Source organism: Lithobates pipiens, unplaced genomic scaffold, assembly GCF_037356315.1.
Source record: "Lithobates pipiens isolate NorthernLeopardFrog02 unplaced genomic scaffold, aLitPip1_a1.2 Scaffold_27, whole genome shotgun sequence".
Classification (NCBI taxonomy): Eukaryota; Metazoa; Chordata; class Amphibia; order Anura; family Ranidae; genus Lithobates; species Lithobates pipiens.
The window spans coordinates 146089765-146211660 of NW_027507788.1; the positions used below are offsets into that span (position 1 = coordinate 146089765).

A 121896-nucleotide genomic window follows, 5' to 3' on the forward strand; every position below is an offset into this window, starting at 1 on the left:
GGCAGCAATAATAACCCCCAACTATGGTGTCAGTGGTTGCAATAATAACCCTCAGCATTGGTGGCATTGGCTGAAATAATAACCCCTAACTATGGTGTCAGTGGCTGCAATAATAACCCATAGCACTGGTTTCTGTGGCCACAATAATAACCCCCAGCATTGGTGTTAGTGGCTGGAATAATAAACCCCAGCATTGGTGTCATTGGCTGCCATAATAACCCTCAGCATTGGGGTGAGTGGCAGCAATAATAACCACCCATTATGGTGTCAGTGGCCGCAATAATAACCCCCTACTATCCTGTCAGCAGGGCCGCCATCAGGGGGTACAGCCATTACAACTGTAAGGGGCCTGTCCAGGCCAGGAGAAGGCAGGACTAGTGAAGGGGATCTGTGCTGTGCAGTGTAGAAACGATCTCACAGTTTCTGCAGTTCTCGTGTCATTGATTTTAGACATTGAGCTCTTTACTGCCACCTCTGGCTACTATGTGCATGTGCACCCCTCGTGTAAGAGTGATCTGCCTGTACTATGCTTCTCAGCAACATGTCAGCTTTGTGAAAATGAGCTGGGACCAGGTAGGAAGTAACAAGTAGGGGCTGTGAAGGAAAGGGAGGGGGGCCTTTTGTGTATAGGGAGGGACCAGAGGCTTGTGTGTGTGTGTGTGTGTGTGTGTACAGATTTGTGTATGTGGGGCTGCCCTATATAGAGGTGTGTGTGTGTGGGGGGGGGGGGCGCTGACATATATACAGGTGTGTGTGAGGGGCTGCTGACATATATACAGGGGTGTGTGTGTGTGCGCGTGAGGGGGGCTGACATATATACAGGAGTGTTTGTGGGGAGGGTGCTGACATTTATACAGGTGTATGTGAGGGGGGGCTGACATATATACAGGTGTGTGTGAGGGGGGGCTGACATATATACAGGTGTGTGCATGAGGGGGGGCTGACATACATACAGGTGTGTGTGTGGGGGGGGGCTGACATATACAGGTCTGTGTGTGCATGAGGGGGGCTGACATATATACAGGCGTGTGTGTGCACGTGAGGGGGGGCTGACATATATACAGGTGTGTGCGTGTAAGGGGGGCTGACATATACAGGTGTGTGTGTGGGGGGGCTGACATATATACAGGTGTGTGTATGAGGGGGGCTGACATATATACAGGTGTGTGTGGGGGGGCTGACATATATACAGGTGTGTGTGTGAGGGGGGCTGACATATATACAGGTGTGTGTGCATGAGGGGGGTTGACATATATACAGGTGTGTGCGTGTAAGGGGGCTGACATATATACAGGTGTGTGAGGGGGGCTGACATATATACAGGTGTGTGTGAGGGGGGGCTGACATATATACAGGTGTGTGCGTGAGGGGGGGGCTGACATACATACAGGTGTGTGTGTGAGGGGGGGCTGACATATACAGGTCTGTGTGTGCATGAGGGGGGCTGACATATACAGGCGTGTGTGTGCACGTGAGGGGGGGCTGACATATATACAGGTGTGTGCGTGTAAGGGGGGCTGACATATATACAGGTGTGTGTGTGTGGGGGGGCTGACATATATACAGGTGTGTGTATGAGGGGGGCTGACATATATACAGGTGTGTGTGGGGGGGCTGACATATATACAGGTGTGTGTGTGAGGGGGGCTGACATATATACAGGTGTGTGTGCATGAGGGGGGTTGACATATATACAGGTGTGTGCGTGTAAGGGGGCTGACATATATACAGGTGTGTGTGTGTGTGAGGGGGGCTGACATATATACAGGTGTGTGTGAGGGGGGCTGACATATATACAGGTGTGTGTGTGGGGGGGGGACTGAAATATATATATATATATATATATATAGGTGTGTGGAGAGGTGTGTCACATATATATACATACAGGTGTGTGTGGGGGGGCTGAAATATATACAGGTGTGTGAGGGGGGCTGACATATATATACACAGGTGCGTGGGGGGGCTGTCATATATACAGGTGTGTGTGAGGGGGTCTGCCATATATACAGGGGTGCGACGGGGGCTGCCATATATACAGGTGTGTGTGAGAGGGGCTGCCATATATACAGGTGTGTGTGGGGGGGCTGACATATATACAGGTGTGTGTGAGGGGGGCTGACATATATACAGGTGTGTGTGCATGAGGGGGGTTGACATATATACAGGTGTGTGCGTGTAAGGGGGCTGACATATACAGGTGTGTGTGTGTGAGGGGGGCTGACATATATACAGGTGTGTGTGAGGGGGGCTGACATATATACAGGTGTGTGTGTGGGGGGGGGACTGAAATATATATATATAGGTGTGTGGAGAGGTGTGTGACATATATATATACATACAGGTGTGTGTGGGGGGGCTGAAATATATACACAGGTGCGTGGGGGGGGCTGTCATATATACAGGTGTGTGTGAGGGGGGCTGCCATATATACAGGGGTGCGACGGGGGCTGCCATATATACAGGTGTGTGTGAGACGGGCTGCCATATATACAGGTGTGTGTGAGAGGGGCTGCCATATATACAGGTGTGTGTGGGGGGGCTGACACATATACAGGTGTGTGTGTGTGGGGGGGGGGGGCTGACAAATATATAGGATTGAGAGGGCCATTGAGTGCGTACAGGTGAGGTGGCCAGTGTGCAGATTCGGTAGGATGGCCCATAGTCAAACCAAAATGCGCGTCTTGGATCTGAATATAAAGGTGGAGCAGGGTAGTTTGGTTACTTCCACTTTCTTCAAGAACACTGATAGGAATGCCTATATCCCCAAGGACAGCTGCCACCATAGAGCATGGCTAGATGGGATCCCTAAAAGTAAATTTCTCTGAATTAGGAGGAATTGGACTATTATAGAAGACTATAATTTACAATGCACAGTCCTATTTCAGAGATTTGTAAATAAGGGGTATGACTTAGCCGATCTACTTAATATCATGTAAGAGATAAAAGGTAGAGACTGTAATTCTTTGTTGGAAGATAGCATTGACACATTCTCCTTAATGACAACATTCTTGCGCCATTGCTTCCACCTAGACCCCAAGATGTTTATAGGGGTGCATTTTCCAAAGATAGGGTAGTACAGAACATTTTAGACCCCCTCAAGAACCTTTTTTTCATCAACTTGTTGGCTTCACAAATGCGGCAGATGTCATGTTTGCCAATGCAATAGCCACAAAACTAGAAAGAGTCTGGATTTCATGTCTAATACCACAAATAGGACATATACTATTAAACAATACATCACATGTAGTAAAACACATGTGGTATATCTTCTTCAATGCCCGTGTGGGTTACAATATGTGGGCCGAACCAAATGGACCCTCAGTGTTAGACTCAATGAGCGCATTAGTAATATTGTAAAGGGATTCCAGAATCACAGTGTCTCTCGCCCCTATGACTTGGTTCACAATAGAGATCCAAGGGGTACTCTTTTTGTGGGCATAGACCACTTTGTTTCCCACTGGCGAGGTAACCTCAAGGTGAGGGAAGTGGATATTTATCCTTAAAAGTTACATTCCACACGGTTTGAATGTTGATTGGAATATTGTTTTTTTAATAACTCCTAGACCTGCCATATATTTATAGTATATCGATATATATACACATACACACATATATATATATATATATATATATATATATATATATATATATATATATATACACATATACATATACACACCTGTTTTTTTTTTGTTTTTTTTATATCTGTTTATAATTTTATTTTTTTTCATTAAATTTGTCATTTGTGATGTCATTTATTGCTTTCTTTAGTGCTAGCCACGCCTTGCTTTCTGAGAATATAAAATTATTTATTTGATTACCCCTATTCATTTTGTTCATAGTCCCGATTTCCCAGTTTGGGGACAATTAGGATATCACATCCAGGAATAGAAGATCTTCTTCCTCTATGTGTAGTTCCGATGCTGAAGGCGATTGCATCATCGTCTCTTTCGGTTACAACCAGTATTGCAAGACTCAGTGTGAATAGGAGGCTTGGGTGATTCATCACTTTTGCTGGCTCTGCATGGGACTTTGCAGCTGAGGTCCGCCGGACTTTCAAGCGAACGGGCTTGGCCACACATGATCACTCCAAAAGTCTGGCAGATTCGAACGTGATGACGTAAAATAAGGAAGTTCATAGCCAGTAGCCAATAGCTGCCCTAGCGCCGGTTTTAGTCCGTCGGATTAGCACACAGACGAACGGATTGCCCGCTAAAAGCCAAGTCTGGCAGACAATTTTGAAGCAACTCTTATTTCTAGGTCCGCCAGACTTTTGGGAAGAAAAAGTCTGCTGGAGCCCATGCACGATCGAATTGTCCGGCGGACTCTGGTCTGCCTAAGTCTGATCGTGTGTACGCAGCATGAGTTGTTTGTACGATCCAGATTGAGGCTTGGCTATAGCACTGCTAACCTGCGTGTGAAAGCAAGGCTTGGCTGGCTTTGTTTTGGTATTAATTGCGGTGACAGGAAGTGTTCCCCATGCCCCAGAGGAAGTCCAATCCCGACGAAAGTCGGATGAGGAGACACTATCCTAGTCACCACAACTTTTTAAATATTCATGCTGCAGTTTAATATTTTGATGCACCTTCAGTGACTTCCTGATTAGTGCATTTATTTTGAATTAACACCTTTAAAAAGGTTTTACACTATCGAAAGCCCCATTTATTGTCTTTTGGGTGTTGCTTGGCTGACATGAGACTTTGATTCTGCTGCAGGAGGAATGGCTGGAGAGACGTGTACTGCCTGTATTACTTCCTTATTGATGCCTGGAGCTGGTATATCCCAAAGCGCATTTGACCTTCCATAAGGCCCCTTTCATACTGAGGCGGTTTTCAGGCGCTACAGCGCTAAAAACAGCGTCTGTGTAGCGCCTGAAAAAAATCGGTCCCTTTCAAACCAGGCTGGAGCGGTGCGCTAGCAGGACAGTGAAAAAAGTCCTGCTAGCCGCATCTTTGGAGCACTGAAGGAGTGGTGTATTCACCGCTCCTACCCATTGAAATCAATGGGGCAGCGCGGCTATACCGCCGGCAAAGCACCGCTTCAGAGGGCGTTTTTAACCCTTTTTCGGGCGCTAGCGGCCGCATACCGCCACTAAAACGGCAGTAAAGAGTTGCTAAAAAATCTTATTGTAAACCGCATGGAATGGTATTCCATAATACAGGAAAGTAAAAAGTCCATCCCTGAGCAGTGTTGTCTCTTTCACCTGATTATAAGTGAACAATCACCATTGTAATACATGGGATTTTAGATGTTGAGCACTTTGGAATTTCGAGCTACAAAAACCTCAGGTGTGAATGGGGTCTTAGAAGGCATTTTGGAGCCTAGAAGAACTGGTCTCCTCCCCTAATGCTTTTCAGTGGTTTAGACAAAAATTAGAACAGTGGAACTCAACCCAAAAGGTCAAGTTCTGCTTTAAGCTCCCCCCCCCTGCTCTTTTAAGATGGCACTTTTGGGGAGGGGGGGGGCAGGTACTTGATTTTTACAGATACCTGCTCCTGCTTACGCTCTCACCAACATATAGTCAGAGTGTACTCTTACATCACGAGAGCGACCTTTTATTAGGCCCCTTTTTTCACACTGGGGCAGTGCAGGCGTCGGCGGTAAAGTGCCGCTATTTTTAGCGGTACTTTACCGCCGTTTTAGCGGCGGTATGCAGCTGCTAGCTGAAGCTGCACTTTGCATGCAGTTTTAACCCTTTTTTGCCCGCTAGCGGGGGTTAAAGCCGCCCCGTTAGCGGCTGCCTACCGCCGCTAAAAAAAGCGGCGCTTTACCGTCGACGCCTGCACCGCCCCAATGTGAAAGGGGCCTAATAGTGGGTCCCTCTCGTGGTGTAAGAGTACACTCTGTCACCCAGGCTAGTTCTCCTCTAGCCTTCGGGTTCCGCTCCGTTCACCTTGCCGGTCAGAGCGGAAGTGGGAGCAGGTACCTGTTAAAATCAAGTACCTGCCCCCTCCCTCTCCCCAAAAGGTGTCATCTTAAAAGAGCGGGGGGGGGGGGGGTGGTAGGCCTTAAAGCAGAACTTGAACTTTTGGGTTGAGTTCCACTTTAAGGCATTTTTGTCTAAACCCCTGAAAAGCATTAGGGGAGGAGACCAGTTCTTCTAGGCTCCAAAATGCCTTCTAAGATCCCATTCACACCTGAGGGTTTTGTAGCTCAAAATTCCAAAGTGCTGAACATCTAAAATCCCAGGTATTACAATGGTGATTGTTCACTTATAATCAGGTGAAAGAGACAATACTGCTAAGGGATGGACTTTTTTACTTACCTGTATTATGGAATGCCATTCCATGCATTTTACAATAAGATTTTTTTGATAGGTTAGGAATTACTGGCACTTCTGGAGGTGCTACATATATGTATTCAACATGCACACTATATCTTCTTATTAAAATCAATTATTTTTTTAATATCTAATGTGAATGTGGAACACAGGAGGGATAGGAGGAAAGTGATCGGGATGCACTGTGATCTCTTCCTGATCCGCTCATCTGTACTGGGAGCTGTGAAAGCTTCGAATTGGCCAGACAGGAATAAGGTTGCAACTTTTTCTTCAAACCAAACCCGAACACTTTAGCATAGTGATTTTTTTTGTAGTATACACTATAGTATTGTAACAGACCCCTTTGGGCACTCCAAAGAGAATAGTAATGCGGTGCGCATAGTACCCCTTCCCCCTCCTGTCTGGCCTTGTTCCGAGCCACATTCCTGTCTGAATAATGCTGGACAATCCTGGTTTTGAATCATGTGTCCGGGTTTCAGTCCACCTGAAACCCGGACATATGATTCAAAACCCAGTCTGTCTGGGTAAATCCAAAACAGGTGGCAATCCTAGACAGGAACCCAAGGAGAGAGATAGTTTCTCCTGACTGCTGCCTCAGAGAGGAATTCTGCAATGAATAATGGTGCATCCAAAGTTCTGTTTTCTGGCAACACAGGGCATAGGATGGTGGATAACTACTAACTCCTGTGAGCACTGCAGCCACGGTTGTAGAGTAAGCAGTCAGGAATTTTCCAAAGCTGCCTCTGTAGTTCATATGGTGACCTGACAGCAGGTGGCCGAATAATATTCAGCTGTCAGGGATGCTGTAGCCGGAACTACAGAAGCAGCAATGGAAAATACAGTCGACTGCCTGCTTATGCCGCAGGCGGTGACTGCAGTGCTCACAAGAGTTACACATCCAAATGATAAATAGTCCCACCTGCAGCTACCATTGTCAATTAGTAGAGGTGCCGAAAAAGAGTTCTAATATATTCTAGCAGCAAAAAAGCCCTGAGGTGTGTCGGATGTGCCTGGGCATTAGGGTGTGCCCAGCCACACCCCACGCGCATGCCTATGCCTGTCGCTATTAGTAGTATATAAAAAAAAGTATCACATTTTCTCAAAAGGAAGGCAAGCGTGCGGGTTTCTTTAATATCTGGCGGGTAACCAACTTTATTTACAAGTGGTTTGCAAAGTCATAAAAAAAACAAAACAGTAAAGCAAATCCTTTCCGTCCATTACTAAACTAAACAGTAGACTTCTCTCAGTGCATGCGGGAGAGGGCATCTGCATTGTTTTGGAGCTTGCCCAGCCCATGCTCTACTGTAAACGTAAAGGGCTGTAAAGCCAGGAACCACCTTGTCACGTGGCCATTTTTCTCATTGTTGTCACACATCCAATTTAGGGGAGCATGGTCGGGGACCAGCTTAAATGAGCTCCCCAACAAGTAATACTTCAGGGATTCTAAGGCCCATTTAATAGGGAGACACTCTTTTCGACAATGGCGTTGTTTTTTTCATGCTCGTTCAGTTTCTGGCTCAGGTATACAACCGGGTGCTCCTCACCATCTCTGCTCTGGGATAGCACAGCCCCCATGCCCACCTCAGAGGCATTCGTCTGTACCACAAACTCCTTTGTGAAGTCCAGGGGTCACTAGCACCGGTAGTACACAAAAGGGCCTGCTTTAATTTCTGAAACGCCTCAACGGCTTCAGAATTCCATTTAACCATGACTGACTCTCTACCCTTTGTCAGGTCAGTCAGAGGGGTGGCAATGGTGGTAAAGTTGGGTATAAACCATCTGTAATACCCAGGAAGGCCCGAACTTGTTTTTTGTTTACAGGTTGGGGCCATTTTTGAATTGCCTCAACCTTATTGGTCTGAGGCTTGGCCAGTCCCTGGCCAATAATGTACCCAAGGTATTTGGCCTCCTCCAGGCCCATGGCACATTTTTTTGGGTTGGCTGTGAGACCTGCTTCCCTAAGGGAATCTACCACTGCTTGTACTCGGGGCAGGTGCGATTCCCAATCTGGGCTGTGGATGACCACATTTTCTAAATAAGCAGCTGCATACGGGCAATGTGGTCTCAAAGTTTTGTCCATCATTCGCTGGAACGGTGCAGGGGCTCCATGCCGACCAAAAGGCATTCGCTTGTACTGAAACAAGCCCTCAGGAGTGGAAAAGGCAGTCTTCTCCTTGGCTAGGGATGAGCCGAACACCCCCCGGTTCAGTTCGCACCAGAACTTTCGAACAGACCCCACGTTCGTTACGAACGTTAGAACCCCATTGAAGTCTATGGGACTCGAACGTTCGAAATGGAAAGTGCTAATTTTAACGGCTAATATGCAAGATACTGTCCTAAAAAGGGTTTGGGGACCTGGCTCCTGCCCCAGGGGACATGGGTCAATGCCTAAAATGTTTTTAAGAATGGCCGTTTTGGCGGGAGCACTGATTTTAATGACGATTAAAGTGAAAAAAAAAAGTGAAATATTCCTTTAAATATGGTGCCTGGGGGGTGTCTGTAGTATGCCTGTGAAGTGCCACGTGTTTCCCGTGTTTAGAACAGTCCCTGCACAAAATGACATTAAACGGAAATAACACCATTTAAAACTGCTTGCGGTTTTAATGTTATATCTGGTTCCTGCAATATGGTTGAAAATCATTGAGAAAAATGGCATGGGTAGCCCTCCCTGCCCATTACCAGCCTATTTGGGTCTTGTACGCATATTAAGGGGAACCCCGTACCCATATTAAAAAAAGGAATTGCGTGTGGCCCCCAGGCCCTATATACTCAGAACAGCAGTATATAGGCGGTGCAAACAAGACAGGGACTGTGTAGGTTTGTTGTGTTAAGTTGAATCTGTTTGTAATTTTCAACTGGTACATTTTTAAAGTGTAGCTCCAGTCAAAAAAACTATTTTTAAGCTTTTTGGAAAACATAGGGAAGGGTTATCACCCCTGTATAATTTGTTTTGTCGTCCATCTTTTTTCATCTCACTTGCTGTTGTCTCCTTCCGTTTGCAAGTAGGAGATGTTTGTAAATTGGATGTTTGAAAGTAGGGGCCTGCCCTATATGCTCTGCAGAAATGGCGGAACAAGGTGTTGGTTTTGCCACAACATTGTAAGCCCTCAAAGTGACTCTTGGTGGGCGCTGGAGCGCCCTGCTGTGAACGATTATATCAAGAATTGTAATTACATGCCATTGTTGAACAGTGGTAGAAAAATTGACCTTTGGTGGTTGTGGTGCTGGTGCCACAACACTATATGTCCTCACCGTTACTCTGGGTGGGCACAGGAAGGGGCCCTCCTGTGAAATATTATATCAAGAATTGTAATTACATGTCCCTATTAAACAGGGGCAGAAAAATTGGGCCTTAGGCACTGGTGCCATCACACTGCAACCTCTGCCATATACTCTAGTTTTATTGCAGGAATTAGCCCTGCTGCAAAGCATTGCATCAAAAATTGTAATTAGACGCCCCTGTTAAACAGGGGCAGAAAAATTGGGCCTTAGGCACTGGTGCCATCACACTGCAACCTCTGCCATATACTCTAGTTTTATTGCAGGAATTAGCCCTGCTGCAAAGCATTGCATCAAAAATTGTACTTAAACGCCCCTGTTAAACAGGGGCAGAAAAATTGGGCCTTAGGCACTGGTGCTGGTGCCACCACACTCCAACCTCTGCCATATACTCTAGTTTTATTGCAGGAATTAGCCCTGCTGCAAAGCATTGCATCAAAAATTGTACTTAAACGCCCCTGTTAAACAGGGGCAGAAAAATTGGGCCTTACGCACTGGTGCTGGTGCCACCACACTCCAACCTCTGCCATATACTCTAGTTTTATTGCAGGAATTAGCCCTGCTGCAAAGCATTGCATCAAAAATTGTAATTAAACGCCCCTGTTAAACAGGGGCAGAAAAATTGGGCCTTAGGCACTGGTGCTGGTGCCACCACACTCCAACCTCTGCCATATACTCTAGTTTTATTGCAGGAATTAGCCCTGCTGCAAAGCATTGCATTAAAAATTGTAATTAAACGCCCCTGTTAAACAGGGGCAGAAAAATTGGGCTGCTGGCATCACCCAGAACCAAAAATGTTCTTCCAACATATCAGTGGAGGAGGAAGAGGATAGACAATCAACATAACAGGACAGTCACTCAGCATCAGCATAGGCAGTCTTGAAGGGATGTGGTATTTCAAAAAAAAATATTCGGTTACATCAGCTTCAGGTGCTTGGTAGCTGTGGGTGATCCAAGACTGATTCATCTTGATGAAGGTCAGTCGATCAACTGATTCGGTGGACAGGCGCACCCTGTGATCGGTAACAAAGCCACCAACAGCACTGAAGGTGCGTTCCGAAAGAACGCTGGATGCAGGACAGGCCAGTAGCTCAATTGCATACTGTACAAGCTCTGGCCAGTGATCCATCCTCAAGACCCAGTAAGCCAGAGGATTTTCAGTGGGAAAGGTGTCCAAGTCTGACCTTGCCCCTAGGTATTCCTGCACCATGTAAATTAGACGCTGGCGATGGGTGCTGGAACCAATCATACCTTGGGGCTGCGTACTAAAAAATTGTCTGAAAGCATCAGTCAGACGGCCACCTTCTCCACCGCTCCTTCTGACTGATGCCTCAGCAACACGTTGTCCAGGATCAGGAGTTTGTGACCTCCCAGTCTCTGGGAACGCGTTGCACAGAGCTTTCTGCAAGGCCTCCCGGAGATGTCTCATCCTCTGCTCCCTCTGCGATGGCAAGATAAGGTCGGCAACCTTACCCTTGTACCGTGGATCAAGGAGAGTGGCCAGCCAGTAATGGTCCCTCTCCTTGATCCGAAGAATACGAGGATCCTTCCGCAGGCTTTGCAGGATCAGGGAGGCCATGCAGCGTAGGTTAGCTGAGGCATTCGGTCCGGAGTCCTCTGGGTCACTAAGGACAACATGATCCGCAGCTACCTCCTCCCAGCCACGTACAAGTCCACGTGTTTCTTGGGACTGTAAATCATCCCTATAAGACTGCTGATGCTGATGCTGAGTGCCAGCCTCCACCTCCATGCTGACACAATCATCCTCCTCCTCCTCTTCCTCCTCCTCACCCTCTTCCTGTGTGATGGGTAGCACAGCAGGAACACTGTCTGGATAAAGGGGGCCTTGAGAGGCAAGGAAGTCCTCCTCTTCCTGCCTCTGTTCTGCCTCAAGTGCCCTGTCCATTATTCCACGCAGCGTATGCTCCAAGAGGTGGACAAGAGGTACAGTGTCACTGATGCATGCACTGTCACTGCTCACCATCCTTGTGGCCTCCTCAAACGGTGACAGGACAGTGCATGCATCCCTGATCATGCCCCACTGGCGTGGTGAGAAAAAACCAAGCTCCCCTGACCCTGTCCTGGTGCCGTAGTCGCACAGGTACTCATTGATGGCCCTCTGCTGCGTGTGCAGCCGCTGCAGCATGGCCAATGTTGAGTTCCATCTGGTGGGCATGTCACATATAAGGCGGTTCTTGGGCAGGTTCAACTCCTTTTGGAGCTCAGCCAGCCGAGCACAGGCATTAAATGATCGGCGGAAATGCACACAGACTTTCCTGGCCTGCTTCAGGACATCATGTAAGCCGGGGTACCTGCCCAAGAACCGCTGCACCACCAGGCTAAGGACGTGAGCTACACAGGGCACATGGGTCAGTTGTCCCTGTCGGAGGGCGGAGAGGAGGTTGGTGCCATTGTCGCAAACCACCATTCCTGGCTTAAGCTGGCGTGGCGTCAACCACCTCTCGGCCTGCCCCTGCAGAGCTGACAAAACATCCGCCCCAGTGTGGCTCCTGTCCCCCAAACAAACCAGCGCAAGCACGGCATGGCATCGTTTTGCCTGCGTACTTGCGTAGCCCCTGGAACGCCTACGGAGCACCGCTGGTTCTGAGGACAGAGCACTGGAAGAGGCCATGGAGGAAGAAGAAGAGGAGGGGGTGGAGGAGAGAGGTGTGTCACAACCAATAGTAGCATTTTGGAGGCGTGGTGGCGGAACAACCTCCAACACTACTGCACCTTGTCCTGCATCCTTCCCAGCAGCCAGAAGAGTGACCCAATGGGCCGTGAAAGACAGGTAACGTCCCTGTCCATGCCTGCTGGACCATGAGTCAGCGGTAATATGCACCTTACCGCTGACCACCCTGTCCAGCGAGGCAAGGACATTGCCTTCCACATGCCGGTAGAGAGCCGGAATCGCCTTCCGTGAGAAAAAGTGGCGTTTGGGGACCTGCCACTGAGGAACCGCACATTGTACAAACTCACGGAAGGGGGCCGAGTCTACCAACTGAAAAGGCAGCAGTTGAAGTGCTAGCAATTTAGCCAAGCTAGCATTCAACCGCTGGGCATGTGGATGGCTGGGAGTAAACTTCTTCCGCCGGTCCAGCAGCTGGGGCAGGGACATTTGCCTGCTATAATCGGATGTGGATGTACCGCTAGCAGAGTTCCCGGAAGCACTTGGCTGTGACACACCTAATTCTACACCTTCATTCCTCTCAGAGCAGGTTTCAGAGAGGACTGAAGGTCTAGTGGGGTTGGAGATGCCAGCTGATGAGGAGCAAGGAGAGGTCCGCTTTGTTCTTTGGTGTGGGTCTTTGAGGTACGCTTGCCAACGAGCTGCATGGCAGGTCAACATATGTCTGGTCAAGCATGTGGTGCCCAAGCGGCTGATGTTTTGGCCACGTGAGATACGCTTGAGACATATGTTGCAAATAGCAGCGGTGCGATCTGATGCACTCGTCTCAAAAAAGGCCCACACCAAAGAACTTTTAGAATAACGCGCAGAGGAAGCGCTCTGCGCAGGCGGAGCTCTGCGGTGTGATTCAGTCGTTGTGCTGCCCCTAAGCTGGCCCCCGGAGGGCATCCTGCCTCGTTGGACATGTGCCTCCTCCTCCTCCTCCTCGTCCCTCCTTCCAGGCACCCACGTGGAGTCAGTGCCCTCATCATCCCCTCCCTCTTCATCGCTGTAGCAAACCTGGCAGTATGCTGCAGCTTGTGGAACATGACTGCCAGATTGCTGTCCTTCTTGAGCATCCCCTCTCTCTGCGCTCACGCTACTGCCTTCCTCTAGCTGAGTGTCCTCATCAGAGCCCACCAAACACTGGGCATCCTCCTGGAGCATGTACCCAACACTGTGCTCAAAGAGTTCAGGAGACTCCTCAGGAGGACGTGGTGGGTCTAGGGAAGGAGTCACTGATGATGACATTGAGAGGAGGGAAGACGATGCGTTGGCAGCTGCTTTGCTACTACCCTGAGACTGGGTGAGAGAGGATGAGGAGGATGAAGAGGGCTTGGTCATCCACTCTACCAAGTCGTTGGCATGTTGCGGTTCAACATGTCCAGCTGCAGAAAAGAAGGACAAGCATGTCCCATGGCCACGTGCTGATGACAATGCACCGCGTCCACGACCAGCACTGTTGTCTCTAGACACAGAGCCTGCTTGCCCTCTTTTATCGGCTCGCGCCTGTCTGCCTCTCCTTGCTGGCCTTCCAGACATGGTAATTGCCTGAAGGGAGTTGGGTAAAACAGTAGTTGGGTAGTTTATATTGTGCTGGAGGCACACAACACCCACTAACTCCTGCAGATGCCTTTTTTATAGAACAGCAGAGATAAACGGGTATATACAGATGTATACTGTGCTGTGCTGGAAGCACACACAACTTCCAATAACTCCTGCAGATGGCAATTGGGCTCAAATAGAGAACAGCTATGTAGGTGGATTATAGCGGTATGTACTGGGTACAGAGCACGCAGACAGCACGCACTATCTCCTGACACTACTGACTGCAAGCTCTATTATTAAAGATGGACCACTAGCTATATAGGTGAGGTGAATATCACGGTGTATACTGCGGTCAGGGCACGCAGACAATAACCAGAAAACAGCAGAGTTAAAGGGGTATATACAGATGTATACTGTGCTGTGCTGGAAGCACACACAACTTCCAATAACTCCTGCAGATGACAATTGGGCCCAAATAGAGAACAGCTATGTAGGTGGATTATAGCGGTATGTACTGGGTACAGAGCACGCAGACAGCACGCACTATCTCCTGACACTACTGACTGCAAGCTCTATTATTAAAGATGGACCACTAGCTATATAGGTGAGGTGAATATCACGGTGTATACTGCGGTCAGGGCACGCAGACAATAACCAGAAAACAGCAGAGTTAAAGGGGTATATACAGATGTATACTGTGCTGTGCTGGAAGCACACACAACTTCCAATAACTCCTGCAGATGACAATTGGGCCCAAATAGAGAACAGCTATGTAGGTGGATTATAGCGGTATGTACTGGGTACAGAGCACGCAGACAGCACGCACTATCTCCTGACACTACTGACTGCAAGCTCTATTATTAAAGATGGACCACTAGCTATATAGGTGAGGTGAATATCACGGTGTATACTGCGGTCAGGGCACGCAGACAATAACCAGAAAACAGCAGAGTTAAAGGGGTATATACAGATGTATACTGTGCTGTGCTGGAAGCACACACAACTTCCAATAACTCCTGCAGATGGCAATTGGGCTCAAATAGAGAACAGCTATGTAGGTGGATTATAGCGGTATGTACTGGGTACAGAGCACGCAGACAGCACGCACTATCTCCTAACACTACTGACTGCAAGCTCTATTATTAAAGCTAGATCACTAGCTATATAGGTGAGGTGAATATAGTGGTGTATACTGCGGTCAGGGCACAGACAATAACCACTACACAAGAGCAAGATAGGAAATCAGCCAAAAACGATTGGTGTGTAACTGTGTTGAAGGTACACAGAACACCCACTGCTTCAGACGCCAATACACTACACGAGGCCGCCTCAAAGGCGGCCTTATATAGTGTGGGGCGTGCACTACACAGCCTGAGCTATGATTGGCCACAGGCAGGATGCCTGTGGCCAATCATGGCTCTCCTCGCTGCTGGCGATGCGATTGGCCAAGCATGCGGGGTCACAGTGCATGCTTGGCCAATCACGAGCCAGCAATGCACTGCGCCATCGCACGAATTTTGACGCGAACGGACCAAGAGTTCGGATTTCGCCGAACGGACGAACAGCCAATGTTCGAGTCGAACATACGTTCGACTCGAACACGAAGCTCATCCCTATCCTTGGCCAATTCAGTTAGCTGTATTTGCCAATAGCCTTTCGTTAGGTCTAGGGTTGTTATGTAACAAGCCTGTCCCAACCTGTCCATGATTTCGTCAACCCATGGCATCGGATACGCATCGAACTTAGACACACTGTTGAGCTTTCTAAAGTCGTTACAAAACCTGATAGTGCCATCAGGTCTTGGGACCAGCACTATGGGGCTCAACCACTCCCTGTGGGACTCTATCACACCCAACTCTAACATATTTTTTAATTCTTTCACGACTGCCTCTCGCCTGGCCTCTGGGATTCTATATGGCTTTACAGCTACGCAAACCCCTGGTTCTGTCACTATGTCATGCTGGATCACATTGGTCAGGCCGGGTAAGGGGGAGAAAAAGTCTCTATGTTTGTACACAAACGCCCTAGCGTTACTTTGTTGTGCCACGGACAGGGAATCCGTTATGGGGACATCGGGTGTCACCGATACCCGGTCTGTTGGAGGCAGGGATGCGGCCAGTAAAGTCTCTGTCCTTCCAGGGCTTTAAGAGATTCACATGATAAATTTGGTGTGGTTTCCTTTTCCCTGGCTGGTAGACTTTATAGTTTGCCTCCCCACCCTTTCGACAAACTCAAAGGGACCCTGCCACTTAGCTAGGAACTCACTTTCCACCGTGGGAACCACTACCAACACTTTGTCCCCGGGGCTGAAAGTATGGACCTTGGCACCCCGGTCATAGACCCTCCTCTGGGCCTCCTGGGGGTCGCTCCATATGTTCTTGTACCGGGGCAGGACAGCTGCAATTTGATCCTGCATCAAGGAGACATGCTCCATGATGCTTATATGGGGTGGCCTCTCCTTCCCACGTTTCTTTGGTGACATCTAGTAGCCCCCTGGGATGTCTGCCATACAAGAGCTCAAAGGGGGAATAGCCTGTGGATGCCTGTGGAACCTTATATATGGCAAACATGAGATATGGTAGCAAAAAATCCCAGGTTTCTCCCAGTGTTGACCACCTTTTTCAGCATACTTTTCAAAGTTTTATTTAATCTTTCAACCAGACCATCCGTTTGGGGGTGGTAGACAGAGGTATGGAGATGGGAGATTTTGCATAGATTTTCCTTGGTAACCCTGGACATAAATGGGGTGCCCTGATCACTCAAGACCTCTTTTGGGATCCCCACTCGACTAAACACCTGGACTAACTTCTTGGCGATAGCCTTAGCCGAGGTGTTACGCAAGGGAATGGCCTCAGGATAGCGTGTTGCATAGTCCAGGATTACTAAAATATGCTGGTGACCCCGGGCAGACTTCACTACCGGCTCCACCAGGTCAATGCCAATCCTCTCAAATGGAACCTCGATTATTGATAGAGGAACAAAGGGGACTGCGAAAATGTTGTGACGGGGCTGACATCTGCATACAATCCGGGCCAGAAAAATCTCTGGGCGATTCTCTCCCTGGTCTTTTCGATACCGAGGTGTCACCCCCATTACATGACCATGGCCCAGGTCTAGCACCACCCCATGGAAGGGTTTGGGAACCAGAAGCTGTTCTACTTCGTCCTCTCCCCATTTCACCACCTGATACAGCAAGTCGTTTTTAAAGGCTTTGTGGGGGGGGGGGGGAGACACCCCCCAGTTAGGATCCACCGGTTCCCCATCCACCATCTTAATGTTTTCTCTGGCTCTCATGAGGGTAGCAGCTCAGAGTTGCTTGCTACAGAAATCCTCTCTCCTGACCTCTAAGTTGGGTACCACATTCTGGCTACTCTCATTGTCAGGGTCAGAGGTGCTCTCCTGTTCGTTACCCTCGGGCTGGGAGCTAGCTTCCAGGTCCTCTGGCTCCCCAGCTGTGACAGGGAAAGGAAGAGGATCTCCAGCTTCCTCGATCCCACCATCAACAACATCCTCTTCCCTTTGCCAATAAGGGTCTGGTGAGAGTTGCTGTGCTTCCCCGGCAGGGGGAGCTCTATCTTTGCTCTCCCATAAATTCCAAAAATGGGGAAAAGCTCTCCCCACTAAAGCTTCATGAAGCAGCCAAGGTAACACCCCCGTATGTGTTACAGTGCTCCAGGGGGTATCAACATCAACCACCGCTGTCTGGTAGTCCCTAGTGTCCCCATGGATGCAAATTACCCCAATAGTACTGGGGTGTATTTTTGTGGGGTTTATACAATCATTCCTGACTAGGGTCACCACACTACCAGAGTCTAGCAGGGCTGTGAGTGGCTTCCCATCCACCGAAATAACACACATTTTTTTTTCAATGCGAGTCTGACATAATGCAGTACATGCAGCCTGTGCAAACAAGCATAATCGCATTGCATAGGTTCATCATTTATAGGACAGTTTGCAGCAATATGCCCTAATGTATGCCAACAAAAACACTGTATATGCTCTACCCCCAGTCCTCTTAACCAGGGGGTCAAGTCTTGGGGGGAAAAAAAAAGTGTGGGAGCTCACCCAAGATTCCCCACGCCAAAAAATAAAACAAAAAAGTGTGTGTGTGTATATATATATATATATATATATATATATATATATTGTACTCCTTTTTTAACAAATAAAGTGCAACGTTTATTGTAAAGTACCAGTTTACGAGGACACATCTAAAATTCACATGCATTAAAACAATTAAATATAGCACAGATGTAACAAAATAATTTAACATGTATGCTATACTAACAAAAAAAAACAACAAACAAAAAAACAAACAAAAAAAAACACACAAACAAAACACCACGCTGTGTGATAATCTCAGGGAATTTCTAAAACAAGTTGCAATGACTGGCCCCTTCTACACTATGTTTCCATGCATTCTATGTGGGGCCCCTCCTGCCCCGAGGCATCCACGCGCATGTGTTGGTCCGTGCAGAGGAGTGAGGCCAGGAGTGCTGAGCATGCCGGCCTGGGGCCCCTCTCCTCAGGCTGCCTGTATTGATTGTGCAAAGTGGGGTCCAGGCCTCGGGCTGCTCACTCCCCAGTGCCCATCAAATGCAGCCTCACCTGTATCTGAATCAGGGATTTGAATATCCCGGAGTGCCCATCCTCCCCTCCCTCGGTCCGCCTCCTCCAACGGCGCTGTAGCAAAGTCCCGGCTCCTATAATTCACATCACACTAATTCAATTTGTCATTGGATCAGTCTTCCGCCTATCACTAGAGTCGGGACTTTGTTACAGCGCCGCTGGGGGAGGCGGACCAAGGGAGGGGAGGATGGGTGCGCCAGGATGACACCCCTCCCATATGTGTGGCACCCGGGACGGACCGCCCCCTGCTGGCAAAGACGTCCTCTCCTTAACGTTAGTCCCGCAGGATGTGGCTGCTAATGGGAACGTTCCTGGCTTCTTTGGCCAGTCTCCAGGTCTACAAACAAAGGAGAGTCGTCCTGCGACTTTAAATTTGGTGGTCACAAACAGTAATATTAGTATAAATGTTTATTAAAATAATGTACATACATGGATAATATAGTATATTATCTCAGCCAATGGATTTGCACATAATAAAGAGAATAAATTAAGTTGATACAAACATTATACAATGCAGTATATACAAATGCACACATCAAAAAACCCAGCGTGCATTTTGCAAGATCATTGCTCACTCATCAGGGGTGGATGCGGATGAGATGTATCTAAATAGACAAAAAGGATGTGTCACAGTGGTAAATGTAAGAACAGTGGCAGAATGGGCCAGAGCAAAACGGCCCAATCTACTATTAATCTTGTTACTCAGTGGCTAACTGTGACCACCTAATTCAAAGTCACAGGGCGATTCTCTTTTCTTTGTACATGTATATAGGGATGGAGGTATCACTGGTGACTGCTGACTGCAGACCTTTTATTTTGAGTTTTCAAGTCTAGGACCCACAGTCTCATCAGCTGCAACAACAGTCTTATCCAACTTCCCCATGCTCTTGAACAGTCTTACCAGAACCTCTGGGTGAGCTTGCACCTCTTGATAAACCAAAATGGTGCGTAGATGAGTTCACCAAGTCCTCAGTAGTGCTGTAGCTCTCCACTTGGTCCACCAAATGGGTTGCAGTTTTGGGATCCCCCTGTCTGACCCACTTCCTCAGAGCAGCAGGGAGCGCACGCAGGTACCGGTCCATTACCACACGCTCCACGATCTAAGGGCCTGTCAAGGTCTCTGGCTGCAACCACTTCCTGGTTGGGTGGACCAGGTCGAACATTTGAGAACAGGGTGGCTGGAGTAGGTCCACTGATGCATGCGCTGGGCCCGGACTGCCATAGAGACACCCAAGCGTGCGAGTATCTCTTTCTTAGGGTGTCTCATAGTCCTGGGCCTTATCTGGTTCCAAATCAAAATAGGCCTTTTGAGGTTCTCCTGTCAGAAATGGGGCCAACAGATCCGCCCACTGTTCTTTTGGATATCTTTTGTGGACAGCAACTCTCTCAAAATTCGCAAGGTATGCCCTATCATCATCAGCAGGTGTCATTTTCTGTAGGTGGTAGGAGGCACGTACCATCTTTGGTTCCACCAGCACAGGAGGTGCGGTCCCCTTTTTCAATTCCACTAGAGCCTCTGCAAACTGCCGGTTCATCTCCTGCTGGGCTGCCTGTTGTGCTGTAGCGGCCCCTGCGACTTGGCAGTTGTTTTCCCACTGAGCTGCATTGGCCTGTAGCAGGGCCTTTATCTATCATTTCCTCCATCTTTAGAAATTGGCCACAGAATCCACTACGTGTAGGAGATTAGGTTGTAGTGATCACCTTTTCTCGAAATGAAGGCCATCGTGCAGGCAGTTTCTTTAACCACTTGCCGACCGCCGCACGCCGATGTACGTCGGCAGAATGGCACGGGCAGGCATAAGGGCTTACATGTACGTCCTTGCCTGCCCGCCGGTCGGGGGCCCGATCGGGCCCCCGCCCGGTGCCTGCGGCGGTCGGTATTCGTTCAGGAGCGATCCCGGACGAGGGGACGGCCATTCATTCATGGCCACCCCCTCTCGATCGCTCCCGGCGAATGAAAATGTCCGGTGACATCACTTCCTCTCCTGTAATGTAAACACAGGAGAGGAAGTGATGTATTCTCTCCTCCGTGTCGGTAGTTTTCGTTCCGGCACCGAGGAGAGAGGTTCGGTGAGTTGCACCAACACACCCCACATACAGTAGAACATGCCAGGCACACTCACACCCCCCCTTTACCCCCGATCACCCCCCAATTACCCCTGCCCCCCCAGTCACAGTGACATCAATTGCTTTTTTTTTTTTTTTTTTTTTTTTTTTGCATTGGTGTCATTTGTGACTGTAGTAACTGTTAGGGCAGTTAGGGTTAGCCCCCTTTAGTTCTAATGTGCCCCCCTAACCCCCCCAATAAAGGTTTAACCCCATGATCACCCCCGTCGCCAGTGTCACTAAGGCTGGGTTCACATTGCAGCGGTTTATGAGAACGAATGTGATTCGCACCGCACTGCAGTGCAAATCACATCCGATCTCTGTGCGATTCGAGTTCAGCCATACAGATAGTATGGCTGAATTCGTGTCGCACCCGCCGCACCCGCCACACCCGCCGCAAATTCGCACGGGACCCTTTTTTTGGCCCGCAGCAGAATCGGATCGCATGGGTGTTCACACCATGCGATCCGAGTTTGCAGATCGCACTGCGATATGCGAACTGATCTGGGGGTGTCATTAACATTTCACTGACACTCCCAGCAGTTCGCATAGGGCAGTGTGAACTGCCGCCGGGAGGCATGCGATGCGGGAACCCGCCGCGGATTCATGGCGTTCCCGCATCGCTCCAGTGTGAACCCAGCCTAATAAGCGATAGTTTTTCTGATCGCTGTATTAGTGTCACAGGTGACGCTTGTTAGGCAGGTAGGTATTTAGGTTCGCCGCAGCTTTTTATAGCGCCAGGGACCCCCATATACTACCGCATAAAGCCCCCTGATTGCCCCCTAGTTAACCCTTTCACCAGTGATCACCATATAACTGTTACAGGTGACGCTGGTTGGTTAGTTATTTTTTTATAGTTTCAGGGCACCCGCCATTTATTACCTAATAAAGGTTTAACCCCCTGATCACCCGGCGGGTGTCATTTGTGACTGTAATAACTGTTAGGGCAGTTAGGGTTAGCCCCCTTTAGTTCTAAGGTACCCCCCTAACCCCCCCAATAAAGGTTTAACCCCGTGATCACCCCCCGTCGCCAGTGTCACTAAGGCTGGGTTCACATTGCAGCGGTTTATGAGAACGGATGTGATTCGCACCGCACTGCAGTGCAAATCACATCCGATCTCTGTGCGATTCGAGTTCAGCCATACAGATAGTATGGCTGAATTCGTGTCGCACCCGCCGCAAACTCGCACGGGACCCTTTTTTTGGTCCGCAGCAGAATCGGATCGCATGGGTGTTCACACCATGCGATCCGAGTTTGCAGATCGCACTGCGATATGCGAACTGATATGGGGGTGTCATTAACATTTCACTGACACTCCCAGCAGTTCGCATAGGGCAGTGTGAACTGCCGCCGGGAGGCATGCGATGCGGGAACCCGCCGCGCATTCGTGGCGTTCCCACATCGCTCCAGTGTGAACCCAGCCTAATAAGCGATCGTTTTTCTGATCACTGTATTAGTGTCACAGGTGACGCTTGTTAGGCAGGTAGGTATTTAGGTTCGCCGCAGCTTTTTATAGCGCCAGGGACCCCCATATACTACCGCATAAAGCCCCCTGATTGCCCCCTAGTTAACCCTTTCACCAGTGATCACCATATAACTGTTACAGGTGACGCTGGTTGGTTAGTTATTTTTTTTATAGTTTCAGGGCACCCGCCATTTATTACCTAGTCTCACTAGTGTACCCCTAAATTTAGGGGTGTCTACTTTCCAAAATGGGGTCATTTGGGGGGGGTTTGTGCCATCTTGGCATTTTATGGCCTTCAAAACTGTAACGCCCTTAGAAAGCCTGAAGGCGGTGCTTGGTTTTCGGGGCCCCGTACGCGGCTAGGCTCCCAAAAAGTCCCACATATGTGGTATCCCCGTACTCAGGAGAAGCAGCAGAATTTATTTTGGGGTGTCATTTCACATATGCCCATGGCATGCGTGAGCAATATATCATTTAGTGACAACTTTGTGAAAAAAAAAAAAAAAAGTTTGTAATTTTCCCGCAACTTGTGGCAAAATATAAAATATTCCATGGACTCAACATGCCTCTCAGCAAATAGCTTGGGGTGTCTACTTTCTAAAATGGGGTCATTTGTGGGGGTTTTGTGCCATCTTGGCATTTTATGGCCTTCAAAACTGTAATGCCCCGTACACACGAGAGGACTTATGTCCGACAGACTTCCAAAGGAGTTCCGCCGGAATTCCGCCGGAGTTCTGACAGACTTTTCGGCCGAACGGACTTGGCCACACACGATCACACTAAACTCCGACGGATTCGAACGTGATGACGTACGACCCGACTCGAATAAGGAAGTTCATAGCCAGTAGCCAATAGCTGCCCTAGCGTCGGTTTTAGTCCGTCGGAGTAGCATACACACGAGCGGATTTTTCGAAGGGGACCGGGTCCGGCGGAGTTCCGTCGGGAAAATTTGAAGCATGCTTCATTTCTAAAGTCCGTCAGACTTTTGCGGAGCTAAAGTCCGTTGCAGCCCACACACGATCGGATAGTCTGACGGACTCGGTCTGACGGACTTTGGATGTTGAAAAGTCCGCTCGTGTATACGGGGCATAATAGGTAGTGAGGAGTGAAGTCAAATATTTACGCCCTTAGAAAACCTGAAGGCGGTTCTTGGCTTTCAGGGCCCCGTACGCGGCTAGGCTCCCAAAAAGTCCCACATATGTGGTATCCCCGTACTCAGGAGAAGCAGCAGAATTTATTTTGGGGTGTCATTTCACATATGCCCATAGCATGTGTGAGCAATATATCATTTAGTGACAACTTTGTGAAAAAAAAATAAAAAAAAATTAAAGTTTGTAATTTTCCCGCAACTTGTGGCAAAATATAAAATATTCCATGGACTCAAAGTGCCTCTCAGCAAATAGCTTGGGGTGTCTACTTTCTAAAATGGGGTCATTTGTGGGGGTTTTGTGCCATCTTGGCATTTTATGGCCTTCAAAACTGTAATAGGTAGTGAGGAGTGAAGTCAAATATTTACGCCCTTAGAAAACCTGAAGGCGGTTCTTGGTTTTCGGGGCCCCGTACGCGGCTAGGCTCCCAAAAAATCCCACACATGTGGTATCCCCGTACTCAGGAGAAGCAGCAGAATTTATTTTGGGGTGTCATTTCACATATTCCCATAGCATGTGTGAGCAATATATCATTTAGTGACAACTTTGTGTAAAAAAAAAAAAAAAATTTTTTTTTTGTCATTATTCAATCGCTTGAGGCAAAAAAATAAAATATTCAATGGGCTCAACATGCCACTTATCAATTTCCTTAGGGTGTCTACTTTCCAAAATGGGGTCATTTGGGGGGGTTTTGTACTGCCCTGCCATTTTAGCACCTCAAGAAATGAGATAGGCAGTCGTAAACTAAAAGCTGCGTAAATTCCAGAAAACGTACCTTAGTTTGTAGATGTGACAACTTTTGCGCAAACCAATAAATATACAATTATTGACTTTTTTTTTACCAAAGACATGTGGCTGAATACATTTTGGCCTAAATGTATGACTAAAATTGAGTTTATTGGATTTTTCTAATAACAAAAAGTAGAAAATATCATTTTTTTTCAAAATTTGCAGTCTTTTTACGTTTATATCGCAAAAAATAAAAATCGCAGAGGCAATCAAATACCATCAAAAGAAAGCTCTATTTGTGGGAAGAAAAGGACCCAAATTTTGTTTGGGTACAACATTGCATGACCGCGCAATTACCAGTTAAAGCAGCGCAGTGCCAAATTGTAAAAAGACCTCTGGTCATTTACCAGCAAAATGGTCCGGTCTGAAGGTGGTTAAAATCTGTCGGGTTGCCAGCTTTACTTACAAGTGGTTTGCAAAGTCCTAAAAAATAAACAAAGAATGTAAAGCGACTCGTTGCCGTCCAGCACTAAACTAAGCAATAGACTGCTCTCTATACGATGTGGGGCTGGTTCCCGTCACCCACAAAACATGAGGTAACACAAACCTTCTTTCCTGGTGCCTCCATGGCAGCATACCTGTGACAAGCTCTGCCTTGGCTCCTCCCTCAGGACTAGTGAATATTATAAAAGAAATGGTAAGCGCAGCCCCAGCATTCTCCTTTTTTTTCCTCATACCTCATGGCAGTGAATTCTGGTCAAGCGTCCTTACCGTCTGCATTCGGCAGCCTCCGTCCGGGTTCAAGCCTCTCCTGGACGCAGTTCCTTCTCTTGGGCAGCTAAATGCGCTTATAAGGTTGGAAGACCCTTCTGTAGGATCTTTTGGGACAAGCAGTTTGTCTCTTAAGTAAGAGCTTTATCTGCAAATTGGTCATTTAGGCATTAGCTCACTTATGGTTACAGAGGCAGCAGCTATTTCTGCATTCCTTTTTTTTTCTCCTCTCTCTCTCCCTCCTTTCTCTTTCCTCTTCTCTCTCTCTTTTCCTCCCCTCCTCTCCCCAACTTTCCATTTTTTTCTCTTGGTCTCTCTTTTTTTTTTCTGTCCCTCTTCATTCCTTGTTAAAGAAAACCCCCCTCCTAGCCCCTGTCGCCCTCCAGGCTCCCTAGGAGCCGCGCACGCTCAGCGCCGGCTTTTTCTACACTTTCGGCGCTCCCCGCCGTGTTCTGTGCATGCGCCGGCGGGGCAGGTCCTCCGGGTGCTCGTTTTGCCGGTCGGCGCATGCGCAGTAAATCCGGAGGCCACAGCGGCCATTTTGGTTGAGGGCTGAGCCCTCAAAGCATTAAGGACAGTGTTCCAGGGTCTCCTGTTCCTATTTATCTCCCTGGTGGCCTCAGTGGGACGCCTGTGGCTGCAGGGAGAACTGCATTTGGAGAGCTCCAGGCAAGGAAACCCATTCACTTCAGGTAAGGCAAATAAATAAATAAAAAATGTAATTAAATCATATAAAATAAATAAATAAAATAATATATATTAAATTATTAATATAAATAAAATTAATAAATTAAATAAATGTTTATTTGGGGTCCCAGGGGGAAGAAAAAAAAAAAGAGACAACCCTTTATTTTTAGAGGTAATCCCTTTTTTCCAAGTCGGGACATGGCCAGTTGATGCTTCTCCTATGACTTTTTTCTTAGCTGCTGCCTCTGCCTAGCATGAGCCATTTGCCGCCTGCACAAGATCCTACTCTACTCCCAAGGTAAGGACCTACGTCCAGGTAAGTTTATTAAAAAAAAAAAAAAAAAAAGAGTGCACTGAGGCTGGTCCTCTAAGAGGACCTCAAGGCGTCATGAAGACGACGATGACTCTAGTCACAGCAGAGACAGGTCGTCCAGGCATGGGGATTATAGAAGTGGCAGGAAAGCATCGGCCAAAAAGCGCCGTCATTCGCGCTCCCCGAGACCTAGATCTCCAGGATGTCAGGCCTGTGGAGCTACCCCACTTCCAGACAAACTGATCTGTCGAAATTGCCTCAAGGTCTATGCAGCGGACAGAGAATCTGAAGGTCTGCAAGTGGCGGACCTACTCAAAAAGCAGTAAAAGATTCCCTTGCGGAATTGGTAGCTATTGATGGACGAACTTCCGACGGGACGTTTCGCGAACGCGGACCGCGAACGCGGACGATAGTTCGCGAACCGGAACGTTCGCGGCGGGCCCCATTGACTTCAATGGGAGGCGAACTTCGCAAACCTACAGGTCAAATTTGCAGCCACAAAATAATTAATAGCTGTGCAAACATAGTCCCACCACATGGCCAATGACATAACACATGTATGAGGTGAATCTGGGATAGACAACTACAAGCATTCTATTTTTATATGGGAAATTTTTGTGACAATTCAGGACTGTGGAGCGCATGAAGGCAATGGAGGAGAGGGAAGGTCAGGGACCAGGGTAGGCAAAGAAGAGGGTGCAGGAGATGATCACCAGCAGCGTGACATACAGCAATGACACCTGCACAGTGATAGAGTCATCTGACAGCAGCACCGTGATAGAGAGCACTGACATCAGCAGCGTGACATACAGCAATGACACCTGCACCGTGATAGAGTGATCTGACAACAGCACCGTGGTAGAGAGCACTGACATCAGCAGCGTGACATAAAGCACTCACACCAGCACCGTGATATACAGCACTGACAGCAGCACCGTGATAGAGAGCACTGACAGCAGTGTGACATAAAGCACTCACACCAGCACCATGATATACAGCACTGACAGCAGCACCGTGATAGAGAGCACTGACATCAGCAGCGTGATATAAAGCACTCACACCAGCACCGTGATATACAGCACTGACAGCAGCACCATGATAGAGAGCACTGACATCAGCAGCGTGACATAAAGCACTCACACCAGCACCATGATATACAGCACTGACAGCAGCACCGTGATAGAGAGCACTGACATCAGCAGCGTGACATAAAGCACTCACACCAGCACCGTGATATACAGCACTGACAGCAGCACCGTGATAGAGAGCACTGACATCAGCACCGTGATATACAGCACTGACACCTGCACCGTAAGCAGCCCCAGGAGGAAGTCAGCATAGCACAGGGATGGTGGGAGCCCCTCATAATAAGAAACCCCAGGAGGATGTCAGCATAGCACAGGGATGGTGGGAGCCCCTCATAATAAGCAGCCCCAGGAGGATGTCACCATAGCACAGGGATGGTGGGAGCCCCTCATAATAAGCAGCCCCAGGAGGAAGTCAGCATAGCACAGGGATGGTGGGAGCCCCTCATAATAAGCAGTGCCAGGAGTAAGTCAGCACAGCACAGGGATGGTGGGAGCCCCTCATAATGAGCATAGCACAGGGATGGTGGGAGCACCTCAAAATATGCACAGCAGAGGTACAGCCCCAGGAGGAAGTCAGCACAGCACAGGGGTGGTGGGAGCCCCTCATAATATGCACAGCAGAGGTACAGCCCCAGGAGGATGTCAGCACAGCACAGGGATGGTGGGAGCCCCTCATAATACGCAGCCCCAGTAGAAATATGACACCGCTCAACCTCTTCAAAGAGGAGGGTACGGGCATATAGTACGGTGTGCTTTTTTTGGACAAGGAAGTGAGCCAAATGAAGAAAGAAGGTCTCTGTGCTTATAGACATATACATGGTCTACTGGTCACATGTGTTGAATTCCTCCGAGATCCATGCCTCATTCATTTTTAGAAATGTGAGGTAGATAACACTGTCGTGAGCTAGGCGAGTACGCTTATCGGTCACGATCCCCCCTGCTGTGCTGAACGTCCTTTCGGACAGGACACTGGATGAGGGGCAAGCCAACAGTTCAATTGCAAATTGGGCAAGCTCTGGCCAGAGGTCAAGCCTGCCCACCCAGTAGTCCAGGGGTTCATCACTCCTCAGAGCGTCCACATCGCCCGTTAACCCGATGTAGTCGGACACCTGACGGTCTAGGCATTCCCTGATGCTGGATCCGGATGACACCTGTCGACGGGTCGGCTGAAAGAATGACCTCATATCCGAAGTCACCAACACATCTTCAAATCGGCCTCTTCTTGTTGGATTGGTACCCGCAACTCCTTCTCTGGGAGTGGGAATTGCTCCTCTGCCAGCGCAGGCAAAAGCAGAATGCAGCATTTCTCGAAGCAAGGCCTGGAAGTGCAGCATTCTGACAGCCCTCTGTGACGGCGGTAACATTTCCGCCATTTTGTGTTTGTACCGGGGGTCTAAGTACGTTGCCACCCAGTACTGGTCCTTGACCCTTATGCTTTTTATACGGGGGTCCCTATTAAAACACTGGAGCATGAAGGCCCCCATTTGCACTAAAGTGGAAGCGGTGTGGTGGCCTGGCTCCTGCTCATCATCCAGGATAATGTCGTCCTCTTCATTCTCCTCTCCCCATCCACGCACAACAGGGATCCCAGAAAGGTTTAAAGCATGCTCTTCTTGCTCCTCCTCATCCGCCCCGGCACCATCCTCCTCTGACTCCTCTTCAGACTCCTGTTGTTGACTTGTCTCAGATAGAGTAGCCCCCCCCTGGGAATTCATCCAGCATTGCGACTTCCTCATCTTCCCGCTCCTGCTCCTCCACAGCTTGATCAATGACACAACGCAATGCACATTCCATAAAGAAGGCATAAGGTACTATGTCACTGATGGCTGCGACTGACTAGTTTGGTGATCTCCTCAAATGGGCGCAGAAGTCTGCATGCGTCGCGCATGAGCAGCCACTGGCGCGGTGAAAAAAAACCCAGCTCCCCTGCACCGGTTCTGCCGCAGAGTTCATACAGGTAGACGTTAACTGCACGTTTCTGCTGGAGCAGCCTATCAAGCATATAGAAGGTTGAGTTCCATCGTGTCGGGCAATCGCAAATAAGACGTCTGACCGGCAGATTGTGTTGCCGCTGAATGTCAGCAAGGCGAGCCATGGCCGTGTAAGATCTTCTGAAATGGGCCGAGATTTTCCTTGCCTGCCGCAAGATGTCCTGGACCCCAGGGTATTTGACAACGAATCGCTGCACGACCAAGTTTAAGACGTCAGAAAAGAAATAGCTTGAAAATACAATAGTTGTACAACTACATGTGTGCACCTCATCCCGATAGTTTGGATCAAAGAGGTATGTAGATATCTCCTATCTCCCCATGGAGACATCAACAAGAGGAAGTGAGCATAAGGACTATTGCGGGGCACATAGAATATTTATCATACAAAAGAAATATTAATACCAAGGTAATAGGTCATGTTTAAAAGAGAAGATTTATTTAGAGAAAACAGAAAATAAATACATAAAATATCACAAGATTCCGTTGATAGAGACGAATGAGGTAATTATTCAACTAGTTTCGCTGTCATAGCTTCATCAGGATATTACCTGAGTCTGAAAATATACAATTATTAGTGTAGCAATTCATTAATGTCAATAGTTGCAATATAAACATGACAAGTGAATACAATCATTTAGACATGGGAGACATTGTCATTACAGTATATTAACATGAAAGTGGGATTCCTACCTCTCTATCAACCCCATTCCAGCTCCTAGACAAATTCAATGGTGTGGAGAGGGAGGAAAGATTCTTTCCCGGCGACTGGGAGAGGAATATTTCACAGCAGCGATAGTAGATCCATATATAAAGGATATTGACTAGATATGTAAAGGATATATAGAAAAATGATATTTGATTCATCAGATATATACTAAAGAGAATGAGGGCAACCGAAAGAGAAAAGAAGTGTGTGACTGCAATGGATGAAATTAAATATTAGTCATCCAAGAATTGTGATGAAGCTAGTGGGTCTTTAATCCCCAATCCACCAATAAGATAGGTTCCGTGATGTAAAAACAAGTGTGTCCAAAATAACCAATTCGTGGACAAGTGAAACACCGAGAAAGAGAAAGAAAAGAAGGACCCAAAACCTGTAAAGTATAAGGAATAAGTGGTGTATCCAAGGAAATATATATGTGTATGATATAGTTACCCCTTGTTCAAAGGGAGAACAAAGAATTTGAGGGATCCCGGAGATACCGAGGACGCTGATTTAGCTAAGGGTATCATATATCAGAGATGTAGATGGTACAGGATCCAGAAATGATTAATGAGATGGTCTGCGCTGATAGGAGAGATAAGCATATTCAAAGCCATGTCTTAAGGAAAAAGGTTGTACGCTACGTATAGTATCCTGTGGGATGGGTATTGTTACTCACCCTTGTGCCATTTATCCCCCGCCTCCACCGGGTCCCGTCGCTGCTACAAACTGGCATGTATAGCACCATTTTTAAACCCTCCAACCCCGCCGTAATCACAGCGCCGTGTCGCCGGCGTGTGACGTTGGAGGGGTCAGTGGTCCGGACATTGCGCAAATCTTTCCTCCCTCTCCACACCATTGAATTTGTCTAGGAGCTGGAATGGGGTTGATAGAGAGGTAGGAATCCCACTTTCATGTTAATATACTGTAATGACAATGTCTCCCATGTCTAAATGATTGTATTCACTTGTCATGTTTATATTGCAACTATTGACATTAATGAATTGCTACACTAATAATTGTATATTTTCAGACTCAGGTAATATCCTGATGAAGCTATGACAGCGAAACTAGTTGAATAATTACCTCATTCGTCTCTATCAACGGAATCTTGTGATATTTTATGTATTTATTTTCTGTTTTCTCTAAATAAATCTTCTCTTTTAAACATGACCTATTACCTTGGTATTAATATTTCTTTTGTATGATAAATATTCTATGTGCCCCGCAATAGTCCTTATGCTCACTTCCTCTTGTTGATGTCTCCATGGGGAGATAGGAGATATCTACATACCTCTTTGATCCAAGTTTAAGACGTGTGCCATGCATGGCACGTGCGTGATTTTGCCCTGTTTCATTGCGCTAAGCAGATTGGCACCGTTGTCACACACCACTTTACCAACTGATCTGCCTGTGAACGCAAAGCTGAAAGGAGTGCCGGGCCAGTGTGGCTCTTGGCTTCCAGGCACAACAGATGCAGCACGGCATGGCAACGTCTCACCTGGCATGTCGAATAGGTTCTGGGGAGCTTGGGCGGCGCAGCGGAAGAGACGCTAGCAGCGGAAAAGGAGGAGTCAGCTGAGGAGGAGAGGGAGGAGGATGGAGTAGGAGGAGGAGGAGAAAAAGAGTTAGCCCTGCATGCAATCCGTGGCGGTAAAACCAAATCTACATGGGTGCCACGGGTTACATGCTTGACGGCCGTCAGAAGGTTCACCCAGTGGGCAGTAAAAGTGATATACCTTCCCTGCCCGTGTTTGCTAGACCACGTGTCTGTGGTCAGATGTATCTTGGCACCGACACTGTGTGCCAGAGATACATTCACTTGCCGCTGAACATGGCCATATAGCTCTGGGATGCCCTTCTGTGATAAATACTTCCTTCCTGGGACCTTCCATTGTGGTGTTCCAATGGCCACAAATTTGCGAAAGGCCTCCGAGTCCACCATTTTATATGGCAGTAGTTGGCGGGCTATGAGTTCTGACAAGCCAGCCGTCAACTGTTGGGCAAGAGGGTTATCCGGCGTCATCATTTTTTTACGCTCGAACATTAGGCCCACGGAAGCCTGCCTTTTTGCAGAAAAACGTGAGCTTGGCGTGATGGAAGGTGGAGTGGAGGACAATTGTGAGGAGAGAGGAGAAGGAGAAGTAGAAGACGAGGCTGGACGGTGAGAGCCTGCAGTGTGGCTTTGTGTGTTCCGTTGCTCCCACTCGGCTCGGTGATGGCTGCTCATGTGCCTTCTTAAGGCGGTCGTCCCTAGGTGAGTGTTGGGCTTACCGCAACTAATGTGTTGACTGCAAAGATTGCGGATGGCAATGCTATTGTCAGCAGCAGACACGTTAAAAAAAACCCACACTGCGGAGCCATGTGCCGGTGTCCTGGGAGCGCCAGATGTGACCGTACATGGTCGATGACTCGCTCCTGATACATTTTCAGTCTGCTTTGTCCCTCCTGTGCAATGTAAGCTATTCCTGCTTCTCCTCATTATCTGCTGGTCCATATCTCCCTCTGAACTCCCCTCCTCTTCCTCTCTTGTGGGCACCCACGTGACATCACTAGACACGTCATCATCAACGTCACCTTCCCCACCGCTATAAGTAGAGATCTCGGAGTAGGCAGCAACACCGGGGACCAACCTCCTCCTTGGGCTGATCTGGGTACTGTCGTCAGACTGCTGAGTAGCGGTTGTTCCTGCCTCCTCTTCCTGATCCAATACCAAGAGTGGCTGCGCATCAGAAATGTCTTGATATGGATCGGAAAATAATTCCTGTGACTCAAGCGGAAGGTATGTGGTGGTGGTGGTGGTGTTGTTGGTGGTAGTGTCTTTGGGGGTGCACATAGCAGAGAGTGAAGAAGAGGGTGCAGATCGAGAGGATGAGGAGGGTGCAGAAGAGTAAGGCTGAGCGAGCCACTCAACCAAGTCTGGTGCGTACTTTAAAGTAATTGAACGCACCTTCTGCAACTTCCCACTTTGGCTCAAGCCTGTTGCTCCTGCCCTACCCCTGCCCCATAGCCAAACAGGAAGTGAGAGGAAATCTATGCAAACGAAGGGAATCCATTGCCCCCCCCCCCCCCGCGCGCCCTCAGAACTAGTGTCCCCCCTTGAAAATTTCAGAGCAGGCCTTAAACAGCAAGGGGTGTGGCCTTGACAGAAAGGGGTGGGTCATATTTAAATTAGGGGTGCACGAGTGGGCAGCACAAAACCTAAATACACTACTGCCTCAAACGCCTGCCTTTAATGCCAGTGTGAACTAGGCCTTAGGCGTTGACACTGCAACTGCCTCCATTTCATTCACTTCTATTGGAATGCACCTGAAAATGCGGTTGCAAAGTGTCTAAAGCGATTATTTCCCATTTTAGCATTGTAAAAAGAATAAACCAACAGGCAGAGCATTTGAGAAGTGTCGCCCGAGGTAACATGAACACCTGTACTACACATCCTAAATGCTCATTAGCCTAGGTTCGTGTTACTTAAACTAACGCATGTCAGTCCCTGGGAGCGATTTCAGAGACATTTGTGTGGGTTTCTGCACAGATGTCTATTGAAATCGCCAAAAGTAGTGCAAAGTCGGCATCGCACCCATTCAGGCGGTGCAATTGATGGCAATTTGTCATGTCAAATGGCATGTCACAGCGGCCTGATGTGAATGAGGGTTTAACACTACAGCTGCGTTAATGCACTTTTAAAATTTAACGCAAAGGTGAAAGAGCCCTAATAGATAAAACAAAAATCGCTTGGTCCAGGGTGCGTTTTTAATGCATGTTATTGATATAGGCTCGCTGGTTAGTGTTAGTGTTGGATTTTTTTTTTTTCAAGCATGAAGTTATCCTGACAATGTAGAGAATGTGATTTCCTGGAATCAGCCTTAGTCATGACTGCCACCCATACATCCCTGGTGTGCACGGCATTGCTGTGGGTCACCCTCCAGTCTGCTCTCTACACACAAGGAAGTGGAGGAGATCCTGCAGACTACATGTCCCATGATGCATCGGGAGCCCAGCTAGCAGGCCGGGCACATCCACGATCCGGGAATAGATCGCTAGCCCGCGGGGCCGTGCACAGCTGATCGTGCCGTGTACACGGATCTGGCCACACCATGGACGATCACAGGTATATCCCGGGGAGGGCAGGGTCACATGGGCGGTTGGAGGGTGACAGCACCGCCTCCGGGGTGCCCAGCATATACCGCCTGTACAGATGAGGGGTGCATGGTTTACTGATCACCCTAAGCAACCAATCAGATGCTTCACTGATGGGGCCACACTCTGATGAGGTCTGCTTGGGGGGGGGGGTCATCATGGTAGGCGTACACAGTGTGATGAAACTGATCGATCAATGTCCAATTCAACAATACGATCCAATCAGACATCGCAAGCGAGATGAGAATGGGACGATCAGCGACAGCGACTTTTTTATTGACCCAAGTTGATCGGTTGTGGCAGGAAAAAACTGATTGTATCGGGTGATTGATGGTATTTTTACAAATGGTGGACCGAAGATTCAGAATACAGTAAACTGAAACTGAAATGGGACCGTTTTTAAAATATATATATAAAATTGTATTATATTTGACTTTTTAATCGTTTTTGAAGTGCTTTTGCGTTAAAAATATCATAAGACATTTTCAAGAAAAACGCATCCCTTTAAATTCTATGTATGTCTTCACTAGGGACGAGCTCAGTCGTGTTCGCATGGTCCACGTGCAGAGCCCGCCAGGAAGTTGGCGCAGCGCTGCGCTAATCACAGGCAGTGAGATATTACCCGATCTCTGCAACCACGCATCGCGGCAATGTCTCACTGCCTGTGATTAGCGCAGCGCTGCGCCAACTTCCTGGCGGGCTCTGCACGTGGACCATGCGAACATGACTGAGCTCATCCTTAGTCTTCACACAGGTCCGTTACACTTCCGTTGCTGCATTTTTGGTGCATATTCGGTCAGTTACAAAAATGCACCTCCCCATTGAAATGCATTGAAATTTCGGTTAAATTGTGCAAATTTTATGGTGGCCGTGATCGGCATCTTTTTTTTTACCAGCAAAACATTGATAACCCTATGGGGGTTATTTACGAAAGGCAAATCCACTTTGCACTGCAAGTGCAGTTGGAAGTGTAGTTGCTGTAGATCTGAAATGAGGGGAAGCTCTGCTGATTTTATCATCCAATCATGTGCAAGCTAAAATGCTGTTTTTTATTTTCCTTGCATGTCCCCCTCAGATCTACAGTGACTTTACTTCCAAGTGCACTTGTAGTGCAAAGTGGATTTTCCTTTAGTAAATAACCCCCATATTGACGCATCCCTACAGTCAGTCTACATGTAAGGGCGCAAAAACTGCACCAGTCGTCCTGTAAATTTTTATTTTTTTTTCACAACAGCTGTCACTCTATCACTCAGCGATGTCATTTTATGTCTCCGATGATTGATGTCCTTTCCGATTGTTTTGTTTATCAGTTTTATTGCCATGTGCATGGCTGCTAATCATAATGACGATGAAGTGCCCAGGCTGTGAATGGGGAAGGCGCGTCCCTACTAGCATTTTAGAGCGTCCAGCCTCTTGGCCGTCGTTGCCTATGATAGGGCTGAATGCTATACAGAGTGGTGCCGGCATTCAGGGAATGTAGAGGACACCCACCACTCAGAGTGAAACGTCTTTGGCCAGGCTTTGGGGAAGCTGTGGCTGGCCTGCAGACATGTGATAGTTGTTGCTGTCTCAGCCCTGCCTCCCTTACTCTATCCAGAATGGGAAAAAGTTGCCTTTAGTTCTACTTTAAAGGAATTTAATTTTTCTTTAAACTATTGGTGCCCCCTGACCCAAAACCATTGGGCCCCCTGACTGCACTGTAAGTGCTCTTGTAAAAGTTCTAAAACAAAAGCCGGCCTTAGATGGTAAACATCTCGGCCGTTTTGTCAGATTTCGATCATCTGGTGGCAGGCTGGTTGTAGCCAAGTTGATCGATCGATTGGGTACAACTAGGGGTTGACAAATTTGCTTTGAATTTAGGAGCCATTTTTTTTTCAGCTCCCGGGGTAAGGCCACTCATTTTCACCCCCTATCCCTAACTCACAATGGAGCACCCAGTCAATAACTCCATTGAAACGCTGTTACATCAGGGGTATGGGCTGACCAGAAAGAGTAAGGCTGGCAACAGATGGAACTGGCTGGCACTGGCAGGTGGCACTGGTTGCCACTAGAAGGCACGTGGAACTGCCAGATGGCACCGGCAGGTGACACTAGTTGGCATTGGCAGGTGACACTGGTTTGGAACTGGCAGGTGACACTGGTTTGAAACTGGCAAGTGGCACTATTGGCACTAGCAGGTGGCCCTAGTTGGTGATGGCAGGTGGCCCTGGTTGGTGATGGCAGGTGGCCCTGGTTGGCGATGGCACTAGTTGTCACTGGCAGATGGCACTGATTGGCGGTGGCACTGATTGGCGGTGGCAGGTGGCACTGGTTGGTGGTGGCATTGGTAGGTGGTGGCAGGTGGCACTGGTAGGTGGCACTGGTTGGCGGTGGCACTGACTGGCGGTGACAGGTGGCACTGACTGGCGGTGACAGGTGGCACTGATTGGCACTGGGTGGTGGCAGGTGGCACTGGGTGGTGGTTGCAGGTGGTATTGATTGGCGGTGGCACTGATTTGTGGTGGCAGGTGGCACTGATTGGCGGTGGCAGATGGCACTGGTTGCCCCTGGCAGGTGGCACTGGTGGTGGCACTGGCAGGTGCCACTGGTTGGCACTGGCACTGATTGGCTGTGGCAGGTGGCACTGATTGGTGGCAGGTGGCACTGATTGGCGGTGGCACTGGTTGGCAGGTGGTATTGATTGGCGCTGGCACTGGTTGGCGCTGGCAGGTGGCACTGGTTGGTTGCAGGTGGTATTGATTGGAGGTGGCACTGGTTGGCACTGATTGGTGGCAGGTGGCACTGATTGGCACTGGCAGGTTTCACACGGAGCACTCTGTTACTGAAATGTAACAGAGGAGCTGGCGGGACCCTGCCGGGGTGTGGAACTGACAAGTAACAGAGAGGTGGATATGTCAGATTTCAGCCTGATGTCGGGGTGGGCGGGACCCGGCCGGGGTGGGCGGGACTCGGCAGCTATCAAACACCAGCCAACGATTGGGCTGCTTAAGAAAAGGGGCGGGCCACATACACGTAGCAGCCCGCCCAGATCCCATTGGCTGGTGTTTGATAGCTTGCTGGGTCCCGCCCCCACCCCGGCCGGGTCCCGCCCACCCCGACCGGGTCCCGCCCACCCCGACATCAGGCTGACAGATCCTCCTCTCTCCATTGCGTGTCAGTTTCACACACAGCACGGTGCTGCAGAGTGTGAAGGAGGGAGGAGGACGGCAGTCAGTGTTAATGCTGCCGCATGTCTGGGGCATCGATAGTGAGTCGGCTGGTGGCAGCTTAGGCGCCAGGTTGCGATTTCTGGTCGCATTGGCGACCTGGCGCCTGGGGTTTGTCGAGCCCTGGGTACAACAAACATGTTGGATTTTTTATGCCTTTATTGCCATCAGCTAGCAAAAATCACTGTGGCTTCCCCCGCCAGGAGAACACAATAGCTCCGCGGAAGGGATTTCTCCCATCAACACTGACTGTGTTGATGGAGTATTCAAGAGATTTTCTTTTTTGTAAACCTGTGGTCACAGGAAAGAAAATCACACCATCTATGGCCGGCTAAACCCATTAAATGCCCGAAAGGCACCAAATGACACTGATAGATCTCAGGACCCTTGCGTACTGTTGGTCCAGTTATGAGATTAGGAGATGGCTCTAGGTCTAGGTCAGTGATGGAGAACCTTGGCACACCAGATGTTTTAGAACTACATTTCCCATGATGCTCAACTACACTGCAGAGTGCATGAGCATCATGGGAAATGTAGTTCCAAAACATCTGGGGTGCCAAGGTTCGCCATCACTGGTCTAGGTGATGGACATAATTGGATTGGGTAGGACTGGGATGGAATCCATAGGAGAATGAATTTTATCTGCTGGTAAAGTATCAATGCAAACCAAGGGAAAGACCGGATGACTCCTGTAATGCAGTGCTCATTCAGTCCCCAGCACATGGGTCATAGAGGTTTCCCATCCATGTGCCATCTCTGACCAAGGGGGCAGTCTAGATGCAGTGCATCCGTCTTGCTGTTTTAGTGCGCCCAGGACATAGAGTTGCAGATTCCAACCCTGCTGCCGGCACCTTGTTGAAGTGTATGGCATGCTGTGGCTGGACATACCTGAACACCGTATCGAGTGGTTTAGGGCACTGTGCATTCAGGGGAGAACGTCTGGAACAGAGGCTTTCTTCTAAAACACTAGGAGGGCCTCAGTGCACCTAGGAGGACCCCATGTGCAGGAGGCCTAAGGCCCCATTCACACCTGAGCGTTTTGTAGCTTGAAATAATTGCTGGGAGGAAAAATATAAATAGTACTTCTCCAACCAAGCAATAGATACCTTCACTTCTATTATAATTGTATTGTGAGGTGTGTTCCTCTGAATTCAAAGGCAGCATATAGAACAAAGGGGAAAGAGATCCCAAGAATTTCTTCAAAGAGAAACAGCCGGTATTATCAAAAGAAATATCTATTGCAAAATCCCACGTAAAAATAGCAATAGGTATTCAATTAAAATTAGACAACATTATCTGAAGGTACAGGTAACTACCACAGACGTTCACGCCACTCATAAATCATGGGCCACTAAGGCCATGTGGACCGGCTCTAATAGGGGATGAATCACAAGACTAGCAGAGCAGATCGCTCAGTATAAAATCAGTGTGATACTCCACAAAAGAGAAATTTGCAGCTTCACAGATAATTACAGTGGGAGGTGAATATGGTCCTTGTTGTGGACATTTCTCGATGTAAGAAATCTTATACATCAGTAGGTTCTAAATAGAGAGGCAGCGGAAGTTTGCCAAGCGAAGCTGCATAGGTTCTCACAATTGGACAGTCTGTCTAGGCTCTAGGCTTGTGGTGCAGATACAGGAAGCGAAGAGAAATCTCAGCAAAAAAAAATCTGACCAAGGTTATAACCCTCCCTACCCAAAATGGGGGGGGGGGGGGGGGAAGGTTTTGTCTATAGTTCTACTTTAAGGGGAAAGTGACAGGTTCTCTTGTAAAAACTAGGGATGCACCAAATGTTTTTTTTGGTGCAGAAACCGATACCAAAAATGAAAAATACTCTAGGCCGAAAACCGATACCGAAACAGCACCGATACCGAAAATGACTGTTTGTTTTTAAAAAATATTTTTATACAGGAGATGGTCAGAGACTGGCGACATGGTACAGGAGGTGGTCAGAGACTGGCGACATGGTACAGGAGGTGGTCAGAAACTGGGGACATGGTTCAGGAGGTGGTCAGAGACTGGGGACATGGTTCAGGAGGTGGTCAGAGACTGGGGACATGGTTCAGGAGGTGGTCAGAGACTGGGGACATGGTTCAGGAGGTGGTCAGAGACTGGGGACATGGTTCAGGAGGTGGTCAGAGACTGGCGGCATGGTATAGGAGGTGGTCAGAGACTGGCGGCATGGTACAGGAGGTGGTCAGAGACTGGCGGCATGGTACAGGAGGTGGTCAGAGACTGGCGGCATGGTACAGGAGGTGGTCAGAGACTGGCGGCATGGTACAGGAGAGGGTCAGAGACTGGTGGCATTGGTACAGGAGGTGGTCAGAGACTGGCGACATGATAAAAGAGATAAGTGTGTTGTCCCCCTAGCAGCCAGTGTGTTGTCCCCCTAGCAGCCAGTGTGTTGTCCCCCTAGCAGCCAGTGTGTTGTCCCCCTAGCAGCCAGTGTGTTGTCCCCCTAGCAGCCAGTGTGTTGTCCCCCTAGCAGCCAGTGTGTTGTCCCCCTAGCAGCCAGTGTGTTGTCCCCCTAGCAGCCAGTGTGTTGTCCCCCTAGCAGCCAGTGTGTTGTCCCCCTAGCAGCCAGTGTGTTGTCCCCCTAGCAGCCAGTGTGTTGTCCCCCGTGCAGCCAGTGTGTTGTGCAGCCAGTGTGTTGTCCCCCGTGCAGCCAGTGTGTTGTCCCCCGTGCAGCCAGTGTGTTGTCCCCCGTGCAGCCAGTGATGCAGCGAAGAGAGAGGAGAGCCGCCTCCGCCATCTGGTTCAATAGAGCGCCGGGAACATCACAGCTTTAATTTCAATAGCTGTGTGTTCCCCCGTCGTGCGCCGTCGCATACAGCCCCTCTCCCTTGTCCAGGGAACTGCGATAGACAGATCACCCATCCAATCTGGAAGGGTAATCTGTCTATCACAGTTCCCCGGACAAGGGGGAGGGGCTGTATGCGACGGCGCACGACGGGGGAACAAACAGCTATTGAAATTAAAGCTGTAATGTTCCCGGCGCTCTACTGAGCCAGACGGCAGAGGCGGCTCTCCTGCGTTATAGATCTCCCATGATGGGCGGCAGCAGGGGCGGGGGCGGGGGCGGTGCTCCGCCCCATTTTCAGCTCAATTATCGTCCGTTTTTCCTTTCGGCAAATTGCCGAAAAGGGCATTTTCAGCCGATATGTTTCGGCGGCCGAAATTTCAGTGCATCTCTAGTAAAAACCCACCCGCTATGCTTTCCTGCCTCTCCGTGGGAGCCCTGGGTAAATTCCTGGTACTTCTGGGTATAGACCATCATGGAGGATCATGTGACCTGGGTATGGAGGATCATGTGGCTCCAGTGAAAGCCACATTACAAAATGATTTGTAGTAGGGGTGCACCGAATGGGTTCTTTGGTGCCGAAACCGATACCGAAAATGAAAAATACACTAGGCCGAAAACCGAAACCGATACCGAAACAGCACCGATACCGAAAATGACTGTTTTTAAAAAATATTTTCATACAGCAGATGGTCAGAGACTGCGGGCATGGTACAGGAGATGGTCAGAGACTGCAGGCATGGTACAGGAGATGGTCAGAGACTGCAGGCATGGTACAGGAGATGGTCAGAGACTGCAGGCATGGTACAGGAGCTGGTCAGAGACTGCAGTCATGGTACAGGAGCTGGTCAGAGACTGCAGGCATGGTACAGGAGCTGGTCAGAGACTGCAGGCATGGTACAGGAGCTGGTCAGAGACTGCAGGCATGGTACAGGAGCTGGTCAGAGACTGCAGGCATGGTACAGGAGCTGGTCAGAGACTGCAGGCATGGTACAGGAGCTGGTCAGAGACTGCAGGCATGGTACAGGAGCTGGTCAGAGACTGCAGGCATGGTACAGGAGCTGGTCAGAGACTGCAGGCATGATACAGGAGATGGTCAGAGACTGCAGGCATGGTACAGGAGATGGTCAGAGACTGCAGACATGATACAGGAGATGGTCAGAGACTGCAGACATGATACAGGAGCTGGTCAGAGACTGGTGATATGGTACAGGAGCTGGTCAGAGACTGGTGATATGGTACAGGAGCTGGTCAGAGACTGCAGGCATGGTACAGGAGCTGGTCAGAGACTGCAGGCATGGTACAGGAGATGGTCAGAGACTGCAGGCATGGTACAGGAGATGGTCAGAGACTGCAGGCATGGTACAGGAGATGGTCAGAGACTGCAGGCATGGTACAGGAGATGGTCAGAGACTGCAGGCATGGTACAGGAGATGGTCAGAGACTGCAGGCATGGTACAGGAGATGGTCAGAGACTGCAGGCATGGTACAGGAGATGGTCAGAGACTGCAGGCATGGTACAGGAGATGGTCAGAGACTGCAGGCATGGTACAGGAGATGGTCAGAGACTGCAGGCATGGTACAGGAGATGGTCAGAGACTGCAGGCATGGTACAGGAGATGGTCAGAGACTGCAGGCATGGTACAGGAGATGGTCAGAGACTGCAGGCATGGTACAGGAGATGGTCAGAGACTGCAGGCATGGTACAGGAGATGGTCAGAGACTGCAGGCATGGTACAGGAGATGGTCAGAGACTGCAGGCATGGTACAGGAGATGGTCAGAGACTGCAGGCATGGTACAGGAGATGGTCAGAGACTGCAGGCATGGTACAGGAGATGGTCAGAGACTGCAGGCATGGTACAGGAGATGGTCAGAGACTGCAGGCATGGTACAGGAGATGGTCAGAGACTGCAGGCATGGTACAGGAGATGGTCAGAGACTGCAGGCATGGTACAGGAGATGGTCAGAGACTGCAGGCATGGTACAGGAGATGGTCAGAGACTGCAGGCATGGTACAGGAGATGGTCAGAGACTGCAGGCATGGTACAGGAGATGGTCAGAGACTGCAGGCATGGTACAGGAGATGGTCAGAGACTGCAGGCATGGTACAGGAGATGGTCAGAGACTGCAGGCATGGTACAGGAGATGGTCAGAGACTGCAGGCATGGTACAGGAGATGGTCAGAGACTGCAGGCATGGTACAGGAGATGGTCAGAGACTGCAGGCATGGTACAGGAGATGGTCAGAGACTGCAGACATGATACAGGAGATGGTCAGAGACTGCAGACATGATACAGGAGCTGGTCAGAGACTGGTGATATGGTACAGGAGCTGGTCAGAGACTGGTGATATGGTACAGGAGCTGGTCAGAGACTGCAGGCATGGTACAGGAGCTGGTCAGAGACTGCAGGCATGGTACAGGAGCTGGTCAGAGACTGCAGGCATGGTACAGGAGCTGGTCAGAGACTGCAGGCATGGTACAGGAGATGGTCAGAGACTGCAGGCATGGTACAGGAGATGGTCAGAGACTGCAGGCATGGTACAGGAGATGGTCAGAGACTGCAGGCATGGTACAGGAGATGGTCAGAGACTGCAGGCATGGTACAGGAGATGGTCAGAGACTGCAGGCATGGTACAGGAGATGGTCAGAGACTGCAGGCATGGTACAGGAGATGGTCAGAGACTGCAGGCATGGTACAGGAGATGGTCAGAGACTGCAGGCATGGTACAGGAGATGGTCAGAGACTGCAGGCATGGTACAGGAGATGGTCAGAGACTGCAGGCATGGTACAGGAGATGGTCAGAGACTGCAGGCATGGTACAGGAGATGGTCAGAGACTGCAGGCATGGTACAGGAGATGGTCAGAGACTGCAGGCATGGTACAGGAGATGGTCAGAGACTGCAGGCATGGTACAGGAGATGGTCAGAGACTGCAGGCATGGTACAGGAGATGGTCAGAGACTGCAGGCATGGTACAGGAGATGGTCAGAGACTGCAGGCATGGTACAGGAGATGGTCAGAGACTGCAGGCATGGTACAGGAGATGGTCAGAGACTGCAGGCATGGTACAGGAGATGGTCAGAGACTGCAGGCATGGTACAGGAGATGGTCAGAGACTGCAGGCATGGTACAGGAGATGGTCAGAGACTGCAGGCATGGTACAGGAGCTGGTCAGAGACTGCAGGCATGGTACAGGAGCTGGTCAGAGACTGCAGGCATGGTACAGGAGCTGGTCAGAGACTGCAGGCATGGTACAGGAGCTGGTCAGAGACTGCAGGCATGGTACAGGAGCTGGTCAGAGACTGCAGGCATGGTACAGGAGCTGGTCAGAGACTGCAGGCATGGTACAGGAGCTGGTCAGAGACTGCAGGCATGGTACAGGAGCTGGTCAGAGACTGCAGGCATGGTACAGGAGCTGGTCAGAGACTGCAGGCATGGTACAGGAGCTGGTCAGAGACTGCAGGCATGGTACAGGAGCTGGTCAGAGACTGCAGGCATGGTACAGGAGCTGGTCAGAGACTGCAGGCATGGTACAGGAGCTGGTCAGAGACTGCAGGCATGGTACAGGAGCTGGTCAGAGACTGCAGGCATGGTACAGGAGCTGGTCAGAGACTGCAGGCATGGTACAGGAGCTGGTCAGAGACTGCAGGCATGGTACAGGAGCTGGTCAGAGACTGCAGGCATGGTACAGGAGCTGGTCAGAGACTGCAGGCATGGTACAGGAGCTGGTCAGAGACTGCAGGCATGGTACAGGAGCTGGTCAGAGACTGCAGGCATGGTACAGGAGCTGGTCAGAGACTGCAGGCATGGTACAGGAGCTGGTCAGAGACTGCAGGCATGGTACAGGAGCTGGTCAGAGACTGCAGACATGGTACAGGAGCTGGTCAGAGACTGGGGATATGGTACAGGAGATGGTCAGAGACTGCAGGCATGGTACAGGAGATCAAAGCAGCCTCATCACCAGTTCCCCCTCAGATGCAGCCTGCCTGATAAAAATACATGCACAGTGTTTTCCATGTATTCCAATGGCTTTAGTTCACACCATGCAGTCAGTTTCCGGTGTGGAAACTGACTGCATGGTGTGAACTAGAGCCATTGGAATACATGGAAAACACTGTGCATGCATTTTGTGCAAAAAAAAAAAGCACACGGAACTGCATCTGGTGTGAACTGGCCCCAAGCAAGCTACCTGGTTCCGTTCCAACAGACTTCTATTGGGAATGCTGATATCGTTACCTCTACTAGCAATAACTTAACCCTTCCCCATTCTATCACATGGCGATAAAAAACTAGCTGGGTCAAAATGAAGATTATTATTATTTTTTATATGGTCAAGTGAGTACAGCCTTTGTCCTGTGACCTGGTTTATATAGCATGGCTCCATTCACACTAGTGGCCAGAGGTAGATAGTCTCAGAGGCAAACAAATGACTTTTGGATGCAGCAGCACTGTGGGCACAAAAAACTTGATTTAGCTGCGGACAAAACTCTGCGCTGCTTGCCCTGGGCACACTCTTTCCCCCTTATGCAGTGTCTAAATGCAGCCTTACCCATGCCCAGATCTGTGCGGTGATCTCCGTGTGTCACGGAGCTGTGCATTGAATTTCCCGGGCGGCTGCAGTAACAATGTCCCGCCTCCTGTAATCACGTCACGCTGATTCAATGTCCTGCCATTGGATCAGTGTACCGTCTGTCACAGGAGGCGGGACATTGTTACTGCAGCCGCCCGGGAAATTCAATGCACAGCTCCGTGACACACGGAGATCACCGCACTGTCGGGCGGGAGGAAAGGAGGAGGGAGGACGGAGGACAGAGGACTGGGGACAAGCCAGGAAAACACCCGTGCAGTGGGTGGCACCAGGGGGGCGGAGCCCCGCACAGGCCCCACCCCCATTTTCGGCCCCATTATCGGCAAGATTTTCCTTTCGGCATTTTGCCGAAAACACCATTTTCGGCCGATATGTTTCGGCGGCCGAAATTTCGGTGCATCCCTAATTTGTAGACATTGTAAAGCGCTGCGTAAACTGTTGGTGCTATATAAATCGTGTATAATAATAATAATCCAAGGACATGAGTGTCTGAGTGTATATGCAACTCCTGACTTTTCCTCTAAAAGTCAAGCTACGCCACACCTCAGCCTCTTTATTGGTCAGGGAGGACCAATAAGAAAGCTTGAGAGGTGGGGGTGCTGGGTCTAGCATGACGTTTTCAAGAAAACTGAAGCTCTCCCCATCACTCAGAAGCTTATACCTCCATTTAAGTGTCTTTATCATTGTATGTGAAGTTTGTACAGCCAGATTTAGTTCTTGGCTGACCTGGATTAACAGGAAATCCGCACCCTGTAGCAACCATAACCACTTCAGCCCCAGAAATAAAGCTTTCTTTTGGTGGTATTTGATCACCTTTGCGTTTTTTATTTTTTGCATTATAAACAAAAAAAAAAAGAGCAAGAATTTGGAAAAAAAATAACGCTCTTTACTTTCTGCTATAAAACATTCCCCCCCCCCCCAAAAAAAAAAAAAAAAAAAAAATGGATTCATCAGTTTAGGCCGATATGTATTTTGCTACATACGTTTGTTAAAAAAAATCCCAATAAACGTATATTGATTTGCGGAAAAATTCTCACGTCTACAAAATATGGGATAGATTTATGTCTTTTATTTTTTTACTATTTATTTACTAGTAATGGCGGCGATTTAGTGATTTTTAGCGGGACTGCGACATTGCAGCGGACAGATCGGACACCTAACTGACATTCTTGACACTTTTTTGCGAACCAGTGACATTAGTACAGTAATCGGTGCTAAAAAAATGCACTGTTATTGTACTAATGACACTGGCAGGGAAGGGGTTAACATCAGGGGCGATCAAGGGGTTAAATGTGTTCCCTCACTGTGTGTTCTAACTGTATGGGGGAGTGTGTGACTGGGGTAACACACAGATCCGTCTTCCTGCATAGCAGAAAGACAGGATCTGTGTGATCTCCCCTATCAGAACAGAGATTTGCCTTGTTTACACAGGCAGATCCCGTTCTGTCACTGCGGGGAACAATTGCAGGTGGCCAGCAGACATGGAGTCCGCTGGCCAATGGATTGGCTCCCCTGCTCGCCAATGGGAGTATGCGCGGCTGGTCGGGACGTGGTTAATAGGCATTTCCTGTTAACAAATTCCCATAATAAAAGAAAAAGAGAAGTATGAACTAGTAATACTAAGCGGAATGTTGTGGTTGTATGTGTTGATCACTGATATTAAAGCTGAACTTCAACCTTCTCTTTTAGTGAAATTGATTAGTCTGAATTCACTGTACAGTGTGAGCTTCTCACTATTATATACTATTCTCACTATTATTATAATACTACTGTATTAGTAGCTTCAGCAAGTCGGGTAGAGCCCACCTCATTTCCTGGACATCTAGCATCATCTAACTCTCTTTTTTTTTTATTTTTTTTTAAATCAGAAAAACTTTTTATTTTTGTCTTGCACAGTAGTACACAATATAAAACATACAGTGCTCAGGTATGTGTCCAAGAAAAATGAACAGAAAACATGAAACATTACCTTATACATTAAAGTGTAAACTTACACCGTTCGGTGTCGCCATTATTCAGTCGTATTGAATTAACATAACAAGTAACTAAAGGAAGAGATAAAGTATATATAGTTCTTAAAACCTTTCATGTTTCAACTGTGAGTTCAGTCAATACAGTTTTATTATCACACCTTGGCCCCCAGCAATATCGGTGTCATCCTGTGTACTTGTGTAGTCTCCATGTCTAATAATTACCATAATTTACCTTGTATTTACCCTAATAATAGCCTGTCTTTGATCAGGTGATGAGGGGCTAAACCCGGGACATCCAACCACACCTGCCACATTGAGTAAAATTTACGTGGAACTTTTCTGTGTTGGTACGCCAATTTTTCTCTGATCAATAGTTTGTTGACACTGTCCACCCATTGCCCCCTAGTGGGCACTCTTGGAGTGATCCACAGTTGAGCAATTAGCTTATGTGCCATATACAGTAGTCTCAGGATTGCCGTGTGAGCTGTTGGAGTCAGTGATTCATCGCCAAGCGTTCCTAATAGACAGATAACTGGATCCCGTGGTATAGATGTCCTATATATACTATAGATAACGTGTCTAAGACCTCCCTCCAGTATCTGAAAAGTTTAGGGCATTCCCAGAGCATATGAAGGAGATCACCGTGGTCACATTCACATTTCAGACAAAGGTGGGAGTCCCTGATTCCCCATCTGTGAAGCTGCAAAGGGTTCTGTAGGCTCTATGTAAGAGGTATAGATGAGACAACCTCTGGGACACTGATTCCATAGGAGCAGCTGAAAGGTATAGATCCCCCATCAATGCCTTCTACATCTCTCTCCCAACCGTGTCTACAGGGTAGCCTGGAGGGGTCTTGTATCTGGGTGAGAAGGATATTATAGCACTTGGAGATCATACCCTTTTTGACGTTTTCCATGAGAATATTTTGTATTATCGCATGGTCAGTCTGCTGGAGCGTAGTGGTGTTTACCTGGTTTTGTATGGCGTGGCGTAGCTGTAGATATTTGTAGAAATTGTTGCGTGGAATCCCGAACTCTACCTGGATCTCAGAGAACGATTTGAGGGTAGGGCCGTTATATAGTTGAGAAATGTGTTTTATGCCAGCCTCTTCCCAGTTCCTGAATCCTCTAAGTTTCAGTATTTCTCTATATTGTCTGTTACGCCATAGGGGTGTATGCGTCAAAAAACCCTTTTATCGCCAACAACTTTCTAGTATAGGACCATAATGTAATTAATAATTTCACCGTGGGTGCCTCAGGATCTAAATGCATGTAGCCTGCCTCCAACCATGTAAGTGCGGGCACATTCTCACTTGCTATGTCTAGAAGTCTACGGATAGGATCAGCCAGGTCTATCATTCCGCAACCCCCAGCTGTTGTAGCTGGGATGCAAGGTAATAGGTCCTGGGATGAGGGACCGCAAGCCTTCTTCATCTTTATTGTATTGTAGTGTTGATAACCTGATTCTAGCTATTTTCTTACATCATATTAGTTCTCTAAATTGGGACTCCATTCTATCAAACCATCTCCAAGGGATCCATATTGGGGAATTATTAAATATGTATAGCAGTTGTTGTACCCAGACCATTTTAATGAGATTTATTCTCCCGACTACTGAGAAAGGTAATTTATACCAGGCAGTACATTTTTCATGAAACCTGTTGAGGAGGGGTACTAAATTGAAAGTAATGTATTGAGATGGGTCGGGTGTCACCTGAATGCCCAGATAACAAAATGAAGCCATTGTCTGCACCGTCTCCGCACAAGCTGGCAGTGGGGTGTCCAGGGGGTCCAGTTGCATCAGCACCGACTTATCCCAGTTGATAGCCAAGCCTGATAGCTCTCCAAAGGCCTTAATAAGGTTCATAACCACCTGTAAAGTATCCTGGGTGTCCCCTAGATAGACTAGAGTGTCATCAGCGTACATGGACACAATATCTGTGCCCGTTATCTGCAGGAACCCTATGATACTAGCATCTCTCTGAATTCTTGCTGCTAGGGGTTCCAGAGCCAGGGCAAACAGCAGGGGTGACAGAGCACACCCCTGTCTGGTGCCCCTGAACAATGGGAAGGGTTCTGATAATTCTCCATTAATTCGAATCCTAGCTGTGGGCTCGGCATACAGAAACCCATTTAATAAAAGTATCCCCCAGTCCCATATGCTTCAATACCTTCCACAGGTAAGGCCATTCGACATTGTCGAAGACCTTAGCTGCATCCAGCAAAAAGATCGCCCTATTGCCAGTGTTGTCTACAGGGAGCTGTAGGTTCAAAAAGAGCCTCCTTATGTTTTGGGCTGTGGATCTTGTGGGAATGAACCCAGATTGGTCTCTGTGTACTATTTTGTGTATCAACTTAACCAATCTGTTCGCCAGCATCCGGGCCAATAGTTTGATGTCGGCTGTCAACAATGATATGGGCCTATATGAGCCAGGTGAGCCTGCATCTTTGTCCGGCTTCAGCAAGACAATGATAATCGCCTCATTCATGGAGTCAGGCAAAGACCCCTCTTTAAACGCCTCGTTATAGACCTTCAATAGCATGGGAAGTAGTGTACCTGAGTAGGGATGCACCGAATGGGTTTTTTGGTGCCGAAACCGATACCGAAAATGAAAAATACACTAGGCCGAAAACCGATACCGAAACAGCACCGATACCGAAAATGACTGTTTTTAAAAAATATTTTTATACAGGAGGTGGTCAGAGACTGGGGACATGGTACAGGAGATGGTCAGAGACTGGGGACATGGTACAGGAGATGGTCAGAGACTGGGGACATGGTACAGGAGATGGTCAGAGACTGGGGACGTGGTACAGGAGATGGTCAGAGACTGGGGACGTGGTACAGGAGATGGTCAGAGACTGGGGACGTGGTACAGGAGATGGTCAGAGACTGGGGACGTGGTACAGGAGGTGGTCAGAGACTGGGGACGTGGTACAGGAGATGGTCAGAGACTGGGGACGTGGTACAGGAGATGGTCAGAGACTGGGGACGTGGTACAGGAGATGGTCAGAGACTGGGGACGTGGTACAGGAGATGGTCAGAGACTGGGGACGTGGTACAGGAGATGGTCAGAGACTGGGGACGTGGTACAGGAGATGGTCAGAGACTGGGGACGTGGCACAGGAGATGGTCAGAGACTGCGGACGTGGCACAGGAGATGGTCAGAGACTGCGGACGTGGCACAGGAGATGGTCAGAGACTGCGGACGTGGCACAGGAGATGGTCAGAGACTGCGGACGTGGCACAGGAGATGGTCAGAGACTGCGGACGTGGCACAGGAGATGGTCAGAGACTGCGGACGTGGCACAGGAGATGGTCAGAGACTGCGGACGTGGCACAGGAGATGGTCAGAGACTGCGGACGTGGCACAGGAGATGGTCAGAGACTGCGGACGTGGCACAGGAGATGGTCAGAGACTGCGGACGTGGCACAGGAGATGGTCAGAGACTGCGGACGTGGCACAGGAGATGGTCAGAGACTGCGGACGTGGCACAGGAGATGGTCAGAGACTGCGGACGTGGCACAGGAGATGGTCAGAGACTGCGGACGTGGCACAGGAGATGGTCAGAGACTGCGGACGTGGCACAGGAGATGGTCAGAGACTGCGGACGTGGCACAGGAGATGGTCAGAGACTGCGGACGTGGCACAGGAGATGGTCAGAGACTGCGGACGTGGCACAGGAGATGGTCAGAGACTGCGGACGTGGCACAGGAGATGGTCAGAGACTGCGGACGTGGCACAGGAGATGGTCAGAGACTGCGGACGTGGCACAGGAGATGGTCAGAGACTGCGGACGTGGCACAGGAGATGGTCAGAGACTGGGGACGTGGCACAGGAGATGGTCAGAGACTGGGGACGTGGCACAGGAGATGGTCAGAGACTGGGGACGTGGCACAGGAGATGGTCAGAGACTGCGGACGTGGCACAGGAGATGGTCAGAGACTGGGGACGTGGCACAGGAGATGGTCAGAGACTGGGGACGTGGCACAGGAGATGGTCAGAGACTGGGGACGTGGCACAGGAGATGGTCAGAGACTGGGGACGTGGCACAGGAGATGGTCAGAGACTGGGGACGTGGCACAGGAGATGGTCAGAGACTGGGGACGTGGCACAGGAGATGGTCAGAGACTGGGGACGTGGCACAGGAGATGGTCAGAGACTGGGGACGTGGCACAGGAGATGGTCAGAGACTGGGGACGTGGCACAGGAGATGGTCAGAGACTGGGGACGTGGCACAGGAGATGGTCAGAGACTGGGGACGTGGCACAGGAGATGGTCAGAGACTGGGGACGTGGCACAGGAGATGGTCAGAGACTGGGGACGTGGCACAGGAGATGGTCAGAGACTGGGGACGTGGCACAGGAGATGGTCAGAGACTGGGGACGTGGCACAGGAGATGGTCAGAGACTGGGGACGTGGCACAGGAGATGGTCAGAGACTGGGGACGTGGCACAGGAGATGGTCAGAGACTGGGGACGTGGCACAGGAGATGGTCAGAGACTGGGGACGTGGCACAGGAGATGGTCAGAGACTGGGGACGTGGCACAGGAGATGGTCAGAGACTGGGGACGTGGCACAGGAGATGGTCAGAGACTGGGGACGTGGCACAGGAGATGGTCAGAGACTGGGGACGTGGCACAGGAGATGGTCAGAGACTGGGGACGTGGCACAGGAGATGGTCAGAGACTGGGGACGTGGCACAGGAGATGGTCAGAGACTGGGGACGTGGCACAGGAGATGGTCAGAGACTGGGGACGTGGCACAGGAGATGGTCAGAGACTGGGGACGTGGCACAGGAGATGGTCAGAGACTGGGGACGTGGCACAGGAGATGGTCAGAGACTGGGGACGTGGCACAGGAGATGGTCAGAGACTGGGGACGTGGCACAGGAGATGGTCAGAGACTGGGGACGTGGCACAGGAGATGGTCAGAGACTGGGGACGTGGCACAGGAGATGGTCAGAGACTGGGGACGTGGCACAGGAGATGGTCAGAGACTGGGGACGTGGCACAGGAGATGGTCAGAGACTGGGGACGTGGCACAGGAGATGGTCAGAGACTGGGGACGTGGCACAGGAGATGGTCAGAGACTGGGGACGTGGCACAGGAGATGGTCAGAGACTGGGGACGTGGCACAGGAGATGGTCAGAGACTGGGGACGTGGCACAGGAGATGGTCAGAGACTGGGGACGTGGCACAGGAGATGGTCAGAGACTGGGGACGTGGCACAGGAGATGGTCAGAGACTGGGGACGTGGCACAGGAGATGGTCAGAGACTGGGGACGTGGCACAGGAGATGGTCAGAGACTGGGGACGTGGCACAGGAGATGGTCAGAGACTGGGGACGTGGCACAGGAGATGGTCAGAGACTGGGGACGTGGCACAGGAGATGGTCAGAGACTGGGGACGTGGCACAGGAGATGGTCAGAGACTGGGGACGTGGCACAGGAGATGGTCAGAGACTGGGGACGTGGCACAGGAGATGGTCAGAGACTGGGGACGTGGCACAGGAGATGGTCAGAGACTGGGGACGTGGCACAGGAGATGGTCAGAGACTGGGGACGTGGCACAGGAGATGGTCAGAGACCGGGGACGTGGCACAGGAGATGGTCAGAGACCTGGGACGTGGCACAGGAGATGGTCAGAGACCTGGGACGTGGCACAGGAGATGGTCAGAGACCTGGGACGTGGCACAGGAGATGGTCAGAGACCTGGGACGTGGCACAGGAGATGGTCAGAGACCGGGGACGTGGCACAGGAGATGGTCAGAGACCGGGGACGTGGCACAGGAGATGGTCAGAGACCGGGGACGTGGCACAGGAGATGGTCAGAGACCGGGGACGTGGCACAGGAGATGGTCAGAGACCGGGGACGTGGCACAGGAGATGGTCAGAGACCGGGGACGTGGCACAGGAGATGGTCAGAGACTGCGCACGTGGCACAGGAGATGGTCAGAGACTGCGCACGTGGCACAGGAGATGGTCAGAGACTGCGCACGTGGCACAGGAGATGGTCAGAGACTGCGCACGTGGCACAGGAGATGGTCAGAGACTGCGCACGTGGCACAGGAGAGGGTCAGAAATTGCACACATGATACATGACACATGATACAATTGATACAATGCAGCCAGTGTCTCCCCTCACAGCAGCCAGTGTGTGTCTCCCCTCACAGCAGCCAGTGTGTGTCTCCCCTCACAGCAGCCAGTGTGTGTCTCCCCTCATAGCAGCTAACCTGTGAAGAGAAAACAGAAGAGAGAAGAGGAGAGTCGCCTCCGTCGCCTGTTTGATCACAGCAGGGGAACATCACAGCTTTCAGTTCAATAGCTGTGTGTTCCCGGCCGCGCGCCGTCACGTACAGCCCCTCCCCCTTGTCAGGGCACTTTGATAGACAGATCATCCGTCCAATCCTACGGGTGATCTGTCTATCAAAGTGCCCTGACAAGGGGGAGGGGCTGTACGTGATGGCGCGCGGCTGGGAACACACAGCTATTGAACTGATGCCCCGTACACACTTTCCGATTATCGGACCACAAAAGTCGCTTTCGGACAGATCGTGCGATAATCTGATCGTTAGTACGCAGCTTTCGACAGCCGATCGCGACAGTCCGTCCAACCAAATCCGAAGGGACAAACAGGAAAACTTTGGTCGGATGACAGCCCGTCGTACGACAATCGTATAGCCAGTACAGTATGCGTCCGATAAATGTCATTCGACAAACACCACGCATGATCGGAAACACGAAAATAAACCAGAAGGACACACAGGTCACACGTATTTGACATCATTTAAAATACGTAGCTACGCACGACGGAAGATTGTTCCAGAATCGTACGACAAAAATCTTACACACAGTTTGCACTGTTGTATTCAATCTTAGTTGTATGCAACAAAATGTGAACGATCGGTCGTACGATAATCGGAACGTGTGTACGAGGCATGAAAGCTGTGATGTTCCCGCGCTGTGATCAAACAGGCGGCGGAGACGGCTCGCCTGCACTATAGCGTGATATAGCTCTTCATGATGGGCGCACCAGGGGCGGGGGGCGGAGCCCCGCCCCATTTTCGGCTCCATTATCGGCCGTTTTTCTCTTTCGGCAAATTGCCGAAAAGGGCATTTTCGGCCGATATGTTTCGGCGGCCGAAATTTCGGTGCATCCCTATACCTGAGTAATGTTTGTATACTTCGGATGGAAGGCCATCCATACTTGGTGATTTATTATTTTGAGATTGTGTTAAGGCCATAGCTAGTTATTCTTCTGTCAGTGGTGCGTTAAACATATCTACATCTCCGGCTGACAGGCCAGGAAGTTCACATTTCCCCAAAAATTCCTCTATTTCCATTTCAGTGGGTCTTGCCTTGGAGGTGTATAGATCAGCATCAGACTTCTATAATGTCTGAGGTTAGGGATTGTGGGACACCCTGAGCATCGCAGATGGCTGAAATGAGGGATGAGGACTGTTGTTCACTCGCCATTACATCATCTATAACTCTTTCTTCCCCACCCTGATTGTCCCTGGCCCACCCTTTCTTTATTGCCTTTTAGTTTTTTCAACCAATGGAGGCTCGGCAGGGCAGTGATGCGTGAAAGAAACCTGACATCTAAACTTAGGGGGTCATTTACTAGGAAAATCCACTTTGCACTGCAAGTGCGCTTGGAAGTAAAGTCGCTGTAGATCCGAGGGGTACATGCAAGGAAAATAAAAAACAACAGCATTTTAGCTTGCACATGATTGGATGATAAAATCAGCAGAGCTTCCACTCATTTCAGATCTACCCCTCAGATTTAGAGCGACTGCACTTCCAAGTGCACTTGCAGTGCAAAGTGGATTTGCCTTTCATAAATAACCCCCTTAGTGTATAAGGGTGAGAGCACCACAAATTAGTGCTAGTCCAGTAGAATTTTATTATTCTTAAAATTTAGAAGATAAATCCAGCATGTTTCAGGGGCTCAAAACTCCCCCTTCATCAAGGCTCAGAAGTAAGATGATATAACGTCATAAAAATCACAAGATGGTGTACTATAAAATATCTTCATATGTAATAGAAAGTACACAATATATATTTCCTCTTTTTTTTATTTTCCCACTTGGGTCCACCGCTCCTACACATCTTCTGTAATTGTATGCACAGTGAGACTGACTGCGTCAATTACTGGCCTGCGCAGTATACTTGAATTTACTGTATAGATATAGAACATATACCGTAGACTCCCACTTTAACTGAACCCCAAAAAGCAGCATTTCTCTCGGTCCCCTTGTAAGCAGCTCTTTGCAGTGTTTAGAGGATTGTTGTATTTGTATGGTTACAGCTTTGTACCAGCCTGTAGGGTCCTTTAGTTCAGATTGTTTTGCATTATTAGTGTCATCTCGAGTTAATTGTTTTATTTCTTCCACAGGCCGGTCATGTCGCAAAACAGCGATTCTTGTGATGTGCCTTTGCCAAATCTTCAACCACGACATCAGGAGCTGATCCCTACGCCGTTTGGTCCCGTAAGTACCTATCAGAGGTCTGGTATTACATGCCATGGACCTACAAGAGAAGCTGCTGTCAGTGGAAGCCAATCAAATGTTTGTTTTTCTAACCTACACAAAGTGATTGATTGCTGGAAGATAATTGGTTGCCATGACACAGCCACTTACCCTTTCCTTTTTTATGATATCAGTGCATTATAAACAACAACATGAAATCGAATTTCTATGACTTTGAAATAGGGCTGTGGAAATTAAAGATTAATTCCTTGATTAATCATACATTTTTTTTGATCGATCAAAATACTCACCTCTCTGGCATGCTCAGTGACGTTTTTCTAAAGAAAAAGGATTACAACAATACTAAGCAAGTAAGGAGATATATACTAGCGGTGTTCATTAGGGTTTTTTTTATGCTGATTTACATGGGACAAAGTTGTGGGGGAGAGTTTACAATCAGTTTAACCACTTGAGATCCACGCTATAGCCGAATGACGGCTACAGCGCGGATCTCCTTTTCCGGGGCTGCGTCTATTGACGTAGTCCCGTGCACGAGCGTCCTGTGAGACTCGCCTGATCACCGATCCGTGCAAGGGGTCGATCCCGACCCCTTATCACGTGATCAGCTGTCAGCCAATGACAGCTGATCATGTGATTGAACGGGGCCGGCAATCGGCTATTATTCCTCCTCGCGCTGACAGCGCGAGGAGAAAAAAAAAAGCCGATCACCGGCGGCCGTGATCGGGACATGAGTCCCGATCACGGCCAGCCCTGCCAGTGCCCACCTGCCCCCTGTCAGTGCCCACCTGCCCCCTGCTTTGCCTGCCTAAATAAAAAATGTGCCCCCCCCCTGTCAGTGCCACCCAGCAGTGCCCACAGTGCCACCCAGCAGTGCCACCCAGCAGTGCCCACAGTGCCACCCAGCAGTGCCCACAGTCTGCCTCAACAAAGGTGCTGCACCCCAGTGCCGCCCATCAGTGCCCAGCAGTGCCACCTATCAGTGCCACCTATCAGTGCCCATCAGTCCCATCTATCAGTGGTACCTATCAGTGCCCCTTAGTGCCACCCATCCGTGCCACCCATCCGTGCCCGTCTTTGCCCATCAGTGCCGCCTTATCTGTGCCCATCGGTGCTGCCTTATCTGTGCCTATTAGTGCCGCCTTAACTATGCCTATCAGTGCCCACCAGTGCAGCCTATCAGTGCCCACCAATGCAGCCCACCAGTGCAGCCTATCAGTGCCGCCTCATCAGCGCACTTCAATGAAGGAGAAAAATGACCTGTTTGCAAAATTTTATAACAAACTATTAAACATGATTTTTTTTTTATTTATTTTTTTTGCATCTTTTTTTGTTTGTTTAGCAAAAAATAAAAATCCCAGCTGTAATTAAATACCACCAAAAGAAAGCTCTATTTGTGGGAAAAAAATGATAAAAATTTAATTTGGGTACAGTGTTGTATGACCGCGCAATTGTCATTCAAAGTGCATCAGCGCTGAAAGCTGAAAATTGGTCTGGGACTGAGGGGGGTTTAAGTGCCCAGTAAGCAAGTGGTTAATCAGTGGAGGGACTTTCCTCCTCTCTGGGCAGTCTGCCAAGAAAAGAGCAAAGAGATACAATGTTTATAATTACCAATGAACTGAACTCCCTGTGTAGAGTTCTCAGTTTAACAATTTAAAGACTAAATCTTTTCTGACACTTGATGCTTACAAGTAAAAATCCTGTATTTTCTGCTAGAAAATCACTTAGAACCCCCAAAAATCGCAACTGCGATTTCTAAATATCGGCATCGGCCAGAGAAAAGCCCATATCGGTCGACCTTTACTAAAAATATATATCTAAAAATAATTTTCTTACAAAATTTTAAAAAACTATTAAAAATATGCCAGATTCCTTTAACGCAATATTTGCCATGTATATTATTGACAATATTTATGTGAGATACATCCTAAGAGGTCGACGTGTCTCACCTAGCTTTTTCAGGACCTTATAGTCTTTAACCACTTAAGAAATTTTTTACACTTGGTGTGTACAAGTTAAAATACACTTTTATTTTGTTAGAAAATTACTTAGAACCCTCAAACATTATATATATATCATTAATACTTTGTCACACTGTATTTGCGCAGCAGTCTTACAAACCAAATTTTTTGGGGAAAAAATACACTTTTGTGAATTAAAAAATAAAAAAACAGTAGAGTTGGCCCAAATTTTTTATATCCTAAAAGATAATGTTACACAGAGTAAATTGATACCCAACATCTCATGCTTTAAAATTGCGCCCGCTTGTGCAATGGCGACAAACTTTGACCCTTAAAATTCTCCATAGGCGACGTTTAAAATTTTTTACAAGTTACCAGTTTTGAGTTAGAGGAGATCTTTTGCTAGAATTATTGCTCTCGCTCTAACGATTGCTGCAATACCTCACGTGTGGTTTAAACAGCGTTTAGATATGCAGGCGAGACTTACGTATGCGTTCTCTTCTGCTTTTTATTTTTACACCGTCCCTTTAAAAATGTATTCCTATTACAAGCAATGTAAAAAGCATCACAGGACCCCTTTAATGTGAGATCTGGGGTCAAAGACTTCAGATCACACATTTACACTTAAATGCAATAAAATAAATGATGAGTTTTCTTCCTCTTTCATTCCCTGCAAAGGCAAAGCACAATGGACTACTATGCATCGCATAGTAGTCCATTATGTGTCACTTACCTGACACAGGAGCCAGCGAAGTCGCCGCTGTCCCCTGTAGTCCGCCGCATCCATCTTCTTGGTGGGGTCTCGCAGCTCCGCCGCTGTCATTCAGCGAAGCCGCGATGACGTCACTCCCGCACATGCGCACGGGAGCCGACAAGCACGGCAGCTCCGTCGTTGAGAATGCCGCGCTCAGTGCGCCTGCACGCCGCTGTCTACGGCGCATGCGCCGTAGACAGCGGTGCCTGTTTTCGGGCAAATATCTCCTAAACCATATAGGTTTAGGAGATATTTCTTGGACCTACAGGTAAGCCTTAATCTAGGCTTACCTGTAGGTCAAAGTGGTTTGTAAGGGTTTACAACCACTTTAAGGCCATTGGGCGTAAGTGATGTTTGACGTTGAGTCCATCATCCAATGGCAATGAGTCGATTGGGGGCCATCATTCCCTCACTTGACTTCCTGCCTCTCGGGGGACAGCATCAGATCATCTTTGCTGTTCCTGACGGCTCCGTTAAATGGCGGAGATAACCGGGACAAATCGGGACAGCACCTCTCCCGCCGCCAAGTGATCTTGCGCCGAATCCGCAGCCGATACCACTTTTATCTCAAAGCGGACCGCCCGCCATTGAAGAAAATACTGGGGATATGGCAGCTATTTGCTGCCGTAACAACAGTATTTATTTAACGTCAAAGGACCAACGTATAACGACGGCGGGCGGTCCGGAAGTGGTAAAAACTATTTTCATTTGTAACAATATATTTGCTTCCTCTTGACCAGCAGCCTCCAAACTGCGGGCCAAGGGCCGAATGTGGTCCTTTGCTAACCATTATCCAGCCCTTGGGGCACTATTTCTCCCATTCATACAATTCACGATTCCTCCCGCTGATACTAAAAATGAGGCACTCTTTCTCCCACTGATTCAAATAATGGGCCATTCTTTCTTCCTCCGATACCAGCGATGGGTCACTATTTCTCCCATCGATACACTAGTTTTCTGTGACACAGTGAAACAGTGATTTGGACTCTTCCTCCCACAGACACAAACAATGGGGCCCTATTCCTCCCATTGATACTAACGATGGGGCACTATTCCTCCCTCTAATACCAATGATGGAACATTGGTTACATTAATTTTCTACTCCCACTGGGCAAAGTCCGGGCCCCCTGAAGCTTGCAGGACAGTAAACTGGTCTTTTGTTTGGAAAGATTAGAGACCCCTGCTCTAGATCAAAATTCTCATGCACGTAGGCACCAAAAACACCACATTTTTAGGTGTTCGTGCATTTTTTAGTGAAGTCCTGTGCACACAGGTGGAAAAATATCAGAAAACAAGAGCCGTGTCTTCATTACTTTTCAGTATTGTACAAGTGAGTATGCGCATAAATCACACCTCCCCTGTTGAATAGAAGGATATAAGAGTGTTTCTGCACGTATACGTGCATATACGCGTGTAAACGCACACAGACCATACCCGTGTTTTTTGAGCAGGAACTTTCTGCCGTGGAGATACAGCAGTACCATATGTAAGAACCGAAAGCCAGATTTACGTCATGTCCACTTTTCTGCATTTTTCAATATTGTGTTTTTTTTTTTTTTTTTTTTTTTTAAGCACGTTGCCTGCCACTCACCATACATGTATTGTAATATATTTCTATGGGCCTTACAACACATGAAAATGCTCTGAAAAACGCACATGCCACATTTTTCTAAAAGAAGCGCAAAGCAGAGATATGAACATTATCATTGATTATTATGAGTTCTTACAGTATATTAATTTTGTGGCGTTTCGGTGGGCACATTAAACATAATTACAGTAGATACATGAACAAGGCTTTGTCTAAGGGTGAACAGAGTAGGAGATGTCCAGAAAGATTGGGGTAGGGAGTTCCTAAGAACGGGAGGTGAGCATGGCATGGAGGTTTTCAGAGGAGCGAAGAGGACGGTTTGGTTGATATTTTGAGGCGAGATGTACCTTCTGTCGGAGTTGTGGATGACTTTCAATATTGCTGTTGATATTTTGAATGTTATTTATAGGATGAGTAGAAGCCAGTGGAGGGACAGGCAGAAACTGACTGCGGACACTAAACAGTTAGTAAGTAAATGAGTCTGGTAGCAACATTCGTGAGGACATGGTTTGTGCAGAGGTAGGACCATGAGGAGGGAGTTGTAATGGTTGAGGTGAGACATAACAAAGGAGTTAGTAGATTAGTGGTGTAATTGGTTAAGAAGGGGCATATTTTGGAGATGTTACGGCGGGGAAGGTGGCAAGATTGGAGCCATAAGGAAAGGTTAGTGTCCAGAATTACACCTAGTACCCTTGCATGAGGGGAGGGACTGATTATTGTTTGATTAATCTTGATGGAAGAGACTGGTGGTGACATATGGGGGGGATTGAATTGTAAAGAGTGGTACAACATTTGTACTGATATGTCTGTTAGTAAATTCGTAATGTGCAGGGAGACCAAAGGGGTGAGTGGAGGAGAACAGAGAGAGATTTGGATGTCGTTAGCATTAGATCGTATTGGAGGACATGGGAGTGAATTATCTAACCAAGGAAAAAATATGTAGGGAGAGAATAGAGGGGGTCTGAGGATAAAGTCTTGGGGGGACACCTACGGAAAGAGGGTTAGCAGAGGAGGAGGTAGAATTGTAGGTGACACTGAAGAAAGACAGTAGGAGAACCGGGAAAGAGCAGAGTCTTGGAGGCGAGTGGAGTTTTTTTTTGAAGATGAACAGGTGATCAACGTTATCAAAGCAGAAAAGTCTAATAGTAGGAGTATGAAGTAGTGGCCTGTGGTCTTATGCATTATTGGGGTAATAGAGGGCCAGAAAGCAGCATATGACCAGGGTAAAGAAAGCAGCATGAACAGAGTGGGATGGGGAAGAGGTTAAACGGGTGGTGATTGACAAAAAAATCCTGGGCTGTATTAAAACCCTACTTTAGCATTGAGTCCTACAAGGGCCAGTTCTATGGTGGCTTTCAAGCTGCCTGGGCCATGCAGAGCACTATATGGCCCAGAATAGAAGCTCCTAACATGGCAACAGCACTTAAAGTGGTGCTCCACCCAAAAGAGGTAGATCTGCTTGTTTGCAACCTCCCCCCCTCCACTGCCACAATTGGACAGGTACCCACTTCTGTCTTAGATTGCTGTAGCGATCTGAGCTGGAAGTTCCACCCCTCCTTTCCCCACAGTCTTCTGGGACACCTCACAGGTCCTAGAAGACTATGGGACTATTCACAAAGTGAAGCACCATATACACAGTAGGGAACTAGCTGTGAAGCCACAAGGCTTGAGATGCCTGCACCTGAAGCCGATTGAAGAATTGGTTCAGGTGAGGACATCCTGGATCCCTGGACAGGTAAGTGTCCTTATATTAAAAGCCAGCAGCTACAGTATTTGTAGCTGCTGACTTATTTTTTTGAGGGGAGCCTGGCGCTATAAAACTGGTATAAAGTGGAGTGATTAGATGTAGTTTGACTAAAAACTGTTAAACTGCAATTGGACTTCAATATCCGAACTGCAGATCTGAATGATTTTTCCCAGTTTATGACTAGCTTTTTTTAGAAGAGTTCAGCAGTAATAGCCTAATCATTTCTCACTGTAACATCAATAGGAAATGAAAACTTTCCAGAGCTTTCATTGCTTCATCCTGAGATGTTGTAAACTCTGTGTACAGTGGTCACTGATCTTCCTGGAGAAAAGGGAAGGAAGCTCACACCCTGCAGACGTTGTCATCTAATCCTAAGGGGAAGATTGCAATGTGGATATCTGATTGTCTTTGAAGCTAGTCATAGATGAGAAGTAGATATGGGGGAATTTTATGTGATTTTTTAAGGTGCAAAATGAGGTACATTGAGCTCAATATAATAATATATAATATACAACGTTTCATTTATAGACAAAATAAAAAATTGTTAAAAAAAAATTGTGGCAGGTACATAAGACACCGTTTTATGGATACAGCACTTTGAATGGATTCCCAACATGTTTCGCCCGTATTCCGGGCTTCTTCAGGGAATGCTGTCCATTTGAGGTATAAGCCTTCTATTAAGAGAAAATATACATATAATAATAATATCAAAAATTATGATTTAAAATATATAATGTACATTTCTTCACTTATTTTGGAAATTCATTTTCCAATACATATAGATATTTACATACATGTGCACGTTCAATTCAACAATATGCATACTCACCCTGGTCTCTTGAAATATTGTAAACTATGATCAAGCAGATATATGGGTCAAGATGTCTGCCAGTGTCATGAAGACCAAAAGCAATAGGTGACCATAGGGAGCATTCAAGGGCCAGCTACAATAACATAAAGGGTAATAGAATTGATTCATTTATGTGTCACAAAATGGGAATAAATTGCCAACAACAAAAAATAAGTGACTGAGAAGAAGGTCAACTTATAAAACAGGACACAGACTCTCTGCACAGCAGGATACTTGTATCTAAAGCTTCAAAAGCCAAGAAGAAACAAAAAAGGGGCTTCAAATGCACATAGTAGAAAGAAGAACTCAAATCACTAACAATTGGGTGCTTCAAACCAGCAAGAATCAGCATCAAAGCATTGCATTAGATGCACAGTATATAAAAGTAATGTTCATATGTATAAGTACCTGGCATCCTGCAGTAGCATATATGTCCCTGTAGTCGCGGAACCAGGGTGTGGCCAACCCTGATCAACAAAAGTGGATCATTTGATTGACTTCTGTCGAAGGGACATGTTGGAAAATATTTATTGGCTGCAGCCGCTGAGCAATCAGCAGAATTTCTCCATCCATCTCGTTTGTTTGAATGGAGGAATCTATGGGCAGCTTCAGGGTTTCTACCAGAAATGCACCCCTCCTCACCTATTATTCGCTGTATAGATAATTCAGTGTTAACACTTTTCACTCACGCATTAATGAACAGTCTCCATCTAGCTCTCTGCAGCTCCCCCAAAATTTCTGGTCACCGGCGCATTTTTTGATCCAAAAAAAATAAGTCTACTGTTTACCCATCATTGGCCTTGATGCCCTTGTTCTATACCTCAGGGCAGCGCAGGCACATTGTCCAGTTTATGTGAGTGCCTAGGTATGGTTGGCACCTCTGAGGACTCTGCAAGTCAAGGAGCCACTCCTAATAAGGAAATCAAGCCGAGTGATTGGAGGACCAGTTGAAATGACAGGACAGAAAAGCCAAATCTTCTAAAGAAGTGTGACATAAGGGAAGTGCTGCCATCAGCACTATAAAGTGATTGTTAAGGAATAAATATATATATTTTTTTAATAGCAAACATCTTATACTTGCCTGCTCTGTGTAATGGTACTGCAGACCTCCACTTCTGATGTCCCCCACCGGCACGCTCGGCTTCTGTTCTTGGTGCTCCCGCATAGGAAGCTGCTTTCTATTGGGGTGCACCCGAGCTGAGCTGTGTTCATCTATTGACAAGCACAGCACAGCTTGGCCCCACCCTGCCTCCTGACAGCATTTGATTGACAGCAACAGGAGCCAATGGTTCCCGCTGTTGTCTCTGAGCCTTTAAAAGGGGAAAAGAGAACTAGTGCTGCTGCAATTGGACCCAGGACCCTTCATTCACTATATCTGGTCTCACACAGTACACAGAACATGGAAATGTAATTATTTTAGGAAATATAAACTGTATCTATTCTTGTCAGCAGTAAATGTCTGACTGTCCTATGAGGCTTAATGGCCTCTGACCCCCTCTGTCTGGACAGTGCTGATTGGCCCTGTGTTGATCACGTGCACCCTCCTAAGAAAAAAAAAAAAACCTCTCTAGCAATGCACACAAAGCTGAGTATGTGCAGAGTGACTCCAAGGCTCTGTAGTATCAGAATATGGATTGGGGGCAGTAGAAGAAGAGGATCAGAGGAGACGGGATGAAACAGCCTTTCTTACACAATAAATAAAAATATAATTGCGCTACCAGAAAAAACGTAAAAAGTCTAGCAGCCAGCAACAAAAATGATGAACTGTGAAAACATAAAAAACAAAAATTGCAGCGCTTAATAATGTGAGATACTAGTGACAATACACACCAGACAAATATCAGAAAAATATTGTGATAAAAAACCTGTGAGAGTAAACTCACTGAAAACAGTGAGCCACAACAATATTAGTGAAACTAATAAATATTAATAAAAAGCAAATAAATATCAAATACAAAATGCACAACATTAAATTATGAAAAATAATCTGTGCAGTTCATAACAAATCACAGAGAATGGGAAAATGCTATGCACATAAAAAAATCCTCATGAGAGGTCAAGACTCTACAACATCAATGAATCAGTCCTTCATGTAACACCATCCAATTCTAATACCGGGGACTTCAAATATATGCGGTAGTATGGAAATGTGATACTTGACGTCCAAATTCCACCAATAGCAAACTTCTAAGAAGATAGCAGGTGCACTTATCATAGAACAATAATGGGTACTCTTACCCTAAAGTGTGGGCCCACACACCGTAATGGTGGGTCAATCGTGCATCAAAGTGAATCCACCGCAAATGGTCCTCCAAAAGGAACAATCGAACTCCCGGCTCTCGATCGAGATATCTGATGCAGGTTGTCTGTGTCTCGAACTCCCCGAAAGTGCAATCATGAAGGTCGGTATAATGAAAAAATATAGAAAAAAAAATGCTCCAAATAGAGTAGGTCACTCCAGTACAAAAAATTTATTTAAAAATGTATAATAAAAAAAAACATAATTCATAAAGGTACAAGCTATCAAGAGAAATTATGCATAGCCAGAATAATCAATAAAAAGTGTGGTATTTCTGGCCGACAGGCTATGTACCCGACATGTTTCGCACCATAGTGCATCAACTGGGTTATAAACCTGCTGTCAAGACTCCACGCTAGATATATATATATATATATATATATATATATATATTTATATATATTTATATATATTTATATTTATATTTATATTTACTGGGCACTTAAACACCCTTCCTGCCCAGACCAATTTTCAGCTTTCGGTGCTCTCACACTTTGAATGACAATTACTCAGTCATGCAACACTGTACCCAAATTAATTTTTTGTCCTTTTTTTCCATAAATAGAGCTTTCTTTTGGTGGTATTTGATCACCTCCTGGAGTTTTTATTTTTTGCGCTATAAATGAAAAAAGACCGAAAATTTTGAAAAAAAATGCATATTTCTTTGTTTCTGTGACAAAATTATGCAAATTATTAATTTTTCTTCATAAATTTTGGCCACAATTTATACTGCTACATATCTTTGGTAAAAATAACCCAAATTAGTGGATATTATTTGTTCTTTGTGAAAGTTAGAGAGTCTACAAGCTGTGGTGCGAATCATACAAAATTGATCACATCTGATGTACTGGTGGCCTATCTCACTTCTTGTGACCCAAACAAGTCAGGAAAGTACAAATACCCCCCAAATGACCCCTTTTTGAAAGTAGACATTCCAAGGTATTTAGTAAGAGGCATGGTGAGCTTTTTGATGTCATTTTTTCCCACAATTCTTTGCAAAATTAAGATATTTTTTATTTTTTTCCACAAAATTGTCATTGTAATAGGTTATTTCTCTCACATGGCATGTGTATACCATAAATGACACCCCCCAAAAAAATTCTGCTACTCTTCCTGAGTATTACAATACCACATGTGTGTGACTTTTTCACAGCCTGGCCACATAGAGAGGCCCAACATGCAGGGAGCGCCATCACGTGTTCTAGGAGCATAAATTACACATCTAACTTGTTGACTACCTATTACACTTTTGAAGGCCCTGGAGCACCAGGACAATGACACGTGACACTGATGACAGATGGCACTGATACGTATGCACTGATGACAGATGGCACTTATACGTGGCACTAATACGTGGCACTGATGACAGATGGCACTAATACGTGGCACCGATGACGTGTGACACTGATGACAGATGGCACTGATAAGTGGCATTGATGACACGTGACACTGACAACAGATGGCACGTGACACTGACAGGTGGCACTGATGACAAATGGCAATGATACGTGGCACTGATGACAGATGGCACTATGTGGCACTGATGACAGATGGCACTATGTGGCACTGATGACAGATGGCACTATGTGGCACTGATGACAGATGGCACTATGTGGCACTGATGACACGGGGCACTATGTGGCACTGATGACAGATGGCACTTATACTTGGCACTGATGACAGATGGCACTGGGGACAAATGGCACTGACAAAAGGTGGCACTGGGGACAGATAGCACTAACACGTGTCACCGCGTATCACACCCCCCTCTCTACAACTAAACATCCGTACAGTTCCGCCCACGGAACCTAGACCGAAAATAGAGAGGAGGGGCCACGGCGCATCATCCCGCACAACACCGTCCCCTCTGTAAGTCAAAACGTTATTGCATCACCGCCCAAAAGAGCCACATGTCATCGCATTTAAAGAGGTAGAAGGTTGGAGACCGAAGTGAATGTAAATATGAGTAAGAAGCGTGCTGATTAATAGTGCGAGATAAGTTTATAACGTTTGCAGAAATGGATCAATTCACTAATTGATTAAATAAATAAATATAAAATGTATAAATATACCTCAAATTTAAAATGAATACATTTTTATAAGTAAATTAACTAAAAAATGAATTAAGAAAATTATTAGCAATTTGGAAATCAATTATTATAAATTATAATGAATTAATAAAATTGTGAGAATGGAGGAAAGAGAGGACTCTATGCTAGGTAAAATATTAAGGTTCTAAGTTATAGCAAGACCAAAAATACTACTCAAAAGGATAAAATCGAATCCTTAGATAATAAATGGTTAATGGATAATGCTGGTGATACCCACTGTGTATATATGTGTGCACACATATAGTCATACATATATACACACACACACACACACACACACACACACACACACACACACACACACACACTAACAGCTCATGCATACCCACATACCTGCACGCACGTGCAGTTGTAAACATGTACATGTGCAACAAACGCATGTATATACGTGAGTATATACAAACATCTTTCTGTCCCAATACTCTCTAGAGGGAACATAATATTGTATAAAAAAGGGGAACAAAAAAAAAAAAAAAACCTCTGAGTGTAATGGACAACTATACAAACAGAGAAAGAGAGCAGCGCTGGGCGTAAGGTGCAATCCATAATAAACAGCTGTCATGAAAAACATGCATATAAGCCAATTCAAGGGACTCCCTCTTGTGGACAAAAGATATAAATACCTAAAAAGTGTTTTAACAAACACATATATAAAGGCCAATTCAGAAGGCTCCCTCTTGTGGACAAAAAATATATAAAAACCTAAAAAACGTTTAAAAAACACACCCAAAAGCTGATATGGTTTATATATACCTTTATCAACCCATAATGTAAATATATATTCGTTGTCCCTTTTGGAACCACTATTAATATATACCAAAGGAATAAAAAATGAAAAGACCAATAGAAATATTAAAATTAAAAATTCTAAATAACCATGCTGAATAACAGTTACATCCTTACCGGCGCCAGGCCAAAGAAGGCATGGTATGGTAAGGTAAGTGGTCAACCTGGCCAGAACATAACCTTTATAGAAAAAAACAAATACAACTCTACAAAGCAAATCCTCCAAAAATGAAGGGAGGCAAGGTGCTACCTATAAAGAATAAACCCATATCGTCATGATTTCTTGATGAATGCGCTAATATCTCAATCGAGATTTAACCTGAAAGGGAAATAACACTTCATATGATAAATCCAGAACGTTTCTAATTTAGAACCCTTGACTCACCCCTCCAGTGTGGAGAAAAACTATTGATCACCTGAAACTTTGTCCCAAAAGGATTTTTGTTATGATGATGCAAGTAGTGTTTCGGCACACTATGGTTGGTTACTCCTAATTTAATATTAGAAATATGTTCGTTTACCCTTATCGAAAATGTTTGAATGGTACGACCAACATACAAGTGACAAAGCATTTCATGTGATAAATTGTAGAAGAGGACTCAAAAGAGTCGATCTTACTACAACATAATGCATTGTGTATACATACATTACACTTCTTACACGGAAAGAAACCTTTCAGATCCGGAAGAAATGACGATTTTCGTGGAGGCTTTATCACATTTGGGGCAATGCGATTTCTTACTGATGGGGCACCCCTGAAAATAACTCCTGCCTTCTCTGGAAGAAGGGGTCCTAAATAGGGATCATTCTTCAAAACATTCCAATGACGACTGAATATACTTTTAATCTGCTTAGATTGTGTAGAAAACTGATTAATAAAAGAGCATCTAGATCCAGTATTATGTTTACGTGTAGTTTGTACAGTAGTAAGGGTGGTCCTGTCAAGTGCTGAAACGTGACGGATCTCCTCGTCAATAGCTTTAGGGAGATAGCCCTTCTCAATAAATCTCGATTTCAAAACATCAGCTTGTGAGAAAAAGTCTGAAAGATCCGTACAGTTTCTCCTAATACGTAGCAATTGGCTATGTGGTATCGATCTCAACCATGGGGCATAGTGACAACTGTCGGTGGGGATATACCCATTGCGATCTGTTGGCTTGAAATAGGTCTTAGTGACCAGCAGATGATCTACAATGGATATATCCAAGTTCAAGAAGTGAATCTTAGTAGAACTCATTTCATAAGTCAAAACTATGCCCATATCATTGTCATTAATAGTGACCATAAATTCATGTAATAATTCCTCATCACCTTTCCAGAGGAGGAGGATGTCGTCTATGTATCTAGCCCACAGCGCCAACTCTGGGCGCTGTAGAGCATAGACGACATCCTCCTCCCAAATGGCCATGAAAAGGTTGGCGAGGCTAGGGGCAAATTTAGCCCCCATTGCCACCCCCTTTTTTCTGTAGAAAAAATTGATCATACCAGAAGTCGTTACTCTGTGTCGTATAGTGGACTAACTCCATAATGTAAAGCTGTTGAGTGTCTGGAATGGGACTAGCAGTCCGTAGAAAACCCACTGCTGCAAAACCCAATTTGTGGGGTATGCAGGTATAGAGAGATGTAACATCCACAGTAACCAGCAAATACTCTTGTTGATAGTCCATCCTTTCCAACACTCATATAGTATCTCCCGTGTCCTTCAAATATGAGGGGACGGACCTCACCAATGGTTGTAGGTGAAAGTCCACGTAACTACCTATCTGTGACGTAACCGAATCTATCCCGCTCTTTTTTTGGTGGTGTCGGGACCCGAGAGCCAAGGGACGGGTTGTCCTCAGGCGGCCGACATCGTGGGAACCCTAGAAAGGTAAGTGCTTATTAAAAGTCAGCAGCTACAGTGTTTGTAGCTGCTGACTTTTATTTTTTCGCTGGCCCACCCCTTTTAGGACAGAGTCTAGTGTTGATATTTGGTGTTTACAAGTTTAAAACAGCTTTTTTTTTTTTATAGAAAATTACTTAGAACCCCAAAAATGATTGAGATTTTATTTTTTAAACAGTAAAGTTAGCCCAATTTTATGAAAGATGATGTTATGCAGAGTAAGTTGATACCCAACATGTCACGCTTTAAAATTGCGTCGGTCGTGGAATGGCGACATACTTAAAAATCTTATCATACTTACCCTTAAAAATCTCCATAGGCGATGTTTAAAAGATTCTACAGATTACATGTTTTGAGTTACAGAGGATGTCTAGGGCTAGAATTATTACATGTGCATGAGGCCTAACAAGCATGCTTTACTGCACATACAGACTGATTTTACTGTTGTGGGTTTAGTAACACTTCGGATCTGCTTGTCAATGACTAAGATATCGATGGCTTTCAGAGCAAGATGAGCTTCTGTGCTTCCAAAAATCAGGATAGCTGAACTTAGACTTTTTCTAAGCTTTCCTGAAATCAGGGAAGCAGCTGGGAATTGGCAAAGTGACTCATTCTTATATATAGCATTTACTAAGTGTTGTTCTCGTCATGTGGCAGTTATGACATACCTGACCTCATGGCTTCCTCACTGAACTGAAGGGACTTACTCACTGACACTGAAGGCTCCAAGTGAGAGAATACAAATAGCAGAGACTATCGGGTCCATTTTACACAGATTTCCCACATTTTCATATTGAAGTTCATTGGTAAATGTGTAAATGCAGTGTGAATGTCATGTGACACTAAGGTTTCATGTACACGGAACATTGCTTAACCTCTCCTGAACGATTTAAAGCGGAGTTCCACCCACATTTTTCACTCCTCACCGTGCAGCCTTAAAATGAGATGGCAATTTATATATATTTTTTTCTGTTCATCTACCTGATTTAAGCCTATATCTAATTTTAGCAGCTGCGGCTGCAAATGTAATTTCCGGTTTTGCATTGGCTCCTGGGAGATCTTGGTCAGCTTGGCATGGCACTGCTCCAGTAACATTTAACATTGGCGTCTATGGAAAATCTTGGTCAGCTTGGCATGGCAAGCTGACCAAGATTGCACCACACTGCACATGGGTAGCCAGCATGCATGGAATCCAGAAAGGAGGACACTGTGTCTTCAGATGCCCACAATGGAGATGGCTGCGCTGTGCAGGAACTTCACAAAGTAAGAAAAAAATGCTGCACAAATAGAAAACTGGGCATAGTTTAGTTTACAGCATACCTTTGTTATATTGCACGTAGCATGTGTATTCGAGGGGTATTTTTATATTAAGGGTCACATGTCCGCCAGAACTTCGCTTTAACTTGACAGCTAAAAACTGACGTTGAAATGTCAACTTAACAGCGTTTACATGCTGCGTTTGGCCATGTTTAGCCGTGTTTGCATCTAGAAGCGTTAAAAAAAAAAAAAATAACATTTTTTTTTGTTAAAATAAAAAACATCTGCAAACAAAACGCTGCTAAACACAAGTTACTGCATTTAGCAGCATTTGCAAGCTGTTGCAGGCATTTGGAATTTCAAATGCCTCATAACATCCGTCCTGAACACATTTTTAACGTTCCAAAAAATGGTTCTAAACTCAACTGCTTAAAAAAAGACTATAAACGACCCTGTGTACATGTACTGATAAGATAACATAGAGGAGAGTTCAGGGGCAGCGGAAAAAAAAATGCCCAACTGTTCCTAAACATCCGTTTACCAGCAGCAGTGTACATGAGGCCTAAGAATGTTTCCTAAACATCTTTTACCACTAGAGGGCACCATTTGTTTATATTTTCATTTGACAGCCACTGCAGTGGCGATAAGGAGAAAAAGTATTTTAATGTGAATTTTTCATTAGATTTAGGCCCGGTTCACACTGATGCGATGCAAGAACCACAGCGATTTCTGTGCGGATTCCTGCACCACATCAGAATCACAGGCAGTTCACACTGTGCTCTGCAAACTGCTGTGGGTGTCAATATAAAGTTAGTGACAGCCCCAAATTGGTTTGCAGAATGCAGTGCAAACTGTGAAATCGGATGGCATTGGATCACATGGGTCTGAATACCCATGCGATCCGATTCCAGTGTGAACAAAAAAAAGGATCCTGCACGTCTTTAGTGTGAACTGAGCTAAATATAATGTATGGCTCAATTTACACGCACTAAATTTGCATGTAATTTGTACAGGAATCCTGTACAAATGACATGCGATGCAGCAGGCCGCATCAGTGTGAACCCACCCTCAAAGAATTATTTTGCTAACCTGTAATAGCTTTATGTCACTGTATAAACATTTTTTAAATGATGCGGATAGTCTCATGCCCCATACACACCATAGGAAAATTGAGTGAACATTTTAGTCTGAGGAACGATCGTACGATTTTCTGTGAACACAACTTTCGACAGCTGATTCCAACCTTCCAAACAAAAATAGGGATAACTCCAAAATTGTTCTCGTATGGGAACAGAACAAGCAATTTTCATTTAATGTGTACCATTTTCGTATGAGAAATATCAGATATGGAAGACTACGCATGATCAAAAACAACCAAAAAAAAAAGCCTTTGTCGTACCAGAATTTCCAAACATTATTTCTATCCTTGGTTCTGACTTGTTGTGAAACATTGAGGAAAACTGGCCGATTGTTTGCCAGATTTTCTCATAGTGTGTATGGGGCATATAAGGGTGTACAAGCGTTCTAATTTTGCCTGTGTTCAGTTTCCATGACACAGGACTGGCTTACAGATCATTTATCAATAGCGATTTGCACGGATCTAATACTTTTGACCTGCACCCAGCGCCCACCTACAATCAGGGCCGGTGCTACCACTAGGCAAACTAAGCAGACGCCTAGGGCGCACTCCTGCCTAGGGTGCCCGGCCAATTGTGTTCCTACTCTCTTCTCTCTGCAGCAAGCAATTAAGTCTCAGAATCAGCAGGCAGCCGGCGCTCTGTTCACCCATAGTGTCAGAGGCGCAGGGGCGACGGAGGACTGACTCCCGAATGAATGGAAGCAAGCAAACATTCATTGATGGGCACTGGTGAAGGCAGCATTTTATGGGCGCTGGTGAAGGCAGCATTTGATGGGCGCTGGTGAAGGCTGCATTTGATGGGCGCTGGTGAAGGCTGCATTTGATGGGCGCTGGTGAAGGCTGCATTTGATGGGCGCTGGTGAAGGCTGCATTTGATGGGCACTGGTGAAGGCTGCATTTGATGGGCGCTGGTGAAGGCTGCATTTGATGGTCGCTGGTGAAGGCTGCATTTGTTGGTCGCTGGTGAAGGCTGCATTTGATGGTCGCTGGTGAAGGCTGCATTTGATGGGCGCTGGTGGGGCGGCATTTGATGGGCGCTGGTGGGGCGGCATTTGATGGGCCCTGGTGGGGCGGCATTTGATGGGCGCTGGTGGGGCGGCATTTGATGGGCGCTGGTGGGGCGGAATTTGATGGGCACTGGTGAGGCTGCATTTGATGGGCGCTGGTGAGGCTGCATTTGATGGGCGCTGGTGAGGCTGCATTTGATGGGCGCTGGTGAGGCTGAATTTAATGGACGCTCGTGGGCTGTATTTATTGGGCGCTTCATTAAAAAGGTGGTGTATACATGGGCAGGGCAAAGGGGTTGGAGACAGGGGTGGAGCCAAGGGAGGCCGGCAAAATGAGGTTTCACCTAGGGTGTCAAAAATCCTTGCACCAGCCCTGCCTACAATGTACTTTTGAACCCACATGTGCTTGTATCCTGACTAGACCTGAAGAATGTGTGGCTGCAGTCTTTTTTTTTTTTTTTTTCCAGAAAATGTCTTTTATTTATATAAACAGTTAATACAAGAGACAACAGATGCGAAAAAGTGACACGAGTACATAGACCAAAAATCTTGTTCAGCCTTGTATAAGTACAATTAATTAAACAGAGCACAAACTGATCAGTAAGCCCCTCTCCTGTTACTGAAGGGTGTGGACTCGAGAATCAAATGGTCTCTTATATCGTGGACAATCATGGTATAGGGTCTCGAGTATGCGGTCTGCAAAGATAGTTGGAGAAGTAAAGTGTTTTGTTGTACGTGGAGATGGCTACGTTGAAGGCTCGTGTGACAAGCTCCACATGTAAGGTGGTGTGTAAGTAATTTGGTCAGGTGTATAGGGGAGGAAATGGTGAGTAAACAGTTCAGTTGGAATGGGAGGGGGAGGGGTGGGAAGAGGGGGAAGGGGGGAGAGTGGAAGGAAAAAAAAAAAAAAAAGGGGGGGACCTGGGGGGAAGATGGGGGTGTTGGTCTCTGACTCCCTTGCAAGTGCTCTTAGCTGAATTATTATTTTTTTCGGTAAACTGAAGGGAGTACAATTCTGAACCGGATGTCTGGAGTTCCATTAAAATGGGATGGGTACAGAGAGAAAGATATCAATATATTTTGGTTGTAGTTGATGAAACAAATTAAACCAGTTTTCGGTGGACTGTCTATCGTATCCTGAGTGGCCCATTCGAGCTAGGTGGTAGGGTTACTGAGGGCGTTAAATGCTGTCGTTGCCTGGAAGGATATCCAGTCAGCCCATTGTTTGCTAAATCTGGTAGGGGTATCGTGGGCAGTGTGTATAAGTTTTTCCATGTCTGCAATTTTCTGAATCCTGGCGAACCATTCTTTAAGTGATGGCGTGGTCGAGGATTTCCAGTGTAGGGGTATACATTGTTTTTCCGCGTTGATTAAATGCATCGTTGGGGACTTATGATACTGCTTATGAGGGAGTGTCGAGAGGTGAAGGAGAAATTGTGCCGGTGTGAACGGGATGTCATGACAGGTAACGGTGGAGATAGTTTGATGGACAGCTTTCCAGAACGTCTGGATGGCTGGGCACTCCCACCATATGTGAAGCAGGGGGCCTTTTGACTGATGGCAACGCCAGCAAGCATCAGAAACCGTCGGGTTAAATTTGTTAAGGAGAAACGGTGTGCGATACCATCTGGATTGGATTTTATATCCATTTTCCTGCTCATACACATTTCTCGAGCCTTTGTGGATGTTCAGGAAAATCTTCTCCCAGTTCTCTTCTGAGATCGGGATCGCTAGATCATTTTCCCATTGCTTGCAGGCTTTACCGTCGTTAGCTTTTAAGTTTTCATACAAGAGATTGTGGGTGAAAGAAATAAGACGAGTTTGGGGTGTTCTCTGCATACATAGTCTTTCGAAAGAAGTCAGTTGTCTTGAGTATTGTGCATCTTTGTCTGTGGATTTAAGGTATTGTGTAAGGAGAAGATAATCCCATGGGGGGATGGGCGGGCGTTCCACCGTATAGGATAGTTGATGGGCTGAAAGGAGTTTGCCTCGACGGTACAGTTAATGTGCTCTGGGGCACTTTTCCGGCCAGTAGTTAGTCAGGTAGCGATTGTGCATGCCCGGAGGAAAGTCAGGGTTTAGTTTTATTGGTGTCATTGGGCCTGGGGTCGAGGATAGGAGCGTTTTTCGACATGTTTGGTGGAAATACTGCAAGGTCGGACCAATCAAGGGGTGTTCTAGCATATCCCTTGGGATGCGGTTCAGGGGTATCCAAGGGAGGGCGTTCAAATGCAAGTCAGTAAAGGAAGCCTCCAAATTGACCCAGTCTTTTCGAGCTGAATGAAGGTTCCAATCAAGAATTCTCGTGAGATGTGCTGCAGTCTTACTTAACTTAACTCTGACCATAAAGAGAATTGTCATCATACAAGAGATAGCCATATTAGTGAGAAATAATATAGTATATAACTAACAAAAGCAAACCCTTCCCTCCTTTCTCTTCTGATCACATTTTTAATTACAGACTTCAGATGTAAACGCATGTACCCTCTTACTACCAGGACCAGCATAGTGCCAGCCATTGTTTAAATTTCGCAGCACTCCAAGCTCCTATAGTCTATACTTCTCTTACATGTGATGAGCCTAGAGCATTATATACAATCTCAAGCTAGGAACAGGTCTGCGATTATTCCCTATGACTGCTTCCAGCACACACAGAGACAGGAAATATGGATTTCAGAAATATAAAGTCTTGCAAAATGTAGAAACAGCCCTGCAGTACTACTTTTCTGCCAGTAGATATCCTCAGTCTTCAGATTGAATGAAGACCTGCATTGTTTATCCGGAAGTCTGAGCCCGGGCTGTAATGGACACATCACACTAAAACACGAAATAGAACAGAGGGCGCACAGGCCTGGTGCATTATCCTCAGTATAAAGCTTTAAGCAATAAAAAGCAGTGGGTATATACTCTCAAAAGCACGCTTATATCACAGCTTATCATAAAAACACCAGCTTCAAGTCCATGATGAGACATAGTATGTAGCTGATCAAAAGTCCAGTAGGATAACTCATTTCAAGGCCTTGCCCCTTCTTCAGAGCCAGCGCTCTGAAGCGAAGCCATGGCTCTGAAGAAGAGGCAAGTCCTCAAAACGCGTTAGCCCGCTGAACTGTTGGACTATTGATCTACTACAAGCTATGTCTTATGGTGGACGTGAAGATGCTGTTTTTATGGTAAGCAACACACAAACCCTGGCCATCCACATGATGTACAAGAAAATGTGATTCATTAGACCAGACCATTTTCTTCCATTGCTTCATTGTCCAATTCTGATACTCGCATGCCCATTATAGATGCTTTTGGCTGTGGACACGGGTCAGCATGGCCACCCTGACTTGTCTGCGGCTACACAGCCCCATACACAACAAAATTTAATTCCCATTTTTTCTGCTTTCAACACATCAGCCTCAGGGTCAACATGTTTACTTTCTGCCTAATATATCCCATGACTTACAGGTGCCCTTGTAACCAGACGATCAATGTTATTCACATAGCCTGTCAGTGGTCATAAAGTTATTGCTGAACAGTGTCTATTGCGATTTATGCAAAGCTAGACTGTTGGCTCCCGTTGCTGTCAATCGCAGCAGGGGGGGAGGGGGGCGGACTGAGCCAGGAGTGCCCCCAGGGCAGGCAGCGTGCTATGGTGGGCACTTGGCAAGGGGTAGGACCAGAAGCTCCAGCGGGGGACATGAGAAGAGGAGGATTGGGGTTGCCCCTATGCAAAACAACTGCACAGAGCAGGTAAGTATGTGTTTTTTATCTTAAGCAAACCTTTTAAAAATGCTTTAACAAATATGTATAACTGTTTATTCTTTTTTTTTTTTTTTATGTTTGTTTTTTTCCCCACAGATAAAACCCTGGGCAGAACTACCATGCCCAATAAAAACATATTTTTGCTTTGCCATCATCTCCCTTCTTTGTGTGCTTGGTTTAACGATTGCCAACCTTGTGCAACAGAGTAATGAAGATTCCACAGTGTCCCTCATACAGCTGATCGGAGTTGGTAAGTGTATGGCATATAACTAGCTGCCGTTTTCAAATCTGAATTCTTCTAATCTAATCCCAATGAACTGAAAGCATCTAGTTAAAAATGTTGTTTTATCATATGCTGCCAAGTGTCTCAAAAACGCTAATAAACTCAGAATAGCCTCGTCTTTCAGCGTCTTTCAGCGTTTTTTGTGTTTTTAAGCTTTTATCAGAGCTAGAGCCTTTTTACAGCTGAAAAACTCCTCTTAAAAGGAAGTAAACCCTGATGGATTTACTTCCGCTTTGTCTCCCTGCAAAGTTAAAGCATAATGGGCTACTGTGCATCGCATAGTAGCCCATTATGGGTCACTTACCTGACACAGGAGCCAAAGATGTCACTGCTGTCCCCTGTAGCATGAAGCGTCCATCTTCTGGGTATCGCTGCTCTGGCGTTGTTAGTGGCCGGAACAGCGATGACGTCACTCCCGCACATGCGCATGGGAGCCGCCACTAACAGCATATCGTCATGTGACGTCCGCAGATGGGATCTCCCATCCTGGGTGGGCAACATATGACGTCCTCTCTTTCCCGGCCATCTAGGGGGCGCGCGCGCACACCCGCGGCATCGCTCGGGACCTGGTGTGCATGCCCGGTGGCCACAATGTCTGCCGGGCACCCGCGATTGCGGGAACACAGCAGGACCGTGGATCTGTGTATGTAAACACACAGATCCACACCCTGTCAGTGGAGAGGAGACCGATGGTGTGTTCTCAGTACAGAGGAACACCGATCGGTCTCCTCCCCTTGTGAGTCCCCTCCCCCCCACAGTTAGAATCACTCCCAGGGAACATAATTAACCCCTGCAGCGCCCCCTAGTGTTAACCCCTTCCCTGCCAGTCATACTTATACAGTAATCAGTGCAATTTTATAGAACCAATTGCTATGTAAATGTGAATGGTCCCAAAAATGTGTCAAAAGTGTCAGATGTGTCCGCCATAATGTCGCAGTCACGAAAAAAATTGCAAATCGCCGCCATTACTAGTTAAAAAAAAAAAAAAAAAGCCATAAATCTATCCCCTGTTTTGTAGATGCTATAACTTTTGCACAAACCAATCAATATACGCTTATTGCGATTTTTTTTTTTTTTTTACCAAAAATATGTAGAAGAATACGTATTGGCTTAAACTGAGGAAAAAATTATTATTATTTTTTTTAAATGGGATATTTCTTATAAGAAAAAGTAAAAAATATTGTGTGTTTTTTTTTTCAAAATTGTCGCTCTTCTTTTTTTTTTTATAGCGCAAAAAAATTAAAACCGCAGAGGTGATCATATGCCACCAAAATAAAGCTCTATTTGTGGGAAAAAAGGACGTCAATTTTGTTTGGGTGCAACGTCACATGACCGCGCAATTGTCAGTTAATGCGACGCAGTGCCAAATCGCAAAAAGTGCTCTGGTATGGAAGGGGGTAAAATCCTCCGGGGCTGAAGTGGTTAAAACCCCACTAGTTCTGGGTTTTTTTTCCAGTCGAAAAACACCCTGCCAAAATACTCTGATAACAGCCTATGTGTGCATGGACACTTAGGATAACATGATGAGGAGTTTACTAGCTGCAGAAAAAAAACATCTGAAGCCAAAAACAGCAGCTGTAAAATGTCCAGAATGCATGAGGCCTAATAAATACAGTAAAACCTTGGATTGAGAATAACTTGGTCTACGAGTGTTTTGCAAGACTAACATAAATTTTGACTTGATAAACAAGCGATGTCTTGATATACAAGTAGCGTCACCTCACAACTGAGTATAAAAGAGAAGAGTCTGTGGGGTACTCACTACAAGAAAATTGGGTGCTCGAGCGAAACTAATGAATAAAAATTTGTATGAAAATTCTCGTACGACAAAGGCTTTTTTCTTGTTGTTTATTGTTTCTGATCATGTACAGTCTTTATATTTTTTTCCTTGTACAAAAACAGTACACATTAAATGAAAATCGTTCGTTCTGTTCCCATGCAAGAAAAATTTTGGAGCTTGTCCCTTCGGGGATTTTCATACGGAAAGTCGGATTCGGAGGTTGAAAGTTTTTTAACACTATATGAAAATCGGACAAAAATTCTTTGGATGAAAATGTTCACCTGATATTCTTAGTGTGTACGAACCTTAAAGGGCTTTTAAACACTCATGGTTTTTTACCTTAATGCATTCTATGCATTAAGGTGAAAAACCTTCTGTAGTGCAGCAGCCCCCCAAAGCCCCCCTTTTACTTACCTGGACCCGATTTGTTCCAGCGACGGGGACGAGCACAGCAGCTCCAGCCGCTATCTCGGGTCCTTATTGGATAGATTGATAGCAGCAGGAGCCATTGGCTCTTGCTGCTGTCAATTAAATCCAGTGACACTGGGGGCAGGGGCGAGTGCTGCTGTCTGTATCAATGGACGCAGCAGCAGGACTCTGGAGCGTGCCTACACGAGTGCCCCCATGGAATGAGGCTCTCCTTGGGGGGGCACGCGAGAAGAGGAGGAGTCAGGAGCACTGCTGAGGGACCCCCAGAAGAGGAGGATCGGGCCAGTCCAGTGTGAAAGTATCCTTAATGTAACCATATTGCTACACTTAGAGGCACCTCTCTTCTCTTTTATACTCTGTAGCTCCTGCTGGATTTGCTTCTAATCCCCTTGTGGAGGCTGCCATTTGTGGATGGACATTTTATGGTTACACAACCTGGTCACATTTCTATAATCTTTTTACATGGACTATAAACTGAAGGACTTATGAATAAATGTTGTGGAAGGAATCATCTGAATTTCCATTATTTCTTATGGGGAAATTTGCTTTGATATACAAGTGCTTTGGATTAGTAGCATGTTTCCGGAGCAAATTATGGTTGCAATCTAATCTTTTACTGTATTGGAGTTCCTGGGATGATATCTAAAGCTGGCCATACAAAACAACCACAGCTACTCTTGTTAGGACTTTGAAGGCAACTTTAGATTAAAATGGGTACATAAATTATCAAAATATCAACATTTTATTATTCCAATTTAAAAAAGTTTACCACACACAATTACATCACACATTACATAATATATAAAAATGTACAGAGTTGGATTACACCATAGATTACAGATCTGAATGGTAACCCCCCCACAGCTGATAATTGGTTTGCAACCATCAAGCTTGCTTGTTGACCCACTCAGCCTGGGGACTCCAGCGCATTTCGAAAATATTTTAAATAATCTTCCTCAGGGAAAAGATACCATTTTGGAATACAGATAATATTTTACTGTTCAATACATTACAGTATACATCTACATATAGCATACCAATAGTTATGATATATTTTAAAAAAAGCTTACATGATCCCTTTACATTGATTTTGTGTGGAGGGAGGATGTCCAGATCCCTACAAAAGAACTCTGATTGCCAGGACCATCATTAGAACATGCAAGGACCACCATTGGTATATATTATGGGATGTTAAGGTATACAGAAATATTCCAATGAAAAAGTCCCCCTTACCGCTTGCCAAGCATAATCTTCTTATCACTAATGCGATGATTAACCACTTGCTTACTGGGCACCTAAACCCCCCTCCTGCCCAGACCAATTTTCAGCTTTTAGCGCTTTCACTCTTTGAATGACAATTGCGCGGACCTACAACATTGTACCCAAAATTCATTTTTATAGTTTTTTTCCCCACAAATAGAGCTTTCTTTTGGTGGTATTCGATCACCTCCTGGGTTTTTTTATTTTTTTGTTAAAATTTAAAAAGACAGCATTATTTAAAAACAAAATACAAAACCGCTTTATATTTTGTTAATAAATTTTGCAAATGGGTAGTTTTTCTCCATTGATGTACGCTGATGAGGCTACACTGATAGGCTGCGTTGATGGGCACTGATAAAGCAGCACTGATGTGGCACTAGTGGGCAGTGAGGTGGCATTGGAGGGCACTGATGGGCAGCACTGAAGGACATTGATAGGTGGCACTGAAGGGCACTAATAGGTGGCAGTGATGGGCACAGGTAGGTGACACTGATAGGCAGCACTGATGAGGCACTAACTGGCACCACTGTTGGGCAGTGATAGTTGGCATTGATTGCTGTCACTTACGTACTGTGGGCACTGATTCATGGCACTGGCAGGTGGTACTGGTGTGCACATGAGGCTCTGCCTCTTCGGGACTGATGTCCCTTCAAACAGAAGCCGGTGATTGGCTTTTTTTTCTCCTCACGCTGTCAGCTGTTTACATCACATGATCAGCTGTTATTGGCTAACAGCTGATCACGTGGTAGGGGCCGGGATCGGCCCCTTACTCAGATCTGTGATCACCCAAGTCTCATTGACTCCGGTGATCACAGCGCACTCACCCTTCAGGGGGTGTGGCGAGCCAGCAAAGGGGGGGGGGACATCAATAGACATACTTCCAGCAAAGCAGATCCGTGCTGTAGCGGTCATTCGTCTATAGCGTGGATCTGGAGCAGGTAATGGGGGATCTGCCAGAGACTATCCCTCAGACCCACTTTTTTTAGGCCATCTAGTGTGGGGAACACCAGCCCAAAGCTGATTCCTGGAGAGTGGGCTAACAAAAATGGGGACTAATCAAATATCAAAGGTGTGCTAATTACATACAGCTAGAGGATACTATAACTTCAACAGGTACCATAATGAGGCAGAGCTGTACAAATCACAGAACTGAATGGGCAGAAATATACATTTTTGGGCAGGTAATATATGTATTTCATCTGTGTATTTAGCCGCTTGCCCAGAGTTCAGCTTTAAATTCCTTGTAATTGGATGGAGACATAAACTCGAGTGTGTTTATGCATCATGCTACTTCTAATCTCATGGCTAAGGAAATGATAGAATAGGAAATTGCAGAAGCAGCAGTACAAATGCCTACAGAATGTATAGCAGATTCATTCTACATGAGTTTCTATCTAGAATCCCTTTGTGAGTACTTCTAGCTGCAGGGTTATGACAGGATACATTAGGAAAGACATTTCCTTAGTTTGCTTTTGTACAAAAGTAACTTACACATTTGTGGTTATTGCACCATCGCTGCTTTGACATGAATACGCCTTCATATGTTTCCTCTTTTCGAAGTAAACAAGACTGTGTCACATTTCTAGATTACTGAGGTAATCCTGCTTTTTGAATAATAAAAACATACAGTGCCTTGAAAAAGTATTCACGCCCCTTGAAATTTTCCACATTTCTCAGTATAAATACAGCTATTCTTTGAAGCCCTCAGAGGTTTGTTACAGAACCTTAGTGAACAAACAACATCATAAAGGCCAAGGGACACACCAGACCGGTCAGGGGTAAAGTTGTGGAGAACTTTAAAGCAGGGTTAGGTTCTAAAAAAAAAATATCCCAAGCTTTGAACATCTCACGAGCACTGTTCAATCCATCATCTGAAAATGGAAAGAGTATGGCACAACTGCAAACCTACCAAGACATGACCAGCCATCTAAGCTGACAGGCTGAGCAAGGAGAGCATTAATCAGAGAAGCAGCCAAGAGGCCCATGGTAACTCTGGAGGAGCTGCAGAGATTCACAGCTCAGGTGGGAGAATCTGTCCACAGGATGACTATTAGTCGTGCACTCCACAAATTTGGCTTTTATGTAAAAGTGACACAAAGAAAGTAGTTGAAAGAAAGCCATAAGACGTCCAGTTTGCATTTTGCGAGAAGCCATGTGGGGACACAGCAAACCGGTGGAAATGTGGAAGAAGGTGCTCTGGTCAGTCCGGTTTGGTAACTTTTTGGCCTAAAAGCAAAATGCTATGTGCAGCGGAAAACTAACACTGCACATCACCCTGAACACCACCGTGAAACGTGGTGGCAGCATCAAGTTGTGGGGATGCTTTTCTTCAGCAGTGACAGGGAAGCCGGTCAGAGTTGATTGGAAGATGGATGGAGCCAAATACAGGGCAATCTTAGAAGAAAACCTGTTAGAGTCTGCAAAAAACTTGAGACTGGGGCGGGGGTTCAACTTTTAGCAGGACAACGACCCCAAACATGCAGCCAGAGCTACAATGGAATGGCTTAGATTAAAGCATATTCATGTGTTAGAATGGCCCAAAGTCCAGACCTAAATCCAATTGAGAATCTATGGCAAGACTTGAAAATTGCTGTTCACAGACGCTCTCCAATCTGACAGAGCTTGAGTTATTTTGCAAAGAGGAATGGGCAAAAATGTCACTCTCTAGATGTGCAAAGCTGGTGGAGACATCCCCAAAAAGACTTGCATCTGTGATTGCAGCGAAAGGTGGTTCTACAAAGTATTGACTCAGGAGGGCTGAATAAAAATGAACAGCACACTTTTCATATATTTATTTGTAAAAAAAATGTATGAAACTATTTAGAATTTTCTTTCCACTTCACAATTATGTGCCACTTTATGTTGGTCTATCACAGTGATGGCGAACCTTGGCACCCCAGATGTTTTGGAACTACATTTCCCATGATGCTCTGGCACTCTGCAGTGTAGTGGAGCATCATGGGAAATGTAGTTCCAAAACATCTGGGGTGTCAAGGTTCGCCATCACTGGTCTATCACATAAAATCCCAATAAAATACATTTCCGTTTTTGGTTGAAACATGACAAAATGTGGATAATTTCAAGGGGTTTGATTACTTTTTTAAGGCACTTTAAATGCAACTTACCCACACCTCCCAAATACAGCTATTTCAGCCAAAATGGCATGCATGGTGTAAAATTTAGGGCAGGTTTAAGCCGGCCATACATGGATCAAAATGTGTCTGGTTCAGCAGGGATTGGTCAACCTTCAAACCATGTATGGGTACCCTGGTTATAGAGAAGACGATCTATCGGTCAACTTCTGTGCAACCACCTTGTCTGTTTTTTGCCAAACGATCCGTGCCACCGCTATAGCCGACAACCCTGATTCTTGTGTTCTGACAGCATGGAGAGGCTTCCTAATGTGTGTGCGCAATAGCTCAGCAGGAGTGGTTCTCCCATACATCTCAAATGTGTACATGGGGGCATCGGCCCATTTTTTTTTTTCGCACTCAACCTGGTGGTTGAATGAAAAAGAAAATGTTTACTGTATGGGCTGCCTTCTTTGAAAGCAAGCTCCTGACCCCTCGTTTCTGATACATACGACCAGCTGCAGCTGCTATCTCCCTTTCAGTGACTGGTTGTGACGCAGCCCCCTCCTATTCTTCAGTTGTGCAAAGCTGATGTGCTGTAATTATGTGGATGAATCGTTATTCATATTCCTCTGTCTTTACCTGTGACAGCAGCTTTTAGCAAGGGGGTGGTGACAGGGAGAAAAGAACTCCCCTGTCAGCATCCAAAAACATCACTGCAATCCCAAAGGTTGAGGCGATATGTGGTTATGTATGACGCATTGTATTGTGGGGATCAAAATCGGCACACTTGGCATACACTGCTAACAGAAATATTCATATATACGCTATATTGACAAAAGTATTGTGATGCCTGCCTTTACACGCACATGAACTTTAATGGCATCACAGTCTTAGTTTGTAGGGTTCAATATTGAGTTGGCCCACCCTTTGCAGCTATAACAGCTTCATCTCTTCTGGGAAAGCACCCCCCCCCCCCCATGTTGAGGGCACGTGGCGTGGTACTGTTGGGGGGGGGGGGGGGGCGCTCGCTCGTCCCCACCCCTTTTCCTGGCCGGCCAGGCTGCGTGCTCGGATAAGGGTCTGGTATGGACTTTGGGGGGACCCCCATGTCGTTTTTTCAGCATAAGGGTTCCCCTTTAAATCCATACCAGGTGACGGGGCTAGCGAGGTGTCAATCACGCCGATGGAGGTGGCAACATTGACTTCCTTTGCTAGTTCCGTCTACCTGGAGCCATGTTCAAAATTAATGCACTTTGCTTCGTGTGTGGGCAAGTCCGCTCATTTCAAAAGTCGGGCGGATTAGCACACCGACGGGCAGATTGTCCGCCGGACTGCCGAGTCCAGCGGACAATTTTGAGTCAAGACTTCTTTCTAAGTCCGCCGGACTTTTGGGAAGAAAAAGTCCGCCTGAGCCCACACACGGGTGGATTGTCTGGCGGACCAAGTCCGCCGGATAGTCTGATCGTGTGTACGCGGCATACCTGTCACTGCCTATCACTGTCACAAGGGATGTTTACATTCCTTGTGACAGCAATAAAAGTGATCAGATTTTTTTGAAGGGGCAGTGTTAAATAAACAAGAAAATTTTTTTTTTTAAAGCGCCCCTGTCCCCACGAGCTTGTGCACCGAAGAAAACGCATACGTAAGTCGCACCCCCAAATGTAAACAGTGTTTAAATCACACATATGAGGTATCGCCGCGATCATTAGAGCAAGAGTAGAAATTCTAGCAAAAGACCTCCTCTGTAACTCTAAACAGGTAACTGTTAAACATTTTCAAACGTCACCTATGGAGATTTTTAAATACTGTACAACATATCCGATTTTGGGGTCGGCCAGCTTGCCTAGGTAATTTACCATGTTGTAGTCCTGGGTCCCCTTAGCATGCTTCCCAAGTTTGGTGTCCCTGTTGCTTATGGTTCAGGAGCAGTACTATGTCAAGCTGACCAACATGCATGAGCAGTGCACGCAGATTTGAAGAACAGCTGATGCCACGTCACACGAAGTGATGTGGGTTCAATAATCTGACGGGTTCGACATTTTGTAGAAAACAGCTACATGATTGAGCTAAGGGTAGATGAAATCCAAGAAGTAAATTCTACATGAATCATCTGCCCTTACTCAAGATGGCCATGGGCAGAAATGCTGGGGGGGGGGGGGGGGGGGGGGTGTTTTAAAGTGATTTCTCAGCAAAATAAAGCATAGAGACAAAGAGAGGGTGGATTGGGGAGTTTGCTCTGAATATTAAAAATTTACTAACCGCTTGCCAACCAGCCGCCGTCATTTTACTGCGGCAGGTCGGCATGATCCTGCAAACCGTCATAGCTATATGTCGGCTTGCAGGATCGGGATAGTAGGCGTGCGCACGCTACACAGCGGGGATGCCGATGCTTGTGGCCGACGGTCACGATGGCCGCCGGGCACGGGCACGAGACACAGAACAGGGACGAGGGTGTGTAAACCCATACTTCCCTATTCTGTTCTGAGAGGAGTTACAGACCGTGTGTTCCTATTAGCTAGGAACCACAATCCGTCACTTCCTCTAGGTCAGTCCCCTCCCCCTTCAGTTAGAATCACCTCCCAGGGAACACAGTTAACCCCTTGATCTCCCCTAGTGTTAACCTCTTCACTGCCAGTGACGTTTTTACAGTAATCAGTGCATTTTTATAGCACTGATCGCTGTATAAATAAATGCCAATGGTCCCGAAAATGTGTCAAAATTGTCCGATGTGTCTGCCATAATGTCGCAGTCACGATAAAAATCACAGATCACCGCCATTACTAGTAAAAAAAATGATAATAATAAAAATGCTATACCTCTATCCGCTATTTTGTAGACGCTATAAAAACTTTTTAACTTTTGCACAAACCAATCAATATATGCTTATTGCAAATTTTTTTTTTTTTACCAAAAATCTGTAGAATACATATTGGCCTAAACTGAGAAAAAAATTGCTTTTTAAAATAAAAAATGGTGATATCATAGCAAAAAGTACAAAATGTTGTTTTTTTTTTCAAAATTGTCGCTCTTTTTTTTGTTTATAGCGCAAAAAATAAAAACCGCAGAGGCGATCAAATACCACCAAAAGAAAGCTCTATTTTTGGGGGGGGGGGGGGGGGGGGAAGTACGCTTGTTTGGGTGCAGCGTCCCACGACCGTGCAATTATCAGTTAAAGCGACACAGTGCCGAATTGCAAAAAATGGCCCGGTCATTCAGCAGCCAAATCTTCCGGGGCTGAAGTGATTAAACAGTGTTTTTGGTTTGTGGTGTTCCGATGTAGTGAAGATCCGCTTTAGTGAGGAAGAGTTGCTATGGTGAAAAAGTATAGTGTGAGTAAAGCTTATTGCTCCAATAGATATTTATTTCCTCATATGATGGTTGAAACATGAGTGAGTCAGCTCAGGAAGTTTATTATTAGGAAATGTAATTTGCAGAGAATGTCTTGCACAGACTCCTTGGTATATTGCTGTCTGATGCCTTTTAAAGTTTTACTGAAAACTAAACCAAAATACTGTATATGTTGTTTTAAAGAGTGAAGAGTGTCATGTCAGGACGTTAGAATGCTTGTATAGGGTTAGCATTATTTTAGGACCCGACTAAACACGCTATACAATTTTCTTTAGGTTTTTTCCTTTAGATTTACCAAAAACATATAATATGAGATCAAACCTAAACACTTTCAATTTGTACACCATCGGGCAGTGGCCTGGCACTACATAGTTGAAGGTAAATCTAAAGGAAATTGAACAAAAAAACTTGTATAGTGTGTATCCAGCTTAAGGCTCTGTTCACACCGCCCTCGCCACCTTTGGATCCGACTTGTGAGATCTCATGTTAGTAAATGAGAGCTGTCTTAATTAACACTTCTGAAGTCGCTCTGACTTTTCAAAAGGATCCTGTACTAGTTCAAGGCGAGTTCTATCCGACTTGTGCCCATAGACTTTAATGGAAGTTGCCTCTAAATCTCTATATTGATGTGATTTGGTTTCAACATTACAGGAAGATTACTAAGACATTCCTGAAAGTTGCATCAAAGTAGTACTCAAGTCGCCAGCAAGTCACCAGGAGTGACAGTCACAATGTTGCAGCAGCGTGAACTGAGCCTTGGGCCCCTTTCACACATACCGTTCAGGTCCACCTGTCAGTTTTTAAGGTGGACCAGAACAGACGCTCCATGCAGGTCTATAGAGCGCCGGATGTCAGCGGTGACATGTCCGCTGACATCCGATCTGCTCCACTGAATCCAGACGGATGGAAGCCCTATTTGCCATCCATCTGGAGGATCGGATCAGATAAAAATGAACAGGCAGTGCGTTTTTCATCCAATCCCCCATAGAGGAGAGCGGAGCTCTGACAGGTCCGTCCCTGCACAGTGAGCGAAGATGGACCTGTCGCGGGGATCAACGGAGCGATCCCTGCTGATCAAGCAGAGTCCGTCAAAATGGATGTGTGTGTGTGTGTATGTGTGAAAGGGCCCTAAAGGGTTACATTTTTTTTTATTTTATTTTTAAACAAAGGTTCCCCCTGGAGGACAATCGAAAAAAAATAAAAAATCTACATTAATCACCTCTCTGGCACTGTCCACTGCTTTATACCACTAGATGTCCTTGGTTTTCTGGGTTGTTTGATGCCCAGTGCCATTTAACCTGGAAGACTTCACTGTAAGTGCAGGGCATTATAGATCCACCCCCACTGAGTCCTGCATCATCCAGGGCCTTCCACTGCTTGGAGAAGACTTGAAGAGGACCTTAAGGGGACATCACTGTTTCCTGCATCATCCAGGGCCTTCCACTGCCAGAAAATGACCTGTCATGTGCCTCACATGACCGGCTTTAGGGACTTCTGGAAAAGGAAAGTAACTAGCATTTTCTTTTGAAAATGCGAGTTATCCGACTGGCTCTGCATTTTTTTTCTTCTGCAAGACCATATCTGTATATGATGACCTAAATAATACTTTAAAATTGGCCCGAGCCTTAGGAAGGGAAATGTCAGACAGTGTTCAGTGAATCAGTCTTAACATAATGTCATTGTGTATTTCTACGCTTTTCAGAGTCAAAAGAATTTGTATATGGTAGACAAAAGATGGGGCCCAAAAATTTGTAAATGGCAAAGTAGTCACATGAGGTTACTTTACTAAAACTGGAGAGTGCAAAATCTGGTGCTGCTCTGCATAGAAACCAATTGGCTTCCAGGGTTTCTATGTCAAAGCTTAATTGAACAAACTGCAGTTAGAAGCTGATTGGCTTCCATGCACAGCTGCACCAGATTTCGCACTCCCCAATTATAGTTAACCACTTGCTTAGTGGGCACTTAAACCCACTCCTGTCCAGACCAATGTTCAGCTTTCGGCGCTGACGCACTTTGAATGACAATTGTGTGGTCATACAACACTGTACCCAAATGAAATTTTCATCATTTTTTTCCCCACAAATAGAGCTTTCTTTTGGTTGTATTTAATCACAGTTGGGGTTTTTATTTTTTGCTAAACAAACAAAAAAAGATGGAAAATTTTGAAAAAAAAATCATGTTTAATAGTTTGTTATAAAATTTTGCAAATAGGTAATTTTATCTGCTTCATTGATATGCACTGATGAGGCAGCACTGGTGGGCACTGATGGGCACAGTTAATGCGGCACTGGTAGGCACAGATAAGGTGGCACTGATGGGGACAGATAAGGTGGCACTGATGGCCACTGATAAGATGGCCACTGATAAGATGGCCACTGATAAGATGGCACTGATAAGATGGCACTGATGGGTGGCACGGATGGGTGGCACAGATGGGCACTGATGGCACTGATAGGTGGCTCTGATGGGCACTGGTAGGTGACACTGATGGGCACTGGTAGGTGACACTAATGTGCAGCACTGTCCAGGCACTGACAGATGGCACTGTGGGCACTGACAGGTGGCACTGGTGGGCACTGACAGGAGGTGCTGGTGGACACTGGTAGGCAGCACTTGTAGGGGAAACAGGTGGGCACTGAGGATCCGGTGGCACATTGCAGTGATCGGGACTGATGTCCCGCTCACTACCGCCGGTGATCGCCTTTTTTTTTTTCCTGACAGCGCTAGGAGAAAAAATAGCAGATTGCCGGCTGTGTTGACATCACGTGGTCAGCTGTCATTGGCTGACAGCTGATCACGTGGTAAGGGGCCGGGATCAACACCTTACTCCGATCTGTGATCCAGCGAGTCTCATAGACTCGCTGATCACAGAGCGTGCCACGTGCGCCCTTCGGGGGGCGCACAGGCTGCTCATGCACGGGACAACGTCAATAGACGTCGTCCCGGCAATGCAGGTCCACGATGTAGCTGGCATTCGGCTATAGCGCGGATCCCTAGTGGTAAATCAACCCCATGGTGTCAGCTGTAGGCACTTGGAGGTGTGACATTCAGGCAGAGCGAGCCAATCTGAAGATCTTTTGGAACACTTCTCCTCCCATTTAGCAGGGACCATATGACTAGTGCCAGGGAATTAGAGAGTTGAAAAAGTCAAAATGGCAGCAGTAAGGTGAGTATTTTAGATGTCTCTTTAGTTTTAGGTGTATTAACTGTCTGGGAGGGGAATATGGGGAATTTCCTTACATTCTTTAATTAACTTGTATGTTTCTTCAAAAGTAAAAAAAATGTTTTTCATTACTTTGTAATTACCTCAAATCTGTGCATTAAGTGCCACAAAGCAGCAGAAAGTTGAAATCTGGCTTGCAGTGTCAATAACTGTGGAGATGCCTAGAAGATTTGTAAATACGGTATATGGTTATGTGGGCTAACTTCAGAGATCCATAAATGTTTGATTCTGTAGGTTCATAAATATATGCCTTTGTGGGTGAACCTAGGAGATTCACAAATGTATGACTCTGTGGGATAGCCTAGGAGCTTACTAATGCATTGGCTAGCCTAGGCACAATCAGCATGGCTTCTTTAGAGAAAAAGCTTTTCTCTAAAATGTTATACAAAAGCACAAAAAGTATAACCAGAAAATTTGGTGTCCTCCAAAAACAATGCTTATAGTTTAAGTAAAAAAATCATCCAGTAATTCTTAAAAAAAAAAAATACTCAATAATCGCATGTAAATCTGACTGGCTGGTTGTACCCAAATTGATCAACTTGGGTAAATTCTGCCTGCCCATACATCGTTTGCATCTCATGTTCACGCTGAACCGCTAAGATTTGAACTGCCTATAGCTGTCATAAGTAAAACCATAGTATAATCATAGAGAATAAGTAGAAATTAGTTTCTGGAAGGGTATGAGGAATGTTATGAGCTATATTGGAGCAGGTATTTAAATATTTAAATCTGTTTATCAGTGTTCTGCATCTATTATGTGGTTCGGGGCATCCTACAGGAGAATCGTCAAGAACTCATCGCCTTTATAGTCTCCATTCTGCTTGAAATGATTCGCTCCATCATCAACTTCAGTGTTCTCTCCAAAGATGCCAAGCCCGATATACAGGTGAGATTTGCTCATGTGTTTCTTAAAGTGGCATTTTATCTAGAATCTTTTTGAGGTTGTGGATTCAGCAGTAAAAACTCAGAATATATTCTTATAGACATGCCATTATGGGTCCACTGAAGCAGATAACTTTAATGCTGGGCTCACACTTATGCAAATTGGATGCAGGTTTCCCTGCATCCAATTTGCATGACAGGAAACTATGACCGCCTCTCAATGGAGCCGGTTTACACACCTTCAGGATGGCTGCGGTCCCCGCTGGGAAAATGTCCTGTGTGTCTTTGGCTCTGTTTCAGGTCCGAATTCAGGCAAAAATTCTGACCTTATTCACTCCTGTAACGGATAACAGAGACACACCGGACCCCTGCTGCAAGCTAAGGCTGCAGCTAGTGTGAACCCGGCCTAAAACATGTTCACATTTTTCTGTGTCATAAACTCAAAGTGGAACTCCCAGGTAGCAATCAATTTTGTGCATCCCCCTATCGCTCCCTTTTCATTCCCCCTATTACCTTACTTGTCTTCACTCAATGCTTATGAAACCATTAAAGTCCACATCAGAATAAAAGCCAACAATACATTTTTTCGAAGGAGATGTCAGCAATGTTAGCTTCCATGTTTCACTTATGATAGGCATATTTTAAGTCGTGTTAGCATAGTTGCTGGGCATACTTCACTTTGTTTTTGTTGCGTGAGAACTGAAAGCAAGGAAACTGCCTGTGCTACCTATTTGAGCCATGATTGAATAGCAAGCTGGAAAATGAGTATGACTTTGTTTTACCAAACTCTGGCATCTAAAAAATGCTTGTACCCCATGACCTTCGAGGAACAGCATAGTTTTGAATCTACTCTGGGCACCATTATCAAGGACATTACTGGTGGTAAACACATCCATCTTCCATGGCCAAAGAAGCTTCCTTTTTATTACATTATGTCAACAATCTCCAAAACCATCCCCCCCCCCCAAGCCTGGCTTCCAGTCCACCTAAAAGTTCTGACTCAAAGTCCACCAAACCCTCAGAAAAATCCTCTTCGGATGGTCTTCTTTGTGGACACTTCCTCTAGGGTTCCCAGAAGTGGTTTCCACAGGCTACAAACTAAAGTTTCCCCCCAGCCCCACCTTGGTTTCTGGTAGTAGGAGAGATTATCCTGGGCTGGCCTACAGTTTTTTGTTTGTGTCCAGGCCTCCTTTAGGCAGCATTATAACATGAAGGTGAATGACTTGTGTCCCTCAATGGACTGGAAGAGAAGGGATACACGGTGAGTGGAAATATATAAGTCTCAGACAGACTAGTGGATCTTAGGTGGTTCCTGACAAATAAAAGCAAACCTCAAACTGTTTCTAGATATCTATGGGAATTCATTTTTTGGGGGGAACCTCCTGAGTGGACTCGCACGCATATTTACAGCTGCGGCATGCTTGTGCTTTAATGCTTATATAGAAGTTGAGGAAGGACCTCTGCCATTAAGAAAATAACTTTTAGTTGTTAACCTTCTTGTGTTGTTACTCTGTAAAAGTTTTATGTTTGATGTCTTTTCCACCATCTAGCCGCGATTTATCGTGATCCTCCTTGTTGGTCTGTTCCATGTGGTCTGTGCTCTGAGCCTGGTGCTAGGGCAGAATATGATGGCATTCCGGGTAGGGGGTGCACTGGAGAGTCTGCAGGTGCAATACAACATGCTGAACCTTTGCTTCTCACTGCTGACCTTTGACCTACAAGCACAGGTATGTAGTTTGTAATCTGAGTCACTCTTCCCAGTAGAGTGACATAAGTCCACACTCATGTGGTCACAAAGCAATATCAGTTGACTTTCTTGCAGACCATTGCTTACCCCATTCGGCATAGTGACATTTTTCATTGTCAGGGTTGTGGCCAGATTCTGAAAAATCATTACATTGCATGTCACTACATAATTATTTAATAATAATAAAAGTTGTGTGTGTGTGTGTGTGTATATATATATATATATATATATATATATATATATATATATATATATATATATATATATATATATATATATATATATATATATATATATATATAAATCCAGAGAGAGAGAGAGACAGACCCCCCTTTGTAGCTACGGGCACTGTGGAGCAATTCATCATTTCACATCAGAAGCAGTGAAGTTGTCTAAGGCAGCCGAACTAGCCCTTCTCCCCTGTCTCAGCAGTAAATTAGCAGCTTTCCAGTCATCTAATCTTAATTATGAACACAGAGGTAGCTGAGCTGCTGAGAGAACAAAAGATAAATTGCCCCACAGTACCTGTAACTACAGAGGGTGGCGAGGGCTTATTTTGAAGCTCATTTACTGCTTGTTAAGGATGTGTAAAGATTTATGGAGGAGCTCCATTCAAATTTTTAAGAATTAAAAGTCAGCAGTCACAAAAAGCTTCTGACTTTTAATAAACAGATACACCTCTGTCCCAGCATCCAGCACTGTGCTCACCCGAGCCTTTTGTTCTGTAAATCTTTGCTCCCCAGTTGTGGCACCTGGCAACTGTGGGCACCTGGCTGTGACAGCTTGCGGCCTCACAACCGATTGTGCAATGTAAATGGTCCTGCAGTCTTTTGGGACCTCTGATGTGGCCCAGAAGACTGAGGGGCGAGGAGAACTAAGCCTAGCGAGCAGGTACTGTCAAAACCAGGAGCCCGAATGTGGGAGAAGGCTTTAAAGCTGAACTTCCCCTTGGGTTAAGCTCCCACCGCTGCAAAAATTAAAAGCCAGCAGCTGCACATACTGCAGCTTGCTGACTTTAAATAATCAGACACTTACCTGTCCTGGAGTCCAGTGATGTCAGCACCGCAGCTGATGTTTCCATCAGCTGTTGGGTGCATGCCACCTCCATTGCGAGTAAGGAAACCCAGCAGTGAAGCCTCACGGCTTCACGCTGGGAACCCTACTGCGCATGCTCGAGGCGAGGCTCCTCTCTCTTACTGGCCCGGCGGCCGGGGATGGAGGAGGGAGTCCGGGCAGTGACGTCAATACCCACGGCTTGGGCTCCCGGAAGTGGGAACAGGATACCCGTGTAAGACCAGTATCCTGTCCCCCGAAAGGTGCCAAATGTGGCACCGGAGGGGGGGGGGGAGAGTACAATGAGCGGAAGCTTCCACTTTTGAGTGGAACTCCTTATCTAAGACTACCACCCCTTATCTTTTGGTTTCAACCATAACATTTGGAGTAGGTTTTCTGACCTGTTTGATCAATGAGTGATTGGCCAAAGAGTGACTGCCTGACCCATAGGCATGATATCCCGTGCTGAAAACTGCTGAATCAGGCAAGCGTTGTCTCATATCCGTAGGGCAGCTGTAGTCCTATCACTTGCTTAATATTATTCTATGTATCTATCTTACGGTGTGTTTAAAGTACAGAATGTTCAGTGTCTCTTAAGCGATCGTCAAACCAGTTTTTTTCCCCTCAGTAACAGGAGCTCATACCTTGTACTAAAGATTTTATATATATATATATATATATATATATATATATATATATATATATATATATATATATATATATATATATATATATATATATATATATATATATATAATCTTGAAAAATGCATTTGCCATGTGTTCATTCCTCAGTTCTCATGTGCACAAATTGCCACAGGACTGTTTACAAACGTTCAGTCTTATTAAAGCATGGTATTTGATAGCGAACAATCAGGATTTATCTTTTATTAATTTGCCAGCGGTAAACTGAAATCTGATTATTATTATTATCAGTTATTACTCCTTGCAGATAGTTTTACCTTTTGAGTTTGGTTATGAACAAGCAGAGATTTTCCAAATTGGTTTTGGTCCATTACCTTTTGGGTTATTTTGCCTTCTTCCAGAGGATTTGACACTGGCTTCAGTTTTTGCTATGACCTAGAAGGATGGACCTTTTCTTCAGCTCTTATAGGGACTAAACTATTTTTGTTAGTATTTTATCCTCATTTTTGGTTCAATCAACATTCCCAACATCACTGTTAGAGCTGGTCTCTACTTTGCAGCTGCCTAGCATGGTCTATCCTTAACCTCTCTTTTGGAGTGCTGCAACCAGCTCCTGCTGGACTGGATGTTGCAGGTAGAGCTTGGAAGTGACATTTGGGCACTAGGTTTAATGTAAGGCGCTTGGTTCTTGGCATGGCTCTTTGAAATGCCAGCAATCCTAGGTTTTGTTTTTGTTTTCTGGGCCTGCTAGTATTGTTTGCTACTCCTCAGTTGGACTGCTTTTTGATGTTCCAAAGGCATGTCCTCTATCCCTCAATTGACGAGCAAGGAAATAGAATTTTTGTACTGACCATAAAATAATTTTCTGGTGGTCCACTGGGGGGGGGGGCGCACACAGATCCTACCACTCTGTGTTTATGATCATGCTGTTTGTACTGCTTGTTGCAGAATGCAAACATGCTGGTAGGAGGGGTTATCCTGAGCGGACCTACATTTTTATATTTGCCAGTGTCCAATACTCCTAAAAGTAACAGTATAACCCAAAGTTGAAAAATACATTCTGTTCCCCTTAATGGACTCTAAGAAAAAAAATGTATGGTGAGTACAAACGTCCTATTTGTCCTGGGAATTCCTTTTAAAGCCCATCTCCAGGGACAACTTTTTGTGATTTTGGATACTGTGGCAAAGTCACCTGGAGAGAAAATCACAAATGGCAACAAAATGCGATCATTGACTCGACCCTTCCCTGCTATGTCTTAGAATAGGTAGTCGTCATTGTCTGTGTCCCCATTGGGGAGAGAAGGGATGTATTTTCTATAATGTCCTGTTCTGACTCAGGACAGGACATTAGAACACCCTCTCTTTAGTGTGACAGGGACAGCAGTAAAACTCCCAACATAGGTTCTAACTATCCTCCACTTGCTGGAGTTGAACTTGAAAATCACTTAACTGCAGTGCTGACATATGCTTGCTGTAAGTAAATGTGTCTAAAGCAGAACTAAGGTTCACTATTCACACCTCTTCTTCAGCAATGTGATGTTGGCAAGTTCCCTTGCTATTGCCAACATCAATGTCTAGTATTCTTCTGGATTCAACATGCTTGGCAATCTTCTGCAATAAAAGCCTCCTTGCTAGCAATGTTTTATTTAATTTAAATTTTACTTAAATTAGAATTTTAGGTATGTTTTTTTTTTTACATAGTTACAATGGTCCAGCTATTCCAGTGATCTTCACTAGCTTCCAGGTCCTGGGCCAAGCTGCTGCCTCGCTGCCCAACGGCCCCACCTCATCTAATCAGAGAACACTTTGCATTCATTAGGAAAATGTAAAGTTATCTCTTGATGGCACATGTGTCAAGCAGCCAAATTAGCAGCCAAATTCCTGTATTCACAGTGGGGGGCTCGAGACCCAGAAGCTAGTGGAGAAGTGTCTACTACAGTGGTTTTGATCTTCCACAAGCATGGTATATACTGAACATAGTTACATTGTTTCAACTTGGACCAATGTAACTGTGTAAAAAATGCCATACCTGTAAATCTTAAAGCAGAACTTCGGGGAAAAAAATAATAATTTTCTGTTAACTATTCGTTTCGTCCAGGGGAACACAGGCTATACTTACTTGATCCTTCGATCCCCTGGAAAACAGCACTCCCCTCACGTCCAGCAGTGGGCCGTTCCTGTTGTCCGTTGTAACTTGCTAACTTAACTGACAGGATAGACATTTAGAGAAGTGTAAAGAGAAATATCTTTACAGATTTTTGGCTCTTGTAACATCTCTATTGCCCAACATGGCTGACAGGAATGATAGATAAATGATCATTCTTCCAAATACCAGTCTGTCCATGCACTCTTAAGCCCCATACACATTATCAGATTTTCTGCTGACTTTTTCCTTCAGATTTACCAAAACCATGTAGTGCAAGGGCCTGCCTGATTGCATACCAATTGAAATTCCTAAGGTTTGACCTCATATTATATGGTTTTGGTAAATCTGAAGGAAAAACTCAGCAGAAAAACTGATAGTGTGTATGGGGCTTTAGTGCTTTGACAGTATTGTGTACATTAACTTTTATGCTTCAGGCCAGTTTTTTGTGACTTGCCCTTCTTTGGTATGTATTATAATGTATTTTGCTGGATGGCTGTGTTCCCAGCAACCTTTAAAGTCAATTCTCACACCTTCAGTTTGCGACACGTTCTTTTTTTTTTTTTTTTTATTGAAATACACATTGTTATTAAAGTCAAAACAGTGTGGGAATAACGAGAACCTCTGTCGGGTTCTTAATGCTGTCCATGACCCCATTAGGACGAATTGGCCTCTTTTCCTGTGTTGGTGACCCCTGTCATAGGGATTGGCCAGTGGTCACTAACACAGCAGTAAAATCCTGCCATGTCTCCATTTTTTTTTTTTAAACAAATGCATCAATTTTTTTTTTACCTAAATGGCTTTGTTTTCCCGGTAAGAAGAGCCCCACTGCAAAGGCATCTTATGTAGCGGGAGTAATGGGCAGCACAATGAGACCTGGAAGACCTAGGGATCTGACACTTCCTTCATAATTGCAGCGCTTCTAATTTGTGCAGATCATTGTGGCAAGCAAACTGACATTCCTGGGAGTATGTCATGTATTAAATTAAAAAATGCCTTTAATTTACAGTGCCTTGAAAAACTATTCATACCCCTTGAAATTTTCCACATTTTGCCATGTTGCAACCAAAAATATAAATGTATTTTATTGGGATTTTATGTGATAGACCAACACAAAGAGTGGCACATCATTGTGAAGTGGGAGAAAAATTATAAATGGCTTTCCAAATTTTTTAAAAATAAATATGTGAAAAGTGTGGCATGTGTTAGTATTCATCCCTCCTGAGTCAGTACTTTGTAGAACCACTTTTCGCTGCAATTACAGCTAAAGGTTTTTTTTGGGGATGTCTCTACCAGCTTTGCACGTGGCATTTTTTTCCCATTCTTCTTTGCAAAATAGCTCAAGATCTGTCAGACTGGATGGAGAGTGTCTGTGAACAGCAATTTTCAAGTCTTGTCACAGATTCCCAATTGGATTTAGGTCTGGACTTTGACTGGACCATTCGTAACACATGAATATGCTTTGATCTAAACTATTCCATTGTAGCTCTGGCTATTCTTCTAAGATTGCCCTTTATTTGGCTCCACACATCTTCCCATCAACTCTGACCAGCTTCCCTGTCCCTGCTGAAGAAAAGCAAACCCACAACGTGATGCTGCCACCACCATGTTTCACGGTGGGAATGATGTTGTGTTAGTTTTCCGCCACATATATAGCGTTTTGCTTTTAGGCCAAAAAGTTCAATTTTGGTCTCCTCTGACCAGAGCACCTTCTTTCACATGTTTGCCGTGTCCCCCACATGGCTTCTCACAAACTGCAAACAGGACTTATGGCTTTCTTTCAACAATATATTTCTTATTGCCACTCTTCCATAAAGGTCAGATCTGCTTCTCTGATTAATGCTCTCCTTGCCTAGCCTAGCAGTTTAGGTGGACGGCGGATAAATACATTAATGTTTTTGATGAAATGTGGAAAACTTCAAGGGGTGTGAATACTTTATCAAGGCAATGTAGAAACATTGTTGTGAATACATGGTTAGACTATGTAATAAGTACATAAATAATGCCAGTCTGATGTACTATACTACCCAAGCAGCAGATGTAACTGTTTTTTATCTGTATTTTGTATTTTTTTTTATCTGTATTTTGTATTTTTTAACCACTTGCCTACTGGGCACTTTCTCCCCGTTGCTGACCAGGCCAATTTTCAGCTTTCAGTCTCACACTTTGAAAAACAATTGTGCAGTGATGCAGCACTGTACCCATAAGACAAATTTTATAATTTTTGTGAGACAGATGGCGTTTTCTTTTGGTGGCATTTAATCACCACGGGGTTTTTTTTTTAGTTATTGCTTTCCTTTCCTCACACTGTGACAGCGCTGAGGAAAGGAAATGTTGATAATTGGCATTTGTTTACATGGGATCATCTGTGATTGTACACTGCTGATCACATGTTAAGGGCCGCTGTGATTGGTCCTTTACGTTAACGTGTGATGAGCTGTGTGCGCAATGCACGCCCCTAGGGCACGCAAGGGGGGGGGGGGGGTTCTGGGAGGACCTCAGTAGACACCCTCTCAGGACTGGTAGCCATCTTTCTGCTATAGCGCAGTTGGCAAGTTGTTAAACGTGTTCCTGGGTCTCATTACCACCCCCCATGAGAACTCTCTAAAGGGCATTCTCCTCGCTTATAAAGGAGAATTTCTCTTACTTCTGGTTGTATCTGCAGGACAGGAGGTGAAGGGAAATCTCCCTAACGGGACACAGATAAAATATACTGTCAGGGTTTCTTACCATTCCCTACTCTATCCGAAATGTGATGGCTTTAGATAAGCTTCACATTTCTTGGGTCTAAGGTAGGCCATATATTATGCAATTTTTGTTCCTTCAATTATGGGTTATAGGAAAGAAAAAAATTGCTTGATTTCCCCTATCAACACAGTCCGTGTTGATGGGGGAAATCAATTCCGCATCACTTTTGTGTCTTCCCCACCAGCAGAATACAATGATCACTGCTGGCAGATACAGCTGGCAGCAGTTATTGGGCAAAAGTACCCGACTGGCTTGTTGTACTCGATGGATCAACTTCAGCACAACTAGTTCTGCCCGTAGCCAGATCAAAATTCGGTCCATCCATGGCTGGCTTAAGTCTTGGATCTGGCTATGATTGAGCTGAACTTTTCTAATGGAATTCTAATACTTGCAGTAATCTGTTTTCCATTGCAGTTGTGCAGTTCAACATTTAATTGTGTTTTTTAAAGTATCTCGTCATTTAATGTGGATGGAAAACGTGGGTCTCTTGCTATTATTCACTGGGCAATATTATTTTACATTTTATTCATAATAATGAAAATCTAAGTTTATCCACCCTTGAATGCATGTCAGCATTTAGGGCCGGTAGTGTACAATCGGATGCCTATGGGGTGTAATAAAATGCCGAAGGATCTATCAGGCCTTATGTTAAAGGCCATTGGAAGTTGGAGGAAGGCCATTAAGGTCTGTAGTGTGTCAGAGGCTTGGCTTGAAATGGAAAGAAATTGCTATAAATTGATACAGCCACTTCCTCTGTTGTTTAATAGCATGATAATGTGCTGTCCTATCAATAATTCTGCGTTGTCTGTATAGATTGAAGTTTTTTTTCTAAAGGTATAATGCTGAACGGTAGCATACGGGCTGTGTGCTGTTTATAACACCTTCCGGTAAATGCAGTCTGAACATTGCTAATATTGGTGTGTCCCTTTTAAATATTGTGTGAGATGATTTTCAGTGCCCCCGACTTCAGCTTGTGTTTGCCCTTGGAGCTATGGGATTCAAGGAGGGTAGCTTTAAAGTGATACTGAAGTCTTCTTTTTCTTTAAAAATAACAAACATGTTATACTTGCCTACTCTGTTGCAGTGGAGTTGCACAGAGCAGCCCCGATCCTCCTCTTCTCAGGTCCCTCTTCTGTGATCCTGGCTCTTCCCTTTTGTTGAGTGCCCCCACATTAAGCAGCTGCTATGGGGGCACCTGACCCAAGCTCCTTGTGTCCATTCAGACACGAGCTGCAGTTCAGCCCTGCTCCCTCTCTCTTCTGAATGGCTAACTGACATCGACAGCAGCGGGAGCCAATGGCACCACTGCTGTGTCTCTTCAGCCAATCGGTAGGGAGAGTCCTGGATGGCCGAGGCAGTCATGCACATCGCTGGATAGAGATGAGGTTCAGTTAAGTATTAGGGGGGCTGCTGCACACAGAAGGTTTTTTATCCTCATGATAACAAACCTGCCTTTACAACCACTTTGAAGCTGAACTCCAGTAGAAATATTTTTGGGTACACAACACCAGTCACATAATTTACCTCTAATTAAAGCAATAGTAAACACTTTCTTTTTTGTTTTTTCTGTGCCCTCTGCAACTTTGTGAAATAATGTGCTAGTATGCATTGCATACTAGCACATTCTCTCGGGCGTCCAATAAGCCCTATGTAGTAAAGATAGCTGTGACAGTCTATGAGATGCCAAGATAGATATGACTGGGATTGGTTCCAAGGCCAAATCCCACTGGTCCCTGTCAATGTCCCCAATGTCAGCCACCCATTTTGCTGTACACTTCAAAGAAGCTGGATTTTGGATAGAGGACAATAGAGTTGCATATATTTTAGATATTAAACCCTTCCTTGCATCCACCTGAAAGATCTCCAGTAGCAGAGGAGAGGTAGTCTCTGTCAAAGAGAGTTTTTTTGTGTCTTCAGAGCATGCCTGCATTGGAGGTATTGGTAAAAACATTTTGAGGGCGGTGAAAATTCAGCTCTAAGCTGTGCAAAAGATTTTAGTATATTACCCATGTATATCTGTGGGAAGAACCAAATCCCTTTTTGTCGCCATGTAGAAAATCCCTGGAGTTTATTTAATTATGTGTATCCGGGGTTATTCGACAAGAGAGTAAACCCCAAAGGGCCCTCAATAGACAAGGCTTCTCGAAAGGCCTTCCAAACCTTTTTAAGGAGGACAGCCATTGGGGAGGAGGGGGCCACACTCGGCAAATACTTTTCCATATGAGAACAGGCCTTTAGTTCCTGGTTGATCTGGGTCACTAAATGTACTATGGGGTCGTCTCTTACTATCCTGGACCCAACCAGTGAATTGCTGCATTTGCGAGGCCAAGAAGTACATTTTAGGGTGGGGAACCCGCCAACCCCCCTTTGTCCTCTCCATGCTGTAATATATACAAACTAGTCCGAGCCCTCCTGCGTTTTCAGATGAGATCACGCATCTGTGTGTCCATTCGTCTTGAACCACTTATTGGAAATCCACATAGGTTAATTGTGAAAGATGTACAAAAGTTGTGGGGTCCATACCATTTTGATCAGATTCACGCTTCCTACCACCGAGAGGGTTAGTTTACACCAACTAAGGCATTTTTTCTGTTGTCTATCTAGCAATGGGCTCAAATTTAGCTGGAGGTAACTAGAGGGGTCTGGGGACGCTGTCATACCCAAATATCGAAAAGAGTTGGTAATGGCTATCGGTCCGGTGCCCGTGGGCAAAGGCACAGTGAGTGGGTCTAGAGGCATAAGAATTGATTTTGAGCAGAGAAGCCCGAGATGTCCCAGAACTTGATAACCGTTTCCATTAGCATCTGTAAGAAGGTGGCCGTTTCCCCTAAATAAGGGTAGCGGGAAAACTTCTTTTCCAAGTGATCAGCAGGTATTATTGTAATGAAAGCTGCAAATATAAGGCGTTTATGAGATTTTAGTCTCAGTGGGGTTAGATCAACTTCAAGGAATGGACGTCTTTCTCTTCATTATTTCTCCTTGTCCAGCCCCCATTGAAATGTAGATTATCTCTATAAATACCTGTGTATTAATGTGAAATTTGTATTGTTTGTTTCAGCTTTGTCTCACTGTCCTGGTCTTGGTCTCTGGCCTATATGAAATCTCTACAATTCATAGCATTATTCTTGGCATTGGCTTATGCTGGGCTGTTCTGAAAGTCACCATTGGAATTCTAGCTGTGAGTATTGTTCTGTGACTCCTACTTATAAATGTTGCAAAGCAGGAATCTTGTATTTTGGGGTTCTAAAGGGCCATTCCACCCGAAATATGAAAATAAATGTATAAGTAGATTCCACTGAATTTCCTACTGGATAAGAGTTCTGAGAGATCGTAGACTTATGCAGATCATGCAATGCCAAGCTGTAGTTTCTAAATCTAGTAAAATGCATTTTGTATTAAAAGAAGTAAAGACTCCAGAGAGAAAGACGGACATCATTTTGCCTCTGTAAAAATTATTTGCAAGACCTCATCTGGATTTTGCAGTTCTGTTTTAGGCACCAGTTCATAAAAAGGATATTGGGGAACTGGAAAAAGTGCAGAGAAGGGCAACCAAACAGATAAGAGGCATGGAGGAGCTCAGCTATGAGGAAAGTTTTTAGAGGAACTGAATTTATTCTCTCTTGAGAAGAGGAGAATTACGGGGGGATATGATCAACATGTATAAATACATACAGTAAGGGGTCCATATAGTGAATGTGGTGTAGAGTTACTCACTTTCAAGTCATTACAGGGAACAAGGAGGGACTCTACATTTGGAGAAAAATTGTGAGAATGTGGAATAGGCTCCCTCAAGAACTGGTTCTTTCTGGCAGCTCAATAGATTGTTTTAAAAAAAAGAGCTGGATGCATTCCTAAATGGCCAAAATGTAATTGGATATAAATTTTTAGAGTTAACATCGACAGGGGTAGTTGACCCAGGGATTGCCCCATTGTGGATCAGGAAGGAATTTTTAGACCCCTTTCACACCAGGGCATTTTGCAGGCGCTATAGCGTTAGAAATAGCGCCTGCAATCTGTCCTAAAGAAGCTGCACCATTGTATGTAGTGTGAAAGCCCTGAGGGCTTTCACATTACAGCGGTGCGCTGGCAGGACATCAGAGAAAAGTCCTGCCAGCAGCTTCTTTGGAGCGGTGAAGGAGCGGTGTGTTTACCGCTCCTCCACCGCTGCTCCCCATTGAAATCAATGGGGCAGCGCTGTAATACCGCCGGCAAAACACCGCTATTGCGGCATATTGCCGGTGGTTTTAACCCTTTCTCGGCCACTAGCAGGGGGTAAAAGCGCCCTGCTAGTGGCCGAAATGCGCCGCAAATCCGGCGGTAAAACACCGCAAAAAATATCGCCGTTTTTCCGCCGGCGCTATGGGCGGTGTGGTGTGAAAGGGTCTTATAGCACTCTTTGCTGTATGAATGCCAATTGTCCAAAAAATGTGTCAAAAGTGTCCGATGTGTCTGCCATAATGTTGGAGTCTCGATTAAAATCGCAGATCGCTGCCATTACTAGTAAGAAAAAAATAATAAAAATGCTATAAATCTATCCCCTGTTTTGTAGACGCTTGTATTACGCAAACCAATCAATATACGCTTATTGAGATTTTTATTACCCAAAATATGTATAATACATATCGGCCTAAACTGAGAAAAAATTCGCTTTTTTTTTTTTAAATTGAGATATTTATTATAGCAAAAAGTAAAAAATATACATTTTTTTTTTCTAAATTGTCGCTTTTTTTTTAATAGCGCAAAAAATTAAAACCGCAGAGATGATCAAATACCACCAAAAGAAAGCTCTATTGTGGGGAAAAAAATTGCGTCAATTTTGTTTGGGTGCAGCGACGCATGACCATGCAATTGTCAGTTACAGCGACGCAGTGACGAATCGCAAAAAATGGCCTCGTCGTTCAGCAGCCAAACTTCCGGGGCTGAAGTGGTTCATATACCATATGTTCTGCAGTGGCGGCTGGTGCTCAACATTTTTGGGGGTGCAAACAAAACCATCAATTGCAGCCTCCCTGCACCCATCAATTGCAGCCTCCCTGCACCCATCAATTGCAGCCTCCCTGCACCCATCAATTGCAGCCTCCCTGCACCCATCAATTGCAGCCTCACTGCGCCCCATCATTTGCATCCTTACTGCGCCCCATCAAACGCAGTCACTGCGCCCCATCAAACGCAGTCACTGCGCCCCATCATAAGCAGCCTCTGCGCCCCATCATAAGCAGCCTCTGCGCCCCATCATAAGCAGCCTCTGCGCCCCATCATAAGCAGCCTCTGCGACCCATCATAAGCAGCCTCTGCGACAAATCATAAGTAGCCTGTGTGTCCATCATATGTAGCCTCTGTGACCCCTCCCCCCCCCCCCGCTCGCCGTCAGACCGGCATGCACTTACCCCATCCTGGTGGCGGGGGTGGCAACGGCGACGTGTGGGACATGCAGCAGGTGACGGCAGCGAGCTCCTGTATCCTCCATGGCTCTCTGTCCTCTCCCGTTCCGCTCCTCTGCTCCCTTCTGTTCCACTAGGCGTCCAATCAGGTGACTGGTATTAGGCCTCCTGATTGGCTGAGAGGCGGTTCAGTGTTGGCAAAGCAAATATTCATTTGCTTTGCTAGCCCATCTGGATGAGCTGCGAGCGCAATGCTTTGTGCTCACAGTTCACCTTTTTTGAAGCCTATTAGAGCCTATGGCTCTAATCGGGTGCATCAAAGACAAACCCCCCCGCTGCTATAATTCAGGTGCCCGGACGCCTGAGGAGGGGGTGTCTACAGTGGCCATGGATAGATTAGATAGGCTCTATGGATGTACCGCTACAGATTTTACTGTCATTCTCATGTTGGGTGCCAAGAATAAGAAAATTGTGAACTGCAGTGTAAGGACCTCTCCACTGGTTCCCTAGTAGGTATGAAAAGTCAGTGGAAATTTCCTATTTGCAGCTCAGACTGGAGGTGGATGGACATTCTGTGGATGCTTTGCTTAGTATAACCACACATTAAAAAAAAGCCAAATTGATAACTGCAGTTTTGTTCATACAGATCCTAAAAGAACTAAAGCCACTGGTGTGGATATTTTTACTGCAGAACCTTCCGGAAGTGGCCTATCTCATTTATCTCCTGTACAAGGTACTGTATGTCATTTACCTGTATGTTTTGTAGAAATAATTATTTAGACACCTAGTCACCAGCATCCTTTACAGTTGTAAGGTGAGGTGCCTTTACAGACGAAAGTGCTTAGTTTAGTAGGAAGGGTGCAATTTGTACACGTTTCTTCATCTTTGTCTCACATTTAGCCAATAAAGCAGCCATGAGGTACACTATTTGACCAAAAGTTTGTGGACACCCGACCAACACATTTATATAGATTTGTTGGACAACCTGTTTCAAAACCACTTTCATTTAAATGACGCTGTGTTTTCTGTGCATTAATATGGCGCTGCTCCCTACGCGTTTGTAGATATAATAGCCTCTACTCCCTCTGGGGTTGTATTTCACATAGTTTTGAATTGTGTGTGCTCAGCCAAAGAGCATTTATAGGGTCAGTCACTGATGTAGAATGAGTAGACCTGACTCTAAACAGCATTCTAACGCAACAGTCACCAGCCAGTGGTCTGTGGACCACTGATGGTCCACAAGAAAATTTTGGTGGTCCCCAGGGGTTCTGCAAAACAACATTTTGGCGGATGTATACCACCCAGTGTTCTCAATGCACGCTGAGTCAATGCTGGTAGCTTGCATTGATACCTGATGACACCTCTGTAGTTCTGGCTCCTGTGAACTCAGAGGGAGGCAACGGAAGTAGTGCAGAGAGCAGGAGGTGAAGGAGGGGGCTTCCAATGGCAGCACTAATCGGACTGTGGGAGTGGAACGCGGAGCTCGAGCACATGGATAAGGAGGTGAGAACCAATGATGAGTCTGTGCAAGGCAGCAGTGTGATGCGGTGGGTTGACAGAGAGCTGGAGCATTGTGTGTAGAAGGCAGCAGTGTAATCTAAGGGGAAGGGGGCATAGATCTTGGTGTATTGTGTGTATAAGGCAGCAGTGTGATCCCGGGGGAGGGGGCAGAGAGCTGGTGTATTGTGTGTGTGTGTGTGTATAAGGCAGCAGTGTGATCCAGGGACAGGGAGGCAGAGAGCTGGTGCATAGTGTGTATAAGGCAGCAGGGAGAGGGAGGCAGAGAGCTGGTACCTTATGTGTATATAAGGAAGCAGTGTGATGAAGGGGGAGGAGGGCAGAGAGTTGGTGCATTGTGTGTGTATAAGGGAGCAGTGTGATGCAAGAGGTGGGGGGCAGACACCTGGAGCATTGTGTGTATAAGGCAGCAGTGTGATTCGGGGGGGGGGGGGGGGGGGGGTTTGCTGGTGCATTGTGTGTATAAGGTATGTAAAATTCATGTTGGTGGTCTGCGGGATTTAAAAATGTGGAGCTATATTTTATTGATCAAGTCTTTCACAACATAGGTCATTAGACTCCAGCTCAATTGTATCCATGGGCTCATCATATTGTATTTCACTTTTTTCCACCAGGTGGCGATAGAGTGGGGGAAGGGAGACTCCTACACCTTGGAAGCTGCTGCTGTGATGGGCTCTATCATCTCCGTGGTCATTAAGTCTGTGCTGTTTTGGAGTCTGTTCCATGTGTATCGCAGCTTCGGCCAGGGACTGAGGGAGAGAAGTAAGCATGAACTGTCTTTAATTAATTACTATGGCACTTAACTGGTGTGAAGTAGAAATGGCTGGACTACCCTAATGGTTGTGTTGTGCATGTGATAAGATGCTGACCCAGGTTGCTGCATATGTGAAGGAGCATGCCGACTCCTAATGTCTGAAACTACAGCTACTTTTACTTCCCACCTGCTCACTACTAAACATATATAAATAGTTTTTATGTTTGTACTGTATATGGATGGGACTGCTTACTGAATCACATGATCAGATTCAGCCCCGGTGCTGTGTAAGTGAAGAACTGCTGAAATAATGCAGAGAACCACATGTGCAAGCACTTTATTGTAAGAATGCCTCAGCTGCCATGATTAAAAGAAGCATTTTAATGCTGGCCATACACCATACGAAAAATCGACCATACCCATTTTCGAAAAACGAACATTTGGCTGTGAGCGCAAACAATATCATGTAATGACCGATAAATTGTTCAGTGGACATAAATGAATTAATTTTTTGTTTGTTCTTTTACATATACCTAGTGCAGACAGTTCGGACGGGAAGCACATTACCTTTCAATTTATCGTCCTTTTGGCAGAAAATTTCCAAACTTTTCAGCTCAAAAATGCCCCAACGATTATCGATTTTGTGCCCATTAACTGGCCGAAAAACGAACAAACTGTCTAAATAACCGAATTTCGCCCGATTTTTCGTATAGTGTATGGCCAGCATAACTTTTTGAAAGCAACATAAAATCATAGATGGTTGCAGCTTGAAATGAAAAGGTAATTTCTAATAATATTGCAGTCCAATCAAAGCGTATGATACAGTAAATATAGAGGAAAAAAAAGCTAACATTTAAATTTCTCACTCTTTTTAGTTGTTTAAAGTGGAGCTATGGAAAAATTGATAAAAAATCAAATATGATGCAGTCTGTCACTAGCCTTGAGGGCGAATTCACACTACAATGGACAGCGACCTGAGTGGTGCAGAATTCAGCTCATCACACAAGCTCCTTTTTTTTTTTGTTTCGTTTCGTACAGACTTTAAGGTGTACAAAAGTATACTTCATTTGTGTTGCGGTACAGCAGCTCGATGCACTTTGCAGTGCCATGCGGTTCTGTGCAGTGCACTGTGATAAAATGCAGCATGTCTACAGTCGGTCACAGAAAACAATTGTTTTCTGTGTCTTTTTGCGGTGACAGTGCAGTAAAACACCTGTTATCGCACCATGTGTGAATTAGCCCTAAGGCCATATGTTGCCACCTAATCGCCCGTGTTAGCCTTAAAGTCCGCACCACAGTGAACAAAAAAAGGAAATTATTTTTGCAGGTAAAAAAATGTGCATTCATTCATTTTATTTATTTTTCTAAGAGCCTTTAAAGCATTGCATCAGTGATCAACAAATCATGGGTGCAGTCTCAGGCTCCTGCAGACTGTCAGTGTATTTGCCCATATCTTGTGTGACCAGGCAATTACTGAATGACAGGAAAGATCAATGAACCACCTACAGCGCTCACCAGCAACCTGGTAGTTCATTGAGAGCTACAAGCAAATTCGCAATTGCTGTAGTTCTCCAATTTACAGAACTCTGTGAATGAATGTGGGCGGAGACCCACGCGGCTGCGTTTTATTAAAGTTGTGACGGTGGGTGCGGGGAGAAGATCCCTGGCCCGCTGTCACAACGGGGACTCAGAGGGGTGCAGGGGCTGTTAAATATGGGTGTAACCTAAATAATTAGAATAGCTGTGCGCTGCCAACCAATAGTGAAAACTAAATGGATGATTTAAAAATAACTGCTGCTGTCACCTATGTATTCCCACAAATAAACAGAATCCAATGTATAAATGTAACAGCACTGCTAATGAATTAATTAGTAAAAAAATACGACAATCACATTTAAATAATAAAAATAATAAAAGTCCACAGGTGACATAAAAGCAATAAATGTTCTTATCAACAGTGTTGGTCATCTATCTTACTTTAAAAAAGTAATTAGCTAAGTTACAAATTACTTAGTAGTAATATTAAGTAATTGTGTTAGTAACTCGGTTACTACATTGGAAAAGTAATTCGTTATTAAGCAAAATAACTGTGACAGGGGTGGCAGCGGTGGTACTTGAGGGGGTGGCAGCGGTGGTACTTGAGGGGGTGGCAGCGGTGGTACTTGAGGGGGTGGCAGCGGTGGTACTTGAGGGGTGGCAGCGGTGGTACTTGAGGGGTGGCAGCGGTGGTACTTTAGGGGTGGCAGCGGTGGTGTACTTGGGCGGGGTGGCAGTGATGGTGGTGTACATAACTGGGGGGGGGGGGGGTGGTGGCAGCGGTGGTGTACTTGGGGGGTGGCAGTGCCATCCTCTCCCACCACCACCTCTGCCTTTTACTGATCCCATCCCCCACCGCCACTGATCTCATCCCTACCGTTTCGCCCCCATCACCCATGGGTGGGATCGATTGGTGTCAGCTGACTTAATTTTTCAGTGTCCGCCCCGCCTCCCTACATTCTCTTTCTCTGGATAGGTGGGGCAGGATGGGGCAGTTCAGACAGTCTCTCTGAGTCTCAGCCTGTTCCCAGCTCAGCAGCCCCCCTCCCCACGGCGGAATGAACGGCCAGGCAGCGCGGCCATGGCGGGCCTCCCGGGCGCTAGATGTAACTGCAGTAACTCTGCCCAAGTAATGGTAACTGAGTTACCATGAGGGGAAGAGTAATCGGATACCCTCTAAAGTATCTGCGTTAAGTAACTCTGTTTATTTTAACTGAGTTACTTATATCACTGCTTAGCATATTGGAACCTTGTTTGTTACAAGTGAGACCTGTTTGGATTTTGTATCTATGGTTATTACTTTTAAATAAATGTGAGTTTAATAATAGCTGGGGTGGTGAGGTTCTGGCCATTTAATACTGAGGATATTGCACTTTTGGAGGAAATTTGTCGTTTCCATGTCATTTTAATTTGCTGGAGACTAATGTGGAGCCAACTCTGAAGCAGCTACATTGGGAGGATATTGCATTGGGTGCAGAGTAGGCTATAACCTTACAAAGCTTACCAGGAACTAGTGAGGACCAATGTCCTTAAAGGAGAATTGCACTGTGTGCAAGGTGTGTTTGACCCCTTGCAGGGTCTTATAAGGAGGTGAGCGTGCATTGCACTCGGTGGTGGGAGCACCTTAACAAGTGGAGTCGCAGTGAAGCACAAATTTACCCACAATTTTTTCGCTTTGATAAGAAAATGTATTAGTTTTATGTCATCTTTGGACTTTTATTCAATTTTATGCATTGTTTAAAAAATGAAATTTTGTTTTACCTATTAATTCGTTGGCAGCACTGTTACATTTATATATTTGATTATCGATGTAACATGTTACTAAAGGTGAACTTTAAATTTGTTCTGATTCAGGGAAGATGTACATTTTGCCAAAATAAAAAGCACAATTTACAAATTAAGATGTTTATTTGTATCAAATTTTGTTCATTCTTTTGTCTTGCAGTGTTTTCTTCCTATGGAAGGATTGATTCATGAGAAGCGACAGGCGCTTTTCTCAGAGCCATTTTTCCAATGACCTACAAGGGACTTCTGTACTTCTGAGAGGTGGACAGTAACTGCACTCTAGAGATGTCTCTGGAAACAAAGGAATGTTTCTATATTTCATCACCAAGTTGTACAGTATTTTACCTTTATGCTCCTTTGGCCCAGGCCTGCCAATGTCTGCACTTTGCAAAGCACTGCAGTAACATATAAACTCCACTAGGTGGCGTCACAGATTTCGCATACATCCTGATCAATGTAGCCAGTGTGCAAAAAAAACAAACAAAAACAAAAAAAAAACTTGATAGAGGATTTGAGTGTTTGTAGACTTTAATTTAAGACCAAAGACAGGTTTTCATGGCTTCTGTCAGATTAGTCTTTGACAACCCATCGCTGTGGAGGTGTTTTAGTTGGCAGAATAGGCTGCACTGTCCCGATGGCACCCTTTTGCATCTCTTGCACAATTTGCAGACATTGGTAATCTCCATGTCATATAATATTCCAAATGTTATGTTGTTGCAGAAGACAATTATACCACCCAAAAGTGGTATTTTAGTTATAGGAGGGGTTTAGTTTAGCCCCCGCTGTCTTGGATACTCTGAGATCTTTTCCTGCCATAATCTCCGACTATTTAACTTGACAGATTTGGGAGTTCCAATCCCATCCCATCTTTGTGTGTTACAGCTACTCCTGTTACCATTTCCATGATATAAAACATAATAAGTAAAAAACCAGGAGAGTGGAAACTTCTCATATTGGGCACAGCAGGTGTGAAATAGAGTACCCAAGAAATATAGGGAGTTGCCAGGAGGTTTAACTCTCCAGGATCCCTAAAATGCATTGCAATTCATGTGCCTCAATTTGTATTGTTTTTCTTATGTGTACTGCTTTATTGTCCTGTCTTGTTTTCTAATAGCAAAATTTACTTATGGAGTTCTGCTGGACCTGATCAGCAGCCTACTGTGTGCAGCATGGTACACACTGAGATTTAGTTTTTTCCGTTTAACCCCTTGGGCTGAATGAAAATAAACTGAGGAGCTTGCTGTACTAACTATGCAATGCTAGTACAGTGATCTCCTTGCTGAGTTATTGTGTTCTGACAGGGTTTACCCCCCCTGCCAAAACACACTGTTCAGCGATGGCAGCCATTGGCTGCCAGTGCTGATCAGATGCTGGTTTTCCAGCAAGCCTGCTAAATAGAAGCCAGCTAAGCTGATGTACACCCTGACCAAATGTTAGCCGTTTTTTGTTGAACCGGCCAATAAATGGCCTGTGTGTACCAGGCTTTACTCTCCTTTAAAGTGTACAGTATATATAGCCACACATTTTAGTTACAATTTGGATAAAGGGTTAAATCCCTGTTATTTATTGGGGTTTATTTGGGGAGATTCCCTTCAACTCCTGTACTGAAGATGCAACAGGAAGTGAGAGGAAATAATTACCAACAGGTGTCCCCATTTGAAGATTTACCCTCTTCTCCTGTTCCATTGACAACGCTAGAATAGAATTTTGGACATCCCATTATATTAGTGATGCCACATTGGTAGTGAGAGAGAGAAACATTTAAACTTGAACCTACTCTATCCAAGACTAAAATAAAATTGGTGTACATATTCTTTATTCTGCCACTTGACAAGGCTTTCAAATCCTTTTTATTCCTGGCTGCAAAGATGTAACAACTGAAAAAAATCCTAGCTAGTTTTCACAAAGGGCAAAGGAAACCAAATTTAAAATCCCAATTCTGAAGAAAGCAAAAGCCTCAGTTTGGTCAGTTTGATGTTAAAAACAGGAGCTGCAATCGGGGTGCCCCTACAAGAGCAGCTTCTGTTGAAGTGGCAGCAGTGGTACAGGTATACATCTTGCTAAAGTGGAACTCCAGCCATCCTTCCCCTTGAAGTTTCTCTCGTAGTAATTGAACAACAAAAAACAATCACTTTTTTTTCTCTCGCAGTCCTTTGGCTGGTCTTGTGGCATGACAGCTCCACCAACCTTGGCAGTCACGCTGATCAGTGATCATGTCATGATGTGTGATTGACACTCAGTCAGAGTATTTGGAGCATGGTGATGTGTATGAATCATTGCATGGAGATGGTGAAGTGCTTGGTTACATGTTTTTTGATGGAGTTCTGCTTTAACGGACAGTAAACTCATCTGGAGGTAACAACCCACGAGAGCTGTAGACCCCTTTCCATAGCAAACACTGCAAAGAGCGGGTCTTTCAAAAAGATGAAGATTCATATTGAAGGGATACCTGCAAGTAAATGAATGACACTTCATTTTTATTTGTATGATTTCAGGGTGATTGGGCTGTACTTGGAGTGGTAGCAGATATTGTTTAAAATTACTTCCTCCAAAAAAGCTGCAAACAGAGACTTATTTTCCAGATATAGGAAACTATTTTATAAGATATCTGCACTCACATTTACAAGTCAAAGGGGGCCACATGCCCGAAACACATTATGACACCACCTAAGCCATCTTGTGGGCCTGTAACACTTCCTTACTCTCCGCAGTGGTTCTCATCTATGTGATGTACACATACAGTAGGCATGGAGCAGCTGTTAGGACCAACTCCCCTTTGTGCCACCTGTTCTTTCATACCACACATGCGCAGTGCTTTTTCTTGTCTTGCCACAGATGCTGAGCTCATCATAGGTGACAGGAGAGCATATACACTCTTTGCATGTACAACCCAGAAGAATAGGACGGTGCTCCCCCCCACACCACCAGGGGAAGCTGGTCCCTACGATAACTGAGGACAGACACCTCACAGGCTGCAGAGGATTTTCCAAGTGTGGTGTGGACTGCATTTTCTAAAAAGAAAGGCAGCCTTGGCCGAAAGGTAGGTTTAGCAGACTATGCTGCTATACACATATTGGACAACATATGCTGAACTTTTACTTTAAAGTCATATTAATTCTTAATATTTAAGCCAGCCATAGTTGGTTTGAATCTCGGTCAGGGACTAGCCGAGATTCGAACCATGTATGGGCAGGCTTACTGTACCCAAGTTGATCAATCAACTTGGGTACAGCCAGCCTGTCAGATTTTACATGCAATTATGGCCACTAGCAGCAATCACTGTGTTATCCCAGTGGGGATGGTTCTTCCCCCAGCCAGGAGAACACAAAGGCTCCATGGGATGGATTCCCCCTTCAACGCTGGCTGTGTAGAAGGGGGAATCAAGCAATTTTCTTTGTTGCAGGAAAGAAAATCGATCCATCTATGGCCAGCTTTAATCACTTTCTGAATGTACAGCTTCTTTATCTTTTAATCTTTGGGTTCCTGTCTAAGCTATTGCTATGATCGCCACTCCAGGTTTCCTATTTCAGGGTGACTCCTTTCTCTCGCACTGTTCTTTGGAGTCACTTTTGCATTCAGGGACCACAGTTGTCTCCCTTCACCATGTGCACCAATAGAAACGCACAATCTTTTGTAGCCTAGGATGGTAAGGTAGCCTAGGATGGCAAAGTACCCGTGCTTCTCCCTACTACTTCAACTTAAAGCGGAACTTCAGTCATTTTTTCATCTTTCCATCTATTAAATCTTCTGACCTTGTTGTTTTAACTTTGGATGGTAAAAAAAAAAAAATTCTGCCAGTAAATACCTTATACAGCCCACTTCCTGTTTCTTGTCTGGTAAAAAGCCTAGGCTTATAAGATCATGCACAGCTGCACAGCTCTCGCTCTCTCTTGTGAGTGTCTTCCGGGGGGGGGGGAGTCATAAGAGGGCCAATAAGAGCGGCAGAGCTGGAGGTTTGCCTATGTGTAAATCCAGGAAGTGAACAGGCAGTAGCTTCAGCTGCCCACAGTTAAAATGATTACAGCCAGACTCAGTGGAGGGAGATTTCTGCAGCATATTTAGCAAGTACAGAATCACAGTATATGTGAAATAAAATGCAAAGTGGTTGAAGGGCAGCTTCAGAATGGCAAAGTTTTTATTACAAATTATGTGAACAGACTGCAGTTCCTCTTTAACAAAATGACTGGGGATGGCACTATCCACTGTTACCTCTTTCCTCTGAAGACTGCAGCATGGAGAGCTGTAAACTGCCCGAAGAATTGTAATAGTTTACTGAAAAATATTTTTTTTTTCTGCACGATGCGTTAAGAAAAAAAAACCCCACTGAGATTTTAAATGTTAAGAGTGGTAAGGCACTGAGTAACATGCATTGCATTAAGCCTCGTACACACAATCAGATTTTCCGACGACCGTTCGTCCATTTTTTGTTGCATGCTAGTCTCATGTCAAAGGTGAAGAGGTTACTTACCATACAAAAATTCTCGTATGACAGATTTCAACTTCAGAAGCGATGTAATGTGTTGAATTGTTTTGTATGTTTTCTTTAGTGTCTGAGCATGCGTAGTCTTGCTCTTAGTATGGTTTTCTTCTGAAATACAAAATCATTAATTATCTGAAAATCTGGCGTTGTGTTTACGTACAATTAAAATTTTATAGTCCGCACATCCAGCTTTTGACGTACGAAAATCGGTATTGACTGTCGAAAGCACCACACTAACGATCTGAAAATCTGCAGAGCGGATGAAAGTTTACTTCTGATTTTCTTAGCGTGTGTACAGGGATTTAAGGGAGGTGGTACCCACCTGAATTGAGTTGGAACCTCATTACATACAGTGCCTTGAAAAAGTATTCATACCCCTTTGAAATGTTCCACATATTGTCATGTTACAACCAAAAATGTAAAAGTATTTTATGTGATAGACCAACACAGTGGCACATAATTGTGAAGTGGAAGGAAAATGGTTTTCAATTTTTTTTTACAAATAAACGTGAAAAGTGTGGCGTGCATTTGTATTCAGCCCTCTTTACTCTGATACCCCTAACTTAAATTTAGTGGAACCACGTCTTCAGTAAATAGAGTCCAATTGTGTGCAATTTAATCTGCGTATAAATACAGCTGTTCTGTGAAGCCTACAGAGGTTTGTTGGAGAACCTTAGTGAACAAACAGAATTATGAAGGCCAAGAAACACACCAGACAGGTCAGGGATAAAGTTGTGGGGAAGTTTAAAGCAGGGTTAGGTTATATAAAAAAAAAATCGCAAGCTTTGAACATCTCACGGAGCACTGTTCAATCCATCACCTAAAAATGAAGAGTATGGCACAACTGCAAACCTACCAAGACATGGCCGTCCACCTAAATTGACAGGTCGGGAAAGGCTTTGTGTAAACAGGACATTGTTTAACCTCTCCTGAACTAGTTAACTTGACAGCTGGAAACTGGCATCTAAAAACGTCTGCTTAGCCACGCATACATGCCGCGTTTGTGTCTAAAAGCGTTTTTTTTCTTTTTGTTAAAATGAAAAATGTCTGTAAACTGAAAGCTGCTAAATGCAAGTTACCACGCTTACAGACTGTTACAGGCATTTGGCGTTCAAAAGCCTCTCAACCCATTTCTTTTGTGTTCCAAAGAAATGCTTCTAAACTCAACTGCCTAGAAACTACTTTAAAGGACCCCGTGTACATGGACTGATAAGATAACAGAGGAGAGTTCAGGGGCAGCTGAAAAAAAATGCCCAACTGCTCCTAAATGTCCATTTTCCAGCAGCAGTGTACGAGGCCTTAATCAGAGAGGCAGCCAAGAGACCCACGTTAATGCTGGAGGAGCTGCAGAGATCCACAGCTCAGGTGGGAGATTCTGTCCACAGGACAACTATTAGTCGTGCACTCCACAAATTTGACCTTTATGGAAGAGTGGCAGGAAGAAAGCTATAGGAAATCCCATTTACAGTTTAACCATTTCGCATCCAGGCCAATTCTGACATTTCTCTCCTACATGTAAAATTCATAATTTTTTTCGCTAGAACATTACATAGTCCCCCCAAACATTATATATGTTTTTTTTTTTTAGCAAAGACCCTAGAGAATACAATGGCAGTTGTTGCAACTTTTTATCTCGCACGGTATTTGCGCAGCAATTTTTCGAACATGTTTTTTTCAGAAAAAAAAAGTTTCATGCTTAAAAAAAAAAAAACAGTAAAGTTAGCCCAATTTTTTGCATAATGTGATAGATGAAGATACGCCGAGTAAATAGATACCCAACATGTCACGCTTCAAAATTGCACGCGCTCGTGGAATGGCGCCAAACTTTGGTATTTAAAAATCCCCATAGGCGACACTTTACATTTTTTTACTGGTTACATGTTTTGCATTACAGGGGAGGTCTAGGGCTAGAATTATTGCTCTCGCTCTAACGTTCACAGCAATACCTCACGTGTGGTTTGCACACTGTTTTCATATGTGGGCGGGACTTACGTATGCGTTCGCTTCTGCGTACAAGCTCACGGGGACAAGGACTTTTATTTTTTTAGTTTGACACTTAAATAAAATAAAAATAAAATTTGATTACTTTTATTCCTATTACAAGGAATGTAAACATCCCTTGTAATAGGAATATGGCACGATCTGACCTATTTACAGTGAGATATGGGGTCAATAAGACCCCATATCTCACCTCTAGGCTGGGAAGCCTAAAATAAAAAAATAAAAAATAAAACGATCACGGCTTCCCAGCCAAAAAGGCACCGTTATTTTGAATGCAGAGGCCGGTCGTGACAGAGGCCCAGCGTGACAGAGGCCTGGCCTCCAAACGATCATAGAGACTCCGGGGACCACCTGGTCCTCCGGAAATCTCTATGGTATCTTCCAGGGGCCGGCGGATCCTGTGACCGACTCACCAATGGAAGCAGTGAGTCGGTAGAAGCACCGGAGGGCGGCGTCCTTATGGTGCAGGTGCGGCTGATCGTTCATATGGTGCAGGGAATCGCCGGCTGAAAATGCAGATATCTGAATGATGTCTGTAACCTCAGGCATCATTCTGATATACCCCCGGAAAGTCAAGGACGTCCCTGGACTTACCTTGGGCGGGAAGTGGTTAAGAGAAGCCATGTGGTGGACATGGCAAACATGTGAAAGAAGGTGCTCTGGTCGGATGAAACCAAAATTTAATTTTGGCCTAAAAGCAAAACTCTATGTGTGGCAGAAAACTAACACTGCACACCATCCCTACTGTGAAATATGGTGGTGGCAGCATCATGTTGTGTGGATGCTTTTCTTCGACAGGGAGACTGGTCAGATGGAAGATGGATGGAGCCATATATAGGGCAATCTTAGAAGAAAATCTGTTAGAGTTTGCAAATTGCTTGAGACTGGGGTGGAGGTTCACCTTCCGGCAGGACAACAACCCTAAACATACATCCAGAGCTACAATGGAATAGTTTAGCTCAAAGCATATTCATGTGTTAGAATGACCCAGTCAAAGTCCAGACCTAAAGCCAATTGAGAATTTGTGCCAAGACTTGAAAATTGCTGTTTAGACGCTCTCTATCCAATCTGACAGAGCTTGAGCTATTTTGCAAAGAAGAATTGGCAAAAATGTCACTCTCTAGATGTGCAAAGCTGGTAGAGACTTTCAGCTGTAATTACAGCAAAAGGTGGTTCTACAAAGTATTGACTCAGGGGGGCTGAAGACAAATGCATGCCACACTTTTCACATATTGATGTGTAAAGTATAAAAAAAAAAAAAAAAATCTTTTTCCTTCCACTTCACAATTATGTGCTACTTTGTGTCTATCGCATAAAAACTAAATAAAATAAATTTATGTTTTTGGTTGTAATATGGAAAATTTCAAGGGGTATAAATACTTTTTCAAGGTACTGAATCTTGGCAAATGTATGCAACAAAGACCTCTGCTTTCAATAATGGTTTTGAAGCAGGTATTTTAAATCCCCTGCTAGCCCAGTGCTGAAGTTCTTGTGTACTTTGTGTAGAGAGGGTTTTTGCGCAGTGAACCTGCATATGTTGGTTATGAACTCTTGAGCCTCTGGCCTGTTTTTTTTTTTCTCTCCCAGTTAATTTAAAGTGGTTGTTACCCCACTTTTCATAACTCTGCTGGTTCCCCAATGACAGCTGCTCCTGTCTGTGTGTTTTATTTAAAAAATGTCTCATTTACTGGGTTTCGGAGCGGCTCCTTGCAATCACTTCACCGGCCGTCTGTCTCCTCTGCTCTGCTGACAGATGCAGCAGGTAAGGCTGAGAGTCCCCCTCTGATGTCAGCATGGACACGAAGAGGAGCGACCCGGCCAATCACATAATCGCAGGGAGCCGCTCTGAAACCCGTTAAACGAGGCATTTTTTAATAAAACACAGACAGGAGCAGCTGGCATTAGGGAACAAGCAGGGTTATCTAAACTTTAAACCGTTATGAGAGCATGAGGAGTTGCAGGGGCGGGTACGGACACAGAGGCAGACAGGAGAGCTGCGGCTGATAGACACGTAAACTGACCACAGTGTCAGGTCTCAGCAGCCATAATGAACCATGGTCAGTTTACAGGGGGAGGACAGAAACTGGCAGGATCAGCCAGGTATTTCAGGTGATACGGGGGGCCCAAATGAAACCGCACAAGCACTGTGCTGTATAACATGCTTTAAAGGAGCAGGATCCAATTAATTTTTTTTTTGGGGGGGGGGGGGGGGCAAATGTTGGTGAGTTCCATAAGTATCACAAGTCCTTAAAAGGGGAATGTAATTCAGAGACTGTTGTAGTGCAGATCATATGACTATAAAGTGCCAATTGCAATTTAATGTGTTGATATTTAAACTGGTCTTGGAGAAACATCTGTATGCCCTGATTTAACAATCAATACAGGTGATTTTTGCTTCTGGTTGTGAGAGAATCCACTTGCTTGTTACAGTGACCACACAGGAAATTAAAATTCTCCCCAGCAAGGACACAAGTTCGATTTTAATTAGACACTGTACTTATTGGATCAGTAAACAGAATGGCTTAGAGCCCATTCAGCTCTGTCCATTCTTTTGCACTGCATGAACGCATATGATTGCGCCAAAAAACCTCATACAACATTTATTAAGACACAGCGCATGGTGCCATACATGTATCAGAACTGTGTTGCCTTATTACATTGAGGTGGCATTCAAATTTAATGACAGCAAAGCACTAGCCCAAGTAACATATGTTACGGGATTGTGCTCGTTTTTGCTCGGCCACACAAACTGTGCCAGCCTTAGATCTTTCTGTAGGATTATTTCTATGGGCCTTCAACTACTTTCCTCACCTTGCAGTAACAACCTCTCATAATTGATTAATGGAATCTTCATTTCTCTTTCGTTCATTGATGGACACAGCATCTTGATCTTGACCTTAGGGTTATAGCGCCCCTTTAGGGGAAAACTAGGCAGAAAGTGTTAAAAACAGCAACACTTGCACAGTACCACCCAGGGGCGGTCCTACTGCATCCCACCCTCACATTGCATCCAGTAGCTCAGTTTTTTTTTTTTTTTTTTTGCCTAGTATAGGAGAAGGACCTGGCTCTCTGTAGGGACCATTGGTCCTGTGAATTTTTTCTTTTTACTGCATTTTTGATTCCTGTGATCTACAATCAACAGCCGGGCTGGATAATATAGATCCTGGTAGTCTACCCAGCCTGGCCATCAAGCGTGAGCAGGCCCTAGCTACGCGCTGGGTCGGCCACAACATGCTTGGACCTGGTCGTCAATTCACACTTCCACAAAATGTTACAAGGTTGATGTGAGCGCATCTTCGGATGCTTGCTTCAGCCGCAAGGTTTTGCAGGTGGCTGTTTAAGGTTGCAACTCCTTCGTTGAGGAGCTCTGGTTGTTATGGGTGGAGTTATTTTCTTGCTGTTCCCATCCCTCGTTTATTTGGCACAGCTTGGGGAGGTCCCTAAGGTCAAGATGAAGATGCTGTGTCCGTCCGAACGAAAGAGAACATAGGATTTTTGTACTCACCGTAAAATGCTTTTCGCTGAAGTTCATTGACAGACACAGCACCCTCCCCTCGTATTTATGTTTTTACTGTTTTTGACGAACTGAGCTGCTGGATGCAGTATGAGAGGTTATAGACTGTAGGACCGCCCTCTGGGCGGTACTGTGAAAGTGAAGGTCAAGATGAAGATCCTGTTTCCGTCATTAAACTTAAAGTGGTTGTAAACCCTTACAAACCACTTTGACCTACAGGTAAACCTAGATTAAGGCTTACCTGTAGGTCCAAGAAATATCTCCTAAACCTATACACGGTTTAGGAGATATTTGGCGAAAGACAGGCACCGCTGTCTATGGCGCATGCGCCGTAGACAGCTACGCGCAGGCGAACTGCGTGCGCCACAGATAACGGCGATATGCCACGAGTGGTGGCTCCCGTACGCATGCGCGGGAGTGACGTCATTGCGGCTCCGACGAATGACAGCGCCGGAGCAGTGAGACCCACTGAGAAGGTGGAGGCTGCGTACACAAGGGGACAGCGGTGACTTCGCTGGCTCCTGTGTCAGGTAAGTGACACATAATGGACTACTATGCGATGCATACTAGTCCTTTGCAGGGAATCAAAGAGGAAGTAAACTCATCAGGGTTTACTTCCTCTTTAAGAGAAAAGGATTTTACGGTGAGTACAAAAATCCTATTTTTGCTATTGTCTTCAATGTTCGGTGGACTGAAGGCCAACCATTCAGATTGAATGGTTCTTGATATGTATGGTCACACAACAATACTGAATTTCACTGGGAGGCGGAGCCCTAGCGGAAATCTGTAATAATCGGTCAAAAATAAATTAGATTTTTTTTTTCTTTGAATCAGTTGTAATTTTGTAATTGTTGATTTGATTCCACTCCCTACTTATTGTTCTTTTCTAATACACTGTGTTTTTACATGTCTGTTGTTTAACCTATAAAAGTACAAGTTGGTTTTAATGCCATTGCACTAAGCTTACACTATTAACATTATCTAAATGCCTGAGCCGTGACAGATATGGATATGTTGTACTGGGATGTATGTGTAGAACTTTTTATACAGTTATTTTTAATAAAATGCCAATGCTGTTACATTTATTGGATGTCTTTGTGCTACTCTAACAGCTATAAAATGGTAACATTTGTAGGAGACCATAAAAAGAACTAGGTTACCAAAAGACATGAGATGACGCACACCATACTGGATCTTGTACTGTAATCCTGTCTTTGGCCAGTCCCTACACTTGTATGAGAGAAGAGTTGATCAGGCAAATAAATAAACATATCCCAAGCATTATTGTTCTTCCCCCTCCCCGCATGATAAGGGTGGTCCCTGCTTTCCACTCCCTCCCCCCCCCCTTCAATTGAAGCTAGACGGAGCTAAGTTTGCAAGTTAATAAAGTGCGTTAGAGGGTTTGCCTTAATAGAGGCTGTATAGGACCCTATCAATCCATAGGCAGCTTTGAGGCTTGTGTTGTATACTGAAATAAAGGATGCCACAGTGGTTAGTCATCATCAAGCAGAGTGGCACTGATATTTTGTATACATATTATTGAAATGACTGTCTACTGCGTAGAACCAAGAAAAAAAACATATGCTACACAGAGTCTAATGGTAAGAAACCCGGTACGTTTCTTGTATGGCCCTCTACAGTGTCCCTGCAGCACAGAATGTACAGTAGATGGCATAAAATGGGCATGCTTTATCTGATTGCCAACTAATATCTTAACCCTGATATGCATGCTTTTATCATCTCGGTGTTGGCCTAAAACACTATATTACCAAAAGTATTGGGGCACTTGCCTTTACAAGTACATGAACTCTAAGGGCATCACCCTTTGCAGCTTTAACTCTTCTGGGAAGGCTGTTTACAAGGTTTAGGAGTGTGTCTATTGGAAGGTTTGACCATTCTTCCAGAAGTGCATTTGTGAGGTGGGGCACTGATGTGGATGGGAAGGCCTGGCTTGCAGTCTCCGCTCCAAATTCATCCCAAAGGTGTTCTCTCATGTTGACGCCAATCAAGTTCCTCCACCCCAAACTCGCTCATCTATGTCATTATGGACCTTGCTTTGTGCACTGGTCCAAATCATTTGGTGGAGGGGTGATTATGGTGTGGGGTTGTTTTTCAGGGGTTGGGCTTGGCACCTTAGTTCCAGTTAAGGGAACTCCTAAGGCATCAGCATACTATTTTGGACAATTTCATGCTCCCAACCTTGTAGGAACAGTTTAGGGATGGCCCCTTCCTGTTCCAACATGACTGTACACCAGTGCACAAACAAGGTCCGTAAAGACATGAATGAGCGAATTTGGGGTGGAGGAACTTGACTGGCCTCAACCGATAGACCTATGGGATGAATTAGAGGGGAGACTGCAAGCCAGGCCTTCTCATCCAACATCAGTGCCTGACCTCACAAAATGCACTTCTGGAAGAATGGTCAAACATTCCCATAGACACACTCCTAAACCCAGAAGAGTTGAAGCTGTTATAGCTGGAAAGGGTGGGCCAACTCAATCTTGAACCCTACAGACCAAGACTGGGATGCCTTTAAACTTCATGTGCGTCTAAAGGCAGGCATTCCAATACTTTTGGTA

At 45.6% G+C, this 121896-nt stretch overlaps 1 protein-coding gene across 1 annotated transcript; it reads left to right on the forward strand.

Annotated features, from left to right (window-relative positions):
* The first annotated feature begins 33349 nt into the window (after positions 1-33349).
* Positions 33350-120402, forward strand: LOC143934216 (uncharacterized). The gene is made up of 9 exons (XM_077457629.1): positions 33350-33514; positions 54514-54607; positions 75831-75984; positions 89872-90017; positions 91564-91740; positions 101407-101526; positions 104376-104462; positions 105862-106009; positions 109483-120402. The coding sequence occupies exons 1-9, from the start codon at positions 33501-33503 to the stop codon at positions 109512-109514; spliced, it is 972 nt and encodes a 323-aa protein (XP_077313755.1). The 5' UTR covers positions 33350-33500; the 3' UTR covers positions 109515-120402.
* The last annotated feature ends 1494 nt before the right edge of the window (positions 120403-121896 follow it).

Bases quoted from the DNA above. Each gene is read 5' to 3' on its own strand.
- LOC143934216 (XM_077457629.1), top strand. The intron at 54,608-75,830 runs GTAAGTACCTAT...TTTTCCCCACAG, and splicing joins TCCCTACGCCGTTTGGTCCC to ATAAAACCCTGGGCAGAACT. The intron at 90,018-91,563 runs GTGAGATTTGCT...TCCACCATCTAG, and splicing joins ATGCCAAGCCCGATATACAG to CCGCGATTTATCGTGATCCT.